The 143,728-nt window shown below is 46.0% G+C and overlaps 5 protein-coding genes and 1 long non-coding RNA gene across 11 annotated transcripts in view; 5 read left to right on the top strand and 1 right to left on the bottom strand.

Moving 5' to 3' along the window:
• Positions 1-15,417: 15,417 nt before the first annotated feature.
• LOC114786367 (uncharacterized) lies at positions 15,418-25,620 on the top strand. The gene is made up of 3 exons (XR_003749195.1): positions 15,418-15,723; positions 24,660-24,772; positions 25,560-25,620. It is a non-coding gene; the product is annotated as an uncharacterized LOC114786367 (long non-coding RNA).
• On the top strand, positions 19,342-22,332 carry tmem264 (transmembrane protein 264). Its single transcript, XM_028973425.1, has one exon. It carries the CDS (start codon positions 20,434-20,436, stop codon positions 21,406-21,408), a length of 975 nt encoding a protein of 324 aa, XP_028829258.1. The 5' UTR covers positions 19,342-20,433; the 3' UTR covers positions 21,409-22,332.
• An 11,442-nt stretch (positions 25,621-37,062) lies between the features above and the next one.
• rrp36 (ribosomal RNA processing 36) lies at positions 37,063-42,120 on the bottom strand. Its single transcript, XM_028971184.1, has 8 exons — positions 42,031-42,120; positions 40,891-41,305; positions 39,839-39,977; positions 39,698-39,764; positions 39,508-39,612; positions 39,358-39,432; positions 38,655-38,772; positions 37,063-38,491 (listed from the first exon to the last, which is right to left on the bottom strand). Exons 2-8 carry the CDS (start codon positions 41,297-41,299, stop codon positions 38,349-38,351), a joined length of 1,056 nt encoding a protein of 351 aa, XP_028827017.1. The 5' UTR covers positions 41,300-41,305; positions 42,031-42,120; the 3' UTR covers positions 37,063-38,348.
• Positions 42,121-44,358: 2,238 nt separating this feature from the next.
• On the top strand, positions 44,359-57,757 carry LOC114785237 (uncharacterized). Of its 5 annotated transcripts, XM_028971180.1 has the most exons (18): positions 44,359-45,028; positions 47,259-47,414; positions 47,497-47,600; positions 47,697-47,811; positions 47,906-47,971; positions 48,174-48,289; positions 50,174-50,306; positions 50,424-50,551; positions 50,634-50,727; positions 50,897-51,241; positions 51,476-51,622; positions 52,497-52,649; positions 52,780-52,997; positions 53,071-53,245; positions 54,493-54,906; positions 55,518-57,072; positions 57,216-57,283; positions 57,504-57,640. In XM_028971180.1, exons 1-17 carry the CDS (start codon positions 44,642-44,644, stop codon positions 57,275-57,277), a joined length of 4,368 nt encoding a protein of 1,455 aa, XP_028827013.1. In that variant the 5' UTR covers positions 44,359-44,641; the 3' UTR covers positions 57,278-57,283; positions 57,504-57,640. The 5 variants fall into 5 exon arrangements, with proteins under 5 accessions (XP_028827013.1, XP_028827011.1, XP_028827012.1 ...); XM_028971178.1 differs by lacking the exon at positions 57,216-57,283 and having other exon boundaries at positions 57,504-57,757; XM_028971179.1 differs by lacking the exon at positions 57,216-57,283 and having other exon boundaries at positions 47,500-47,600; positions 57,504-57,757.
• A 441-nt stretch (positions 57,758-58,198) lies between these two features.
• Positions 58,199-110,273, top strand: sipa1l2 (signal-induced proliferation-associated 1 like 2). 2 transcript variants are annotated; one of them, XM_028971176.1, is made up of 22 exons: positions 58,199-58,360; positions 78,100-79,764; positions 81,113-81,240; positions 82,393-82,581; positions 84,555-84,729; positions 85,709-85,812; positions 86,725-86,882; positions 87,448-88,030; positions 89,344-89,618; positions 92,056-92,298; positions 94,733-94,876; positions 95,957-96,051; positions 96,232-96,320; positions 97,698-98,104; positions 99,177-99,389; positions 100,398-100,451; positions 100,977-101,103; positions 103,152-103,371; positions 105,102-105,233; positions 107,824-107,944; positions 108,423-108,504; positions 108,587-110,273. In XM_028971176.1, the coding sequence occupies exons 2-22, from the start codon at positions 78,384-78,386 to the stop codon at positions 108,731-108,733; spliced, it is 5,067 nt and encodes a 1,688-aa protein (XP_028827009.1). In that variant the 5' UTR covers positions 58,199-58,360; positions 78,100-78,383; the 3' UTR covers positions 108,734-110,273. The 2 variants fall into 2 exon arrangements, with proteins under 2 accessions (XP_028827009.1, XP_028827010.1); XM_028971177.1 differs by lacking the exon at positions 100,398-100,451.
• A 32,541-nt stretch (positions 110,274-142,814) lies between these two features.
• LOC114786091 (egl nine homolog 1-like) overlaps positions 142,815-143,728 on the top strand; it is a 23,258-nt gene continuing 22,344 nt past the window's right edge. Inside the window, exon 1 of the mRNA XM_028972919.1 lies at positions 142,815-143,728. This exon is cut by the window's right edge and continues 157 nt beyond it. Coding sequence (XP_028828752.1) covers positions 143,262-143,728 — 467 coding nt within the window. The 5' untranslated portion in view covers positions 142,815-143,261.

The following is a 143,728-nucleotide window of genomic DNA, read 5'->3' on the forward strand; positions in this document are numbered from 1 at the left end:
ATTTAACCTCACAAACGTTTCGCGGCAGAAGAGTTGCGTTTGTCTCGTTGGGGAATCTTTATGACTGCAGCGCCCCCCTGCGGGCGAGTTAAAAACGTATTTAAATACGCATGCGCAATATCTGCAACCAGAATCGACTGCAAAAGCATGTGGTGTCTCATCTCATTTAGGCCTCAACATTCTGGCCTGTTTCATCATTCAAATAGCATCACTGCGTTTTGCTGTAATGCTGAAATTTCTGAACAAATTAGTTTTGTTTCGCCACATAACACACAACAAACAAAGGCGAAAACGTTTTTTAATCATCATTTCATGCAAGTTATTTATTATGATCCTATGTGGCTATGTAAGACTTCTTCATCAATTCTTCTTCTAAGAGAATGTCCACATGAAATCAGCCAGTGCCTTAAATTTCAAGATCCCCTAATGCTCATTCAGAGCGGGTGGGGTCATCAGTACCAGTTGTACTCAATTCCCTGTACAAATACGGAATGTGGTTTAAATCTTGGCTTTAGGCTACGTTAACACGGATGTTCAAAATGTTCAAGCATTTGCTCAGCGCTTTTTTAAACTTTGTTGCTGCTCAACATCTTGTCGTCTAAAATGTTTTAAAAAACATTTTCTCCACTGAACATAAAAATGGTCAGTGTTTAGTACTCGCTCACCTGACGCCATGAACTCCAAAAAACAACTAGTTCGGACGTCCATGTGAATGAGGCCTATAGGCAGTACTCGAGATGATCATCTCCCTTCTGAAACCAGCACCCCCACCCCCGTTCCATCCCTTGTGCTACTTTATCAATGAATGAATAGGTCTATTAAGTAAAATACCAAGAGCACGAAAAAGACACGTTCCATCTTGTGCAAAGCCTATTAAGCAGTAATAGCAACAATAATACATACAAACACACCAAGCAGAATTAAATTCTTACTCAAAAGCTCTTCAGACAAGACATATAAGACTTCGAACAGAACACACAAGACATTCTTGTGTGACAAGACATTAGGGGCAGTGGTGGCCTAGCAGTTAAGGAAGCGGCCCCATAATCAAAAGATTGCAGGTTCGAATCCCGATCTGCCAAGGTGCCACTGAGCAAAACACTGTCCCCACACACTGCTCCCCGGGCGCCTGTCATGGCTGCCCACTTCTCACTCAGGGTGATGGGTTAAATGTAGAGGACAATTTTCACTGTGTGCACCGTGTGCTGTGCTGCTGTGTATCACATGTGACAATCACTTCACTTTTCACTTTTTTTTCTAGTGCAACAATACCAAAAACCCAGCTTTTGACATTCAACAGCCTGTGAAACTTGCAGTAGTGGGATGATATCAATATGTATATATATAAATGAATATGTATGAATATAAAGAAATATCTAAATAAGTAAAAGTTGCGTAACATATGTGTGCAAGTAACATAGTGTAAAGTGTCAGTGGCATGTACATTTATTGTGTGCATTGCACGTGATGAGGTGACAATTTTTATTGCCTAGAAAAGAGAAGGAAAAGCCTGTCCTGTTACTTTGTGTCAAATAGTTTTACAGCACTGGGGTAAAACTGTGCAGTGCGTGTGTGTTTTGTTCTGAGTCTCCTGCTAGATGGCAGAAAAGTGCAAAGGGACAGTGCAGTACAGTCCTCCATGATGCGCTTTGTCTTTCTAAGACATTGTGTGGTTTAAATGTCCTTTATTGCAGCAGACAGGGCTGTTATTCCTGAACGGTCTCCAATCTGTCCAGTCTCCACAAGGGCGGCTGCTAAATTACTGATCAAGGAACATGGAGTAATTGGCTGGGTTTTATGCTCTTTTTCCGCTGTTTCTTGGCTTGAGGTTTACTCTGCTACACCCAGTCACGTTACATGTTTACTTTTCCATTTTCAAAAAAACGAATGTGTTTGTTGTGATGAGTTTAAGTGGCATCTGAACAGAGAAGTTCAGAACGAATTGCTGGAATTAATCATTTCTAGCCTGTTTTCCATTTTGTCAGCGGTCAATAGAGGGCAGAAGTGTTCTGTATGCTGATCATGGAGCGTCTGAACACACACAGCCAGAAAGAACCACAATGAATTAATTGCAGCATGGAGCTGGCAGTGACTAGAAAGTTCATTTTAGGCTGAATTCTTATTAGCTTGAATTGTTGCAAACAAATTTTTGATAGCAGTACATAATCCCAAACAAAAGCGAACTCACAGTTTAGAATGCATTGTCTATGCCAAATGCAAATGTTTTCATAGTTCAAAGCTCTTAAGTACATCTTAAAATCTCAGTTGGAAGCTTTGCAACCAAATCAGCCCTAATGATGGCCAACAAAAAGTTATGACTCATGAATGCAGCAGTGAAAGCATTATGTGATTAAGAATTCTTTTTCATCTTGCTGTAAGATAAAAGTTTAGTCATTTTTTATATCATTGTTCTGTTATATTTATGTAACATTTAAAAAATGACTTTTATTTTGTTATACTGTATTATATTCTAAGATCTTAATCGGACTGTGAATTTCTGTATGAATTACATTTATCATTTCCTCAATTAATTAAACAGACACTTTAAATGACATTAATTATGAGGCTTTCCTTTATGTAAGCTCTGCACAAAAATGTCAGGGACTAATTTGGACCAATATGTAAAAGGCGACATGTCGACTATGCTTACAGATATTGAGCATCAGTACCATCTAGCACCGTAACTATCCACGTGTTCAAACAAACGAGAAGTCTGTTCCGGGCCGTTCTGCTGTCACGTAGAGGGATGGCTCTGTGGCGGCATCCTGGACTCTAATTAGAGTTTAACTCTCCCACCGCTTCATGGAAAGAGAGGCTGATGCAATTACAGGCCGGGATCCTATCGAATCTTAGCGTACCTCTACAAACAATCAATACCCTCTCATTCCTCTTCTCAGCTCCACTCCCATCAAGTGGCACTGCAGTATTTCCTCAAAAATGACCGCTGCTATTTATCTGCACTTAGCGAATACAGTAGCGAGTCAATATGATGTAGCGCTGCTGCTCCTGTCCACTTCAGAGGGCTTATTGATTTATGGGGATTTTGTTAATATGACATTCTGTACACTGTGTGCAGTTTTCCAATTTCACAAGCTTCCTGCTTCATCCGGTTGGAACTTTAGTCTACGAGCTGCACATTTAAATCGTTGATCAGAACAGAGCGACTAACAGTGAGTAGTTACAGGGACAGTCCCCCTGGAGACAATCAGTGTTAAGTGTCTTTCTCAGGGACATGATGATAGTAAGTGGGGTTTGTGACTTTGTGGTCCTCTGGTTCATTTGTGAGTGTCTAACTCACTAGGCCACCCTGTACTTAGCAAACAGGCCATTCCATTTACAAAAAGCCAAGAAACAATCAAATCGAACAGAGAGAGTTAGATGGAAGAGAGTGGGAAGGTAATTACTGAAGAAATAGCATCCTTCTAATGCACGTACAGCAGCTGATCAGAGCCATATTCGATAGGTTCCACCCCCTGCATTTATTTCTGACACTCATGCAGACCAGTTGAACAGAATGACACACATCCCATCCCCGAGGCGCTGACGCATACAACGTTGCTAGGGTGTCTCTGTAAAGCTGCCAGTAATAAGTCGTCGTGGGAGACTGCAGAAGTTGCATTCTGCAGTTTCTTGGTAAGTTAGCAGTGGCTCCGCAGACATGCGGCTTGTTCTCCAGCCCTGCTGGTGAAAAAAGTGAAAGTGAAGTGATTGTGATACACTGCAGCACAGCACACGGTGACACAACGAAATGTGTCCTCTGCTTTTAACCATCACCCTTGGTGAGCAGTGGGCAGCCATGACAGGCGCCCGGGGAGCAGTGTGTGGGGACGGTGCTTTGCTCAGTGGCACCTCAGTGGCACCTTGGCGGATTGGGATTCGAACCTTCTGATTATCAGCCTTCCGCTTTCTTGACCACTGGTGACAGCATGTAACCACATTCTCCCTACTACTACCACAGATCATGGCTCCCTCCTCCCACATGTTGCGCAAGGCCTGCCTGTAAAATGGGCTAGAGTGTCTGTCACTGGCCAGGGGTTTCAGCCTTCTGCCCACTGCTGGCGTGAGGCTACTGCTGACTGAGAACTTCATTCAGGCCCCGGTGCCAGTTGTGTACCCACGCCCATAGCCCTCGGTGCGCTTGTTTAGCCCGAGGCTGTGTGCGCGGCGGGCTGCGGGTGGATGGCAGAGTGATTTGAGTGATTTGCCGACCATATGCTCAGACCTGTGAAGCTGTAGTCCCTTCCTGCCGGGACGGAGAGGCAAGATGCGAGGAGACAGGGAGAATGAATAAAACACGGCCACTTCCAGCTAACTCGGCAGTCCTGCAGAGGGCACAGAAAGAGGCAGAGGGCGAGGGTTGCCCTCTGAAACCTCTTGACTGCATGATTCATTGATTTTTCTGTAGTGTTGTAGACATTATCAAACTCGGCTTCTTGCCTGTTTCACAACTTTGGGGGGCAGTGGTGGTCTAGCGTGAATGGAAACTGTCCCGTAATCAGTAGGTTGCCAGTTCAAATCCCAAAGCACCACTGAGGCGCCACTGAGCAAAGTACTGTCCCAAACACACTCCCCGGGCGCCTGTCATGCTCAACAATGGTGATGGTTAAAGCAGAGGACATATTGTTATGTACTTATGTATTGTTAAGGAAGTGGCCCCGTAGTCAGAAGGTTGCCGGTTCGAATCCCGATCCACCAAGGTCCCCACACACTGCTCCCCGGGCCTGTCATGACTGCCCACTGCTCACTAAGGGTGATGCTTAAATACAGAGGACACATTTTGTTGTGTCAACGTGTGCTGTGCTGCAGTGTTTCACTTTACTTTCATATTTAGAACACATGAAGTTAAACATTTTAGTTTTATATAGATGATTATATAACAGTTAACAGGTTTAAATTGGTCCTCAAGAGAACCTACATAGGTCCACATATAGGTCAATTTTTATTGTAAATTGTGTCCAACACAAGGAAGGAGAAAAGAGGGACCTGACAGGGAGTTATCATTCGCTCCAGCTGCTAGCCGTGTCCATTCTAGTGAATGCAAAGCGTTTGGAATCAATTCCTTTAGAAAACCTTCTCCGGTGGGCCTTCATGGAACGTGCAGAATGAGATGAACGAACAATTCTTTGTGTCGTGTGTGAGCCGTGTGGGCCGAAAGCCTTTAAGCACAGTGCGGTGTGCACAAAAAGAGGATTAGCATGCTAGCTCGCTAACGCAGGTTTGGCTGGGAGGCCCGGACAGGACGTGAAGAGCGTTTCTGGGCACCAGGCCTGGCATGGCAGGGTGTTGAGGGTGTTGAGGGTGTTTCGGATTGCAGGCGGCGTACCCGCTCTGGCCTTCTGGCACCGAGGTGATGATGAAGCGCACGAAAAGCTGCTCACCAAGTGCTATGAGTTGATCACGCAGTGGCAGCTCTTCAGCCAGACAGGCTCCTGGGAGGTAGCTGTGTGTTCAAGATGAATAAGGCAGAGGCCGTTTTTTAAGGGCTTTATCTGAAGTTTCACGAATCGAACTTTTTCCTCCTTCCGAGAAAATGTGCAGATTCATTCTTGAATCTTTGGAACAAAGTTATACAATTTAAATATCACATGCCTTGTATTCCTGTCGAAGAAAGGGAAAGACAAAATAACTCTGTAAATAAATAAAGGCTTTCTATGAAAAATTTAAACCATGTTCAGTGTTCACGAAATGGACTGAGAATCATACTGACTGCTTCTTAAAATGCAAACAGCTCTGGCTTCCAGTTTAGCATGCATCAACACTCCCCATACAGCAACACATTTATTTTTAATATTAATATTTTAATAATTCTGTCTGTGATATACATGATACACTGTTTATGCTCTTGGGAGGAGTTGCTTTGGAAGTTCGTTGTCTAAGTGCTCCATTGGGACAATACACAACTGCACACGCCTAATGGAGCCTAATACAGAAGGTGTTGAATTTGTGAACCTAATTTTCACAATCCGGACTGGACATGACCCAGTTTCTCATATCACAGGAGACTTTTTTTTTTTCAAGAAATCCTATGACTGTAAGTGAATGCAACCCCCACTTAAAGGGGAGAACTGGAACACTGACAGCAGATTAAATGTGTGTATTCTACAATGCACAGGCAGGGTTTTAAATTATATTAGATTTACATCTACATATTGTATCAGCAAATACCAAATATGCCAAATGGATATAAACTGTCAGGATCCGATCCAGAAGGGGCTATTCAACATCCGGGGTTTTATGTTGGTCCTGTGTTATTTCGTTTCCTGATTGTTTTCACCTGTATAAAGCTGCCCTGTTTGTGTCTGTTCACCATCGGATCATTGTTGGTGATGTTTCCCCTGTCGTGTGCTCCATGTAATAAACCCCTGTCTCGTGACATCGCACGTATGCTTCCTCCTTCCTCGCCATGTCCAGCCATCATGATATATATATGCTGACATGTGCTGGATCTGAGCTCTTGTGAGAGGAGAAAACACTATTTTTTGTTGCATAACACTAAATGAACACGGCTATGTTGTTATTGACTTGCAGCTAGTTTTTGGTCGTGATTTCATTCTCTCGCTTGCATATATAAAGTAAGTATTGAAGGGTGGCTCACAACCCCACCAAATGGCCAGAGCTGAAACGTGAGGGAACGTGTGGAATAATCCCCCTCATTACAAGTGCAGATGCTAGCGTAGTTCACGAGATGGACATTGCCACAGCGTGGGCAGCCTGTGAATTATCTGGCCATTGTGGTTCCATTGCTCCAGCTTTTTTTTGTTTGCTTGGTTGGATGCCCACCGCTGCGGACTGATAAGGCCTTGAGGCACGAGACCACCCAGTTGGCAGGCCTCAGCCTGGCATCCTGCAGTGGCACAGAGGCAGCAGGATCTGCAGCCAGACACACGCCACCCGGTCATCAGGGGCGGTAGAAACAACCAGTAGCAAGATAATCACAAAAAAACAACAAAAGCCAAAGCATAGTCTGTGTGTATGTGTCTGTGTGTGTGTGTGTGTTTGCGTGTGTGTGTGTGTGGTCTTGCTGAAGCAGCACACAATGCCGAACCCCGCTGTCCTGCAGGCCGTTGTCCATGCCAGCGGAAAAGGCTTTCTGAAGTAATGTAGTAGTCAGCACACTCGTCGCCGGTTTAAAAAGGCCGTGTGCGGTGGCTTTTCCGATGACCTGAGCACCCGTGTAATCCACCCGAGCGTGAGGAAGTGCAGTTTTCCACCGCCGACGGGCAATTACGGGACTCTCTCACAGACTCTGTGTCGCTCGCTCTTTCACGCATGGAGGCAGTCATGGCATCCGGATTTCACATGTCACCACTCCGTGGTTTTTACTCCCGAGTCCGCTTTCCGTTGCTCGTGGGGGCCTTGCTGTGGTCATTCACCCTAAAAATATATATCGCATACAGTCCTTGTTTAGACTTTTGTTTCAATGAATGCAGTTAATTATCTTTACTGTCCCATATAAATTAAAATGCGGATAATGTGCATCGTTGGTTTGGTCGCAGAAAGAGGAATGAGTGGACCCTCTACAAGATCCCGATAATTGTGATCGGTTTGATTCTGCAAATTAAGATATTAGTTTGACATTTGCTGAAAAGTATTGTTGGCGAATTTTGTCTTTTCTTCGTTTTGTTATATCGAGTTCCCAAAGTGACAAGTTCTTCTTTTAAACTGTAACAGAACTTGTTCTTTAAAATAATAGCTCTGTCACGAACGCCGGCCCACCGCCTTGACCGCCTTGACCGCCGGAGATCCGTTGCCCTTTTCGCTGATGGATTTCTGCCCGCCCAAAACCCCATATTTCGCCGGGCAGTCCCCGGCTGGGGGGGGACTGGACTGCTCCCCTTCTCGGGAAAGTTCACACTTCTGCTCAAACTCTGTTCAGGCTTTCTCCCATCACTTCAAGCACCCACGTCCAGCTGCACCCAGTCCTCCTGCCACGCCCATGCTTCCCAGGGTGTCTGCGAATGCGCCAACAGCTCTACCCATGAATGGATCCATTTGAATGGATTTAGCTGTGGTGCTAGATGCAGTATCATGGACCAACGCTTTCAAGATAACCCCCCACACATACACACACACACACACACACACACACACTGTGCATTTGACACCATTCTGGCTGATTTTGCACAATTTAAGCAACAACCAGAAAATACCAAAAAGATTAACCGTTATGAATCCTCCTTGTGCCAAGTTGCATTAATCATGAGCGCTATTATTATTATAGAATCAGTCAAGAGACATTAGTCACAAGAAAAATTACACTAGGGGTGTCCGCCGAGAAAGAAGTGTGCTCAGAAAGCAGCGGTTTCGGCGCTAATCTCTTTACGGTGACATATCGCTAAATATAGCGACTATGCAAAATCAATCTGCGAGCCGAGTGTCAACCAGCGTGGGGAGGAGAGGGGACATTTCAGAACGATGACGTTAATTCAGCATGATGCCTTCCTGGTAATGCAATCTGCAGGTGGAGTAATTTCAGCGATGAACCCTGCCTTAATGACTGCTGTAGTTTTATCAATCAATTTTTAATTGCGTGTTATTGCGTGGTTGCATGGTAAATACTTTACGCATTGATTGCTGCAGCCTGCCTGTGGAGTTATTCTGTGCACCACCCTCTTCGGGTCAGTCAGTCATTAATCTGTAGGAACTTGATGGTTGAGGTGCCCATGTGCTTTGCCCCATTGTCGTTTTGAGATGTTAAATTATTTAACTTCATTTTTCTGGCAGTGGGTGGGTGGCCTTCTGTGCCAGAACATCCTGGTATTTGGCCCCCACATTGCTTGACACAAGGTCCTCCCCTAAATACATCACACAGAGCAGAGGCCTGATGCCTGGGTTTTGGAGTTTTCTTGTACATATTGCATATTGTCCCCTTGGACTAGTGCTCAGACTGTGGTTCAGTATGCAAAATAGATAAATTACATGGGCAGCAGTGATTTTCATTGTGAAACACTGCAGCACACGGTGACACAACGAAATGTGTTCTCTGCTTTTAAATGAGCAGTGGGCAGCCATGAAACGTGCCCGGGGAGCAGTGTGTGATACCAGAAAGTGCAAGGCAATATTCGTTACCTTGCTCAGTGGCACTTTGGGGGATCGAAATTCAAACCCACCCCCTTCTGATTACAGCATCAGGTATTTAAATTTACAGCATTTATCAGATGCCCTTATCCACAGCGAATTACAGTCAGTAGTTATAGGGACAGTCCCCCTTGGAAACACTCAGGGTTAAGTGTTTTGAACCTGGGTCTTCTGGTTCATAGGTGAGTGTGTTACCCACTAGGCTACTACCACCCTACCACTACCGTCCATCATGGCTGAGTTGACTGTGATACTGTGATACTGGGCCAGAAAGCGGCCCCATAATCAGAAGGTTGCTGGTTCGAATCCCGATCCGCCAAGGTGCCACTGAGCAAAGCACCGTCCCCACACACTGCTCCCCGGGCACCTGTCATGGCTGCCAACTGCTCACTCAGGGTGATGGGTTAAATGCAGAGGACAAATTTCACTGTGTGCACCGTGTGCCGTGCTGCTGTGTATCACATGTGACAATCACTTAACTTTTTTTTTATCAATTTGGTACTTTATTACAAGATCAAAAGAAATTGAAAAAAAAAACATTATTATTTTAATGTAAAATAATTATCTATAGCTTAGCCAACACAATGTTTGAGCAAATGATGAAGGGGGCATGGAAATTTGCCCAACCAATCCACATGTTTTATGGATTTGGAGAAGGCTTATGACCGTGTCCCCAGGGGCACCCCATGGGGGCGCTCCAAAATAAAATGAAGTGATTGTCACTTACACAGCAGCACACGGTGCACACAGTGAAATTTGTCCTCTGCATTTAACCCATCACCCTGAGTGAGTAGTGGGCAGCCATGACAGGTGCCCGGGGAGCAGTGTGTGGGGACGGCGCTTTGCTCAGTAGCACCTCAGTGGCACCTTGGCGGATCGGGATTCGAACCGGCAACCTTCTGATTACAGGGCCGCTTCCTTAACGGCTAGGACACCACTGTCCCGACATTGTCAAGAACATTATGTCAAGAACTATAGAACTAATGATATAGAGGTGTCAGAACAGAAGATGCACCTTTCCTATGGGATGGCAAGACAGATGATCTTGTCTGTAACAGGAATAACGTTGTACAGGATGATAAAATAAAATCTTGAAATGTTATGCATTGATTCTCCGTTTGCTCGTTATTATACCCATACGTGGTGCATTTTTGCTTGTACCATCAGAGAAGCTTGATTGAGTAAGCTTGGAAAATACGGAAAATGGCAATATTGATGTATGCTGAGAGGCTGACATAATGTGTACTGTATGTATATATACACACACACACACACACACACACACACACACACACACACACACACATATATATATATATATATATATATATATGCACACAGTATGTCACATTCAGCCTATATGTATACATGTCTCTGGTGTTTATATCTATCAGGGTTGTCAACTTTTTCAACGCCAAATGAGGGACTCTTCCATGCAGCAGCGCATGTCTCACTGTCACAATTTAAGGTTGTCTCAGTTGTTTGCCCCCTTAACGTAATCATGATTGTGATTAAAATTCTATTAATTGTGGAGCCATAATGCACAGCACATTTTAAAACAGCTTTTACCCCAGTACTGTAAGACTTTTCAACACACAGTAACAAGATAAGCTTTTCTTTCTCTTCTCTAAGAAATAAAAACTCTTTCACCTCATCACGTTCAATGCTGTACTTCAACTTGAACTACGTTCTCTTTAAACCTTAACATGAACATTTTTGTAGGACATTGGGGGACATTTGTGAGGAATGTGAAACCTCTGAGACCTGACCGCTGAAACAGGAGATTGAATGTTCAGTGAGCATAGAATAAAAAGCTTACAGAGACTGTGTTTGGTCCATCTGGAAAGAGGATGATTTTCCCCCTCAGTCTTGCTGCAGGTGTCTGTGAGAAAACACACACACACACACACACACACACACACACACACACACACACACACACACAGGCTTTTTTCCAATAACCCCCATTTAAACCAACAGCTGCCACAATTTACGGTTTCAGCACGTATGCAAATGCATGGAAATTTTCACTTTCCTCCTGTAGCTGTTTGAAGTTGTGGTGTGTGTGTGTGTGTGTGTGTGTGTTGGGGGCACAGTTGTATCAGTCGTGCCTCATTTGTCTGAGAGAGCGATGTTGGATAATATAATAGTGACACATTTTTGGCCACGAAAGAGCCCCGTTTTGTCATGTGAGATGTTAATAGACTTTTTAACGGTGAACAATTGTGAATCCCATGGTTGTTATCCTTCTATTCCACCATGTTTACAGGCTTGGCAGGCGAATGCCCGACTCTGACAGGCCAATTAAAAACAAGCAGCAAAACTGAAATCCTGTTCTTCTTTTCTACAGGTCGGGGCAGCAAAAATGGCCTGGCAGGACCAGACGGCACGTTTGTGAGTGAGCACATGGTGGCTCAAGTCTGAGAATGCAGCGAGCGAGCGGGAGGGACTGGGGTGAAAGAATAAACGAGTCTGGAGGCGCGGGCGGAATGATGAATGTAATGCCGATCTGACCGGTGACCGGCACTGGTCACCAGAAAAGCAGAGACACGTTGGAGGGTCGTGGGGTTGGGCCCGATTGAGGTCAGACTGGAGCTTCCACATCCGACTCCAGAGGAAAACCCTGGAGTTAATTGGGCTAATGCGATGCAGCCGCATGCCATTTTAGAACATCGCCTCATGACTTTTTAATGCCGACTTGCCTAAAGTTGGCCAAACATTAAAACTTGGCAGCGTGTGGGAGGCGCGCGAGTGGGAAAACATTTGTGGGTCAGAGCGGAGACAGTGGCATTTCACGAGGAGCCTTCGCCTCCGTAATTTGCGCCCTGATTAATTAACTCTGCTCATTAACTGAAGCACGGAGGCACTACCCCACCTCCACACCCCCTCAACCTTCTGCTACATAATTACATTTAATTACACAGAAGTAATCATGAAGCGCACGGCAGGTTTGCTGACTGGCTCCTCAGGAGTCTGTCACACCACGTCTGACAGAGGATAGCGCCCCCTGTTGACGAGGTTTAATGTTCCCTTTGATCGTCAAACCAGAACCTTTGCTTCTCAGGTAATATATGCTTATTCATGACAGTGAGCAAACAAGTGAGATCAGGGCTGTGAAAACGCCTAGATTGTTGAAATTAATTTGAAATACTTTATGTGTTAACGCAGCTGCATTTTGTTTACTGTACAAATGCACTTACGCATCTTGTCAACGCCTGTTGGTGTCTGCCATGCGGGGAGAAATGGGTCTGGAATGGGTCACTTGTCAGGAATGGGTGGTTTTTAATAAAATAAACGGGACCACATGAACATGCACATGAACCGAGGATAACAGTGGTGAAACATACAGTACAGGACAAAAGTTTGGACACACCTTCTCATTCAATGTGTTTTCTTTATTTTCATGACCATTTACATTGGTAGATTCTACATTTACAGCATTTATCACTGAATGCTGAATGCTCACTGAAGGCATCAAAACATGTGGAGTTATGTACTTAACAAAAAGTGGAGACCTGGCCTCCACAGTCACCGGACCTGAACCCAGTTGAGATGGTTTGGGGTGAGCTGGACTGCAGAGTGAAGGCAAAGGGGCCAACAAGTGCTTAACACCTCTGGGAACTCCTTGGACTGTTGGAAAAGCATTTCAGGTGACAACCTCTTGAAGCTCATCGAGAGAATGCCAAGAGTGTGTAAAGCAGTAATCAGAGTAAAGAAACTAGAATATAAAACATGTTTTCACTTATTTCACCTTTTTTTTGTTAAGTACATAACTCCACATGTGTTCATTCATAGTTTTGATGCCTTCAGTGAGAATGTACCAATGTAAATGGTCATGAAAATAAAGAAAACAACTTGAATGAGAAGGTGTGTCCAAACTTTTTGCCTGTACTGTATATTAACACTAATAATTATAAAAACTGAAACAAGCAAGCTAATCAGGGGAGCACAATAAAAGAAACTTTAAACTCTGAACAGAAAGACACATGACTGGACTGTTGGGAAATGTCTGTGAATAACACATCTTAACTCTCAATTAACTGGACTGATTGGCGAGTTTGCAATTGTGAAAATTGCATAAATAGATTTGATTGAAAAGTTTTGTACTTTCTTCCACAAGCAACGGGACTCACAATTCAAAAAAGATAAAAAGATTGTTCCAAAGGATGGGTCAAGACTTCAACCAAGAGTGTGGAACATGTTGAGGCATATAATTATAGGACCGTAGTACCTGAGAGATAGGATGGACTCTGATCAGAACCATGCCACAAAGGGCAGTGAAAATGATCTAAAAATTAAACCTTTCATTTAACTCATTAAATTTATATGGGAGTCAGGGCTAGGAGGCAAGTTTGGTAAAACAACAGTTGTAACCCATTGTAACAATAAAGTTTTTTAATGTGCTTTATTGAGCAAATTCTGAAATGAAGTGCCATACTTCATTGAGGAGAGATAAATTGGCTGCAGATCCCGGTGCCCCTTCAGACTACCCACCATTAGGTAAGTAATGACTACAAATCCATCGCAGATTTAATGGCAGATTAATGCATCACTGGACGCAGATTTTATTTACTGTTGCCTATGTGCAACAACGTGAAGATAAATCCATTTTTCGTCTTTACTTTTGCCGTGTTGTCGTTGGATGATAATGCCTGGAGGCACCAATCTGACCACACACAGATGTTGTTTGCTTCCGGCTCACCGCTGACTGGATAAAACAGGTGTAGAGTAATTCAACGCTACGCAACGCACGCTGCGGCTGCAGGCGGAACCGAAACCATGTTAATTGTTGTGGTGTGCAAACTGCGCAAGGCTTGTCTGCCTGACAAACACACTAAAACCAGCCATCATCATAACTTACAAGCGTATAACTATGTAGCAGCGTTCCACTGTCAACGCATTTTCAGCCTGAAAGAAGAAGCAGATGGTGTCTGAAGTCGGAAGGTGATATTTAAAAAGCTATTTTACTCTCCACACGTGGTTTCATAGCTGCCATTCAGTTGCTGGACTACAGGCGATGAATTTAGACATGTGAGGGTGATGTGTTAATCCTCTAGGACTGGAACAGTCGCACACACACACACACACACACACACACCCTTAATCACAGAAGCTGACTCAGTATCACATTCTGCACCAAACAAGCAGCATATGGTCCGGTCTTTAACCGCACTGCTCCATAACTTAAGCAGTTACCCAGCATGCCATGCTCTCTGCTGGGAGGTTATGGGTTCCCACTGGCTGAAACTGGGCTGGCGCTTGGTGCTGTAAGCCGGTGCATCCAGAGCCAGAGAGGCACCAGGAGCCAAAGTGCCATAGGGGAGTAAGAAATAGGCCAGAGTGAAAAAGCTATATTCCAAACTGGCCACAGTGCATACTCATATGGTTATGAAAGGAAATTACAAGTTAAAAATCTATATGTACAAATTTCATATGATAAGGTATGTACATACCATACAATTATATTTTAGCACTTCATGAACTAGTAACCTTAACCTTAATCTTCAAATGTAGACTTCATGCGAAGGGCAGGTTCTTATGCCAGGACAGGCTGGTATGTACATGTTGTACATGTTCTCACTTTTAATGATGATAACAGTATTTATTTCAACTACCAAATTCATTATCATGCACATTAACATCTTTTGAATAAATCTTTTAGATTCCCCCACCTTTCATGCATATCACTTAATTGTGCAGAAAGATATTCAATAAAGTTCTCTGCATCATTTAGAGGAGGTGCTTAAAGTGTGATGACATAAGAAACAAGGTCCGCGCTCTCCCTACTTCCTCATTCTGGACAATCTCCAGACTTTCTCCTAATACATTCCTAATGCACCTTGTACAGAGGGTATGCGAACGCACATCACAAACATGGTCTCTGGTTCATCTTGGGACCACGCCCACTAACAGGACCAACATGCACATTATCAGTTTTTTAATACATGTGAAAAATGAGTGAAAATGACTTATGTCTTAATGATTAATTCTAAAATAATGTTATGAATTTGTTTCAAAATCCCCTTTTCATACATGCAGCCACTTTTCAAGCAATCATTTTTTATAACATAGAGCTGTAAGGCCGGGCTCCTCACAGTGGGGTGAAACGCTCATGTCTATCCAATGGCATGGCCGATATGACAATATGCAAAGCATACATTCCTACAGAGAGCTCCCCGCTCTCGCTCCGCTCCCGAAAATGACAGTCTGGACACGTGAAGCCCTGCACCAGAACTAAACGCCTCTCTCTAACACATTCAGAATCCACAGGCACCCAGCTAACACAGCCGTTCCGCCTCGCAGTAAACACATAAGTAGGTCACAAGTTGTTATGTCTCTTCCTGCCAGGATTGTGCTGAGAAAGCGCTACTTTGCATTACATGACTTCAGAAAACGGAACTGCTTTTTGTAGCGCTGCTGAGCCTCAGATGGGGAAAAACTTATTTTTAGGTGTCTTTCTAATTGAAGACAGTAGTTGTGGATGGAATTAAGGCGCCAGAGTCAAAGAAATGATGTTTGCTCCCCTGACACTGCTGGTTGGAGGGCTGGAGGAGAGAGGGGTTAACGTTTGACGTTCCTGACAGCACAGACCTGAGGCTGAAAATCGAGGAAGATCTTCCATATCTGTTGATCCAGAACACAGCAGTGAGTTTATAAAAATGTTGCATGGCTGTCTGTGGCTCACAGTGAATGCGCACGCATGAGGAAAGGGCTCGGAAACAAGGGCAATTGCATTTGTTACTGATCACACGCCACAGGGCAGATTTAACCATTCGCTGTGTTCCTGGGTTTGGTATTTGTCTTCCTAAAGGCCACCTGCCTAAGTACATCCTCGGCAACAGTCCATTTTTACCACATCACCACACACCGGAGCCGACGTGCTACAAAGGCTGAACACTTTTGCTTAATTTCAGATAGTATAATGAAATAATTGTTGCCACCAGACATCTGGTGAGAGAACAGAAAGGTTTTTAAAGAACACTGCTGAAGAACACCATCATGAATACAGATATAACTTACTCACATGTTACCCTGGTAACATTGGATACCCTTTGCAGCTGTACTGTAGAAATCTCCCACTACTGAAATAAAATAATATCTTAGTCATTTCAAATTCAAGTTTTATGTCACATTCGCAGTCATACATGGTGTGATATGCAGCAAAATCCTTTTGCGGCTGCTATAGACCTCAATACTGCAAATATTGCAAGTATTCAAGTTAACCAATATGCAAATATTGCAAACATGACCAAATATTACAAATTTATGTTTTTAAACATAAAATATATGTAACAGGTAGGGTGAAGGTGTGCAAATGTGTAAAGTGAAAATCTGTGCAAAGTTCTAGGGGGATAGAGAGTCCAGAAGTGATTGAAAGTGCAATTCCTACATTGAAGAAATGTTACAGCTGATTAGCTTTAGCCTGCGTCATGTGTAACATGCATGCTAGCGCTGGTATTTTGTGGAGTTTTGTTGTGTGTGTACTGCTGCCGTTAATACTTCCATCTGGAAGTGTCCCTTTTCTCCACAATAATTGCCCGGTCTATAAATAAAATTCTAGTTTCCCGTTCTTTTCCTGGTACCAAAACATTGCATGCGGAACAAAACAGTGTAACGGGAAGTGCTAGAGTAATGTTGGCATCAGTGAAGTGAAAGTGAAGTGATTGTCATTGTGATACACAGCAGCACAGCACACGGTGCACACAGTGAAATTTGTCCTCTGCATTTAACCCATCACCCTGAGTGAGCTTTGGGCAGCCATGACAGATGGCCGGGGAGCAGTGTGTGGGGACGGTGCTTTGCTCAGTGGTACCTCAGTGGCACCTTGGCGTATCGGGATTCGAACTGGCAACCTTCTGATTACAGGGCCGCTTTCTTAACCGCTAGGACACCACTGCCCCTAAATCAGCCAATCAGCCAATTGCCATGCCGTTGTCGTCTAGTACATTTACATTTACAGCATTTATCATACGCCCTTATCCAGAGTGACTTACAATCAGTAGTTACAGGGACAGTCCCCACCGGAGACACTCAGGGTTAAGTGTCTTGCTCAGGGACACAATGGTAGTAAGTGCGATTTGAACCGGGGTCTTCTGGTTCATAGGCGAGTGTGTTACCCACTAGGCTACTATCACACGTGTCTAGTATAAAGTGTCTAGTATAAATATTTCCTGAGAAGCGGAGAGTGTTTTTTTTTTTTGGTGATGAGTTGCCGGCGCCGACATCAAATCTGAGTTCAGATGTTGGAGCTAGATTTGGATGGCATTCGTTTCGTGTGATCCCTTCCACGCCGACATTACGACCACTCGGCAAGCCCAGTGAATATCGGTCTAGCTTCAGCCACCATTATAAGGAAACGGACCCTTGGAAACAGTTGCGTAGATTCTTGGCGGAAATTCTTTAGGCTAAATAAACAGCATTCCTGACGCACGTGTCTGCATTTTCAGTAACATGGAAGTAAAACTGATTACATTTGAGTAATGCAAAATGTAGGAAGTACTGCGACAAAAGATTTGACAAAAGTGCAAAATTCAAATCATTTTCGCTGATTGGCCGAATTTGCATTAATTGTTACAATCATAACATCGTGTGGAGAGACTGTCACATTGCGATCAAAGTGACTGGACGTAGAGTTTATATTGCCCCCTTGTGGTCTCCACTAGCTATGATTCCAGACAACATTGCAGGAAAGCTGACAGAATTGACTGGATATTGTTGGTTATATAAAAAAAATAGCAAAACCATTGCAGATATATGGTTCCCCTGCTTTTCAGACATAATTCCCCCGATTTAGCAATATGTTGATTTTTGTGGAGGTCTATTTGTAATCCTGTCACTGAATTAAGCAGGACGGTTATCCAGGCATCATCGTTTATTGCACATTTGACATAAAACGATTTGAGCACCATGCAGTTCACACTTGTGGTTCTCTTTTCATTATTTTAATGGAATTAGCTGCCACAATTAAAAGCAGTGCAATCAAATTATCATTCAGATGATTTTTCTGTTACTATGGTGATACACTGTTAAATTAAGGGGGGGGGGGGGTAATTACTTGATCTGTGCATTTTAAGGGGTTATTGAATTTGAACCAAAGTGGCATTTCCGTAATCTTTTCAGTCTTTTGCACACCTTCATTAAAACTTTCTATTGGTCAGCTTCTTCCTCAAATCTGGTCTGACTGTGCCAGCTCTTCTAAACAGCACAGTCTGACTCGGTGCCAGGTTCTAAATTAATTTATAGTCTGGCATTATGGCCATAATCTGCAGTATGGTGCATTATGGGGTTTGAAAATGAAAGAAAACCCGATAGGAAGAGAAAGATGAAAGTGCCAAATGTTCTGCCACCAAGTAGAGTGAGACACATATTGTCCCTTGTGTGCTGTGCGATTCAGCACAACGGCAGTGCCACACACATCTCCCCACATCTGGTCAGCGTAGGCATCCAGAATGGGCGGCAATGCGCCACAAAGCCGCCCTCCAAAAGCACTGTGTGTTTGTGCCCGGCGACCGATGCCAAGCGCCTCTACAAAGCAGCCGGGCCAAGTGATCAAACACATGTAATTATGTAAGGAGCAAGTGGTGCAGACCTGGGTCACGGCGTGTGGCGTGCCTCTAACGCCCTTCGTTAAGTATTAATGTGCGACGGTGGCCCTGCTTAATTCCGCAGGGGTCATGCATAAGTGATGAGCTTCATAATGTCCGGCAAGTGGGGGAAGCGGCCACGTGCGGGGATTCAGGCCCTCGCAGCAGCTTGGTTGCGAGGGAGAAGTTAAGAGAGGGATGTTCGGGGAAATGTGGTCTCGTTCCGTTTTCTATTCTCAGTTCTCTTAATCCCCGTTGGCTCTCCTCCGGGGTCTGCCTTTCTCTGCGGTTCCGTTATCCGTCCTTTTCACCAGCGCTGCCCTACCTCCCGAAAACAAAATCTCGGCTGCCCATGATTCACTGCTCCCCGAGGGGCTTTCATCCCGCGGCTCTGGCGCATGTTTGCCGCCCTCGCCAGGGCACCAGCCAAAAAGCTGCGCCCGGGAGCCCCGTAATCCTTCATGATTAAAAGTGGACTTCCCTCCATCTCTGGGCGGTGCGGGGTCACAGGGGTTGTCCTCTACCAGCATCGCTTTCTGTTTCATCACTCTTGCGCTCACATTGTACTTATTTCTTCTCTTTTTTTTTTTTTAACGCAAGTTCCTTTCCCCCCGGTGTTCCCTGCTCTCTCTCTCTCACTATCTATCAATCTATATCTATATATATCTATATATCTATATATATATACCGACAATGTCCATCGCCGCAGCTGTAGGTTGCTAAGCATGCCTCATCCAGATCCAACGCCCGAGCACACACCAGAGGAGGGGAGATAATGGAGGGAGGGCTCGAGAAACGAGGGAAGAACAGGAGGAGGGAGGGAACCCAGCTGAAAAGCCAGAGGCAAACTGACTCTCGCTCGCATGCTGTCGGAGATTTCTCTTCCTGCTCTCCCTTCTGTCTCTGCTTTCACCGGAGTGTGCTTGTATGGGTGGAGGGAATTATGGCGCGGTAGACGCCGCCGACCCGTTGGAGAAGTGAGGCAAGAGGGAGCTCGCTGAGGGAGATACGGAGCCGACACATCCTCCAGCAATCCAGGACAAGAACGAAGCCCTTCAAAGCCGGCCAAGCGTGATTCCTCACAGATCAAGAGGCCACCTCCTGGGGAACAGAACCAACAAAACTTCACAGAGCTCCACAAAAGTTCCTTTATTTCTTCTTTTTCACTTTGCTGCCATGGATCAGCAACAGAGATGACACCGAAGGCGTGGAGCTCCTCTTTCCCGAAGTCCCTCCGCCAGGCTGCTCCCTTGCTGGTCCCGCGGCGCGGACACTAACGCGGCGCTTTTTGTTAATTGATGGCAGGGCGCCTCTGGGGGAGCACTGCTGGGGCTGGCCAATTTGTGGGGAGCGTCTCGCGGCTAATCGCCATGATGGACTGTGCGGCACGAGGGCGCAGTAAGTACGGCGCGGGTTCCCTTCCAGCATGCCGCGCTCAGCGTCGGCGCTTACCCAGGAGCCCTTTAAATATTGAAGAGTCCGCGTTGGACTGATGCAATTGCTGTTGCGTTGCACAGAAGGGAAGCCGTGGCCTGGGTGGGTAAATAAGGCGAGCTTATGCAAAGGGATGAAAGACGGGCCTGAGACGGTGCAGAGAGTTCACATCGTTTTGTACCACCGCGCCTTTCTGCACTGGACTTGAACTTCTTCATGCAAAAATCCGGACTTTCTTCTGATACCCCTCGAAAAAGACAAACGAAACGATGAAAATGAAAAGTCATTAACTGCGCAAGGTTGTTCAGACTCTTTCCTTCTGGCCTGCTGGCTCAACATGGTTCCCCCTCCATCGGTGAACAAGCCCCACGTCTGTCTGTCCACGGCTCTGGTCATCAGCAGCATGGCCCTAATCGATGCTTACCTGGTGGAACAGAACCAGGGACCCCGCAAGGTGGGGGTCTGCATCATGGTGCTGGTTGGGGACGTGTGTTTCCTCATCGTGCTGCGCTACGTGGCAGTGTGGGTCGGCGCCGAGGTGCGGACCGCGAAGCGAGGCTATGCCATGATCCTCTGGTTCTTCTACATCTTCGTTCTGGAGATCAAAGTCTACTTCGTCTACCAGAGCTTCAAGGCCAGGAGCAGCGAAGGCGTGGAGGGCGATGCCCTGGCCCGAAAGGCCCTCACCCTGCTGCTGTCCATCTGTGTGCCTGTTCTATATATCACGCTAGCGGCCATTGACCACATGGAGTACGTCCGGCCGCTGAAGAAGCGAGAGGAGATCCGCAGCCGCCTGTTTTGGGTGGTGGTGGACCTGCTGGACGTTGTGGATGTCCAGGCCAACCTATGGGAGCCCCAAAGGAGGGGCCTACCACTCTGGGTGGAAGGTTTGACCTTCTTCTACTGCTACATCCTCCTGCTGGTGTTGCCATGCGTCTCCTTGAGCGAGATCAGCATGCAGGGGGTCAACATCGTCCCACACAAGATGATGCTCTACCCCATTCTCAGCCTCGCCACCATTAATGTGGTCACTCTGTTCATCCGCGGGGGGAACATGCTGCTTTACCTGGACTCAAGGGTGTCCAGCGTCCTGGTGGGCAAGAACGTGATCGCCATCGCGCTCAAGACCTGCAGTTTTGTGCAGTACCGCAGGCACATGCAGGAGGCGCCAACGCTCACTGTGGAACTGCAGAAGAACTCTGTGCCACACACTCCAAGTGTGACGCTACCAGTGAACATGCCCATGCCACCGCAGGTGGTGATCCAGGACCTGACCACCTTGCCGGAGGTCAGCGAGTGTGAACACACGTGACACAGGACCCCATGTGGTGAACAAGTTCGTAGGCGTGATGACTCTTCTCTAGAAACAGGAGACACACAAAAACATAGAGACTGTGAGACTGGAATTCCGACTGCCATCTTGACGGCAAGATGGAAGTCATTCAAAATGTAAAAGTGTCATAAAAATAAAAAATTTGATCATCATCAAAATTTGATCATTTTTGGTTCACACGTTACTATTTTATTTGTACACGGTCTCTCAGAAGCGAACTACTTTGTTTTTTGTAAAATTTGAAAAAAAAAAAAAAATCCAAATCCACCAATTATTTGGCATTTAACAGAATGTAATGTAGTAATTTGTCATGAAACTGGAACTTTCTGTGCACATCTCAGCAGGCCGAGTTGCCATGGTAATGAACGTTGGTTATTTACTGTGTTGTCATTGTGAAGTGCAACTGTTCCTATCATCGAGACATTATATTGCGTACAGGTTGAGTGAACAGTGGCACGGAACGTCGGCTCTCCACAGTAACAGAACGGAGCGCAGCAGGAGAAAGAGGACAGGCTGGTATTTCAGGAGGGGAGACTTGCTCCAGTGGGACAGAAATACATCTCTGCCACAGACAACCAACCCCGTGGTCTGGATGACAGGCTGGAGCTCAGGTTCCAAGGGGCACATGAGTAAAATGCCAGAAGAAGAGTCGACTCCACTGGGGATAGAAAAAAACTTGAACTTTTTTTTTTTTTAATAAAAGCGCATTAGTTATGCTGTATTGCTGTGAGTGGTCTATTGTGCTTTGGTATTGTGGGCAAAGCTGAAAGATGTTTGTGCCAGATGGTTTGCTGTGTGCTTCATTTTCTCTGGCTCTTAATTTATCGGTTGTTGGTGACTGTTTGCATACAATGGCTGTTTTTAATGAATGAATCACCATGGATTAAAATTTGAATAATTTGCAGCGGACAAAGAGAATGTGCCTGCTTTATTGTAACATAGATAGATATAGATATACATACACACAGATATAAATATGAACAAATAGTTCATATAGATTATAACTAAATTGATTTGAATGCGTACATTTTTTATTACCGATTTTGATTAACTTTAATGATTTTAAATTGAACTGAAAATATCAGTCTTAAAGGCATACATTTGATGAAGTATATTGGAGAAACTTCCACAAGTTCAGGGCCAGAACATTTCGTTAAAGTTGGTATGTACAGACATATGGTTAAAAGGAGCATTTTCATCAAAGAACATACCACTATCAACATGTTTTAATGAACCTTTGAAGCCATATATTGCCATATATGAACCACATATCTCAGTAAATTATGCTCATCCCACAATAAACAGAAAAAAAAAATCCAACATAAGCAATTTCTAATGAATCAGTTGCTATAGCTACTGTACTTTTTTGTTCCAATAATATCCCTGAGAATATTCATGCTGCTTAAAATGAGAGACCGATACAGCAATGTATCAGAGAAGGTAATAATTTAGCTCTTAACAAGTTGCCACATCTGGCCCTCCTGATGTGAACAAGCCTTCATACACCCACATACACACACAAACACAGATTTTTAAAAATATCTTAGGGCCTAGTGTCACAACTATGTAAAAGTTTATAATACTTAACTATTTACAATAATACTACATTATTACGTCACAACGCAACACAAAAATGCTGGTACTAAGATAAATGGAAAGCATTACTGTGTGTGTCTTGTTGAGGACTGCCGCCCTGCTCCTGGCTGAGTCCTCGCACTGTGCCCAGTGTCCTGGGATGGGCTCAGGCAGCTGTGACCCTGATGGATAGTGATGGGTAGTGAGTTACTGAGTGATAAGATGAGTAATTAAAGAGAAAACCAAACAGGAACCAGCACACCCCCTTTATCTGAATCAGTTGCTATAGCTACTCTACTTTTTGTTCCAATAATATCACTGAGAATATTCATGCTGCGTAAACTGAGAGACAGATACAGCAATGTACCAGGGAAGGTAATAATTAAACTTTTAACAAGATGCCACATCTGGCCCACCTGTCAGGATCCAGTCCAGAAGGGGCTACTCCGGGAGTTTTGTGACCTGTGCCTGCCTGTGTAAAGCTGTCCTGTTTGTGACTGTTCTCGCTCAGGCCGTTGTTTGGTGATGTTTCCCATTGTGTGCTCCATGTAATGAACCCCCGTCTCTTTATGTCTTGCGTATCCGTCCTCCTTCCTCGCCATGTCCAGCCATCGTGACACCTCCTGCTGTGAACAAGCCCACATACACACACGAACACACAAACACTGATTTTTATATATAAAATGTCTTTGTTAGGTCACAACTATGTAACAGTTTATTATACGTAATTATTTACTATAATATCACATTAGTAGCGTTTTTAGCACTGTCTGTATTGTTTTTCTGTTATTCTGCTTGCCTTGCACTGCCTGTGTCTCCTGTGCACTTCATGTAAGTATGTAACTCTGGCTCCAGCTTTGTGTGTGTGTGTGTGTGTGTGTGTCTTGTGGAGGACTGCTGCCCCGCCCCTGGCTGAGTCCTCGCCCTGTGCTCAGTGTCCTGGGATGGGCTCAGGCAGGAATAGGTGGTGATGGAGTGACTGAGTGATAATATGAGTAATTAAAGAGAAAACCAACCATTAACAATAAAAAACAACAAAGAAGGCCCACATTGCCCCACCCTTCCACAAGAACCAGCACACCATCTTCATCTGAAGCAAGCGTGCACCCAGCAGTGCACCCAGTAAAGTGAACAAATCCTTTTAAGTGAAAAGGCCCTGACAATCTTTCTATATCACAGGGTTGCATTAAGAGGGGTCTCCTTATTCCATTAAAAACCAACACTTACATCTGTGCCAGGAGTAGGAATTTATGAAGCACCTTATATTTCACAGAGAGAGGCACACAATCTTAAATTTAAAGCCATGTGCTTTGTTCATTTTTACATTTCTAATCTCTGTGACAATACGGAACCAGAAGTGAAAGATGTATTCCCAAAACAAGAGAAAATTGCTTCCTTGCACTAGGTAAAGAAGAAGTGATTTAGTACAGTTCTGCCTCGTTGTGTGATTTGGAGGGGAAAGTGCTTACTAAGTATCCACAGAAATATGCCTGCGGGAATTATTGCGTAACAGCAGCACTGCCAGCCCCTTCTGACACCTGTTCCAGATCAGCATGACCAGAGTACTGAATGAAGCCACGCCCCCTCATCATCTGTTTCTCCAATCCCTCTCCAATTTCCCTTCTCAAATAACTACATCCCCTTTCTCATTGTAGGTCCTTTTGCTTTTGATGTTTCATCCACACCACAGCCTCCATGGGCAGCCACACAAAACCCAGAATGAAGAAATTAAACAAAATGAAATGACCAGATTGAAGATTACAGCCAGGTATACATTTTCTACATGAGAATCAGGATCAGAATCAGAATCGGGTTTATTGGCCAAGTAAGTGAGCAAACATGGAATTTGATGGTCCCTCAAGCACAATAGTATAAAACAACAGTACTATGTAGAGTCAAATATCCTATATACAGTAAAATACAAAGAAATATATACAAGTGCATATCAAGTGCATTGAGCCAGTTGGATGACAGTGAGGGGGATGAAACTGTTCCTGTGTCATGTGATCCTAGTCTGTAGGTTTCTATATTGTCTGTTACAACTAAGGGTCACCAATACCAGTGGACACTCTTTCCAATGTCCCTAGTTTCTCTAAAAGGCCAGTATCTGACAGGGATACAGTCATAATAAGAAGAATAAGAAAATGTAACACACAGAGGAGAATGGTAAATTATGTCACACTGCTATGGTGCTCTGCAAATACTGTGGAAAACATCTTAATCCCCCAGATCTTATCCACTTAGGTGTTAATGTCTAATTCAGCCATGCTTCAACAGTTGCCATGTATCATTAGAATTCATTATTTTTGCTTAATTGGCCATCAAACCTTTGTTCAGTTTATGTTGTATGGGTTTGGTAGAAGACCATGGTGTACCTCATTTGACACAGATTGAAAGTGACAGAAACCAACCACGGGGGAATAGCAAATAACCCCTGAAAAAAAAAATCTTCTGGACGTCAAGTAAATAGAGCAGAGAAATCTGCACAAAGAGTGTGTCTCAATGGCTTTTGATGGAAATGTTGCTGATTGTCACAACCATGTTGGCATGACAAGGCAGGTGAACGGAGAGGAGGACGGAGAGGTGACGAAAAGACGAGGAAGGAAGGATGCAATCGCATGACATCACGAAACCGGGGTTTAATTGTGAAGCACAGGACAGGGGAGACATCCGATGACACTGGTGAACATGGAACATAACTTCAAAGACCTGACGGTGAACAGAAACGAACAGGGCAGCTTTCTACATTTTACACAGGTGAAAACGATCAGGGAACATTACACATGACAACAGTGAAATTCCCCTTGCGGACCGGATCATGACACTGATAAAAGTGAAGTGATTGTCATTGTGATACACAGCAGCACAGCGCACAGTGCACACAGTGAAATGTGTCCTCTGTTTTTAACCCATCACCCTTAGTGAGCAGTGGGCAGCCATGACAGGCGCCCGGGGAACAGTGTGTGGGGATGGCGCTTTGCTCAGTGGCACCTCAGAGGCACATTGGCGTATTGGGATTCAAACCGGCAACCTTCTGATTTTGGGGCCACTTCCTTAAGCGCTAGGCCACCCCTGCCCCATGGTACCACTGATGGCACCAAACACTTTCATTACAAAGCTCAGGTAAAAAAAAAATTGGGGCGTCTTGCGTGACCCACACACTGGTCCAGTTCTGGTCAGCCTGAAGAAACTTGGGTGACTGGGACTGAGTGGTTATGGTAGAGTTGAGATGGCAGATGTTCAGCCTGGACTATTCTTGAACAAACCTCACCCTATAGATGTTTCCCAGCTCCTTGATGAAATATCTTTGGCCTGTTGAGACAACCAAGGCAGTCATTTCCGATAGAGGCGCACTTATTATTATTAGTTTGCTATATATTTTTTATATGAATTTCTTTACAGAATCCATCAGCCCAGGTGCTTGCCCCCTTTTAAAGTGCTAATAGCCTCTAGAAACCTCTGCTTCACTAATTGGCTCACAAACCTGCTTTTTTCGTGCTTCTGAAAGAGGGGGGAGCATCAATCTGCCAAAAAGAGCTTTTCTTGCAACTTCATTTGAGCCACACATGGAAAACTGTAAAGTTTTATAATAACCCCATTAATGCACTTGGACACGTAACAGCCTCATGCCATTAGCTTCTTACAGTAAGGGGACCTGACTTCTGCTCACCTTTATACTTGTTGGGTGAGAGGGCAGCCAGGGTTGATTTTAAGGTCAAAGAATTTTTCCCTCGAAAGCCAATCTGAAGCTCAAGTGGGTGTTTAAACTGTTGCCAAAAAATGTTAAAATGTTAATGTTAAATGTTAAAATGTTATTGGGGTGAACACAAGGGTTCTGTCTACAGAAATCAAAAGTTTTCTGTAACCTGAAAATAGTGGGATGGCTGTTTAGTAAAGATGTCTTATATTCTCAGTGTCATAGTGGTTCTGAGTCAGATGTCTCTGTTCAGAAAAGCCAACAACGTTGTCTTCCTTGTCTCCCAACAGGGGTCACCACATCGGATCAAATGGTCTGGTTGTCCACATAAGAGATGCGGCAAACCTTTTACACCAGATGCCCGTCCTGATTTCGGTATTGGGAAAATAAATATTTTCTTTGACACATTACATGTCCATGTTCCAGGTTCCAAAGCTGTTTAAATATATAGACACACACACACAAACACAGAGTGTGAAGCTCTGTTCATAAATACCACCCACAGCCTAAAAGGGGCAGTGATGACCGATCCGCCAAGGTGCCACTGAGGTGCCACTGATCAAAGCACCGTCCCCACCCACTGCTCACCAAGGGTGATGGTTAAAAGCAGAGGACACATTTCATTGTGTCACTGTGTGCTGTGCTGCAGTGTTTCACAATAACAATCTCTTCACTTTTTTACATTTACAAATACATTTTACAACAAATAAATTTAAAGCACCTTCTGATGCATTTCAGAGCCTAAAGGAAGAAAACGGTTCTGTTTCCAAAGGCCTATTGTGGTTCTTGTTGATGCTAAACGCCCCAGGGAGAGATCATCGCTGAATTTTTACACCTCACTCCAAGACCTGACTTGACTGAAAGCAGAAGATACAGAGCACCTAACCACTGGAGACCCCAAACAGGCACTTGGTAGACATAATGTATTAAAGTCTAGTCAGGGCACAAACACTTTTTTTCTTCATTTCTCAGCATCGAGGAGCCATTCAACCTGCGTTCGGGTACAGAGCTCCGAATAGGCAATAAAGCGATAAGCAGTCTTCGCATCTGCTGAGGGAGAAAATAAAAATGAAATGTGCTCTTTTGTCCTCTCTTTGGGTTAAAGTATTCAACGGATTCAAGACCGTTCATCAAATCCTGGGGCACAGATGAGTTTAGTGTTGCCGAGGACAACAACAACAAAACTATTTCCAGGTTCCGTGACTTCTCTTTATATGTTTTATTTAGTGTTAGATGACTGCCATGTACCGCGTATTCCAAGGAGCCTGAAGGAGTCCAAAGTTTTGGTAAAGAGCAGAGCGCTGCTTTAAAAAAACGCTGATGCCAGGTACAGGGTGCAAGTCCTCTGGTGCTTGTTAAGACTTACAGAGACTAAGCTTGCCGGAAATCAAATTCTAAATTGCCGCTGTAGAACTCTGGTTTGCCTGGTGAATCTTAACACTAGATGTGGCTTTGGTTGGAGGAAGGAGATCTCACTCCAAAGCCCCAGATTTCCCATCAACTCACGGCAGAGCTGCCGGCAGGAACCCCCCCCCACCTCATTCTTACGAGTGCACTGAAGCAGACTAACAACCCAGGCTCGGTATTGGGGCCAAAACCTCAATTTCGGTTTCATCTGACTGATGTGATGTGCGTGTGTGTGTATATTTCTTAAGCTTCCTTTGGTCAGCCTCGCATAAAGCTCCCCCCATTTTCCCACGACCCTCCGCCCAAGGCAGATTCACGCTGGTATCTGAGACGCATCAGAGATTTATTACATCTGAGGGCAATTCACATGTTTCTTTATATCATCCGCCGACTTTCATCCTCTTCAGGCAGGCTATGAATATTTCTCAACCCTCTGCTGAAGCTTTTATTTGCTTTCATGACTGCGACTCCACTGGATACAGGCTGACAATAAAGTGCATTTGTTTGTTTGATGTGGAGTTTGAGTTTGTCTCCGCCAGGACCCATCGGTGGGCGCAGGAGACCATTCGATGCACTTGTTTCATGCAGTCACTGCATTAAAACTATATTTCAATGTTGGGTGAGAGTAATATTTTGCTACATGTCCATGTGCAAAAGTATGAATTCCCTGTGATGCGAGGTGACAACCACAAAAAAGTATGAATTTAGTGATGTGAGAAGAAGCTAAATGCTGCAACGTTATGTGTGGACATGGTTAATGTGAATATTAATCAGTGAAAAGATCGCCTTCCCCTCCATCACGTGGAGCAGCCCACAGGGAGACATGGTCAGGAATGTGAGATGGATGATGGGTAAAAACTGGAAAAATCTGTGTGTGTGTGCGTGTGTGTGAGATATCGATCCAAAGCAGAGGATCCCTGCAATGGATGAGCTGATGTGGGAGGCTGAGCCAATCTCCAGGCAGCATGTTAGTCCTTATCCCAGCCCCATGGGACGTGAGTCTCTGTATTGTTATGGCAGCCTGTTTCCAGGCTGTAACTGTGGGAGTGTGTGTGTGTGTGTGTGTGTGTGTGCGTGAGGGTCCATCTTTCAATCTGTCCACTTTCTCCCAACACTGAATTTCAGCAGTAGAAAGCCAAGGGCCAACCTGCTTGTTGGCCGTTGAATGTGAAATGTTCATTAAATATAATTATTTATCATAACACATCATTTGCTTAATCTTTGCCCATCTGCTCAGAACATACTATGTAATTAACTTGCTATAATAAGCTGCTATATAATTGATTTATGCTTTATTGCTTTTCTGCAATTAGGTATAGATACCATGATTAGTAGGGTCAATATACACATGAATTAGTTGAATACTATGATTTCATTAACTCTACATGACTTGCTTAAAGAATGAACCTGAAATCAAAGTGTTCACATATCAACAAACTCTTTACATTTTGATTGTTAATATATTGTTTTTCTCTTCAGGGTCTAGTGGGAGGAAGAAGATAAGCATTCACAACACAGGGAGTGTAAAAGATAGACACGTAATGCAGTTCGTATGAGAACATTCAAGAAACCGGGTGGAGGGACTAAACTTGCAGGTAGAGAAAATTGCATCTCTCAGGCACTGACTTGGGAGTGACTTGGCATTCCGACAACATCGCCTCCAGAGGGACTGAACTCCAGAATCAAAGTGCTACCGCCTCAATTAGACATAATTGGACACATCGTTATCCTGCTTCTGGCTCACTCGCTCCTTCAGAATGAGCCGTGAGTGTCGGAGTGATTCTTGGGATTTCAGCCTTTGATGACTCCCATTAGCTCTTCAAACACATTTTGGCACCGAGTGTTGGAGGGCGACGCGGTGTAGAGGGATAGTGGCGTCTTGGAGAAAACTCGGTGACAAGCGGGCAAATTGGACGCATGTGTAAATGTGCGGATGTACGACTGTGTGCAGAGAGATCATTAAGGACGCGCTTTTCCATAAACTGATTTTTGATCAGATTCACAATATGCGCCTTTACAACTTTTTTTATATTCTGAAGTCTTGACAAGCTAATTGTACCTGTTATCAGTAAATGTCATGGTCCCTGTGCCATAGCCACACCCCCATGGGGTGCCGGACGAATCCCGAAAAACCAAAACCTGGAAGTAGAAGAGACCAGGGTCAACGAGGGTAATAAAGGCTGACCACCATCTTGAATCCAATGCCCGCTCATCACTCGTAGCTTATTTCCCAGGGTTCCCTGTTTGTTTCTTCAAGCCTGTTTGCTGAACCTCTTCTCACCGGTTTTCGACCTCCTCTTTGATTGCCCTTGCCTGTACCGCCGCCTGTGTTTCTTTGTGTATGACCCCGCCTGGATTCTGACCAACCCTCCTGAATATCCGCCTTTGCCTAACCTTAAAACCACCCGCAAAGACTAACAACGCCGGCTAACATGTCATACCCACAATGCACTCACCTTCTGAAGTGCATTTCCTAGTAAAGGCGCCACTTCGCCCGCTCTCCCTCCTCACATGCTGGTGCCAGGGCATAAATGGCAAGATCTTTACCAAGAAGAAACAGGGAATTTGAATCGCTGGAATATGGAGCCCCTTGTCACTTCCGCACCGTCTCTGCCAACCCCCCAACGACACGAGTGGATGTCACTCACTGCAGACAGAGACATGGGGTTGAGGCTGGGTCCGTTACCATCAAGGGTTTCAACAATTAAAAAACTTAATTATAATGACTCTAATGAGAATAGAGGTGAAAGAGAGAGGTGGAGACGCACGGGGACGGGGTGGCGAATCGGATTCAGCAGAGAAGTGATTATTGGCAGGGGCACTGTGGACACCCTGTGGAAGGTGGGTGGAGTGAGACAAGACCATCGGTAGGGCCGTATTGGGATGTGTGTCTATGACTGTGTGCCGCAGGCTCCCTGGTGAGTCCCAGTCCTTGCCGTTACCTCTCTGCCACCTCCGGGTTATGGGTTCCTCATCAGGTTCCCTCCACAGTATCCATCGGCATGAATTGTTATCCTAACCACTGTAATGAGTGTCAAGTTCATCTTGATCTGTTTTATCCGCATGACACCTAAAGTCCCATTAATCTTGTGTGCACAAGTGATTTAAAACGATCTACTGTAAATTCATTTTGATCTGTAAACACTGAAGTGCCGGGGGAAAAAAGACTTTAGACTTCTATTCATCATGTTAGATTCCCAGGATATCAGCATACAGGGAGTGCAGAATTATTAGGCAAGTTGTATTTTTGAGAAATAATTTTATTATTGAACAACAACCATGTTATCAATGAACCCAAAAAACTCATTAATATGAAAGCTGAATGTTTTTGGAAGTAGTTTTTAGTTTGTTTTCATTTTTAGCTATTTTAGGGGGATATCTGTGTGTGCAGGTGACTATTACTGTGCATAATTATTAGGCAACTTAACAAAAAACATATATATACCCATTTCAATTATTTATTTTTACCAGTGAAACCAATATAACATCTCCACATTCACAAATATACATTTCTGACATTCGAAAACAAAACAAAAACAAATCAGCGACCAATATAGCCACCTTTCTTTGCAAGGACACTCAAAAGCCTGCCATCCATGGATTCTGTCAGTGTTTTGATCTGTTCACCATCAACATTGCGTGCAGCAGCAACCACAGCCTCCCAGACACTGTTCAGAGAGGTGTACTGTTTTCCCTCCTTGTAAATCTCACATTTGATGATGGACCACAGGTTCTCAATGGGGTTCAGATCAGGTGAACAAGGAGGCCATGTCATTAGTTTTTCTTCTTTTATACCCTTTCTTGCCAGCCACGCTGTGGAGTACTTGGACGCGTGTGATGGAGCATTGTCCTGCATGAAAATCATGTTTTTCTTGAAGGATGCAGACTTCTTCCTGTACCACAAACTGGCAGTAGGACTGGGAGTTGAGCTTGACTCCACCCTCAACCCGAAAAGGCCCCACATGCTCATCTTTGATGATACCAGCCCAAACCAGTACTCCACCTCCACCTTGCTGGCGTCTGAGTCGGACTGGAGCTCTCTGCCCTTTACCAATTCAGCCACGGGCCCATCCATCTGGCCCATCAAGACTCACTCTCATTTCATCAGTCCATAAACCTTAGAAAAATCAGTCTTGAGATATTGGCCCAGTCTTGACGTTTCAGCTTGTGTGTCTTGTTCAGTGGTGGTCGTCATTCAGCCTTTCTTACCTTGGCCATGTCTCTGAGTATTGCACACCTTGTGCTTTTGGGCACTCCAGTGATGTTGCAGCTCTGAAATATGGCCAAACTGGTGGCAAGTGGCATCTTGGCAGCTGCACGCTTGACTTTTCTCAGTTCATGGGCAGTTATTTTGCGCCTTGGTTTTTCCAAACACTTCTTGCGACCCTGTTGACTATTTTGAATGAAACGCTTGATTGTTCGATGATCACGCTTCAGAAGCTTTGCAATTTTAAGAGTTCTGCATCCCTCTGCAAGATATCTCACTATTTTTGACTTTTCTGTCAAGTTCTGCCTGTCAAGTCCTTCTTTTGACCCATTTTGCCAAAGGAAAGGAAGTTGCCTAATAATTATGCACACCTGATATAGGGTGTTGATGTCATTAGACCACACCCCTTCTCGTTACAGAGATGCACATCACCTAATATGCTTAATTGGTAGTAGGCTTTCGAGCCTATACAGCTTGGAGTAGGACAACATGCATGAAGAGGATGATGTGGACAAAATACTCATTTGCCTAATAATTCTGCACTCCCTGTATAGGTGTAAATGGAGACTTCACAGGGGACAGTACTTCTCAAAAGGACCCAATTATATTTGGCACATCGATTCATATGAGAAGATAAAAACTTATGGTGTGTGTTTTAGTAGGTGTGTTGATGGCTTCTTCTCTTTTGGCTGAACTCCTACAAAACAAGTTTTGACCTGAGAGTTATTGGGGGTTATTTTATTGAAGCTTTAGAAATATTAAATTACTGTCCTAAGGAAAGGAAAGGAGTGAGGACTATGGGATGTCATGGTCCCCACCTGGTCTTGAACCCGGGTCTCCTGGGTACCAAACACCCACTCCGACACTGCCTTTCCCTTCAGGTAGCATCTCTCATCCGTACCAGTCTGCCCCATACACCAACATCTGGGGAGCCTCACGCAGTCATTTCATCAAACTTTCTACACGTTCGCATCTGTGTGCTCCGACCCAGGCGTTGACGGAGCTTTTCATCTGTCACAGTCGAATATTCCGCTACGAACAGCGCTGCACCGCTAGGATGGCGCAGGGGCACGGGAGCCTATGTGGAGTTTTCTTGGATCAATTTTCTCACTTATGAACCTGAGTTAAATGCACACCTGCCTGTGTTCCTATAGCAACAGGAACCAAGGAAACAATGGCTCATTCCCAGACCATTGGCAAGTCGACTTACAAATGATAACAACCCGATTAGGCTGAATTTTAGGCTGAAATCCTTTTCCTGTGCTAACAGCCTCATTTCTCCCTAATCAGACCTTCACTGCTGACCCCTGGTGACTGTAGAGAGCTGAAACAGATTCTAACAGGAGATGTGGTGAAGATTAATGAAAGGTGCATTTAGGCGTGTTAATGTGTGCCATGGGGACATCAGAAAGTGTCAAAGAAGACTGACCTTCATTATGAGTCCATTATGATTCCCAGTATTCGGGTGAGATTCACCTCCAAGAAGGACATTTGAAGAGTGAAGTCCATAATGGGACTGGCCTGTTTGCCCACTACTCTTGACCAAGACCATTTCTTTTTTTTTAGGAGAAAATGGAACATGGAGAAGGTGATATAGCTTTAAGTCCCACCAACAGGTTCTTGAAGGTCTTGAACCAAAGGAGGCATCAATTTACCAACCTTTCAAGTGATCAATCTTTACAGAGCTCAGAAACCCTAGTGTGCAGTTTCAAAGCAACAGGGGCAAGGAACCATTGATCAAGGATGTTCCAATCAACCAATTAGTCAGACAGTTAATCAATCTTCATTTGAAAATGTACATTAGCATAAAGTACATAACATGAATGAGTTACAGTGCTCAGAGTCCCAAGTGAGCAATCCAACGCAATCCAGCTGGTCAACCAGGTCACAATTTATTTATTTCAAAATTATTCACACCAACTAGAAAGGAACTAGTTTGCAGATGGAAAAGGGGGAAAGATGTCGTCTCCCATTAACATGAAGCCTGCATTACAGCAGATCTGACCACTTGAATGCAGGAGCTCCATATAACCATCTGTAGCATGGTCCACGTGGAGCCTCCGGCGTCCATGAATAATGAATCCAGCTTGGGCAAATGCTGCGGAGGAGTCTAATGCAATACAGCAGCTGCGGCTGGCATCCTGCAAATGTATCTGACACAGACGCCACACGGGGCAGCAATTTACTGCACACCAGCGTTTGTCTCCGTCTCTCCCTGCACTTTATCTGGGCTTCCCATAGCATCCCACTGCACGGTCCCGTCTCCAGTGGAGAACTCCAGACAATGCCATGTGGATCAATGCGGACCCAGAAACAATAGAGGAAAACAAATCTGCGCAAACAACACCTGTAAAAATGTCACTTGCATCACCGAGATAAAACACCATGTTACTTCTCTGGTGGTTGCATTATGGATGTCCATATAATAATTATATATATGTATGATACTTTCAATAAAAATACTTCCCCACCCTGAGTGGATTCCAGTACCCAATCTTTCGGGATCGGTTGCAGCCTAGCGGTTGAGGAAGGTTGCCGGTTCGAATCCCGAACCGCCACTGAGCAAAGCACCATCCTCACACACTGCTACCCGGGTGCCTGTCATGGCTGCCCACTGCTCACTACCACTACCACTGAGTTCTCATTAAAGCCAGTTCCAACCTCTCTGCTCCCACCTTGCTACCACCACACCTCATTAGCTCCAGCCATCTATCACTTCATAATGGAGTCTAATCGCACAAGGATCAGCTGATTAGGGAGATGTATAGGAACACACATTCCATCAATTAAGGGCAAATGAAATTACGTGATTAATTGCGGCCTCTTCCCTCGACCGTGGGTAATTACACTGGCACTTCTCCTGGCAGGACTGTGCCAGGACCCAACCGCAGATGGGAAAACGCAACACGTCTCCCCCAGGAATCAAGAGCAGGGATGAGTGTGTCTGATCAGAACAGTTTGTGTGTGTGTCAGTGTTTTCAAGAGCACAAGTCAGCAGTTTTTCAGAGAAAACTTCACTGAATTTTCATACAAAAATATTTTTTTTGAATATCGTAACGTAGTCTGTGAATGGCTGGCATGTATCAGGCATCTAGTTAGTTCTTGATGTTGGTGTGTTTGGTGTGAAGCTGATAAAAAAAGTTCTGATGACAGATGGTGGGGTTAGAGAATAAATAGCTGATAACCTGAACACAGTGCACAGCAGCTAACAGCATACGTTGGTGCAGTTCAGGTGCAGATCGATTTGGACCCACGACCCCATGACCGATGCTGAAAACTCCTACAATGGGAACAGAGTCAGAACTGGACTGGAGCACTGAGGGAAAAAAAGTGTTCTGGTCTTTTACAGAAGGCCACATGTGTGCATTGGTTACAAAAGATGGCAGCAGAAGAATGACTTGAAGAAACTCATCATCTGGATGCTGGACCACCTATTCCCCTGCATGAGGAATCTTTTGGTATATTATTACACTCTGTCGTCTGAAGAACATGATGTTCCAAGGTGTTTACAAGTGCCTCCAAGTTCCTCAGATCTCAGCCTGAGATCAATGGGACCTGCTAAAAAAAACATCTGATCCAAGGAGATGTGGGAAACTGAAGGAATTTAAAGTATTTACTTTTCGAAAGTCTTGGTACCATATACCACAGGATGCATTCAGAGGTCTAGTGAAGTCTATGCCTCAACAGGTTAGAGCAATTAGTTTTTTTTGCATAATGATTGATGGGAATCAACACAACATAAAGCAGATGGTTTATATGTTATGGCTCACCAACCTGCACATCTAGACTTATATTATTACCAGTCATTAAATGATTCCTAATAAATTAAGGAATACATTTCTAAGCAAATAATTTGTGGATTTTGGCCAACCACATATTTTTTTATTATTGATCACCAGTAATATCTGATTAGATAAGAGCTACCTTGGCAAAATGTCATCATGATGTTGATACCCCACATCTATATATTTTGGTAATGGACCATCAGTGTGTGACAACAATTAATGTGATACATTTTAAGTTTAAGAAAAAAATTTAGGATGCAAAATATTATTTTTCTGCCCAAAAGTTTGAAAGAAAACCTAGAAAATGGTAGTTTGTGAACAAAATATTTGGCTTGAAAAGGTTGAATACGTCAACAATGGTAATGCAAGTTATAGGTGTTTTATGATTAAAGTGGTTATATGTCCAAGCAGTCACTTGGACATGCAGTGTATTGAGTTATAGGTGTCTAGGATGAAAATTGTGGTCGTCAGGTCTTGTTCAAGCAACTGGATGTCAAGACGGGGTCATATGGACATGCGGTGTACTAGGTTATAGGTGTCAAGGTGTTAAGAGATAAGAAGAAGGAAACATGAAGGGGAAGAGTAGAAACATTGTTAATGAGTTAATTAATTAGTTAACTAATTAATTAATTTGATTGTCAAAAATTCTTACAGCTCAGGGCCACAATACATCTTGTGAAATTCGCTAACAGTTGGGAAATGACATTTATCTTAGTTGAAAGACTGAAAATGTGATCATTGTTCCTCTGTAAAATAAATGGGCTTCAATTAGAGTACGGAGGGATGAAAAGGAGGAGTCGAGGATAGGGGGATAAGCGAAAGGAGGTTAAATGTGGTTGGCTTAAAGTGTGATTACTGTTGCTCTGTAAAATGCATGTGGCTGAATGGGAGGCTGGAGAGATAAAAAGGAGGTATGGAGAATAGAGGGATGAGTGGCAAGAGGTCAAATGTGAATGAATTGGTTGTGGATGAATTGGTTTAATAGGTGAAATATGTGGTGGTTGGAAGGCTGAAAGTGTGCTCATTGTTGCTCTTTAAAGTAAATGAAAGTGAAGTGAAATTAGTCATTGTGATACCCTGCAGCACAGCACCTGGTACACACAATGAAATGTGTCCTCTGCTTTTAACCATCACCCTTGGTGAGCAGTGGGCAGCAGTGACAGGGGCCCGGGGAGCAGTGTATGGGGACAGTTAACCACTAGGCCACAACCTCCTCCCTCCCATTGGGCTTCAATGAAAAGAACGAGTGGAGGATAAGAGGATGATTGGAAACAGGTTAAATTTGGCTGAATTGGTTCAATTTAATGAATAGGTGAAATACGTGGTGGTTTGAAGGCTAAAAGTGTGATCATTATTGCTATGTAAAATAAACATACTTCAATGGGATGAGGAAAGGATGAAAAGGAGGAGTGGAAGATACAGACAGGCCCAATAAATAAATACATTTTAAATAGCCCCCCGTTGACAATTTTTTTTTTTTTTCAAAATTGTGCACACCAATTTTTGTATGTCTAAACATGTGGCTGCACCAGAATAATAAACCTGTTCCGAAAACATTTTTGGGAATTGTGCGTGACCCACAGATCCCACTTTCCACTCAAACCATGTGGTAAGAAAAGCCCTGCGAACCGACGCTCAACCATTTCAGTGCAAAATCCCCCAAAACTTTTTTTTTTCCCCTCACACTTTCCCAAATTTGGTCCCGGTTCGTGGGCGACCAGTAGGATAGGTCCTTCATTTCAAATGTGGTGGCCACGTATTTTTTTTGTTGTTGTTGCTTTTTTCCTGGTTTTCCGACCCCAATTGGCAGCACCGACATGTCCAATATCGGCCTGGCCTCAACTCCCGAGACGCTAGCTTCAACAGCTACTCACAGGGGCCCAAAAACCAGTTGTAACACAGGAATAAATGGTCTGTCATACTGACAGGCCCAAATAAGAGAATGAGACTTTGGCTTGAAAAATAATAATAATAGTAATAATAAAAGAAATAAGAGAACAAGATCTGGGCTTTCAACCAAAATAATAATAATTGCAGAAATGTTTGGCATCCAAAATGAGAAAGAGGCATGTACTTATGAGAGTTTTATAGAGATAGAACAGCGCCACCATGTGTTCACCAGATTCATCACAAATTTAGTCACAGATGAAAAACCACACAAGACGCATTAAAAAAAATCTCAGTCCTATGTACATTTTAAACATTGAGGTCAGAGGTGGGTTTCACAGTCCATCTGATTGGTCCACCGTCAGTGAGACTTCTGCTTATTGGGCAGCCTCCTGCGGTCTTTCATGGCGTTGCGCTTCCTCTTTTTGCTCAGGAAGTTCTCCAGCTTGCCGCTCTTCTTCAGATCGGTGTATCTCTCGGCCAACTCCAGCTTCTTCTTGTCAGCTACAGATGAGAATAATAAAAGAGGCCAATCAGGACATTAGATAAATAAAGATTAGATAAAGATGCCGCACATAATGGCAATTAAAAGATGTAAGGGAGCATGGAATACTTGCAGAACAGTAGTAATGAAAGGATGCCTTAGATTATTGACTCGAGAACTCACATTTCTTCAGGTAGAAGGGTCTGTGTCCCTCGCCCACCATCTCTCTCTGCTTCCTCTTGAACTCCAACTCCTTTTCCCGGTGCTGCTCCTTCCGTTTGCGCTCACGCTCCTGGTTGTCCTATAATTATGAACTCAATTTTACGACAGTCTGGGGAAATTATGGCTCACCACAGTGACATGCTTCTACACAGTATGTCTTAAAAACAATATATTTTTAATTAAGAAAAAAAAAGAAGAAGTGGAGGTTAAGATTAAAAGAGAAACTTATTCATCTACCAGGTTACTAGGTACATCGAGAAGATTAGGAAGATCACCAGGATGAAGCCGGGCACCCTTGATGTACTGAGAATGCAGGTATATCCCACAACAGAGGGTATGAAGTGAAGTGATTGTCACATGTGATACACAGCACATGCACATGGTGCACACAGTGAAATTTGTCCTCTGCATTTAACCATCACCCTGAGTGAGCCGTGGGCTGCCATGACAGGCACCCGGAGAGCAGTGTGTGGGGACGGTGCTTTGTTCAGTGGCACCTCAGTGGCACCTTGGCGGATCGGGATTAGAACCGGCAACCTTCTGATTACGGGGCCTCTTCCTTAACCGCTAGGTCACCACTGCCCTGGTATGGTAAATGGCTGAACAACAATCAGACACTTATCAACAATCTACGGCCCGATTCAAATCCTATTAAACCACCTACCATCCTCTTTAATAAAAACTGCAGCTCTTCCTTTTTGTTTTTTGATTTGATCTTCTTCAGGTTCTTCTTCACTGTCTGAAAAGAATAAGAAAAACGGACGTTAGACCTGACGCGGCTGTTTGGATGGCATTGGGTCGCCGGGATGCATACCAGCCTCTCTTTTTGTCTGATGTCGTTTATGAATCTGTAGGTCTGATCGAAAATCTCAGGCTTGTAGTCACCAGAAAGGTCATCAAAACGTGGGTCCCTGGACACCTGCAGAGAAGCCCAGAATCCATACGCCGCACCGTACAGCACATTTCTAACACAAGAGTTGACCGCCTGGATGTCAACAACTTACCGATTTCTTCACAGGCACCACTTTCCTGAGGAAAGGCACTGGCTTCTTAGCAGAAATCTCTTGAGGCCTGAATAGAAGCAAACCTGCTTAATAAACACTCTTCCAAGTCAGAAGAAGCTGGCGCAGGGGGCTTATTGTTACCGATGCTTGTTGAGACGTTTCATCTGCCGAGGGGCCTGCTGCTTGCTCTTGCTTGTGCCATAGGCCATCCTGTTATAGGCCTTCATGCCCACTTTCTTCTGAAGCTGCATTATCTCCTCAAAGGACATGGAGGACAGATCTGTGAAGGCCGCAGAAAGGGGACGTCAGCCGCAGCAGCAGCAGCAGGGTGAATAAAACATGAAGCCTCTTCCCTGCTGCAGAGAGAACATTTGGCCCCGATTCACACCTGACACTTTAAAGGTCCCCTGACAGGAAAATGTCACTTTGTGAGATTATTTAACATTAAGTTCCCCCGGCCTGTCTGTGGTCCTGCAGTGGCTAGAAATGGCGAGATGTATAAAGCGTGCTTTGGCCATTCTGCCTTGCCGTCCAGAAAGCGACAGCTCAGACGGCCGGATCTGGAATTTCTCCCCTTATGTCGTTATAAGCGGAGATTTGTTTATTCTGGAAAAATGCTGACACCACTTCCTGTCTGTGCATTGTGGTTGGTGAATAGTGATATAATTTCTGCGAAATTCATTTAAAAGCTACAGACACGGAAACGGAGCATCCTGGGAAATCTCATTGAGGGACTGAATTAAAGTGGCTGAGACTTCAGATACATTATTAGGGGACCAATAAGACTTTTGTAAAAGCAAAAAAATTTTTATGTGATGTATCAATGCTAAATAATATCACAAAGGGAAATGATCACGATAGGGGACCTTTCAACCTTGTCACTTATGATGATAGGTATTAAAAGTAGAACATGCTGCAAGGTAGGAACTGTGCGTATTGTAAGTGAAAGAGGTTTGATATGCTGACTGATGGAAGCACTGCAGGCTCGGCCACAGAAGTCCAGAGGTGATGACTCTGCTGCTTCTGGTGTGAAATTGACTCATCACATTTAAAGACTTTTTTTTTTTTTTTTTTTACATTAATTGGACGAGATCTGCATTTTTAGACAGTATGACAGCAGATAACGCCTCCTCACATTTTCTACATCTGATTATGCTGGTCTCATCAGAACATCTTTTCCTCATCAACTATACCTCTTCTGATGTGACTTTCAGTCTCTGGCTTGCCCTGACAGCCGCCGCCCTGTGTGACATCTCCGTCAGAATCTTCGCCAGACTCGCTGTCGTTGTCATCTTCTTCATCCTCGACCTGCTCATTTTCACCACCTGCTGATTCCACATCGCTCTCAGCGTTCTCCTCATTGCCCTTCAGATCCTCGGCGTGCTCTTCAGCTTCATCTTCAGAGGACCCCTCTTCATCTTCCTCTTCAGGGGACAGCGGGGACCTCTTCTTGTTGAATAATGCAAAGTTTCGCTCCAGCTCATCATCGTCATCAGTGCTGCTGTCAGCTCCCTGTGGTAATTCTTTCGATCGGCTGGACTTGGCGCCTCCTCCTGCCTGACGTATTGGTTTGAGAAGGTTTTGCTTTTTCTCGGATGCCATGGCAAACTGAAAAGTAGAATATAAAAGAGGTTAAAACTCCTGCGATTTGACCATGTGCAGTACAGTCCATGTTGTGGGAAAGTTTTGAGCCTTTAAGAAACAGAACTTGGCTAAAGCGTATCTTGTGCTTCACACTCATCCAACTGATGAGTTGAAATTCTGAATGCAGGGGTACTGTATGCCTCTGTGCAGTGGTGTAAAACACTAATATGCTAAATACCCATCGTGTGCATATGGTAACCATAGGTTTTATTTAAACAGCTAAAAATTTGTGGTATAATTGATTGCATATCTAGCATATGTTTATTTTAAAACATGCTTAAGTATACTATTGTAGCGTTTGCAGCCAAGAAGTGAATGCCTCCCCTGTTGCTGAGTGATCCTTCTAATAAAAAGGCATCTTGGTGCTACTAAAGTTCGCCTCTCGTTCCTCCTCGTCGCCAACCTTTGCTACAACATGCTTAGCACATTTAGAAATTACGCATATTGTATGGATATTCTTGTTAACGTGCGTGGTTTTCACGTCGCTAGCAACACGCCCTTTTCCCGGCATCCCCTCTAATCGAGTCCGGGGTCTCGCCGAGGCCTACGGTTCACTCGGACGGCGAACCGACGAACTGCAGTTTTCATCAGTCCCGGCGAGTTTAAATCGTTCAACACTACACTGACCGCGACTCGACGCTGCTTAACGCACGCTTATAAACAATGGCAAGGCTCGAACCGGAGCTTACCGAACTACCGCTCGGTTCCCGGCCTGGTTGACCCACGTGGATTCTGTTTGGAACTCAGAGCGCATGCGCGGTCTCTGGCGCGGAATACAGCGACGGACAGAAGGTGGCGCCACTGACCCGCAAAAATATGCCTTTTATGGTCCGCATTAGTAATGTTAATTATTGCTAATAACTGCTAATCATAATGATGGATGCTAGAGCAGCATTGATGGACAGTTGTTAAATTTACTGTCCGTCTGGGGCAGCGGTGGCCTAGCAGGTAAGGAAGTAGACAACTTGCAACCACAACCTTCCATGGCTGCCCATTGGTCACAAGGTGATGGGTTAAATACAGTGTTCTGTGCTTGCTGTGAATGACAATGACAAAAACAATCACTTAAACAAGCATATAAAATAACATAAATAACCATACCTTCTGTGACACTAAAGTAGCTTTTAATGGAGCTGGCTTAAGATCCAGTTTGTCTGGTTGCTATCAAAATAGTTACGCAAGTTGTGGGGATTGGCCAAATAATCTCGAAATTGACATTAAGCATGATATTAACCATGACACTAGATGAATGACCACGAATGAGTCACGTATGAATCACCAGATTTCAGTAAAACACACTGCTGCGGTTTTCAAATCTCACCGATTCCTCCGAAGTTGAGTAACAGTGTTTGGATTGCGCTTGTGACTTGTGATCCAAACAGTGTTTGCATTGAAGGGTTTCAGCTCTTTCCCCTGCGGCGTCTCATGAGACACCAGACTTTCATCAGGACGGTGCGCCAGGCCCTTGTTCTTGACTTGTCCTCCGCGCTGTCAGGACAAGGCAGGGAAGATGATGTATTGCTGCAGGAATTTGAGGCCATGTAGCTACAGACACTTTCTGCTCAACCCGGCAGAGGCCAAAAGTCCTCGGTGTTCAGAAACAGTGTTGAACATCCAGCGTCGAAGTGCCTATGGGGAAAGTGAATGGCATTCCAGTAAAGAACACCTCCCGTGGGGTTTGGACGGTCAAACTTTAGTTACCATGGGAACCCCCCACAGTCTGGGGCTGGAATGAGGGGGAAGGAGACACCACACCCCGCGCACCGTACACACGAACCCCACCATCGAACCCTCACTGCCCTCACCTCCATGACCCTATAGGTCTCTGCCATACAAATGAGCGACATTTTGTTTAAATCTGTCAGCGCAGGCTTGGAATTGGCTCGGTGTAAGAGTACTGCGTAGGGTGGTGGTAGCCTAGTGGAGAAGACCCAGGTTCAAATCCTGCTTACTACCATTGTGTCCCTGAGCTAGACATTTAACCCTAAGTTGCTCCAGGGGGACCGTCCCTGTAACTACTGATTGTAAGTCGCTCTGGATAAGGGCGTCTGATAAACGCTGTAAATGTACTGCAATAAATTACTAGACCATCTTTATCCGTCATTGGCATATTGATTACGTCCATACAGGGCTGACTTTTCATACTACTGATCTATAAGCAAGGCAGCCTCGTGCGGGAAGTGTGTGAAAACCCTGTAGTTACGAGGGGCTGGGTGTCTACCCAGGGGCCATTTTCCATAATGAGCGCGTGTTTGAAGGAGCCGAGATGTAGAGATGCAAAATCGATGCGAAGCGGACGAGGGCGGATGGAGCTGAAGAAACGATGTGGGCGATTTCCAGCCCTGCGGAGGAGGAGCTGGGTGTTACCTACAGTAGCCTTCCTCCGAACTGGCTGTGCGCAGGACACCTGGTTCAAATCACAGAGCGGCTCGCGGCCAAAAAGCGCAATGTTCCTCTCTGGCGCTGCTCCGTAAATATTTAGACAACAAGCGTGCAACCGCTTCAGGTTAGAGGTGTCGGCCCGTGGGCCGGTGGACACCCTCGGGGCCGTAAAGCAACACCCTCGGGATATGGTGCATGGGTTGTTCTGCGCTCACATGTTATCGTACTTAACATATAAAGTTAATGTAAGAACAACAGATGTGAGTGGGACACAGGGAGAGTGAAGGAAAGTGTGTGTGTGTGTGTGTGTGTGTCCGTGGGTCCGTAATGTTTGTTGTTTGTTCAGGCATTACCTCATTGTCCATCTGCGGCGCTCCTGAGGGAGTATCGTGTTTAGGCGCTTAACTTTTGCCCCTTATCTGTGACTTTTTTTTTTTTTTTTTTCAGGAGGAAGTTTTTACAGCCTGGACTTTTACAGCCCAGCCTCCCCTCTAACTCACTTCACTAAGGTCCTGTCAGGGAGTGGTGACCTCACTCCTCTTTTAACAAAGCTCCCCCCCCCCCCCCCCCCCCTCTCCCCTCCGTTCTTTTCCCCTCCTCCTTTCCGTTCCTTTACTCAGCACAGTCGGGCCATGTGCCAGAGCACTCTTCTCGCTCCCTGCTCAGCCCTCGGACTCTCTTACTTTCTCTGTTGGCCATCGGTGGGACGGGGTGGACGGTTTCGTCCTCCTGCTTATTTTTTTTTTTTTTTTATGGACGCTGCCCTCCCCAGTGCACCGCAGAGGTTGAACAACATCTGCACGCTGTGAAAGTCACAGTGAGCTGTCTCCTTTTTTATTTTTCTCTTTCGGCCCTAAATAATGCATTTCTGAGGGAACAGAAGATACCTGCAAAGACTCTCGAAGACCCCCGAGCAACATGAGAAGAATTCAGCCGTTCACCATTGGGACCAAATTGTCCATCCCGACCGAGTCCAAATGTCCAGAGTGTGTTGAAGCTTATCTGCCTGCTCCAGCTGTGGACAGCTGCAAGGTGAAGGACCACAGGGATGATGGGACTCAAGCTGAACCTCAGAACAGCCCTTCACCTGTGGAGCTCAGCCAGGAGGACAGTTGCCGAGAGGACATCTCCGATTCGCCAACGGCCTCCTCCAGGTCCATCAAGAAGATAGCAATCTGTACCAACGCTGAGACGCAACTGGACCGTCCAGACGCTGTGGCAGAGAAAAAAAATACGACAACAGACAACATCAACAACAGCAAGAACCCCAGATCGTCACCATCTGCTGAAAACACCCAGCTGAAGGTATGGAACAAGGCGGATCATGGTACACGAATAACTGCAGTATTTTTAAAGGTTATACTATGCCTATTCTGACAATTATGCTGATTCTAAAGGTTTTACTAAAGTCCATTTTGAAACTGATGTTGTAGAAATGACACGTTACTCACAAAAATACATTTTTTAAATAAGATTATAATGAATATACGTAACATTTTTAGTTAGGTCAAATTAAAAAATGTAACAATGAGATGTGTTGGGAAATTATATGTCTGCATTTGCAGAGCAAAATAACAAAATGAATAAATTATGTTAATTATAGTTACTAATATAAGTAAAACAGATGTTTTTTTGTTAATCAAATCAGCTCAACAATAGTGCTCTTGCCAATTTGTCAAAGCCTCAGAGGTCTCAGAAAGCCCTAGAGGAACACGCCTCCATTAAACAGCACAAAATTACGTTTCACAGTTTCCCCAAAGTGTCTGGAAATAACCCTGACAAGAGCGCCCTGTCCCTGGAGCGAAAGGCAGGGAGGCACGTCGAATATTACAGTGCGCCGCACGCACAAGAGATGAGATCATCGGCAGGCCTTCATTACGCAAGGCGAGGCCGTGTTTCAGATGAACTGGTAATTTCCACCCAGCGCTCGGCTCACCAGTTCCACAAACCGGACGTTGCGGACGCCACTAATGAGAGCGAAATGGCTTCTTCCATTTCTGTTTCCTCCCATAACATACAGCACTTTCCCAGTCCCGTCACACACCTTGCACAACACAAACAACGCGATGTGTGAAAGCGCAGATGACTTCTCTCCTTCGCTGCTTGGTGCTGAGCAGGCAAGTACTTCCAGCAAGCAGTAGGAGGGGGCGAGCTGGGAAGCGTGAAGGGGAACAAGAGGTAATTATTTGAGGATGAGATCATTGTTTGGCCATGTCACTCACTGCCTCGGGGCCCTGTAGGTGGTGCCAAGCAGTATGAAGCTGGAGTTATGGAGTTATCATCATGCTAAGCACCCTTATATGCAACGCATTCCAGCTCCTCTCGGTTTGAGATGGATACTAAACGCTTTCATGCAGGTTTCTGGTCCATCATTTGATGGAGGAAAGTCCCTGTGTTTGAATTGGATCCTACAAAATCACCTGCTTACATTTGAAGGCAATAAAAAAGTTTCGAAGCGGGGCTAATTATCTCTGTATGTCTCATTGGCTCAGGAAGCGGCACATTATGTACCTACGCTGGCTTGGCCTTCGCTGCAAAGCAGCCATAACAAGCCTCAGACATCAGACAGAACCTGGCCGCCAGAGTGATTTAGTTTCAAAGCATGATGCAAGGCTTTGGAGGATGGCTGAGATAAAAGGAAAACCTGTCAGTCGACGCGGCGCAGTGAGGTCATTCCTGTAAGAATATATCAGCATAGCGAAAGAGGCTGAACATGGACAGCAGGAGGCTCCTCGAGGCAGATTTTAATGCTGATTCCGCAAGGATCGTCTGGTGCAGATGTCATTGCGTAACTTCTATTTCTGCAATATGTCAGTAGTTTATCATAGACAGCAACAGAAATCTCAACAGATCCCACACTGGGTCAGTTTCCTGTTCATGGATTAAGCCTAGTTCTAGTTTTAAATTCTCTACTAGTCTAGGACTAGGATTGATCCTTGGGAATCTGAACCATAGTAATCATTCAACAAGATCTAACTAAAAACTAGCTTTCTGTTTCAGTTTCGACTAAAGCTTTTTTACTATTATTTTATTAGTATTATATATTAAGTCTAAAGTGTGTTTAATTTACTACATAATTTATTTCTTATCATTTTGTTAATAATTGTTATTAACAATTGTTATATTGTTAATAATTATGCTTAAACTTCTAATTAACGGCAATCAGCTTCATTAGGCAATGAAGAACAAGAGATAAAAGAAAGAATATAGAGAATAAGATCCACTGCTGCTTTCCATTCTTAATATGCTTAATATGCAAAGTGTTTTTATTTCAAATTGTTTCTACATAGTTTCTCTGGAGCAAAATGCTACTGTTGGTATTTTGTTTCTGAATCTGTATTCTTTAAACTTTATGACCAACTGAACTGCAGAATTTCATTTCTATTTTCCATAGATGAACTGACACATCCAAACATTAGTATTAGTTTGAGAAATTTGGCATGGCTTCAAGCAATTTAAGTTTTAATTAATGTTCAGAGGTCCCATACAGAGATGAGTTAAAGGGTTTAAATAAAACTGCTTCCTTGTCATCCAGGCTGAAGCATGGATTAAAAGGAAGTTACGAGATTTGAAGTGTGGTTACAGCATCCCAGTGTGTACCCCTCAGCACCCAGATGAGACGTCCCAGAGCCAGAAACGAGACCTCAAGGACTTTGAGAACTCGCTCATACAACTGACCACAAGCTTGGAGGTGAATCAATTTTTATTGAACTTTGGGAACCATCTCATGACCCCAGACTTGCTCAGATTAGTGTTGCTTTGGCTTGTTTTAGCAGGATGATCCCCAAGGCATCATTAGGGACCAAACCAGTCACGTGATCTTTCACCTGGACAAATTAGAGGAATCGCAGCATATGGAAGAGCTCATCTACAAACCGTGAGACCCCTGCCAACCACCTGCTGCAATGTATTTTATTTAACCAACAATTACAGTGCAGATTACCAAGAGACAGAAATCGTCCTCTCCTTACAGCTGGCTGAAGTTGAGAGCCCTCCTGAAGTACTATCACAAGGACCTGATGCTGGCCCTGGACGTGTCCTCTTTTTACCAGCAGGCGGACAACATCATATGGACCATCAACAGTAGGGTAAATTGTCAAAATCCCTTCACCCATTTCTTTGGCTGTAGAGTACCAATTAAACATGTTGACATCTGACCAATTTACTCTTTTTTTTTTTTAGAGGAGCAGTAACGTCATGGAAGCTGAGAAAGACCCTGACCTCCAGGAGATAACCAGCCAAATCAGAGTGAGCACCAAAACCTGGTTTAGTTGGTTCACTGCAAGTATTTTTAGTCCCTTGTACGCCTGTCACACATCACTAACTGATGCCCTGCTGTTTTAAAGGCCAGACTATTTTTCTGGTTCTCGCAACCCAAATCGACTCCAAACGAATTGTGTCATTTCCTTTTTTTGTGACCCCACCCCTACTTCCACAACTCTATTTCCAGATGCTGAACGAGGCGGCGTCTCGGCTGTCGAACCTCCACCCAACCCTGGCCACCAGAGTGACACGCAAGCAGGCCGAGGTGAAGCAGAGCTGGGTGCAGCTCCAGGAGACCCTCCGGTAAATGCTGGGGGGAGGTGGTCTCTCAGGGTTTAGTGCGCTGGATACAATGTACATGTTCTCTTTAAAGCAGCTCTCGCTTTGATATCTATTTTAATTGTCCCAGATGCAGACTTTTAAGTGCAGCTGAACAGAGGGCAGTCTGAATGTGGCCGTCTAGAAACATGCTGCATAGATGCAGAGGGAACACAACGTGTGGTGTGCAAATGTGATGCTATAAACCGTACATAAATCATCTTTGAGCTCTTTTATGGTCGGTTCTCACTCAGTCAACATGCACCCCAGGCTCCATTTATCAGAATTCTTCCTGAGACAAAAACAGGATTATAAAAATTACGTTGCATATATCACTTTGGAGAGCTACCAAGGCTGACATCATTCAGATTGTTTATTAAGCTGAGGTCTTGGTAAACATATTTCGTATTTGACGTAGCTCTTGGCCGTGCAGCCATTAAGCCGAAAGCTTGGTCCATGTGCGGTTTGCAACGTTGCATCCTTTAAAGGCAACAGCCTAACTAAAGTCCATTTACTCAGTCAAGCTGTTGCCTAATAAGCCCGAAATTTAAGATACAACCTGTTTGCGTTGCCAAGATAACCACATGACTTGTGGTTAACAAGGAAGGTTACTGGAAGATGTTTTGAGAGCCTACTGAGATTTTGCGGTGACTGCTTGATGATCATGGTGGTATAACGTGCTGCAGAGGTCTTTTAACTGCCCGTCACTCTGGGCTTGAACTCACAAGCACACTTTTTAATGTGATATTTCTGCCAATGTCCTGTGGCTGGGTGTTGTAATTTCATTCTAATCATTATATTTCACTTGCATACTTCTTACACCACTTATTACTTGACCTTGTGCACTTTTGTTGCCAGAAAGGTTTCTGCAGTTTTTTTGGGGGGGGTACTAGTGTGATCACTGGTCATTTTTGCTACAACATGATGGAAAACCCATGAAAAGAAAACATTGTTTTCTTGAGAAAAATGTTCTCATTTTCCTTGGATATTCAATATGGAATCGATCATGTATGTGTATACGATGTGCACTGCGTCTCAGTGGCCATCTCAACATGTTGACCAGATGTCTGAAATCTGCAGCGATTGCTTATGTGTGAAATGTGTATTAAAGCATCTGTCACGACATGCTATTTTAATGTAACCATGTGCGACAGTGCATGTCTGGGAGAACAAAGGTTATTATCCTTCAAGTGACAATGAACAAGCACATCTACCAGAATCCAGAATAATAAATCTCAGAACTGGGGCTGGTGTGGAAATGTTTCCTTCTGTAGACAAAGCATCTAGTTTGAGAAATCACTATAGCGATCTTTTAGTCCGGACCTGGTTGATGACTACCACCCTTCCCTGTCCTGTTCTCAATGAGCGTTTTATCACTTCTTTTGAAAACAAAAACCTTTCCTGAAACCATGAGCTAACGGCAGGGGTGACTTCATCCGCAGCCTCCGCCGCCAGTGCCTGCGCCCCCTTCCCCCACCACGAAACAATATTACTTCACTGGTGGCCCCATCAAGGTTATGTAACTGACAGGGACGGTGCCTCGGTGCTTTCGATAATCGCAGAGACATGCCGACTGCGCCGTGCCCGCACCACTCTGCTGCAGTGCACGCGGGAGGCCTGCCGTAACCTTTGACCCGATGTGATGATGTGCGGTTTGACGGTTGAAGGTTTCCTGGCCACGTCAGAGTGGTTTTTGTTAACTTTTATTAGCGCTCTCAATTATGGTCTGGCAAACGAGTAGCCAGTGAAAGTCCAGAGTTAGCTCACGATTATTAGGAAACTAAAACAAACAGGAAGAGAAACAGCTCTTACCAAAAAAAATTACTTGGCCCATCATAACCCAAACACCTTAAATTAAATCCCTCACAGAAAACAGAGGCCCGAGGTCCCTGTCCAAGGACTCAGCAATGAGGAGTGCGACATTTTGACTGTGGATCACGATGGGGTTGGAGTTATGGGAAAAGACATCAAAGAGGAGCAGAACCGCCTCAGGGGATTTGAGGTAAGTGGTATCAGTTTGCAAGTAATCCACTTTACCTACTGAGCCCAAAGACATCAAGTCTGAGGCTGAGCTGAGTCCTTACTGCCTAGAAGCTTACTTGGACGACTCTATCTCTAGAGCACTCAACACCCTAACGAGAGGGTGACAGCGATGAGCTCATGTGAAGAACGTCCCCCAAGAAGTTACGCTTCAACCACAGAAACCAGCAGCACTCAAGAGGAAGCCATCCCAGAGGAACACGAGAAGTAATGTCCTACCCTTCCCTACTGAGAATGGTTCTTTAAATAGCCTGGATCCTTGCAGTGAACCTTATGCTGTATTTTGCAGCAAGGACCAGATGACTGGCGCAAGCCCTGTATCGCGGCGGGATGAAGACAAACCCTTCACGTGGCTTGAGGAATCCACCAAATCGGCTAGAAAGGTGACTTCAGTACTTTTCACTTGAGCTGCATTTCCAACACGTCTTGATTGAATAACCATGTCAAAGCAGCCCATATTATATGAAAGATGCTCCCAAAAATACTGCGTTCTCTTGCTTTTTTACTAAGGCCCACACCCTGAACGTTTTACTTAGCCTTTTGTATTCCTAGACCCTATCCTGGTTGAGGAACAATATTGGAGTGGACATTGGCCAGGACTCAAAGCACGGTGAGGATCCGGCTGGTGAAAAGATTGAAGAGCTCTTGGAGCAAGTTGAGGTTTTGTGGGATCTGCTGAAAAGACCCCAGGGGAGCACAGAGACCGACGAAGCCGAGCCAAAGCAGGCCAAACTGACGGGGGAGGAGATGGAAGAGGAGTTGGTTCAGGTGCAGCCTGAGCCCAGCCAGCATCACCAAGCAACAGATCTCCCGAGTGATGTTGGGGAGTATGATTCCGGAATGCTGACGAAATTCTTGGAACGTTTGGAAGAAACAGACAGCCATGGAATGTGGCAGGTAGGAGTTCAATGCCTCCCTGTTTGATGTTCAGTGTACAGGAGCCATTTTTTTCCTGTGGGAGTTGCCCTGTAATCACTATCTCAGAAGGTTCCCTATAATTTGGGCCCAGCTTTTACAAATGCTGGCGTCAAGCTAAACAGTGACTCATGTCTTAGGCTCAGGATTTGCTCTAGAAGTCACATTTACCACATACTGTGCTTCTCGCTGAATGTGAACTATTGAACACTGCAGGTTTCTCATGATGCCAAGGATCAGCAACGCTGCATAAATGCCACTGTAGATGAGTCCCCTGAGGTGCACATGGATTTGAACCAAGCAGGAGAGTGCAAAAGACAGCCCTCGTATCATGACCCAGGAACTGCAGAACTAATGAACCTGGTATGATTATAACCTCGTGGTACTCCAAAATCCATTTGATTGAGAACACCCACACTGTTTCTACACCCTGTAGAGTCAGAGACACTAAATCAGATGTTGTCACTTGTTGGCCACCGTCTAACCCACCACAAAAGACAGCACAAACAACCTCATGGTACTCCAAATTCCATTTTATAGGGATATTGGCCATCTTCTACCCTTCCATCTGGGGATATTTCTGGAAGGTGGACCACTCTCCACACTGCAGCTTATAACCTATTTTGTGTAATTATACACTCTAGCCGCCACATCATGAGACTAGGGAAGCATTTTCGCATTTTCACTTTTCCTGAGTGACTACAAACGAAGCCCGTTGTTTATACAGATGCAGTCGTACCGAACGGATTGGAAAGGAAGTGCTCTCATTATTATAATGCTAAGCTACTAGGCTCAAAGGTTCCTTTATAGAAGAACCAGCCTCTGCTCCATTGTAAGTGATGCAGCCAAAGCTATTTGATGTGCTCATAAAAAATGTTGCTGCCTATTTTATCTGTTCAATTTTATCTGGCTGTTGTAAGTGAAGCTGGAATCAAACCGTAGTATAAAAAGAGGTGCACTAATATTCCAAACTGGTGCCCTGCCGGACAATCCTCTGACAACAGTCAAATCATCTAGGGCAGTATATTTTATCTGATTGCAGACTAAATCCTTCTTTTCAAGGGACTAATGGCGATGTTTACTTGAAGTGAATGGCCAGTGTGTATCTGAGCTGATTCTACATTGTTTGTAACTCAAATGGTGTCATGATTTTCCACCAGACACTCAGACATTGATTTAGCACGAGATTAGGCTCAGTCGTGATCCTTTTTTTCTCCCAACCTTTGTCTTCCTTCAGCTGTCCATTCTCACACTGCGGATCAACCAGCACCTGTCTCGCTGTGCAGAGCTCAGCATGGACATCATGGACATGGAGACGGACATAGCTGTCCGGTGTGAACCTGATTTTGTTGGGCTAGAGGGCCTACAGGAACAACAAGATGATCTGGAGGTCAGAAGACCATTTCAGCACTAAACATGACACTATTTTTGTAAATGTATAAAATGAATGAAACACTGGTGTGTTGGTTATTTAAAAGAATCGAATTTATCGGTCTAATTTATCTGAATGATATCCTTAGGTTGACTACCATGTTATTGAGGGAGATGTTGAGGAGTTGGAAAGACTGGCCGCTCGGCTGCAGGCTTTACCCCCACCGCGGTCACTGGATCTGGGAGAAGAGGTTCAGGTGACACTTCAGGCCTGGGAGGAAGTTGGCCGCAGCATGGCAGAGAACCGGGGACGCTTGATCAAGTTTAGGCACCTGCGGAACTTTTTTGAGAACTACCTATCAATGATGTGAGTTTTAATTGGTCGTATTAAAACCGGTCCCTTTGCATCGTGCCTTTCTAACAGATATTTTCTTCTGCAGCGCATGGTCAGAGAAAGCACGTTCCTGCATGTTTTCTGGAGATGCTGCACAGCACCAGTCCAGTGACGAATGTTCAGACATGGACGTTAGTATCGATCTGAAGATGGAGGAGTTTCGGCAGCTTTCTGCAACTGGACAGAGGCTGATTGATGATGGTTATCGCCTGGCTTCAACTGTGAGCTCATGGGTTTTCTTTTGTTTTACATTTACATTTACATTTATGGCATTTATCAGACGCCCTTATCCAGAGCGACTTACAATCAGTAGTTTCAGGGGACAGTCCCCCTGGAGCAACTTAGGGTTAAGTGTCTTGCTCAGGGACACAATGGTAGTAAGCGGGATTTGAACCTGGGTCTTCCGGTTCATAGGCGAGTGTGTTACCCACTAGGCTAATACCACCCCATCCTGTTTTCATCCTGTACCGTCCTAAAATATTTTCCATTAGAAGGTGTTCAAAAGTTTGACTAGCACATTTTGTGTGCATTGCTCCCTCAAGCGAAGATTTGGTCAAAAACAGCCAAACCTGACTAAAAGAAGTCACCTATATAAAAGACTTTCAGAGATTTGTTTCTAGACAGATCGCACAAATTAGATTTGTTGCGATATGTCGATAAACAATGCCGATGAATGATGGAGTTGTGGAAACATGACTTTTGCATAGACACGTGAAAGAATAGATGATTATTTAATCATTTGCTAATTTGTGTCAAATTGTGGTTAACATCTGTGGTTAATTTCTGTGCTTAGGGTTTTTTTGAACGGCCATAAATCATGAAGCCACTGCTAAATGTCACAAACTGACATTTTTCTGTTTTCTTTATAGCTGGTATTAGAGCTACATAATACTTGCATCTATTATGGGTTATAACACATGACATTACACTGGAAAGTTTGCAAACTAACAATGTGTACGTCCCACAAGTGGAAACCATGATTTACATTGCAAATCAGCAAATCAGCCTTTAATTTCCCGAGGATGATGACATAAAGATGTGCATTGACTTGGTTGACTTTGTCACTTTGTGCTAATTCACAAAAAAAAGAGAAAATATCATCAATTGAACCATCAATTTCTCAGCTAATAGCTGTAATTCATGTCTAAGACCCCAGTTTTATACACCTAGGGATCTCTATAATCATTCAAATTTTGCACATTTTTATTAACATATTAATTTACCTTCAGATGTAGATACAAAGATAAGATGCAATTCAAGTAAACAAGACACATGCATACAAGGAGGAGGAAATAATATAGAAAATGTATAGAAAAAGATGAAAATGTAAAAAGTGAAATCATAAATTTGCATGTAATCAAACTTAACCTTTATTAAAATGCACAAAATGTGACATTACTGTGGAACCATAAGCAGACACAATGTTCTATGAAATGTTCTAATGCATTTCCCCTGTGCAACTTAACAGATAAGAGAGAGAACAGAGGAGCTACAAAGCATGCTGAGATGGATTCAGGATAATTGGAGGGCCCAGAAATACCAGAAGGACCCGACAAAGAGGACATTAAATCCCAAGGAGAGCAGCCTTCCCTCAACTCCCCAGAAAGACACCCAGGCAACAGCACTAGATTTCCTGTCTTTGAACACAGTGGAAACAACTGTTCATCTCGCAACAGGCCAGCCCACTGCTGAAGGCCCATCAGGACACAAGGAGCAGAGGGGTTCTGCTTTACCAAAACTGTCCAGCCTTCCCTCGAAATCGACAAAATCTTCTCTCGGGAACAGGATCTGCCTTATCTTGAGTTTCGACGAACAGGCTGAAGGCATCAGCCAGGTGCAAAAACCTTCAGAGTCAGGAGAAATCTCCGAGGCCACACACAGGGTTAGTCATTTTTTAATGTGCGTAATGCTTGTTAATGTGGCAAAGTAACCTTTCAGCGCTGAGTCAATAAAAATGTCAAGGGTACAAGCGTGCGATGACATTTTAGAAGGACACAATTACCAGTTCATTTCCTCAGTCTGCAAAACATTTTATTTCGGGGTCATCGTTCTTAGAAACCTTAAAATAAAGTAATTACAGTCACCCGCAGGGCCATATGTCACCCCTTGCATCTATTATTCACTGTGCTACGTGCGTCCTTCTGGTTTGCGTAGTAAACGGATGACTTCATGACTGAGTTTCCATGGAGCCTCCATGACGCCTGTCTTTGAAATGGCTCCCCGTGGGGTTTGGGGACGGAGGGGTCTCAGCGGCAATTAGCTGTGGAATGCAGTGTGAAGGCCTGTGGAGCTGAAAGACTGTAGGATTTATTGGCATGGCATGCAATCAGATTAGTCATGTCTGTGGGGCCACGGCCATAGCAGCTGGGAACCCAACAAGTTAAATACCATATGATTCCCGTAATGTCTTAAGAATTTCTCATTCCAAGTGACCTTGTTGCATTTCCGCTTTTTTTATTCATTCATTTGTTTTGAATTGTTTCTGAACTTTAGGTTAGCACATATCTTCATGTCACCGACAGTGGTAAAGTATCTGAGGAGGATCCGGCAAAGGACCAATGGCCATCGGTATCATCTTCCTCCTCCTCTTCATCTTCATGCTCAGCATCCTCGTCCTCGTCGACCTGCTCCATACCTGAAATCAGTACCATCTTCATCCCCACTCTGTCCAAGATGTCTGCTACCCCTCCAACCCCAAACGATGGAACAAAAAGGGGGCGGAGTCACAGTCTAGCTGATTTGCGCAGAGCTACATCGCCATCCAATGCAGCCGCACGCCGCACCAATACCTGGCCAATGGGAAGGAGTAGAACCACGAGAAGACCAGTCAATGGCGAGCTGCAGGTTTACGTCAAATCAAGCGCTCTGTTAAAGGATGCGGCAGACGCGCTGAAACCAAGCACTGTTTTCAACAACGGCGTCCACAGGCCCACAGAGAATGCGGACGGGCAAGCGAAGAAGCGCTGCTGTTATCTGTCTCTAGGCTCAACTTTGAGTTTCAGCTTGCCCAAAGGTCTGGGACAGGCGGCCAGTTTTCATGGTTATAAAGCTGGCAGCCCCCTGAAGGCAGAAGAAGAAGAAGAAGAAGACCTTACGAACAATGCACTCTTAGAACAACACAGGCCAACAGCCCTGCACACACTCGGTCACGTGTCATCTCAGCCTTCCAGACAAAAGCAGTTTCTTCTAAGCCCTGTGGAGGAAGTGAGGCATGAGACATTGTGGCAAGATCCAGCAGATTTTGCCCGTCAAACCAAGATGGACTGCCAAACTAGCCCTAGCATGGCCCCCACACAGCCAAAGTTCACACCTGCCATTAACTGTATTAATGAAAGTCCTGAAAATGTCCACACTATGAAAGTTGAAGACCTTCCCGGTCAAATCTATACCCATTTGCCTTGTTGCACCATCAGCCTTCCAAACCACACAAGCACCTCAGTACCACAGGCTCACCATAAGTGTCTGAGCATTCACACTAAAGTTAAAGACCTTAATGGCCATATTTATCATCCGCCGAAGAGCACGAAGTTTAATACAACGGATTACCAAGCTGCGTCAGTAAGAGGCTTGTCCATTAACCGGGAGGAATCTGTCGCGATGTCGAGTTTTCATAAGCCGACCCGCGTCATTGTCTGTGCTGATGTGACCTGCGATGTGTGTGCCGGTGGTCATAAGTCGGTGAATTCTAGCACGTTACAGGATGGAGTCCAAAGCAACAGAGTGGAGGACTTCCAGCCAGGCCACTGGGAGTTTGAAGAAGAAGAAGAGGAGCTAAAGGGAATCTGGAACGGCCACGGGGCTCAGAATGATGGCCTGGATATTTGTCCCAAAAACATGACCCAGTTCACTCAAGAAATGCCAAGCCGTGGTATAGGAGACACGCCCAAAGAGCCATCGCTTCAACATCCACATCCCAAATCCACGTATTCAGGAACCGAGGGAAGGTCAGACATCTTCACCTCGAACGAAAGGCTGGGCTCAGGAGCTTCAGCAGAGAACCAGGCAACATGGCGTCAGACCAGCGGGTGCTCCTCAGCAGAGTTCACAGGTAAATAGCTTTCCTGCTTCATACGACATGATCCCCGCAGGACGAATATGATTAGAAAATGGCAAAACCTCACCCGCCAGTGGTAGTCCTAGTGGGACGATTCAGTGAAGCTTCATGGTGCCACCTGCTGGCTGTGTTCTCAGGAGCCAGGAGTCGCCTTGTCCAAGAGGAGCCGGTGGTTTTCACTCTCAGTCTCAATGTGTAACTACGGGTAACTGTGCCTTTTATTATGTGATTATTACATGTAATTCATCAATACATTGAATACTTGTCCTAAACTAGCTACGCAGACTGTTATATTTGTAACAGTACTGCACATATAATATGCTTTTTTTTTTAAACCGTTCATGCTAGCATTAAACCCACAGGAGATTTGTGGCGCTCATTTGTCGGCTCCGTGTCATTTTTTCTCTCTCCATTTGTGCCACTAGGGGGCGGCATAGCAGCGTGGCAGACAAGGCCATTGGCCGGCGACCATTCACAAGCAACACAAGCATCATTTTATCCAAGCAGCGGTGGCTGTCAGAGATTATGACAGTGTGGGGAAAAAAATGACCATCCCCGCATTGTACGTGTGTGAAGACAGTAACGCAAGCGTTTTTAAATTAAGAAATCTGTATATATTCTTTCTGTGATGTTCTGAAATGCTGTTTGGGATTATACACATTACTGTAAAATATGCATGGCGAGCAATGTTGAATAAAATAAATAAAATTGCACATGTTTTGTCATTATTTATGACGAACGTGCAAGTTAACTGCAGTTTATGAATGGTTCTTCTACAAGTGGAATGTTAAAAAGACAAGTGAGAACTACTACAAACATCCAGTGGAGGGCGCTAGAGAAACTTCAGTAAACTTGATGGCATGATGTTGAGCAGTAAACTTCTAAAGTTTACTTGTACATTTAAATAAGATTACATGCCTATATATTTGCTAATGGGTTTTGCTTCGTGTTTTATCCCCATGCTACATCATTACATGAACAATGACTGACGCAGAAATAAGACCAATAATCGGCGAACTCTCGTAGGGGGTGGGGTCTCGGCAAGGTTTCGACCAATCAGCGCTCGGCAGGGGCGGGGCCAGCGCGCCGCTGTCAGCGCCGGGGAAGCGGGCGTCGCGTTGATGTGCGGCGTGAACGAGAACTACACCGTCTGGGGAAATGAAGTGTTGCATTGTTTGCCTCTCTCCTCGGAGCTCTCTTCAGTCGGATTACCGCTGAGTGTTTTGTCTGGTTATTCCTTTACTCTCGTGTAGCATGGGCTTCAGCTCGCCTGTCACGGAAGGTAAGTTTACTTTTTTTATACCTCCATTATTATTATTATTATCGTTGGTGTTGTTTTCCGAGTTTTCTCCAACGTGTCCCGTATCGCTGGACTCGCATCTGACGGGGAACGCGTGGCGCGGCGCCTGGAACGTAACTTCGCCGGTGATATTGTGCGAGGACGGCGGCGTGTTTTATTCACGCGTCTTCAGGGCGTCTGAACTTCGCGAAGCGAACTCCCTGCTTTAAGTCCGCATGCGCTGTCAGTGAAGCTGAAAGGCGGCGACATGGATTGGGTTTGGGTCGGTTCGCGGCGTGAATGGTCACCTTGACAGCCAGCTGTTGCCTCCATCATCCTGGCACTTCAGAAGCGCGGGTGGGTGACCTGTTCGTGGGGCTTCATAATAAAACTCTTTATTGTGTCTCCTAGGCCTTCTGCCCCAGTGAAGAGTGATTTGGTCTCTTTGCACGTGATTAGGGCATAATAATGTCTCACAAAGGGACAAATAACGATGGCGTAACTGTCCCAGCCGTAAACGAGCCCGAGTACTCGCGCTGATGGTGATGATGACGAGAGATTGATGAAGGGGACGGTTAATGGAAGAGCAGTAACCACCGCAGAATGAATGGCGGTCCGGCATGTGTGGCTTCGCCCCCCCACCCCCGGCGTCTTTCACCGAAGGAAAAACCCTCTGGGTGGCTTACAAGACGAATGTCCCGGCGCCTGACAGGAGGCGACCAGGAACAGCCACTTTCCCCGCCCTCCTATTCACTTTCTCCAAAGGCTCGAGTGGCCTTTGTATTGTCACCCCCGAGAGGGGGAATAAAAACAAGGCCGTGAGCGATGTGTTCGTGTCGGGAGATTAATTTTCCCTCTGGAAAGCACCCGTCAGCGTGGTGAGGAACTGCACCCACCGGGGAGCCTCCCTCGCCGCCTTCAAGCGAAGGCGGCTAATTAAGCATCAATGCCACGAAAGAAGAAGAAGAAGAAGAGAATCTGTTCTTTTAACTGAGGTCCTCAGCATCTCTTTTAAGCAGTTTTTTACATTTCTTTTCATGCTGGTTTGTCTAAATAATTCCCCAGACAAACTGCAAGGTGCCCTGTATCTCCCGGGTCACCACAGTACGCCAAGTCGGCGAGAAAATGCCGCCGGCTCTCGCTTGGTGAGTGAGGTTATGTGCATAGTTTGCATAATCGGAGATGATGTTTTAAAGGAAATGAGTCCGGACGTTGAATCGAGTTCTTTTTCTACTTCCGTACCCCAATTTTGCCCCACGTCTGGCTAGATAAGCGTTTGCATGTTCAAGTAAAGTTGTCCCTGGTGTCTGTGTTCCTGGTGGACTTTTCAGACGTGTGACAACATCCATCGGCATGGGACCTCGCCTACATTTTGTTCCGTTTAGTAGAAGAAAAAGGTCCTTTTCGATGTTCTGAGCCTGTTCTATCGAAGAACCCGGGTCCTGGAGTGAAAGTGATATCGGGTGACGGGGGGAATGCTCTGAATCCTGACACGGATTATCCCGAGCCATCTGCCGTGGAGGGAGAGCGTCAGGGAGGCCTTTCAGGAGCACGGTGGCAGGAAGGGCCGCGTGCCGCCTCGGTCAAGCTGGGACCTTGAACCCACCGGGCCACGTCTGCTGGCGGGGGCCGCGTAGATCTTCCTGACCGGCGGCCTCCTCAGCCGGTCTCCCGTTAAAGCCTGGGAGGCCCCCCCCCCTCAGTAGACGCGGTGGCTTCTAGCCAGCGGGATTAAGACGAGCGTCCAAAAGCGCGCCGTGTGACCGCGGTCCCTCCCCTTTCCCCTTCCTCTGCTGTCGAGGAAAGGCGCGGATTATTTAGAAGGCTCCTTCCTCTTCCTCCTTATCGCGGCGGGCGGCTCTGGGGCGCGCACGCGACCCACCTCGGCGGCGGCGGTGTTCCGCGTGGGACGAGATCCTCTCATTTCTTTATTTCAATGCTGGTAACTGCTGCCGGACAGCGGCTCGTCCGCGGTGCCGCGACTAGCGCCGCGTTAAGGTGGAATTAAGCGGAAGGCCCGGGCTGCCCCGTCCAGGAAGACCCCTCCCAATCTAACTCATGTTAGCGCCGCTCGGGCCGGATCTGAATGTAAAGAGACGCGAGACAAATCTTCATGTATGGACTAAAAGACCAATGGCCAGGCGAAGCATTGGCGTTATAGACAGCTCGCCATTCCAGCATGATGGATTCATAAAGGACAATGATGACAGGCTTCAGGTGGGGACTTGTGATTAGAGGGACAAGACTGAATAATAATAATGACTAAATCATTAATATCTTGATGGCGGCCTATTGTTCTCTAATTTGTAGATTTGCATTTGGTAGACCATCAATGAAGTAATGGGTTTTGGTTCACTAGGACCAACAATGAATACGCGAGACAAATCTTTACAGAAGAGAAAGCGTCCGATTGAATTTCAAAATGGAAAAAGTCATCAGTTCGTTCACTTCCTGTCTTCCTGCCTAGCAGCACAGAAGCTCGTGGAATGAGAGAGGCTGCTGGCAAGGCCTATCAGAAAGGCAGGACCATCTGCCTCGACACCTGACACCAACGCCTGCGACGCCACGTGATAGGGCTTCACCTCCACCACACGCTACTCTCTCATTCTGGCAGCTCTCTCTCTCTCTCTCTCTCTCTCGCTCTTTCCAACCTTTACACCCATAAATCTGTTCTTCGCTCTCGCCCCCCCCCCCCCCCCCCCCCCCCCTCTTTTCGTTGGACTCCTCCTCCCGTTCTTTCCCTCCACATGGCTTGTGAACGAAACAGCGGCTGACAACCTGTTCAATATTTTAAATGGCAGGAGCCGGGAAAGTCGACCAGGCGCGCATTCAGCCTCTGCTTCGGACATGAAGCGAAATGTAACAAATCGCATTTCCCCCGTGCTCATCTGCCCAGAGAAATCTGATTGCGTCCGTTATTGATGTGAGGAGGAGGACGAGGGGCTGGTGGGAAAGGAAGGGGGGGGGGGACGCCGTTCAAAGTCCCCTTTTCCTTTTTTCTCCTTGACTTTGAAGGCTTTGTGCCTTTGGCGGCGGGCGTCAGATTGGGTCCGTCACGGTTCCGACGCAGAACCCTTTGGTTTTAAGAGCGTTTCGTTTCAAAGGCGAACGGGCGAGCGGCGGCGGGAAGGAGGTCCTCGGGAGGCGCTTTGAAATGATCAGCACCGTACCTGGACAGTCTTCCAGCTGGGAGAGAGCCTATCTCAAGAGGCTCCTTGTGACCGCGCCGAGATAATTAAAACACCCGTCTGTCCTTTTAAATTTCACCGCGCTGGAAGGGCAGGCGGGCCTTCGGGCTGAAAAATGGCGACGGAGTCACCGGAGTGGGCTTCACCTGCCAGGAAATTCAAGGTTTTTTTTTTAAATCATTTTTTTTATTTAGGCCGCAGAGAGTCAACGCTGACCGCCAATGTAGGCCGTCTTCCTTATTTCTTCTACAAGAAGGCAATTAGAAGGATTTTACTTCCTAGTAGCGGGAAGTAGCCGGTTTTATGATAAATCTTTGTTTTTTTTACACTCATATGTAATCACATTAGGTTCCTTTTCCGTTTTCAGCCAAGTCATGATGACTTAATAACGCCAGACAGTGCGGCTTGAACCCCCTCACCCGCATAAAGCGCGTTGCCCCTGTGCCCTACATTTCTTGTGACATTTCAGTGTTCTGCTGTGCGCTGTATGTGCGTTGCTCGTGCACGGCTGCGTTCGGTTACGTAAACCGTCGTCGTCGTCATCCCGTTAGATGACAATTTTTGGGGCTTGAAGGGGAAAAACGAAGAGGAGGAATACTTGTGTGTTTTGGTTGGGAGAACTTGTTGCACCGGTCGTCGCCCAGCCCGGCGGGATACCCGAGCGCGCTGTTTTAAATGCCAGCGACGTGCGCAGCCTGCCCGGATAATTAAATTGCCCGCTTTGTCCCAAATACGGAAAATAGGGGAACCTGAGATGATGCAGGGAACTGGAGAGGATTAAAGATCATACCTCCCGACATTACATTTCTCTCCACAGCCAGGACTAATGACAGATGGACCGTTGTTTCCTGAGCTCTTCGCCTGTCCCCTTTTTTTTTTTTGGGTCCCATTGTTCCCGCTGATTGAAGCCACCATGAGATCAGACAGGGGCCACTCTGAATTGTCACAGGGGTGACCCACTTGTGTCAATCACAGTCCAAAATAAGAGCAGGTTATGGCAAGACGGGGTCCAGTCGTAAATCCCGCACGCTTTTCTTTCGTAGACGTCTTCATTCGGCAGCTTGGCGCAGCGGGCAGATTGATTTTGAAGGGGAAGCCGCCGAGGACGCCCGCGATTTCACAGATTGTAAAGCACGACTCCTCACCTCTAAAGGTCAGGTGGCTGACACGGTAGTTGGATTGACCCTCTCTAACCCAGGGGCTGGAGATCTGATGACCCTCCACGGGCCGCGGCGGCTCTGAGGGCGCTGAGCTTCCGGCAGCGATGCCGCGGACCGATGGCTGGCCCAACTGGCCCAGGGAGGGAATGTTAGATAAGAAAGGAGGGATTAGCGGACCTCTCTGCATTCCTGCTTCCCATCGTAGCGAAAGTGATGTCTCAATAGGATGACCCGAGGCTACGACGGCCTACGAAGTGACACGCTGGGACCTTTTGGCTTCACTTCACCTCACGGTGTTTTACCATCTTCGAACAATATGGCTCTATATGCTTCTTTTTGCTCTGAAGCCATTGAAAATGAATGGATCGTTGCATATCCGTTAGCGCGAAGCACAGCAGCCGCTGCGTAATGCTGTATGATTTTTTGATTCTTTGCTTGTGGGATTTGGAACATGTGCAGGAAAAAAAATAAAATAAAAATAGAGGGCAAAATTGATTAATGGAGCGTGCTGCAGAGAAGCCATCGGTGAAAACCTGCTGCAGTCGGCAAGAGACTCGGGACGTAAGGGAACATTCATCTTCCAGCAAAGACGGTGACCCACATAGTACCGGCCCGGGAGAAAAGCACAAAGTCGGTGGAAAAAGGTTGTGCATTTTAGGAGGAGGAGAATTTATAATTGATGCCGAAGGTCCTTGTGACAATGGGTCTTCAGGTGAAACGCTGGAAATTGAACGAATTGACATGCGACTCTCTTTAGGTTGGCTTGTAAGATTCGCCAGATGGCGGAATATTATGGTCTTTAAAAGTACGGCTTGTCAAGGCGTCGGCGCATTTGTTGGCATGTCAAATAAGAACGAGGCGCCGACGTCCCTTTAATTCTGCACCGTGATGAAACGAGATGTGACGTCCGACCGCGAGGGCTGAGCGTTTTATATCCGCTACAGGTCACGGTTAAGATGGGAGCCTTATCATTCTGTGCCAGCCCACACTGACCTGCTAAATTAGAGGCAGCGGAGCAGGAAAATGAGGGGTGTGATTGTGGAGGCAGGAAATGGCTGTCGGTGATTAAAAAGATGTGCAGAAAACACACACACACACACACACAGCCTTGAGCCACAGGTGCAGCTTCAACACCGCTCTCTTCTTGCCAGCCTCCGACCTTGACATGGATGGTGGGAATCTGCTTTACAGGAACGCTTTTTGCAGGAAGAGCGTTCGGCCATGGCAGGCCTCGACTACGTGGATTTCTTCTAAAGCCCAAGACCACAAACGTTACGTCACGCACCGGCCCCTCGGGTTCAACCCTCTCGGATTCAATTGTTTCCTTGAAAGGTCTGGAGGTTTTTGATTTGGATCCAGAGATTTGTAGGCCAGATAGGTTTCTAACACGCGTTCCGGCGTACCAGCGCGCGTGCGTGTATCCAAACTTTAGACAATCTTACTTTGCTGCCACAAAAATCCAAGACGTCTTGGGAGTTTTTTTTTTTTAGTTTTGGTTTGTTTTTAGCTGGTTCACGATAACCACGAACCTTAAAATGGTTGCCACACGGACACTTCGTATCTCCAGGTGCACACGGAAGCGGCCGACCTTTAGCTGATAAGGTCCGGACTTCTGCTATCTAATTGCTGTTGGTTTTATTTCGAGCCCTGATAAAGGCGAACAAAGAGTCAAACGCGAGTCAACTCCGTCTGTTAGCTCAGCTGCAGGTTTCACCAATTTCACCGCGTTGAGCCGTATTTGTGTGAAGGGAAATGTGCGTTTCCTCTTCGTATATGGAAGGTTTTTAGATGGCAGTGCTATCTTTAGTCCGGAACTTTCCATGACCCTGCAGCGAGGAACGGTTCGGAAGAGGCTGTGTTTGGGTGCCACCACACGTGCATCGCTGCGAACCTCCGCCGTGTTTTTTTTTCCGTCCCTCATCGCCCCACGCCGCGAAGCTGGTGACGGCAGGCGTGAAGCGCTAACGACGTTAGCGCCGTAAAATCGGCGTTCGCGCCGTTGCCGACGCCCGCCATGGCTCAAGGTTAATTGGAGGCATTGTTGCACGCGAGCTAACCGGCCCGAGCGATGTGGCGCGGACCTAATTAGATTCCGGGGTGAAGGCGGGGCTGCTGTGTACAATTAAGACGCTGTCCGCTCCATGCGCTCCAATTTCTTAACGGTTTTCCCTTTTAATTACGTATTTGCGAATCGAGGGAATGCTCGCATAATGGGCCCGCTCATCACAGCCAATTATTTATATCGTGGCTGACGCCCGCTGTCCATCGCTCCGCAGCGCTGTTAGGATCCAGATGGGTTTGGGCTGGAACCGAAATATGGCGAATTTGCAGCGGGGCGGCTAATTGGCGGTTAAAAGCCACTGTCAGGAGGGTGGAAGACGCCTGACGCCGGCCTCGGTCCACATACCATCACGTGGGTTTTATTCCCGGCCGGGGTTTATATGCTGTGCACGCACTTGCAGGACTGGATCGGGACCTCCAACCCGAATTAATACACTCGACTGACACACACACACACACACACACATTGTTTATTGTGTTCTGTATCTGTACATGCATGAACCCCGCACTCTGGATCCATTCCACTTAGACAACTTCATACATACCTGCATGTTGGCGCACACACACACACACACACACACACAATCACACTGTGTAGAAGCAGGCCTCTCGATCAATAAGTCTCGATCACGCGCACACGCACGCACAGGTGACAACGCTGACGTTTACGGGGCGGTTTGGGACATTCTTGACCCCTGGCTGAGGGATTGTGGGAGTGGACCGACTCTTTGCTGAGGCTCATAAGATCCTTATCCTAGCAGATCGAAAAGGTCAGAGGTGAGCGTGTGCAGAGGCTTCAGAGACTGGCGCTGCCTTATCGTCTCTCTCACTCACTCACACACGCGCACACACACACACAGTCATTCCTTAGCAGATTTGAAGACGGTTGAAATGGGAGGGGGTTGGGGGCACAGCTGGGAAAAGTGAGAGAGGCCACATGTCATTTTATTCCTGTCCCCTCTGTGAATCCAGGCCACCGCGCTGGCCACATCTCATTTCTTTACTTATTTTTTTTCCTGTCATTTAAGTTTCGTGCCACCGTTGCTTCCACAATACATTGGAGCCACCAGAACCTGGCCAGAGGACAGTAGTACATCAGATGAAAATGATCCTTTTCCGACCTACTTCCGTGTGCCTGTCGCTTCTTTATTCTTATTATTCTTTATTTAGTACCTTCACACGACAGACATTAAAAATACAAATGCAGCAGCGCTTCAGTCCCCGGGTGGAAACCCGGGGGTCTTTTACCCCATGATGAAGTGCGTTAAGCTGCTGCGTGGACTTAAACAGAACAAAAAAAAAAAAAAAAAAAAAACACAAACGAACAAAACACCGAACTCACACACACAAATGTAGAAGAATGAGAACTGGCAATATATCAAGTTTATATATGCTAACACACACACTCACACACACACACAGCTGCATATGGTTCTCTGCCTGCAGTGTTTTCATCAGATATAAACAAGGTCAGACGCTGGGATGCCAGAGCAGTGATGTGCTGCGCACACACACACACACACACACACACACACACACACACACACACATTCACAGAGCCCAACCCTTAAAGCCAGAGCGCTCTGTCAGATATGAAGCCAGAGCTGTAAAAGCCGAAGACGAGTTTTGTCATTAGATCGCACGTTCTCTCCATTGCACACACTCCGCTGCAGCAACCGCGCGGTCTCTCTGGTTACTAATTAATGCTGAAGAAACCAAACCCACTTGCGTCGTTAGGACCTGGTTTTTTCACGTCTACGTTCATTGTCCAGTGGGAGTGCAGCGCGGCGAGGTGAAGGAATGGAATGACTCCCCTCCTCTCCAGCTACCGTCTGCTAACCTGCTCCTTATGAGGCCCTCCGACAGCAGTTAACAACCGCTTTCTAATGAAGCCCAGAGTCTCTCTCTCTCTCTCTCTCTCTCTCTCTCACACACACACACACACTTTCTCACCCTGCTGCTGGCGTGTGCTGGCCTGACTTGTGGCTCATTTTGCCCCCAGGGCTTTCAGCAGCTTGTCAGCGTTTGCTGGGTCAGTGGATCTTAAATCAATAACAGGGGTGACCATTCTGTTGGTGCTCGACACTCAGACCTGTCCACCTGTCCTCTGTCCGTCTGTCCATCAGTCCGTCTGTTACATTCATTACATTCAACATTTACACTCTTTTACTGATCCAGCATTTCGCATCTTCTCTCTGTCTGTCTCTCTCTCCCTCCGTCTGTCTCTCTCTCCCTCCATCCCTCTCTCTCTCCCTCCGTCCCTCTCTCTCTCACTCCGTCTGTCGCTCTCTCTCCTCTCCCTGTCTCTCTCTCCCTCTGTCTGTCGCTCTCTCCCTCTGTCTGTCGCTCTCTCCCTCTGTCTGTCTCTCTCTCCCTCCGTCTGTCTCTCTCTCTCTCCCTCCGTCTGTCTCTCTCTCTCTCCCTCCGTCTGTCTCTCTCTCTCTCCCTCCGTCTGTCTCTCTCTCTCCTCTCCCTGTCTCTCTCTCTCCTCTCCCTGTCTCTCTCTCTCCCTGTCTGTCTGTCTCCCTCCGTCTGTCTGTCTCTCTCTCCTCTCTCTGTTTTTCCCTCCCTCCATCTGTCTCTCTCTTCCTATCTCTGTCCATCTCATCCTGTCTCTATCTCTCTCTCAGTCTCTTCCTTTCTGTCTCTTTTCTTATCTCTCTCTCACTGTCTGTCCCTCTCTTCCTATGTCTGTCTCTCTCCCCCCTCCGCCTGTCTCTCTGTCTCCCTCGCTGTCTGTCTCTGGCCTCTCAGGCCCTCAGGCCTTGCTTAGGTTGTGTAACGTACGTAGCACCACATCCTAACTGTGCTGTCAGGTGGATTGCACATCTGTTATCTGTCATGGTGGAACTGGTCACTGTACGTACACACACGTGCACACACACACACACACACACAGAGAGAGAGCTGCCAGATGTGGTCAGTTTGAACTCTGGCGGCCTCTAAATGAAGGGGTAAGAAGTGAAAATGGCTGTAATTTTTGGAAGCTGCCTGCCAGTTTATCATTGCACGCTTCACCAAACCCTAAACCTGCCCTATCAGCGGGCAGGAAGCCGCTGTCACTCACCGCCAGCCAATCAGCCGTTGCCTGGAAACGCCAGGGGCAAAACTTCAAAACTGTGTGTGTGTGTGTGTGTGTGTGATTTAAACACAGCGGCGTGTGGTGTAAACTCGCCTCTCGCGGCCCTGCGTACGCACCGGCGTGTGTTTACGTTCCACAGGAGTGCGGTGGGCTGCATCTGTACCCGGCACTCCTCTCCGGGATCCGCCTGGACCTGCCGCGGCTGGGAACCGGGGTCAGATGTCAACACGACACGCCCCCATGGTTTCTTAGGACATATTTTGGCCGGTTTACATGAGGCTCTTATCCATCAATTCTATTTTTGGTCCCGTCATGTCTACTATAGAGATGAAAGCCTGTGAACGGAGTGTGATATGAGAAAAGAATAAAACGGAGATGGCATATCACGGCTGGAAAAATCACCTCAGCACCACACATGGTTACACACACTTTGGGGCAAGGAAGCGGACTCGTAACCGAAAGTCCCGAACCATCAAAAGTGCCACCGAGGTCCCCTTGATCTTGTGTGTCCTCGTGTGTCACCACGTGCTGCCACTCTTAGATGATACCGGAGGTCTCCGCTAGGGGAACCCGCCACAGAAACGAGGAATTGTCTGGAATACTCGTTGATATGAACAACATGGGGGAAAAAAAAAAAAAAACTTTGTCCCTAGCGTAGGTGTTATGTGTGTCCCCCCTAAACTCCAGACCGGTGTGAGAACTTTGCCACCTTTTGCCTTCCTGTGACAGTGGTAAACGCTCATTTTTACAATGATATCAGCCCAAGCCGTGATGGGATTTTTGTTAAAAGTGTACGGGCAGGAATAATGATTAAACTACGCAGTGGTAGTCAGGGGACAACGATGGAGCCGTGTTAGCTGGCCAGGTCCCTGCAGGCGTCGTACAGAGACGTGAGAAAGACGTGTCCTCTGCTTTTAACCATCACGCTTGGTGGAGCAGCGTGTGGGTACGGTGCTTTGCTCGGCGGCACCGTGGCGGTTTGCGATTTGATACTGTAGATTTCGTATTCTGTTTTACATCATCTGGTGCGGTGGTCTCTGTTTTGTAGTTTAAATTTGCGGCCCCCCCCTTCTCTCTCACACACACACACACACACACACGCCTCTCATGTCTGAGTGTCATCTGCTCTGAGCTGGGAAGCAGTGATCCATACCATGTTCCACCAGAACACACACACACACACACACACACACACACACACACACACACACAGCTGGTTCCGTCCCTGTTTAGGGTTCTGGGTGCCGAGTGACTCGCACGTCGACTCGCTGAAAGCAACACGCGTCTGCTGGAAACAGAGCAGCACAGATCCACACGCGTCGTGAATACACACACACACACACACACGCTGCAAACACTGCCAGCTTGAGGGCGAAGTGTCTGCTCAGAGACGTTAGTCAGCTGTCTGCCGTCGAACGGCGGCGTTCGCGCACGCCCTCGCACACGTACGGTTGTTGGGCAATGCGCTTTCTCTCCATGCTTTTGTCCACACGCACACACACACACATGCGCACGTACACTTTTTGTGCGGCCCCCGCCACAGGAAGTGTGAACCACGGCGTCCTGCAGCATATGGCCTTTACAGCGACTAATCTGCCGCACAAAGCCACCGATTCCTCACCGCGACTCAGAGACTCGACCGCTTTCCCCCCCGACTGCAGGAGGAATTTGTAAAGATGTCGGTGGTGCGTCCCGCTGGTAGCCCTTTCAGAGAGAGAGTGTGTGTGTGTGTGTGTGTGTGTGTGTGCGCCCTTTTGCATGGTGGAACGGGTGATTGACGGGGAACAATTGAGGCGCGTTTCTTGCTGGGGCCGATACGGCGCATGTCGCGGTTCCGCCCGTCCTCCACGCACATGCTGTTGATGGCGCGATTGGACAGGTGTTCACAGGGAGGCGCAGAGACTCAATCACAGTTGCACGTCCACCGCAAGAAGAAATCGTAAAAGCGCTCACTCAACTGTGAATCCCCACCCACCTTTTAACGTTTCGCTTTTATCTGATGTTCTCCCGGCGCCATGTTCTCCAAATCACCAGCCAGAAAGCTTGAATTCAACTCGTGCACGTTCGGTGGGTAGTGGGCGGGGTCTCTGACTGACGGACTCGCCCACGAACCAGAAGACCACAAAGTCACAGGTTCGAATGGGGACTTTTAAACCGTCCGAAATTTAAAAAGTAGGGTTCTCGATTTGTTCTCCCTTTTTAATGCTCATCTTCAGAGTTTCCCGAATAATCAGACGCCAACATGCATGGGCGGGGCAGGTAGATCGAGAGAAGCCGCAAACCGTCCAGTTTATTTCTGTAAAGTCTGAAGACCCCTGCGGTGGCTTATTTACATTTACGGCATTTATCAGACGCCCTTAGAGCGACTTACGACCAGTAGTTACAGGGACAGTCCCCCCCTGGAGACACTCAGGGTTAAGTGTCTTGCTCAGGGACACAATGGTAGTAAGTGGGATTTGAACCTGGGTCTTCTGGTTCATAGGCGAGTGTGTTGCCCACTAGGCTACTACCACCACACGAGCCAAAATGTGTCCGAAAGGTGGCAGGGACCTCCGTTCCTAATCTCTCAGGACCGCGGTTACTTGCCGAGCTTGTTGTTTTTGGCCTGAGTCACCCGCGGCGCGGTTTTGCCGGCAGGCCCTTGGCTAGTTAGCGGCGTGCTGATGGATTTACCCCGGTTAGGAAGGTTAGGAAGTGCCTCAGCGACGGGCCGGGTTCGCCCACGACTCCACTTCCCCCCCTCAGGCAGCGCTGGCGCTCCGATTCGCCACGCCCGCTCTCGGTTTGCTCCTTTTACCATGTCGAAGCCACTACTCTGCGCGAGCCCGAGATTAACTAGCACTTTCCCGACTTCGCCGTTATTGTCGCTCTGCGCACATGATGGGAAGCGAGTGGTAATAAACACCCTGGAATGTTTTCAACATCTGCCGCCTTTCACTCTTCTGTCAGCGGCGGGACCCGCCCCTCCACCCCTCCCCTCCCCGACTGTAAAGAGGTTTCTGTTCCTTGCTGTCTTTGGAGGAGAGTGTTCTTGGACGAGGGGTCTAGGGAAGAGAGTGTGTCTGTTTTAATTGGGATGGAAGTGTGTTATGGGTGTGTGTATGGTCACAACGCGACAGGAGGGTGTCAGTTGGGTGAAAGTAGTGTCTCTTGGCGTGTGTGTGTGTGTGTGTGTGTGTGTGTGTGTGTGTTCACGAGTCTTGAGGGTTTCTCTTCATGACTTCTAGACCGATCTACACTTTCCTTTCTTTCCTACCACCTGTGCACTTTTGTTCTAGAATTTAATTCTCTGGTAGCAGGCAGCCTTGTGGATAACACACGCACCGCCCCACAACCACAAAAGTCACTGTCCACGTCCAGGTGGGACTGTCCCCGTAAAACGGAGCTCATTGCTATAAATGTAAAATCACATGATGGTGCCAAAATATGTCATAGTAATTTTTACACACAGTAATTATTTTTTATTTTTTTGCCAATCTTGAAATTGGTGACTTCACCAATGTTTACATGGCCATTACAATATTTTATTAAGATCCCTAAGATCATAATTAATATATACTGCATCGCGAGTAATTCAAGTTTCATCTCAATTTAATATGCATCAAGAGTGTCTGCAATTCTGCAGCTGTAACAAACCAACAGCCGGGCGAGCTGTTCCACTTACCCACAATGACCTCAGACAATAATGAGAACACACTCAGTTCCATTAAAAAAATGAAATATTAATGAGTGAAGTTCTGGTTTTAAACAGCATTGCAAGCAAAATGCGGAGAAATAGCTGAACGATAAAACAAAGCACTAATTAGATAGACTAAAGCATTTACAAGGCCACCCAATAGGACACCTGCATGTTAAAGATTATTGTTCTTTATGACAATCACCACCAGAATTGTCATCTTTATTCTAAACAACCAAAAAACAAAGGCCTATATCCATTTTAATCAAGACCTGTACGCTTGTGTGTTTGCGTGTAAATTTAATTTTGTTTATTGTGTGTGTGTGTGTGTGGCGTGTGCACGCGGCTCTCTCTGGGACAGATGGCCAGTATTAGAGATGAGATTTGAGGGCCTCCTGCGCTCTATGGGCCGCCGGACTCATTCATCCAGGCCTGAATGGTGCAGCGGCGCTCTATAGCTCCCCACTGTTCCACCACACAGAGGATTCCAGATTCCCCCACTCACGGCTTCCTCTCAGCCGCGGCCTGCAGGCCTCTGGTCTGCTGCATTGTGCGGTGAATGATGACTACCCCATTCACCTCCGGGGGGGTGGAAACGGCTGAGTTAGGAAATGCGGCCGCTTCAGCTGAAGTGCCGTGCTGTGGAGGAGGGAAAGTCCCAGATCTGATGAGGCCTGCCGACGGACTCTCTCCTCCACCGTATCCACGGCAGCGCTTATGAAGGTCAACCGGGCCAGGGGTGGATGCTGGGCTTTGTTGTGCTCTGGTCCAATTAGATTCTAATGAGTAGAGCCTCTTCTGATCCTCAGGGTTTGTTTGTACAGTAAGTGCTGTCAGGGAAACTGGGTTAGATTAAAGCTAACTGTGCTGTGTGTGTTTGAGTTAATGCATCTGTTTGTCCATCCGTGTGTGTGTGTGTGTGTGTGTGTGTGTGCATATATGCAAGCACATGGATGTATTTTTACATCATTATGGTAAAATGGACTTTGTTCCCATCAGTGTGTCAGTTGTTTCTACCACCGTCTGTGTTTGTTCTGTATACGCTGTCTGTAGGCTCTGTGTGTGTGTGTGTGTGTGTGTGTGTGTGTGTGTGTGTGGCAGCAGTTTTATTGCTCTGGGGTTGTTTTTTGCTGGCTCAGGTTTGCATATCACTAGAATCAGGTGCAGCATGTTGCTATGGCCGCAAACACCGAGGCTGTCAACACCCCAGCCTTCCATACATGGTTATTACGTTTTGATTAAGTCTTAATTAAAGCCCTGCAAATGGGCAGATCCTCTTCCTGTCGGTATGCTTTGGAGGCCCTTGGGGCACAAGGTGAAGTTTTTACTTTTCCCTTGTTTTGGAGGGGGTGGCTTTGTTGTTTGAGAGCACTAGAACTAAGTTTATATGGACCTTCTTGTATGATCCAGCTAAGAGCCTGGCAGCAGAATCTTGAATCAGCAGTCACCAAGCCATAGAGTATTTACTCAGTACAGTGTATTATAATAATCAAGGCAAGTTAAAATGAAAGCATGTACAAGCATCTCTGACTCTGACCTTGAAACATTGATGGTTTCTCAAATTGAAGAAACAGGAATGGCTAACAGATCTTGGTCTAGGTCTAAGACCTGATCAAAAATCACATCCAGATTATGGAGGCTTAATTTGGTGGCAGGCAAAACAAACGCAAAGACATTTTAAGGCTGATATTTTAGTGGAGATGGGGGCAACAATTTGTTGATTTGACTTGGTTTGAATGATAGGTAGAGTATGTCAACTACATCAAGGTGGTATTAAATCCATGTAAAGAGCTGATTAATATGCCACAATGGATGAATAATCAGAGAGAACAGCAACGGTCCAAGGATTGAACCCTGTGGCACTACACATTTGGGGCAGTATCAGATGTGAACGGCTACTGAAAAACTCCTGTTACTCGTGTATGAGGACAGCCAATCCAGGGCAGAACCAGAGATCCCAGCTGACTCCTCTTGCCTGTTCATTCAAATCTGGTGATCCACAGAGTCAAAAGCTGCACTGAGATTCCCCTGCATCCGCAGGCTTTAGAATATTTTTGAAGACTTCGAGAAGTGCTATCTCAGTTGAATGGTGTTTTCTTAAAACCAAAAATCTTTTAAAAAATTGCAATAAACTGCAGTTTTAAGACAAGGTTCAGCAAGGTCAGAGAAATCCACAGTGATGCAATAAAATGCACAGATTTAAATCATTCAGAATGAGGAAGTCCTGGATGACCGAACAGATTACACACCATCAAAAAGGGAAGTTATTTTCTCTTCAAGATGCAGAAAACCTCCAAGCACTTCTTTCAGTTTGTTTTTTTTGTTTGTTTGTTTTGTTTTTTATTTATTCAAATCCTTCAAATTTGCTCCCGACTGCATGTCTCTTAGCCAAGCCCAGCTCAGAGATTGGCTGCTTCCTTAGGACAGGCCAGAGTCTGTGGGACAGCGCTGTGTAAGCTGTTGGCCCTGGTGTGTTAAATCGCATTAACCGTCACCGTCAACCGTCATCAGAATGCTTGAATTAAAGTGCTGATATCCCAGGATGTCCAGCAGAGATCACATCTACTGATATACTGATACATCTACTGATGTACTGGAAGTGGTATTGGTGGCGTAGAAGATGTGTGAAAATGGAGAAGGAAGGATGACCCTGCGCTGCACCTGCTTGTGTAATGTAGGGGTTTAAGTAGTCCAGAATGATGGGGTACGGTGTGTGAGAGCTGTCAGTCATGCCTTTTGAAACTTATATCATTAATCGTATAATAATTATGCACCAACAAAAAAGGGCTGGGTGGGTAGTTAGTTCTTCCGAGAGACACCATATGAAAGTGAAAAGCAAAGTGATTGTCGTTGTCATTGTGAAGCACAGTACACGGTGACACAATGAAATGTGTCCTCTGCATTTAACCTACCGCCCTTGGTGAGCAGTGGGCAGCCATGAAAGGAGCCCGGGGAGCAGTGTGTGGGCTCGGGGTTCAAACCGGCAACCTTCCCATTGCGGGTCTGAGCAAATGTGGGGGGGAGTGAAGTTATCAGATATTTCATCCTTTTGAACACTGTGGTTATAGAGTACACTGAGATCAATACTTTAGTTGAGCATTGATAATGATTCTGAACATTGCACATGTCCTGTTCTAACCAATGCGAAAGCAGATATTTCATGCGGTCAATATGGTAAATTAGGGCAAATATTGGAATACTGTCTAATGTCTGTGTGTAAGCTTCGAATGAAAAGAGCTCTGTTCAGTTTAAAAGACACACACACACAGAGAGAGAGAGAGAGAGAGAGAGAGAGAGCAGTGTGTGCTACAGGGCAAGGCACGCTCATCCTTTATCTATAATAAACAAAGTTCGATCTCCCCGCGGGCCGTTTGCCATACACTCCCACACTGGCCAGTGGGTTGGCGGGCCAGAGCGCCAGATGTGTGTGTGTGTGTGTCCGTGTCCGTCCCCCTCTCCACTGATTTATTTAAACAGCTGATGTATGTCAGCCGGGTCACATGGCGAGAGCAAGAGCCAGACTTTTCCTCCCACAGAGAAGGAGGGGTAAAGGAGCGGCTGCAGCGTCGCGGGACGAGAATGGAATATTTTACACACTCCTAACCCGCTGCATGCAGGTACAACACACACACACGAGCAGAACACAAGCCTGGAATCTCCCCCTCTCCAAGATGTTCTGGAATTCCCAGCGGGTCCCCTGCAGACAGGACTATTCCGGGCCGCAGTTGGCTCGCCTTTTCCCCTCCCCCTCCCCCTCCCCAGGTCAGAGGGCCCTCGGTGGAGAGGAGCCGTTTGTTTTCGGTAAACACGAAGGAACGGCTAAGGGCAGTGGGAACGAGCCCTGTTACTGTTGCCGTCCCACGGCCCCCCGAAGGCCGGCCCGCCCCTCCGTGTGTGTGAAATCGCTCCTTCCTCCCGGCCTCCTGTGTCTTGTTTGTCCTCCATTTGTCTTTTGTTTTGCTTTTGCTTTCATCCTGTTTTATTTCCCTTCCTCCGTAGCCATTTACTTGATGACCCCCGTCTGTTCCCGTCACCGAGGGAAACATGTGGTCGTCGATTTAGGGCCGTCCTTCTCATGCCTTGGCTTTCTAGGTGGTCAGAGAGTGCGACGTTTGTGTGTTTTTGTAAAGATGTGCCTGTTAATGCGATGCTGGAATGCACATGTGGAGCGATCCTGCTCCTCACTGGAATAAATCCCGCAGAAATTCCCTGCAGCATGACAGCCATTAGGACCATGACTGCTCAGACTTGTTAAGAGTTCCTCGGCAGAGCGTGAACCCAACAAGGCCCACGTCTATATTGGGTTAACCAATCAGAACGCAAGGCACGTGGCGCCCCCTTTATTCCTCCAAATGGGAGAAATGGGTACCTGCATTTATGCCAATGCACACTCGTGGTGCTCTGACCGAGCTGGGAGCGCGGAGAGACGCACCGGGGAGTTCTAAAGTGGCCCTCTTCACCAGAAGGTGAAGTTCCTGCAATGCTGGACAGCAGACATTAACCTGTCCTCTGTGGTGAAACGTAGAGTCGAGTAATTGCCTCGTTTTCACTCGTTTGCCGTTCTGGTGGTCCGGCTGTGCCCATGTAGGGAGCTGTGCTGGCCGCTCCGCCGGGCCGTGTTTAGACAGACGTCTGGCCTGAGCCGCCCGGCACAGCTGCCCCCGGCTCACATGGAAACCAGAGCCACTCATGGGGCTTACTGGCACACTGTCACTGTGTGTGTGTGTGTGTGTGGGAATACTACTGAAGCATCGTTGTTGCCATGCCAACTTGCCAACTTGTTTGTCTTTACTTTGTGTACTTTATAGAGCAGGGAGGGATGAAGCAGGTGAAGGGTGGATTTCTGATCTTGTGTGTGTGGATGTGTGTGAGAGAGGGCGAGATCTGGCTGGAACCCGGTTCCTACCTTGATCCTATCTTACATCCCTGGTTGGCTCGAATAGGCCCAAGTCCCATGCAACCCTCAACTGCTTAGAGGATAGATGGTTCTGCACAATAATGAAGTCGTCCCGTGTCCTTATTCCTGTTTGAATCTTCATCAGCCGTTGTCAGCTTGTTCTTATGAAACAGTTGGTCGCCTGGTATGTATCTGTGCCATTCCTGGACTGACCGTGGCACAGGAAAGCGGGGCGTCAGACATTTGTAATGGTAATCAATGCACCGAGGCCGACTGCCAGGGTGGTGCATTTGTGTTCAAGATGTAAATGGCCTGTTTACCATCTCACAGTCATTTTAATGATGATCTCAGTGGACTTGAACAGAAAGACAGCATTTCACCCTGGAGTTGTCCCTCAAAACCAGAGTTGCACACTAAAGGGTCAAATCAGAGGGATTTTCAGATGTTTTTGTGTCCCACTGTTAAAGGCTGCCTCCCCTGATCGCTCCAACATCAAGGCTGGGAATTTAATGAGGCTTCTTCTTCCTCAATTTCCTATCTTATCCACTTTTTACTAGTGGCTCTCTATAATGTATGAATTCGTCATTTGTGTGGCTGACAGCACTTGACCCGTTTTGAACCCCATGGAGCATTTATCTTCGCTTTTGGTGCAAGTGGGTTATAGTTGTACCAGACACATACAGAAAAAAAAAAGATTATATAGGAGATTGCCAATCTGGATTCCACCGAGCGAGGTGGGACGGGCGAGACAGGGAATTAAAGTGCCTTTCAGGTGTTTTAATCAGGATTACTTAAAAAACTCGCAGTGCTGTCTTAAAGCATTAAATCGGCTGTTACTTTTTTTTTTTTTTTTTAAACATACATATACCACTAAGCCAAACTTTCAATACCCTCATCATGAGAAGGCTAATGTTCTATATGCTATGTAAGATGTGCTGTGTGTGTGTGTGTGTGTGTGTGTGTGTGTGTGTGTGTGTGTGTGTGTGTGTGTGTATGTTCAATGTAATTTCAAAAGATACATTCTTTTAAGCAACAGCATTTAGTCACCAATATAGTTGGAGTTTGAATTATAGAGTTTGCATTTCTTTTTTAAAAGTGTAATCTCAAAGTGAAACTCACAACATTGGGAAAAACTCCCGTGTGATTGTTGCTTTGCATCAAAACACTTGACCTTTAAAATGGCACATTTTATACTTGTTATAATTATACAGTAACAAGTAACATTGGTTACAAAAAAAGTTGATCGTTTGAATTGAACATTCAAAATTTTCCTAATGTGAGACTGTATGAAATAAGATAATTGACCATATTGTATTTGTTAAATTAGGTGATGCCACTGTATGTCTTTGGGCTAATATTACTGATAAAAATAGAATAACATTTAATAAACTATTAGATTAAATATATTTAATAAATGAACTGAAGTTTTCAAAAGCATTTACACTGTAGTGCATCCTGAAATGTGTCAGGATGTGTCAGAATGACATTTATTTCTTATATAGCCCATAATCACAGTATGTCTTAATGGGCTTTGAATGACTGCATTTGTTTCACAACTGGGGTAGAACAGGTTCATCTTAATTACTTTTGCTGTTTTAATGTGGCTATTGTTATTTGATTATATCAATGGATGACTTTTTCATATGACTGATTTTTTCCTTCTCTTTTTCAATTTCAGGTTTTCCTGGGAGTTGTAGAAATGTACATAGTAACATATAATGGAAGAATGACAACATCAGCTCTGTGTTATATGTTGTTTTCTGTGGCCAAATGGACCAAGATTAGTCTGGACCTTTATGGATAATGGACCCTCTGGCACTAAATCCCTAGGAGCAAGACTTCTTACAATGACACACTGTAGCAGCTTCATGAACTGTTATCCTCAAAGCTGCTAGATCGGTAGATATGACTGTCTCCCGATTTAGGGGCGTAGATGTAGCCTGAGAGATTAAGGGCGTTGATATGCAAACAGACAACTTGTTCAGCAAAAAGCTTCAAGCTTTAAATGGTGGCATGGGACCTCCCACCTCAAATGTGCAAGGAACACCGGCCATGCCCAAGATGGGTGTCCGTGCTAGAGTGTCGGACTGGCCCATAAGAAAGGAAACCAATGACAACCGTCCTCCACCCCGGTATGACAGTCTGGTGACAAGCTTCTCAAGTGTTCCACCCAACCAGAACACGGACAACGCAGTGAACCCCTCCCAAGGCTCACATGCTAATGCCAACTTCCTTGAAGCAAAGTATGGGCTAACCGACCTTCTGAACAACACCACTTACAAAGGAGATTGCGCTCCTTTCCGACCACGGAGCAACAGTGACGTTACCGTTAGCGACATCGGCAACGAGGATATGAACCAGACTGCAGTCAACCCAAACACTGGTGCTTCTCTTCACCGCGAGTATGGCAGCACATCTTCCATCGATCGGCAGGGTCAGTCGGGAGAGGGACTTTTAGGCACGTTGCGGGGTTCTCACCATCCGGAACCAAATTCGGAGCATGCTAGTGCTCCTCCTCCATTGGCGTATCCTGAGATGTACCCACAGTATAGTACAACTCTCTCCCCCAGCCTCCAGACCGCTGCACAGATAGCACGAGGAGACATAATCTGCATTTCCAATCTGGACTACGTAGATCCTTCATTGTTCTATAGCCGTGAGCGAGAGCGGACCTTGCTACAGCGGCAAAAGTCGGAAAAGATTGAGACCTCCATCTTCCGCAGGCTGAAGACCATGAAGAGTGAAGGAGAAAGACAGAGACTGAACACAGAGCTGGATGAAGCCACCAGGATTCTCGGAAGGCCTTTGGGCTTCCAGAAATGCTTTGGCCATTACGATGTCCAGAGTGTGCTTTTCAACATCAGTGAGGCAGTCGCCAACCGTGCCAACCTCGGGCGCAGGAAGAACGTGACCACAGGGGCTTCTGCCGCATCTCAGCACCAGAGTGGAGGGCCGGGGGAGGGCAGCAGTGAGCTGCTTCCTGGGTGTGAATCACCACTTGGCAGCTGCGAGGACCTCGGCCAGAGGATTGGTACTGATCCAGATGAGGGAGATGGGAAGAGCAGTGACCTGGTGCTCAGCTGCCCTTACTTCCGAAATGAGATTGGAGGAGAAGGGGAGAGAAAACTTGGACTCTCACGGGCCAACAACGCGCCCTATGGAGCTGGAGGAGAAGGATATACTTTAGAGTCCTCACTCAGCACAAGCTGCACCAATGCCGGAGTGTCAGTTCTAGAGGTGACCCGAGAGAACTACCCCCTGCAGCGAGAGATGATCAAGCGCTACAACATTGAGCATGTGGACCTGGGTGCTTACTACTACCAGAAGTTCTTCTACAACAAAGGTGTGGTAGCACACCTTCATCGCATGTTATGTAATGTGTGTGTTTTCCTCTTTAATCTCACACTTTCCCACAGTGTTAAGTACAGATGGTCAGACCAACATTAAAGCCTTTTAACAGAGCTTACACATGCGGACAAAAAGAAACACTCACAATGGTCACTGAAATCAGTTGAAATCAACAAAAGAATTAATACAAAACAATACTAAAAACCAGACATTACTTTTGAATTGTGGTTCAACAGAACAAACTTATGAAACTGGCCTGGACAAAGATGGTGAGTGCATGCAGTTTATCACTTTATAGATGTTTTTGGCAGCCTGTCTTAATTTTAGTTTTAGTCTAGTCAAGCTGTCATTTTAGTTTTTATTAGTCATGTCCGTGCTCATTGTAGTCTTGTCAAGTTTCAGTCAAATAAAAGTCTGAGCATTTTAGTCTTATTTTAGTCAGAGAAAACAATTACTATTATAGTCTATTATAGTATTATCTACTATTATAGTTTTAGACAATGAAATTTGAGTCAATCCTATTTAACCCAGTCAGGATAGTACAAGTACCTAGTAGAACAAACAAAAACTAAATGCTCTTTTTCAGACCAATTTCATAATTAAAACAAGGTTATCTTATTAAATTAATGCTATCTTAGAGAATCCTCTACATCCATTCCAGACATGGGTAATGCTCTGATTTGTTTCATGTTTTTAGAACACACATTTGGTTTTCTTTCTAACTTCTTTGTAAAGAGTGCATCCAAAAGACCGCTTTGTCTTTTTCTCCTAGCCATTTGCTGTCCCGTCAGAAGAATCCTGAAATGGAATTAGTGCCACGATTGCATATTGTTGAAGTGACGTCATCTGTGTGAACGGATGGGAGATACTGGAAACAGATACCGTGATATAATAACACTATCAAATGAGAGGAGATAACCTCTAATCTTGTTTTAGTCAACAAAAATTGAGACATTTTAGTAGTTTTTATTTTGTAAACGATATTTAGTCTTGTTTTTATTTGCCAACAATATTACATGATCTATTTCGTTTCATCACATGACCAGCATTTTCATTGTGTCCCTGGGCATAAATTTCATTGACTAAAGCAATTCATATAAATGATTTCAGTGACCATTGTGGATTTTTCTTTCTGTAACTGAAGAGTACGAACAATTGTATCTTATCTCCCAGGTCTAATTAGGTTTTGTCTTTCATCACTCCCCTTCTGTGGTCATGTTTTTTATGACTACATTGAGAAAGGCCCTGTGGCCAAAACACATTGGTGTGTGTTCCTTTCTGTTCAATAGTGGCTTAATCCACTCAAATTAAACAAATGATTGTATTGTGTTGCTGTACCACAGAACACCAGAACTACTTTGGAGTGGATGAGAACCTGGGGCCGGTGGCGGTGAGTGTTCGTAGAGAGAGGTTGGACGATGGAAGAGATGGAGCTCAGTACAACTACAGAGTCGCCTTCAGGACCAGCGAGGTACCTTTCTCTGTCATAAGCAACCCCACTATATGTCCCATCACATATGAGGAACATTGGTCATTTACAAGGCGTGGTGCAGATGCACCACAGAGGGATTCGAGTTTCTGAACATACAGCATTCTGGAATGTGGACCACAGTCTGTCACTGGATAGGGTATAAGTACAATGCACTGTCATAGTCATGCATTGTGAAGACTTTCAAGAGCAGAGGAAGTAGGGTTGCTTCAGGTGTACAGTACATAGGAAATGAGGTCAGTCATTATGTATAGAGGTCCAAAGCGCTCTCTACAGGAAATGCAGACGCTTTTAGCGGAACGCCGGAAGGAATGTTTCGCAGGATGGATGTCAGCTTGACTCCAGCTAGATTACATGTTTCTGAAATGTAAATGAGATTGAGTTGCAAGATTTGGTTTCCTCAAGGTAGTGCCTGTTTGGATTTCAGATTTAACCAGATTGCATTGTACCAATGAGAGACTGCATGGCAGCCATTGCACGTTCTTTATTATTAATTATTTTTCTTAAAATGTTCTCTGATATCTGCGCAAAGTGTCATTGCCCATAGGGAGTTATAAAGATGGTGCATATGCTCAGGTTTCCATACAGATCAATCCCAGACCTGATGTCACATCTGTGCTATTGATTTGTGCATGTGGTAATATTCCATTAATCCCATTTTCTGTAGTTGGCATATGATCCACCTCACTCCTGCGTAAAGAACCACCCTGTGAGCTACTCCACATGCATACAATATGAGACACATTTTTAACAGCCTCCCCATGGCATAAGTGCATATTAATCTTGGTAGGAGTAGTGAGAGTAGACCAGAGAAGCCACAAGGGCATGCTAACGCTAAAAGCCGTTCTGACATCTCACACTGTTAACAGGGCTCAATTATTAATAGTTCATGCCTGGAGTGCACGTTGCTTAGCGAGCGTTAGCGTGTCAGACCCGAAGTGCTGTTTGCTGCGCCATCAGCCCAGATGATTGTGGGCCCAGTATGTGATCTGTCCACCGCTGCAGTAATGAGGATTTAGCAGTTAGACTGCGAGGAGCTTTTCAGATCACGCACTGATTAATCTTAATTGAATAAGTTCCCTTAATCTGACTCACTCCCTGTCCTATTCTTCGTCTCTTCTTTCTCCACTGCAGCTCATGACTTTGAGAGGGGCCATCCTGGAAGATGCCGTGCCCTCGACAGCAAAGCACGGCACGTCCCGCGGCCTGCCCCTGAAAGAGGTGCTGGAGTATGTGGTGCCTGAGCTCAATATCCAGTGCCTCAGGCTGGCCATTAACTCGCCCAGGGTCCCCGAGCAACTGCTGAAACTGGACCAGCAAGGGGTGAGTCCACACGTCGCTCCCGCACACCTGTCACATGCAGGGGTGCTTTCTTTCCAGCTTGAGCGCAGGAGGATGACTGGCTGGACCCTGTTAGCAGGTCAGTCACCGACGTCAGAGGCGTAACAGCTGACTTGGAGGTAGTTATCTGCAACAAAACGGAAGTAAGAAGGCTTGCTGCAAGTGCTCTGCTGGTTTTCCCGGCTGCACACTCATATATAGCTGTGGCACTAAACATTCCTCAGGGCTTGTAATTACTGGACCATAATCACCAGGATGTCAAATGAACGATAAATTAGGGGCTCAGATGCCATCATGCAAGTAAGATTGTATATTTGATCATATATGAGTTTGAACTGCTGTTGTGGGTGCCTGAAATAAGCAATCACTTTGAGGCTTGTCCATTGGAATATTCTTCTATTAAGAGGATTTTTCCAAATTACCTGTCAGATCATGCTGATTTCCCAAATTGTTTTCCTGTAGACCATTTTAACTGGGTGGATCTCATCCTGCTAGCTGGAGTGAATACTTGCAAGATATCTAGCTTGCTTACTTTGCAATGACAACATTCAACGCGCCAAGTATCTGTGGTGAAAAACGTTTGGAGGTTGGTTTGTGCACCTGCTTGAACGCATTGCAATACACCCCGTGGTGTAATTAATCAGAATTTACGATTGGGTGTAACGTTCCTTTAGCACTCTGGCCACAGTCAAGAGCAGAGAACTGAAGTGTCACATGCTTTTTTTTTAACAACAATTATACATCATAACATAACCTTGTGACTTGCTGCAAGCATGTCTAGATGGAACTGTTTGAACATAGAATGTGTAAACATGTGCACACAACATTGTGGTGGAAAAATCACTGCAGTGACTGTACAGCACAACTGATATTAAAAACATTTTGATTCTCTTATGTGAACAAGGCCCTTTTTGCTCGCCCAGGGGCACCAGAGAGCGAGGGGCCTGAGCAGTATTACTATATAATTGAAGTGGGCCGATCTCAGACGAGCCAAGAGCTAGATCGATCTCCCCTGCCGTGCCAAGCCCAGGAGGAACAGAAGACTGCAATAAACTTTTATTATTTTCTCACCAGTAATTTCACATTATTGTCTTTCGCTGTTGCATTTAAAGTCTTGCCAGGGGTGCCGAGTGTTGATTTGATATGAAGGTTTTAATAAACAAAGATGAACATGACATAGTTTAAATATAAAAAAATACATCTTGGAGCATCTTTTGTAGAACATTTTTTGGACGAATGGGGTCTGAATACATTGATTTTAAGTCAATTTCAAATGGGGCTCCCTCAAGACCCCCCTTTTTTAAAATCAGAAGAATAACATCTTTCATGGCACTACTGTAGACAACCATCTCCATGACAACCGCCTTGGCAACCCACCGAGGCTATGTGACCTGGTGGGGAAAATCGACAATGATAAAGAGAAACTCATAGTTCATTTAACCGTCATTTTTATTTATTTTTTTCTTTCCCTTTGTTTGTTTTATCTTTGCCTCTGCTCGCATGGTCAGATATCCCATCCGCTGAGCCGTTTCACCGTCAGGATGGGTGGTTTTTCCCCCCCCTCGCTTCTTTCTGGTGTTTGCTGATAAATAATTCAGATGTCGCCATTGAGTGGCGTCTGTTCACCCCACGCGCATGTGATTACCGGCCCTCGCCGCGGCCAGGAGCCTTCTGCTTAGATTGATAGCACACTTACCAGGACAGTCTCGCACCATATGCATGAAATGCGTATCGATGGCCTCGGGTGGAAAGCTTTTTTTTTTTCTTTCCTCTCTCCATGAAGAGCTCCCTCAATGTGGAACGTGGCCAGGTTGTGCTTGTGGGGCTTGCGAAATCGGTAGTGCTCCACAAACTCATTTCTAAATTAGATAGAGAAAATGTTTTATTTTAATAAATGGCACACCTCATTAACAGTTGAATCTATAATGCATTTTTCATTTTGCGTTTCTCTGTAGCTGAGTTTTCAGCATAAGGTGGGGATCCTGTACTGCCAGGCGGGCCAGAGCACCGAGGAGGAGATGTATAATAATGAGAGCGGGGGTCCTGCGCTCGAGGAGTTCCTGGACCTGCTGGGTCAAAGAGTGCGACTTAAGGGCTTCACCAAGTATAGAGCACAGCTGGACAACAAGAGTGAGTGAATGAATGAATGAATGAATGAATGAATGGGGTTTTAACACACACACACACACACACACACAAAAATACTGCGTCGAGCCACAAGTTAAAGGACAATTTCACCTTTCAGCACAACAATGACTCTGAGCCCCGCTGCCAATTCATCCAAAGAATGGCTTAAGAAAAAGAAAATCAATGTGCTGCCGTAGAAAGCCTTTTGACTGAAGTAAAGCAGGTTTCCATTGGCAGTGCCCTTCCAGTTTGACTGATCTTGAAAATGTCAGAATCGCTATGTGAATGGGCCCCTGTCCAAACCCCTAGTGGTGTGCACACAAATGTTTAACAAATGTTTAAATCTCGACAAAAAAGATATATATTTGATTTCCTAAATATAAAGGATTACATTTTCCTTGATTTTTAAGTCTCTACTGCAACAAAGATGTTAAACTTTTGCATGTTCTCATGCACACATACACTTCCAAGTTTAATGAAACTATATTGTTTTGCTGGACAATTTTATTCATCTGTGTGTTTAGATTTAAAAGACTGTCACAGATTTTTGGGCCCATTTTGCATGGGAACCAGTAGGATTTGCAAACTGACTATTCTCTATTATAATAATATTGTTATGATATTATTGTTATGATGCTTTGAAATGCATTGAAATTAAATTATGTTCCACATTTTCTTAAATACAAGGACAAGTATTACAGACTTTTTTTTTTTTTTTTTTTTTTTAGCATTTTTGTTTCATTTCCAGAGAATCGCCCATTTGATGCATAATATAAACATCAGTTCTTTGAAATTTGGCAACACCATTTCCCCTTTTGCATCATTGCTCAATCGTTGCATTTCATAAGAAATTTTTATTGCCCAATCTGACATGCAGCAAAGGTGACATTGTACAGTCATCAAGGCTGACCGATCGTCTTATTTGACTGTCATTGTCATATTGTGTATAATGTTTAAATGTTCTTTCTTCCTCCCTCTCCAGCGGACTCCACGGGCACCCACTCTCTCTATACCACGTATAAAGACTACGAGATGATGTTTCATGTGTCCACCATGCTCCCCCACACTCCAAACAACAAGCAGCAGGTCCGTGTGTGTGTGGCTGGGCCTGGCCAGCATGTGAGGTTGATGTGCATCCATTTCGGTCTGAATGAGCTTCCAGCTTCAAAAGCTTGCCAGTCGTACCCAAAAGCTTCTGCTAATTACTTATACTTGAGCGGCGGGGCGTTGTCATGGTAACACTTCAGACACAGCACCCCCCGCCCACCAAAAAAAAAAGAAAAACTGCCTGGCCCCCATGTCTTAGGAGGTGGAATTAGCTCCATGTCTTTTGTGTGGGAAGGGATGCAGGGAGGGAGACGAGGCTTTTATTTAGTGCAGAGATGCGCCTGTGATTAGAGCAGTGATTAAGCTTCTCAGGATCTCGACTTCATTTCCCTTTGTCTTCCTCGGGGAGCCCACCCTCCATCATCCAATCCCATATTAGGATCAAATTTTCGCTTCGCGGCATCGTGTAACATATAGGAGCACGACCTCTTGATCATCGTACGCTGGATTGGTGGGTTAAGTCATCAGAATGACAGCCATAACGCCGACAATGACAAATATCCCGCTATTATCCCAGTTCCCGGAATGTAATCCCATGGTAAAACAATCCGCCATTCAGACGTGGTCTCTGGAACAAAGACACGGGGAACAGGAGGAAAGCCTGGACAAACAAAGCAGCACTGCGTGCCACTTGTGTCAACTGCTGTGGTTGCCTTGTTTTGTTCTCTCTGTTGGATTATATTAGAGTTTAGGAATTAATTTACAACCTTCATCTTTTGATGTCATTTAGTTATGTCAATGCCGTCTGAAATGTCATACTGTAGAGGGACCAAGGTGTCTCCATCTGCATTTTTTGCTATGGAATTGCAAGTTAAATATGAAGCTGTTGGGCTTAAGGAGCTCTGTGTAGGTCATGTGATTTTGTTCGCAATGTTCTTCTCCCGTTTACAGCTGCTACGGAAGAGGCACATTGGCAACGACATTGTCACCATCATATTCCAGGAGCCGGGGGCCCTTCCGTTCACCCCCAAAAACATCCGCTCGCACTTTCAGCACGTCTTCATCATTGTCAGGGTCCACAACCCCTGCACAGAGAACGTGTGCTACAGGTAATCTGAGCTGGCAATGGCCGTGCGATTTTTCCATTTTGAACGTATTCTGCGTCTTAGAAGCTCGATTAGGGCGGGTTTCCCCATCATCCGCCCGTAATCGGAAATTCATCTTGATTGCTATTACATGTAACACATGTAACGGCGCCTTCTACAGAACCTCTGTCGAGGATAAACAGAGGTAAGAGATGTGGGCGAGGATTACAGGATAAGATCGAAAAGAATTTAATTTGAAGTCCCCTCGGCAGCGCGGCTCAACGGTTAAGCTTGTGTGGTTTAATGCGATAGCGAGCTGATGGTGGAATCAAGCGGGCGCAGCAGGAAATTGCCCCTTCATTATCTAAAGGATCAGCGCAGGAGCAGAGATCTCAACCGCAGGAAGAAATCTTAATCTCAAATGCTTGCTTCAGATTAAGGTGAAATGGCTGATTTGTGAAAGGTTGGAAGGGGCCAGGAAATAATCTCGAAGAAATCATTTGTCAAAATATCAAGATTGTTCACACATTTGTGTGTTTGTTCGGGTTAAAATGGGATATTAAGGATATAAATTTTCTTGGCTTTTCAGCGTGGCCATTTCCAGGTCCAAAGACGTGCCAGCATTTGGTCCTCCCATCCCCAAGGGGGTGACGTTCCCCAAATCTGCCGTTTTCCGGGACTTCCTCCTGACGAAGATGATCAATGCCGAGAATGCAGCGCACAAGTCTGAGAAGTTCCGCGCTATGGCCATGCGCACACGCCAGGAGTACCTCAAGGACCTGGCGGAGAACTTCACCAGCACCACGCCCATCGACTCCTCAGCCGCCAAGTTCAGCTTCATCACGCTTGGCGCGAAGCGCAAGGAACGCACCAGGCCACGCTGCAACGCCCACCTGCAGAGCACCGGGGCGGTCACCTGGGCCGTGGTGGCGAGGGACCTCAGCTTGCCCGGAGACATCAGCTGCCTGCTGGCCATCTCCAATGAGTCTGTGGTGATGATAGAGGAGGCATCCAAAGAGGTGGTGTTCAACTGCTCCTGCAGGGATGTGATTGGCTGGAGCTGCTCGGCCATTGGCAGGATGAAACTGTACTACGAGAGAGGAGATTGCCTGGTGTTCTCTGTGCAGGACGGTTGCATAGAAGACGTGCGGGAGATCGCTCAAAGGCTGGAGGTGAGTAGGAGTAGTTCTAGAAAACTTTGAAACTGAAAAAAAATAGCAAGTTATGTAGAAAAAGTGATTGCACTTGGACCTGCAAAGTCACAGACGCAGTCAAAGGTTATAACCCACCTTGCTGAGGTCGAAAGGAACGTTTGCTGAGAACGTTTGCCTCATTCGTTAAGGGAAGCCGCTCAGGAAACGGCAGGCATGCTCCGCCCACCCATGCAGCTTGCTCACCTGGGCAGCAGGGGTGTGCCTGGCCCAGCCGGGTTCACCTCAGATACCCCTGTGGAGATGCACTGTAGCGTAGACTTTTTTTTTTTTAACTGCAAGACAAGCAACTTGCTACAATTCCAACCCCTTTCCTGGACAGGAAGACTAATGAGACAAATTCATAAAGCGGTAAAGTGGATTACTGGAAAGTACTTTCTGCATTCAGCATATGTAGTGTGTGTGTGTGTGTGTGTGTGTGTGTGTGTGTGTGTGTGTATATATATATATATATATATATATTTTTTTTATGTTCTTTTTTTTTTTTTTTTTTTGAGTCTTGTATCATGGCTAGATGTGCTTAATCCTCCCACTGTTTCAGATGTGTAATAGATATAACTTCAGGAATATTTCATGATAAATGAAGGTAAATGTTATCATAATAAATCAATATGGTGTCAGTCTGTGGTAAAACACTGTGAAACACAGCTAGGCTCACACAATGGCTTTACTATTATGCTCGACTGATTTGGAAACACGTCCAAGGGCTTTTCCAGTCCAGGCAAGAAGCAGCTGCACTCTTCCACGTCTGATGCACGTAATTCATAAACAGATCACCAGCAACTTCACGCCAATTACCGGTTGCCATGATATTCCACCGGTTTACCTTGGTCCTCTTGTAATTATTTAGCAATTAAGTCACCTTTTTAGGTGAAGGACCATGACAAGGAGTAACATAAATCTGACAGGTGCCTGACTGTCAACATTCTCCGCATGTCGACGGTTTATGACGGTTTGACAGCAGACAAGTCTGGACAAAGTCTCTTCTTGAATATTGATTTGTTTGAGAAAGGCGAACATGAACAATGCAAAGCTGGAAAGATTTGCAGTTGGTCTAATGGGTTTTATGGAAATCCAAAATATTTATGTCTCGTCTATATTTTTGTCTTGTGTAAATTTATCTTTGTCGGAAATATTGTGCATGGTGAAGTTTTAAAGAAAGTTTCACTGTTGACTGATGGTTTGTTTTCTTAATGAATATTTCATTTGTCTCAGAATTGCTAGCTACAGGTCATGAATTTTCTCTGTCGCTGTCCCTCCCTCCTCCCCTCCAGATGGTGACGAGGGGCTGTGAGACATGCGAGATGACCTTGCGCAGGAACGCACTTGGACAGCTGGGTTTCCATGTCAATTTCGAGGGCGTGGTGGCGGATGTGGAGCCCTTCGGCTTCGCCTGGCAGGCGGGCCTCCGGCAGGGCTGCCGTCTGGTCGAGATCTGCAAGGTCACCGTGGCGACGCTCAGCCACGAGCAGATGATCGACCTGCTGCGCACCTCCACCATCGTCTCGGTGGTGATTGTTCATCCACATGAAGACGGCACCCCGAGGAGGTACAGAGTTCTCAGCTCGTAGATGATCTCCTTTACCGTTTCATTACTTTAGTAAACTTTTTTTAAACATATTACAGCCATTAAACACCGAAACATGCTGTTTAATCACTTAATGAAAAACAGTGTATAAAAAGGGCACTTTCAAACTGGCACCAAACCTGTGCTAAGCTCGTTCGCTAGTGTAAGGTCAAATGCATACCCTGGATTGACATAAAGAAACAGAAAAAACACGAAAGAAACATGATCTTTAATGATGCACTGAATAGCGCGGGCTTAAATCATGAAGAATGAGGAATCATGCATGAGGGCTGTCAGTCATCGACGACTCACTTTTCAACTCTGTTTATAAGAACATCTGTATAGATTGTGTTCTGGTGGTCAGAGATCTTTACACACCACCAAAAAAAAGATAAGCATAGCTACATTAGCAGTTTTTTGTTTCATACATATCTAAATACAGTACAGTACATGTGTTTTCTTTATTTTCATGAACATTTACATGGTGGATTCTCACTGAAGGCATCAAAACTATGAATGAACACATGTGGAGTTATGTACTTAACAAAAAGTGGAGACCTGGCCTCCACAGTCACCGAAAATGAAGAACATACATTAAATGACTGTATGTGATCAGTAGGAATGACCCAAAAATAGTATAGCAAAACAAACCATCTGGTTCTGTTTATCCTGGTATGAAACTGGTGACCCCGAGATTAAGGACTCTAACAAACATTTGGCTTCATTCTACCTTTTGCAAGTTAGCCCAGTGCCAGAAATCTCTCCTGCATCAGCAGAAATGAGAGGGAGTGAACTAGAAAGTTTTAGCTCCGATGTGAGCAGACTTGCCCTCTCTCCTGAGTCCTTAACCACCTCGTGGCACCTTCAAAGTTATATTTAGCCCGTGGCTCACCAACCCCCACAACACCCCAGACACCCGTATATTTACCGCGTGAAGTTACTGCATCAATAAAACCCCGTTTGACGTTTCTGAGGTGATGCTGGATATAGTTATTGTAACGTGTGGAGGATACGGCACTAGTAGCTCGAAACGTGCAAGAAAGAGAGACACGCATGCATGCATGGGCGGTTACAGGGCAGCTCTGTCAGCAGCACAGCGCAACCCAATCTGCTCTCGCATACAGTCAGGCAGCGCAGCGCGCCGGTCTGCCTACATCATTCCTCCTATTTAGAAAAGTAAGACTATCTGGCTGGGTGCTGGTGGAAAGGCTGAAGGATCTAATCTAGTGGGAGACCCAGCTCTTCCGCCAGCTGTGGAGGTTCTGGCATGATGGTTGTTCTTTAGAGAACGGTGGTGCGAGTCACTGCGCGATTAATCATATCAGCTCGAGACACGGGTTGCAGGAAAGCAGTTTAACCACAGCTAGTGCGTTTTGCCGGACCTTTGGGTTTGAAGACAATGATGATCCTTGTGGTCGCATCTAAAGCGATAGCTTTAAAAGTAAAATCTCAAACAGCTGAATTCAGTGTTGCTATTGGTTGTCTCCCGAATTCAGTTTCTTTGCCTGTGGAATATAATGGATTCAAATCACAATCACACCCATTTAGTTGGTTACAAACAAAGGCATATTTTGGTGAAATTATTTCTGTTTTCTTTTTTTTTTTTTTTTTTTCTTCAATTTAAAAAGCGTGAAGCACAAATGACCTGGATAAATGTTTCCAGAGTGTTACAGAAGTCTCAGCTCGTTCTGCTTGATGTAGCTGCAGTTGGAAAACCTGCCGCACGTGAATGAAATGGAAAAAGCCAGAGCAGATCGCTGAATTGATTCACCGTATCGGCTGTCACGGAGCATCAGGCTCGGCGCGGTTGAGGACACATGAAAAGCCAGCTCGAACCTACTTAAGGTGGAAGTCCATCCTTCTCACTTCTCACCCGTTTATTTAAGGAGGTGGAATCGTGTTCAGATGACTTCTGCTCTGAAGCAGTGTGGTTTCTTCTAATGGAAAGTGTTCTTTAATGAATTCAGACATATTGGTAATACTTCTGTTCTGTTTTTAATTAGGGCTGTCAATTAATTTGCTGCAATTAATGAAAAATATTTTTTATGTTCAAATAAACCTGTGGCGTTAATGTACCAGCGTTTTGCATCAAGTCACTGCTGAACCCCTCTCCCTCATTTGTCTCTGTAATAGTCTTGAGAATTACATTTACGGCATTTACCAGACGCCCTTATCCAGAGCAACTTACAGTCAGTAGTTACAGGGACAATCCCCCCCTGGAGACACTCAGGGTTAAGTGTCCTGCTCAGGGACACAATGGTAGTAAGTGGGATTTGAACCTGGGTCTTCTGGTTCATAGGCGAGTGTGTTACCCACTAGGCTACTACCACCCTACTAATCATGATTAACTTGCTCGTTTCTAGTCGGTTGACTGACCCGTTTTAATACATGTAAAGTTTTGTTCCTTTGTGCCTGACAGGGGTTGCTCTGAACTCTACCGCCTCCCTGTAGTTGAGTACAAGCTGGACACCGAGGGGATGCCCCTTCGGACGGGCACCGGCTGGCACCGCGCCCCTGCCGTCCCCAAGGGTCAGCCCCTGCCCCGGACGTCACCCACGCAGGCAGCTAATCGCCCCTCCCCGGGCCAGCAGACGTTCCACTACGCCCACACCGCCATCTCCCGCAGCACCTCCTTCGATAAGAAGTACCCTGATGGCCAAAGGTACGTGTTCACCCAACATCCGTCATTTTAATGCCAACCTTGTTTCATGGGATGCGTCCAACAAAACGAAACCTGTGTTGTACATTTCATGAATGATGTTGCTTAGCAACATTACCAACCACTTAATTGAAGTTATTCGTCATGCAGGAGGCTAAATTTAAAAAATAACTTCACCACACTGTTTTTTCTTTTAAGAGATTTTGCTCTTCTGTCTGTGCCGATTAAGAACATTTTTGCACTGAGGGATTGGTGGGGAACAGACTACCATGTTTGGGGAGTTTTCCTGGTTGAGTTATGATGCAGCCAGGTGAATGTGAAAAGGAGTACGTGCCAGACATGGATGAGAGTGAAATGCCAAATTCACTCTGGGTGGAGATCGACTGAGGCTAAGAAATGGGAAGAATAAAGCAGAGGCGCTCCTCTTGGCATGTGAAACAGAGCTGTAGCCTTTGGCCTTAGTGCTCAGTGGTCGTGTAGTATTACAAGTCAGCTGTTTGCGCTATGTGTGTGTGTGTGTGTGTGTGTGTGCGCGCTACACTGTATACAGTGTTTTTTTTTTTTTTTCCTTTATTGTCATTGTAAAAAACTGCAGCTCAGCACACGGTGACACAACAAACATGTCCTCTGCTTTTAACCATCACCATCGGTGAGCAGTGGGCAGCCATGACAGGCTACCACTGTCCCAGTGTGTGTGTGTGCGTGCGTGTGTGTGCATGTGAAGCAAGAGGGGCTGTGTGACTGCACTGACCTTTTCCCTGAGTACACATGATGTCTCTGCTGTGCGCCTCTTATTGTCCTCTGCGTTGTCCTGGTCAGCGTTGACATGGACAACATTATGCTCATTGATGTGCTTTCAAATAAGACATCCATCACACTGTACTTCACCCCGTCTCGCATTTTCCATTAGATCTGAGTGGTTCTTTTCTAGATTTTTCAAAATATTAGAACAGCACTAACAGAATTAATTGCTTTTAATGAATTTTTTCAAGTGAAGTGATTGTCATTGTGATACACAGCACATGGTGCACACAGTGAAATTTGTCCTCTGCATTTAACCCATCACCCTGAGTGAGCAGTGGGCGCCATGACAGGCGCCCGGGGAGCAATGTGTGGGGACGGTGCTTTGCTCAGTGGCACCTCAGTGGCGACTTGGTGGATCGGGATTCGAACCGGCAACCTTCTGATTATGGGGCCGCTTCCTTAACCGCTAGGCCACCACTGCCCCTATTTTTGGGAGTTTGTGAGTCGCTGATACACAACATATGAAAGTAAAAGTGAAGTGATTGTTATTGTGAAACACTGCAGCACAGCACACGGTGACACAACAAAATGTGTCCTCTGCTTTTAACCATCACCCTTGGTGAGCAGTGGGCAGCCATGACAGGCGCCCGGGGAGCAGTGTGTGGGGACGGTGCTTTGCTCAGTGGCACGGCAACCTTCTGATTACGGGGCCGCTTCCTTAACCGCTAGGCCACCACTGATGTCGGTATTGTACAGTGTGTGTGTGTGTGTGTGTGTGTGTGTGTGTGTCTGTACCGTTTAGAAAAACAGGCGAGGGCATGCAACTGGAGTAGTGAGGATGTGGTGTAGGAGTGTTGGAGCCGGAGCCAGAGGAAAACTGAGGCTCAGGCGGTGGATGAACACTCCCACCTGTTTCTCATTAGAGGTACAGGGGCGTGTGCTGGGGGTTTTGACACCCCAACAGCAGGAAACATATTACAGGGGAAAAAATACAGCAACCTGGTGTTCAAATTTATCACGGCAAGAACACGTTTCTCAAACAGCGTGTGTTTGGGGCACGTAGTGGTCATTAAACATGCCTGGACTGCACAGAACCGAACTTTATCTGATAAATGTGTGTTTCTGTGTGTGTGTGTGTGTGTGTGTGTGGTGGGGGGTGGCTCTGTGTTGGCCGCCTGTCATGTCCGCCTCTCTGCTGGGAGGTGCTGCACCGCGCCGCCTAATTGGGAACTGGAATCCCAGGTGCCGCTGAGCTGCCAACACCTCGGCAGGGCGTGTAAGACGGAGCGAGGAGGAAGTGAGACAAACAAGGGTGTGTGCACACGTGTGTGTGTATGTTGGGGGATGTGCGGCGTGACCTTCGCTTTGTTCAGCAGCAGATCTCTGCTCTTATTTCATGTCTCTGATCTCTGTATACTTCGTTTTTGAAGATTGTACCTTCTTTGTGGTTAGTTTTGTGTGTCCCCTCCTGGACGTCCAGACCTCTTTGCCCTAGAAAGCCTGGAGACCCACGGACCCCCTGTGCTATATTTAGACTCACCTCCAGGCTTTGAGTTTCTTCCGTCCTCTCTCCTCACAAACGTGACCGGAGTCCAGCAGGAACTGGATCGATCGTCTACCTCGCCAAAACGTCCTGAGCACCGATCCACCTCGTGCTGTTGAACATGTTTCCGTGTCTCTGCTCTTCATCCAGGGTTCTCCAGGACTTCGACATGCCCCAAACTCCTCCGGGGACCAGGGAACCCAGCCAGCCGTACTGCAGCTCTCCCAGCAACCAGTCCACCTCCAGCGACCCCGGGCCATGTGGGTCCTGGGCACAGAAGCCTGGATACGATGGGTAATGGCCACAGAATATCTGGAGCATAATTAGAGCATAATTACCCCTGTTCAGCACGACATAAAGCTGCTCGGCACAGCTCAGCCTCAAGGGCAACCGCGCAAGCAGAGAGGTCACACAGATCTATAATTTGTCAATTGTCAGAGTCATTTGTAGTCATTTGTAGTGGGGATGAGGTCTGACGTGAAGAACGGAGCAGCAGAGCGAGAGAGAGGGCCCAGCTGGGGGTCATGTGATAGCCCACCACCGTATGGCCGGCGGTTCCTCCAGCACTTCGCTGACCTTCGCGTGTCCACACCGGCCTCCAGCGCCAGGGTTTGATCCTCCGGTCTCTCCACCCCCGACTCAGGTTGCGCTCCGCTGCAGAACTGGTGTCCAGCCGTCTGTGGCAGGCAGCGGGCAGCGGGCCGGCACCAGAGAGGGGCCTGGCGTCGACCGATCCGGTTTCCCTTCAGGAAACGTCTCAGATGGCTACTGTAGCGTGTACTGACAGGCCCTGCATAATGCAGCGCTCGGCGCGGACAAGTGAATCGGCGCACAATGCACCACGGGCCGTGCGAAGGATGATGAGAATCAGCCCTACCACGTGGTTCCAGGGCGCGTGGTTTAATCTAGCGCTTCTGTTATACGGATTTTGACAGCGTAGTGAGTCCCGGCTCCGAACCCCCTCGGCATCCAAGCGCGCGGCGAATACAAATCTCGGGTGCATTTAGGTCGCACTGAACGGTGCTTAAAACCCGTTCTATCACCGTTCCTTTTTAATATGTCTACGTTCGCTATGCACTCAGAGGTCGTCAACGCTGGCCCTACAGGGCAGCAGCTCCACCAAACCTAGGAAGCTTCACGTTTCGTGCCCTACACAAAATTCAACTCAAGAACGGGGACCAGGGTTTGTCTCACGGGATGTCAGCACCCATCCACTTGATATGTCCAGTTTTTTTGTAGGATTTGCAGAGCGGATCACGTAGACGTGTTCGGTTGTTTTAGATTTGAACAAGGTCCCCTGGTGTATACAAGGTGTTGCAATATGCAGAAGCTCATCATCGAGGATAATGAGTTCCACTGTGCTCGGCCCTACAGGAGCCAGTCCCCAGCCCCCCACGACCAGCCAGAAGAGAAGGAGGCAGAGGGGTGCCGAGATCGGGAGCCCAAGCTGGAAAGGACGCGATCAGCGGGTGAGCTTCAAGCCAACAAAAGGACACAGGACCATGAATCATGTTTTGTTGGTAAAGGCGTGAATGAGGATGTCTTAAACCGCAGTTGCAGCGCTGTCTTCCAACAATGCTGGTTTTGTTTGTGAGACGAGAGCGTGGAGCATGATGACAAATGATCGTTTTTGCCTGCTTGCGTTTCAGAAGCCAAGTGGCTCATGCCATCAACCAAGATCTTGAACCGAGGCCTTCAGAAGCAGGCGGCCAAGGAGTCTTCCAGCAAATTCCCACGAGTGAGTGTCCTCCAATGTACAAATCCTGCACCTTCAGCTTATTTGATGAGAGCTGTTCTTTAACGCTTATTCATTTATCAGATTTACAGCGCCATAAATTTACATGTGTTAAATCCATGAGGCTTAGCATCGGCTTTACAGATGTCAGTGCTTCAGGATCCTCACGTTATTTTGTTTGTCCGCTTTTCTTCTCCTCGGTTGATGATGTGCTGATGTGGAACTTTGTGGTTGACTCTCATATTTCCCAGCTCGCATCAGCCAGTGTATTTTATGCCACTGACATTCTCCGGAGTGTTCGAGTGTAAATGGGCTGAGTAGTACAGCACGGGGGAAAAGCAAGCAAATAGTCAGCAGTATCAGCAATTCCAATTTTTATTAAAGCATTGATGACAATAATGTTGATACGGTTTGTGATTAATCTCTACTCCTAAAAAAAGAGAAATTCAGAGGTTGTTCAGGTTTAAAATGTCGGGGTCGGAAGTAACTAGTGCTCAGGTGGTGTTCTGCTCATGATTCTGACCCCATTGCCGATCCCAGAGGAGCTGGCTACCTGTCAGTAGGGTCAGGTGCAATATGCAAGATCAGCGTTCTGGAACTATAATTGCATGTGCGTATACACACACACACACACACACACACACACAAACTCATACATAAAACCCCAGAAATTCAGTGCAGTGTTCTGGGAGCGTCCTGTCATAAATTTACAGTGCGTTCATTATGTATGCATCCACACTGTTTCTGATGAAATGAACAAAATCTGCTAATGGGAGGGAAAAGCATAAATCACGCGGGGCCTGTCAGTTTGAGAACATTATCTGCCCTCGCTAGCAGCAGACCTACAAGTGAGCAGTCGCTGCATATTTTCCTTCTAATTCCTCCGCGCCTTCGTTTCTCCCTCATTGGAAATAAATATCCGCGGTGTTTTGCCGCGGCATTATTGTCACCGTGATTGTATTAAAGGCTGGCGCCCCGCGTCAGCTCATAATTTTCACAATATTGCCGGCTCTAATTTGAGCTTCAGGGGGTGCTGGCTTTCAGGCTTCAAAATTGTTTGGGAGTGGAACGTGTTATGTCGTAGTTTGCGCTGGGGGAAAAAAAAAAAGAAACTGAAGCCACATTAGATGCATCATCACAGTCTGGGGTCTTTCCCCCCTTTGCACCATTAACAACTTTGAAAGGAAATAGCATTTTTGTTGTAAATATTTTTTGAAAAATACCGTGATATCGTGAAAATGATCCTTGACAGGTGTTATAGGATAGGATCAGGCTCCGTGCCTATGTGTGGTTGCAACTCATTAAAAGGCGTTATAGTAATATAACTATATACTACTATATAGTATATAGTAATAATAATAATAATGATGTCTTCCTCAGAGCCGTGAGAAGAGCTGCCCCAGCCGATCCAGCCACTCCAGCAGCAACACGCTGTCCAGCAACGCCTCCTCCAGCAGCGACGACAAGCGCTTCGGCTCCGGCGACCCCATGGACCCCGAGTCCCTGGGCCTGACCTACATCAAGGGAGCCTCAACAGACAGCGGCATTGACACAGCCCCCTGCATGCCGCCTCCGCCGCCCCCTCTGCCCCTAACAGGGGCTGGTGGATGCCGTGTGGTCCTCAGGGAAGGGTCAAGGGGTGAGCCGGGCCTGGCCTGGCCACTGGAGTATCAGGGTGAGGGGGAGGCCGAGCACTACCTGCCGCAGGGCTACACCCCCACGACGTCCACTGGACACGTCACTGATGGCAGCACCGGGGACTTGAGCGAGATTTCGTCCCTGTCCAGGTAAAGAAATGGAAAAATGGAGGACTGGCCTCTTCCAAGTTTTCATTCGAAAGGGGAAATGCACTGTTTACTTTCCACACCCCTTCCCGATCCCACAAACTCTCAGCAGTATATCTGAGTCATGTTTCCAGACTGCCTCTTACACAAACACACACACACACACCGAGCCGTATTTCACCGCGTTAATGAGCCAGTGCGTGCGCACTGCCAAACCGCACGGCCGAACCAGCCAACCGCTTTATGAATAACATTCACCTTCCTTCCATACCCCCCCCCATCCCTGCACGCGTTCCCGCAGAACGCGGTCGGGAAAGCGAGCCCGCGGTTTGATAGCCGCGGCCAGCTGGTTGGGAAGGGTCGCGCTGCAAGTCGAAACTCCGTTGCGTGCCTTTCTCACGGTCGAGGTGTTGCCGTGGTAAATTGGCTGTGACACACACACCCTCGAACCAGTTGCTCTCCGAACTCATCTCGCTGTGCAAGCGCCCGGAGTCTGGCGGCGTGATCTACCCAGGCTCTTCCAGTGCCTTTTCTCCCTCACTTCTTATTGTGACGGTGCTGGAATTTCCAACTCGACACCGATACACAGGAAAAGGACGGTTCTTCTGAAATATTATTTAAAACAACAATAGAACAGGCCTGCCATGTCCTGCCAGCATGTTAATGTTCCTTGCTAGTGCTGCGGATTCTTTGGAACCTCCTCAGGAAATTAAAACGCTGTTAATTAATTGCTCCCGGATGCAGACCTTGTTTCTCATTAATGTTCTATTCCTCGATGCAGGCTCTTGTTTTATTTTATTAATAATGACCCTAGAGCTCAAAAACTTGCTTCTGTTCTCAGAAGCTCCTAAGCATGAAGAAGGCTGAGCTAATTAATGGAAACTAGTATTCCCAAATGAATCGGGTCGGTTCAGTTCATGAGCGCAGACTTCAGCACAATTAAAGATTGTGCTGGCAGCCGACGAGAGAGTGGACGACAGGCCGCGGCACAAATAAACAGAATCAAATTATGAAATTAGAGCCTTAATGCTGCTGTTTAATGCTCTCTCTCTCTCCCTCCAACTCTTTTTCTCAGTGGTTCCCGCCATTCCGGCAGCCCCTCTGACCGACGAATGAAGAACAGTGCCTCCCTGGACTCCGCTAAAGGCTACAGCTTGTCCCCCACTGCCACCACCCCGGGAACCGACGTCAGTGCCCACACCTATAGCCACCAGTCTCAAAGAGACAAATACCTGATGGGCTGGAAGAAAGCGCATGATGCCTCCTCACTGGATCACAAGCAAACCAGGTGGGCGTGGCTTCATGATGGAGATGATGTATTGGCCGCTCAGATACGCAGTTCTGGGCACCATCTTCTTTATTATTTGCCACTGTTTTCAATCTGGCCTTAGTCGCAGCGATGGAGCTTGTTCACTAGTGGAAGGTCAAAGACGGCCTTAGGATTTATATGAATAAATAGATAAAATAAGAACAAAAAGCAACCTTTACTGATGTTTCGACATATGACATCATTCAGTATGAATCAAGTCAAAGTCCACTTTATTCTTATCTCACTATATACAAGTACACAGATATACGAGATTGCGAAGCTTTGGAGATTCACAGTGTGTAAAAAGACAGGATGAAGATGTAGCATGCGTGAGAGCTGTCAATCATCGGGCTCCTCCCATTTATAAAAACATAATTGATGATTGTATTCTGGGTGACAGAAATAATTACACAGCAACAAAAAGGTTTGTTTCTATTGATCAAGACACAGATAATTATGGGTTTTTAGTTAAATCCTGTTTATCTTAATATTGAATAATCTGGTTAACTGTAATGCAAAGCTTATTTGGGGCGTGGCCATTTAAGGTGTGTGTGTTTTTTTTTTTTACTGTCATATATTGAGGACTACACGTGCCTATTTATGTACAAGCAACGTAAGCTGATGATTACAGGCCTACTGTTCAGCATGCCTCTTTGTCCAGCTGGTCTTTACTAAAGACTGGCTCGCAGTGAACCAGTAACGTCTCAACGGGAGTTTTATACCTGATTTACCGGACTGGTGAAGTCAACAGAACAGGGCAAACAATGCAAAAGACCCACATTTACAACATTTATGGAAGGGCTACTTCAACGTTGAACATCAAACCTGGTTTAGTGAAGGTCATTGGCATTTCACCTCATGCATATTTCTTTTTTTCTTTTCTAAAGTGGCCTTTTGATTGGTTGGCTCATCTGTGTGTTCATTCCTTTGCTTTTTTCTTTTCTTTTGTCCTTTCTTCTCTTCTTCCTGTTTTCTTCCTCGTTTTAGTCAAGCAGAAGGTTTAGTGTCTGCTCTCCTAAGGGCGCTGTTGCAGAATGCCAGGTACAACAACGGCAAGCTCCGTGTTTGGCGTGTGTGTGTGTGTGTGTGTGTGTGTGTGTGTGTGTTTCTTGTTCGCCCCAGTGTGTGTGTGCGCGCGCCCGTGTGCTTTTGTGTTTCATTACTCAAGCTGTTTCTTTGCATCCCGCCCGGTCCACCCTTCGCTCCGTCTCTGTTCCCGTTCCACCTCACTTCCCTCCACCCTGCAAGCCCCTCTTGGCTCCCGTCCGCTTGGCTTTCTGCCCGAGTCCGTCACAGTCAGAGAACACAGGATGTGGACATGACCCTCTGTCACTCACTCACTGGATGATTTCCCAGTATCTTCCTCTTCCTCCTCTCCCTTGTCAGCCTGATGTGCTCTAAAGACCCTTCAGCTCGTGAGATAGCGCTCTGGTTCACCCAGTGTGTGCAGTATGGAGTCCTAATGAGCTCCAGTGTCATCTATACTTCTGTCTAGCGAACTCTCTGTAGCTATTTATTCTGTCCTTTATGTTGAATTGTTCATATTGTTCATATTTTTTTTATTAGGAGGCAGTATTTGACAGACTCGTCAGGTGTTGGTCCTGATGGAAACATCCAGCAGCATCTCTCAAAAGAGGATTTCCTGAGGAGGCTGCTGCCTGACAGCCCCTCAGGGCCCGGGGACCGGCTTAGGGTGAGTCGGATCATTTTAAAAATGGAAGTGGAGCCTAATCATTTTCTGGTGATATTCGTATTTATGACATCCCAAAAAAATTGAAAAATCCGCGGGAACAATCGGCATTTTTTCTTTTCAGCTGCTCAGTTCAGATTGAAAAGGGCTTTTTGGATGATCTGATAGTGGCGCGAACCCCCCCCTACCAATCACCTGCCCGTGAGCCCACGTCTGCCTGTTTCTTTAGACATCTGCTGCTTCCTCTCCCATTAATCTCCTGTGTGGTGTGGTATTAGAATGCGCTCGGGTCTTCCGCCCCTTTAATTACGTGCCGCACATGCTGCACGGAGGAGGAGCACGGGGTGCCAGTCTCCTGCTAACTTGTCCTTAGCAACACTCGCATGGCTGTCAAAAGGTTAATTTAGCATTTTCATAAAAAAATGCTAGCACCAGGGCTTGCACCACGCTGGTTTGTTTGTTAGTGATAATTAGTCCGATGCGGCATTAGTGGCAGAGTGAGGGTCGTATTGGAAGGGACAGGCAGGTGTAAATGGATCCCATCCGAAAGCTGTCAGGCCGCCATGTGTGTTCCGTCTGCGAGACTGAGCTTTGGTGACTGCTAACACGATTGGAAGACTGCAGACGGTACCGATGTGTCTCTTAAAGAAGCGATGAAAGTAGAATGCAATATCAGATAATCGTGATTTAAAAGGCTCTTTTGAAGACGCCCTCCAGGCCCCCTCAGGGGACCTCAGGAGAGCGTAAAGCGTCCACTGAGGCCGCTGATTAATATTTCATGAAGGAGTTGCTATATTATTTTCCTTTCCTTTTGGGAATAAGCAGGCCCTGCTTCAACCTAAGAGAGTATAGACAATAAATGTGTCAAAATGAAAGCATTTTTAATATCTAACGTGTCAAACGTCTGGCGGAGGAGGGAAGGGAATCTGGGTGAAAAGACTGACCTTTGCTGACCTAAATCACGTAAGAATCGGACGGAAAACAGATCAGTAATCTAGTCAGTGTCAAGAACCATCTATAAAACATGGCAGAAGGATGTGTGGCTGCCAATGGTGTTAGAAATGGTAAAAATAGTGTTTGTGCTGTATTTTCATGTTGCAATAAATCAATGTACCTGTTCTCATTAAAAAACAATGACATTTGCCCAGTTCAGTATTTCTAAAACAGATTTGTCTTCAGGTTATGTGGCCGCGACGCTGTCTTCGTAGGGCTAGTCTAAGCATTGTTCCGTTACATTCTCTGGCAAGCTAGAGAGTATTTTCTGTTCGTGCAGTTGAGTAGGGTGCTCAGGGCTAGATGTCAGGATCACAAGGTTCTTCAAATCCAGCCGTCAAATCGGCCCCCTGCTCCTCCCGGGGAGGCTTCTGCTCCCTCACTGACTGTTATTTGCAGTATTCATGACTGGGGCGGGGCGGCTTGTATGCCCACTCTCCAGATAAGAGCTGCACCCTTCCCATTCCCTCCACAAAGCCCATGTTACTGGCCTGCAATTTAAGAGTGCAATCGGAACAGAACTAGAACAGCATATCACGAGGAGAGCCACCAAACTACGTAGATGTCAGGAGCATGTCCAGGATAATCAGCTGGATATGTAGCAGTCGTGTTCAAGCCGATGAGATGCTGATTTCATCTGACAGGTGATTGGCGCCCCCTCACCTCCCCTTTTGAAGTCCCACTGCCACCCCTCATGAATTAAAGATGAGAGGACCATGAGACTAATAGGTTTTACATGAAGCCCCCTGACCCCTGCAGAGCTTCTCTCTGCTATGTTCTCATATTTGCTCATCTTTGTCCTCTTCTATTTTTGAATTGTGATGTAAAAGTTTTGGTCCATTTGGTTGTATCTCTGTGTAAAACTGGGATACGTGTCCCTGGGGCCCGGGGACAATGAGGGCCCAGTTGGCTTCCAGCCTCTTACTGGCACAGCAGCTGTGCAGGTGTCACATGTTTTGAGACTTTAGCCCATTTGTTGTCGCAAAGGCAGGAATAACCTAGTTTGTCTGCCCCAGACTGTTGCATCATTGCCTTTCTCTCTCTGATTCTTTCCCCAGAATGCCGCTGTAGTCCAGTCTCCACGCCGCTCTCTTTACCGGACGCTTTCCGATGAGAGCCTCTGCAGCAGCCATCGCAAGGCCCTGTCTTTGGCCAGCTCTCGGAGCTCCATGCTGGAGCAGGCCCTGCCCAACGACATCCTGTTCAGCAGCACGGCCCCCTACCACAACACCCTGCCCCCCCGCATGACCCTGCGCCAGGCCGGCGGGCAACTCAAGAGTGAGTCTCCCAGGCTGCTGCGTAGCCTCAGAAATTCACTTCTATCCAACTCGCGTTGCGGCTTTGTTCTTCACGTTCATTTACAAAGTGAAGTGGCAGAACACCCACCCTCCCAAAGCATTCCCCATTCAGGAAATCAATCATTAAAGGAATCGTTCTGCCAATTTCAAACATGCTGCTCATTTAAATGAATGTTTAATGAACAATGACCGCTACAGCTAGTGTTGCCAGATTGGGCTGTTTTGGAGTAAAAAATTGAGAAACCCAATTCTCCTTTAGGAATGTAGCCATTAATAGTCATGGAGTCAGATGTATGGCAACCCTGGATTGACAATAAATGTGTAGCTTCTGTCTTTTTAATCAGTTCAAACTAAGCAGACAACCTGTAGCCAGACAATCATAACCATCACTGAATAAAACCAAAACTTGCAGTTAAATGGCTGGATGAAACATGGAAATTTGGGATGTCTGACAGGAATTAGAATCCGTGCAAATATCATGAATATGAAATACTTTCACTCCACTAAAAGCATTCACAAAGAATGAATTAATTAGCACCAGTTTATTACTCTGGTCTCCCTAATTTGCTGAGTCTTTGAAAATCCCCCTTTGCATCTCTGTCACCTGTTTTTCTGGAGGCTCCACTGCTGTGGGTTTTAGCTCGAGCCGTCGTGTGAGCCTGCTTTACATGCGGTTAACACCGTCGCAGGCTGCTTACACACCTACGGCACTCGCCTCATTAACACACTGCAAGACAAAAAAAGGAGAGAGGGAAAGAAAGAGCAGAGACGAGGGTCTTCATCCATTATTCAAATCACCTTCGGCTCGAGGAAACCAGATGAGCGAAGGAGAGCGAATGAAAGCCGCCGCGAAAGATGAGAGGAGGAGAAAGTTCGCTTGACTCCGCTGTCTCTGTGTCTCCGTGTCCCCCGAGCTGCGGGGATGCGTAATGTCGGCTACAGGCCGGGCTTTTGTCTAATCGCCCCACTACCACGGCGACCCACCCAGAGGCGAAGGTGCCCGAGAGCCCTGGTGGTCTTTATGCAAATTGGGTGCACCTTCTCTTTTATATATGTACATCTCTGCTCTCGCTTTGTTTCAACCTCTCGCTCGGCGCAATCAGCTTGTGGCCTCAAGTGCAGGATAATTTTCTGCTCGTCTGCGTTTTAGTCCGAGTCCTCGGTCAATCAGTGCGGCGCAGCCAGACGCCCTGGTCGACGCGCCCGCCTTCGCTGCCCTTTCCCTGCCATTCGGCGGATAATTATTCAGCAAAATGAGCCGTTGTGCAGTGAGTGCTGCTGTTTAATGGGAGGAGTAAATGTTCCTTTCATTAGTGCCTCTCTCGGAGAGACCATGATTGATATCTGGATTTTAATCGGGATCATTTTAATGTCTGTATGGTCTAGAGCACAGCTGTATTAAATGATGAACGAAGATGCATACGGCCATTAAAATATAAAATAGTTTTAAAGCCTACGTAAACGTACCTACATTATTCTCTTTTATTACTTTGAAACACACAGCAGCTCTTGAGCCAAATTAGAAAGTAAAAACTTGTCTAGGCACAGTCTTCCGCAGGGACATGTCTCGAGATGAAAGAAGAAGATGAGAACTGACGCTGTGGGGGAGGATGGGGGACTACAGAATTGTCGTGGTCGGGACGGAGGACAGGACGGCTGTTTGTGAATTTGTGTCTTGCCAGCGACTCACCCCGGCACCTGTCTGTGCAGGTGATCTCTGGTTCTCTGACGGCTCGCTGGTGGACAAGGCCAAACTGGGCGAGCCCGGGCTCATGCCCCTCCCTGACACGTCCTCCGACCTGGACTGGTCCCATCTGGTCGATGCCGCCCGGGCTTTTGAAGGTAACGGTACTTTTCATGCTTCCGACCTTTGCAGCTGAGCCTTCCTAATCTGTAGCCATGGCTGCGTACAGACTTCTAGTCCGAGCTTCACCTCATGCGACGAAGCAAATGACCCCTAATTAGACCTCGGAGTTTCTAATCACTCAACATCCCTGGCTGTGAATGCACAAATGCTGACTGAAAAGGTGCAGCGGTGCAACCTTGCCCACAGCTATATAAAACCACAGCTGAGGATGCACATTTCTGCTGAAGAACATAATTGGTCACACAGTAGTTTTTGGTTGTGTAGCTACTCAAGGGAACTTGCATACTCAGTCACCTGACTACAACAATGGCGCTTGGACAATGATTTTTATTTTTTTTGCTTTCGGCTCCAAATGGTCTTAAATTTGAAAAAGTATCACTCAGCCCTCCGAAACTACCTCTATCTGATGTCCGACCAACAAACAGCCAAGGCAACATTTGGCCTGCGTAATACTGACATTGTTGGGTGAATGGCCTCAATGGCATTCAGGAAAGCCGTAAACTAATGGCCATACATTGTGGCATCCCTAACGTAAATATATCACATATGGCCTTTACATTTATTGCTCTCCCCCCTGTCGGTACGTCCTAAATCAGTCCTGGTGTGAATGCATCAAAGTGGCGAAAAGCCACCTGAACCATAAACTGCTCTTAGCACCATTGTCCCTGTGGCCCTCAGAGTGGTGTGGAGTGATGTCCTCCTATTGTACGTCACTGTCCCCGTTAGGCTTTTCCACTCTCGCACACACACCTTGACCTTGTACACGCGCGCTTGTCCTTTGTCACTGAAGTCCTCGTAACGTCGCCACGGCGAAGTGGCGGCCGCTCCAGCCCTCTCCTCCCCGTCCGCCACTTCACGTTGTCCTCCGCAAGTCCATTGTTCCTCAAGGTGTTAATTAAGAGGAGCTGGGTTTATTTTGAGCTCGCAGAGATGAAGCCATTATCGCAGAGCACGCCCAGCCAGGAGCCACAGAGGGGAAGTGACTCAAGCCAGCGTTTCGCGTTAATTACACATTTCTGGCTTGGCTGCTTCTGTTTAGGGCAATTATGGCTGCCCGGCACCTTTGACCGGGATCTCAGCGGAAGGAGGGGGGCCGCGATTTTTCCTGGGAAAGTCGGTGCCTTTGGCCTGGAACCTTTTCTACCCAAGCAACAAATGAACTTTGGCCACTGAGGCTTGAGTAAAGCGTGTTAGTGAGTTGAAACTCTGCTTTTATTCGCGGCCTAGTTAGCAGTCATGAGCGCAGTCATGACTCTCGATTAGCGCACCTTTATAGACGAGCCGTTCGTGTGGCTGGTATTGGTTTTTTAAAGCACCTTCTGCCGAGCTGCGGTAACGAGCCTCTGCTTTCCAACTCGGATAATTGCCTCCTGGAGCCTGACTTCTATTCCAGATGATTGTGTTAATGACAAAGGGCCCGAGGTGTTAGAATAGGTGTCTTCTCCTTTATTAAATACACTTGGGACTAGGGCTGGGTGATGGAGCCTAATGTGTGAAATGATCCTTTATCTCTATTTGTATGACACACTTGTTCACAATCATTTCATTCTGTAAATTGTATTTCTATATCAAGACCCAATATATTGAATCAAATCTCTGCTACAGATTTTTATGAGAACTTTGTTTCATACTTTGACTATATGTAAAAAAAAAAGGTAAATTACATTTCATCAGTGTATTGACTGGCCTGTGTACCTCTGAGGAACCCTCGCATTGTGTCAGGGCAGAGAGAAAGAAAAAGGCTGCACTGCACTTGACCCGAGTGCTGAGCCTCAGGCCGCGGCGCTTCTGCATTCAGCGGATGAACTGTGTGAGCGATGTCCTCCGCTCCGTCCCTGAGCTTTTCCGCTCCTCTGCCCTGTAAAGTGCTCCTTTAGCGCCCTTATTGGAGGGTAATGGTTCTCTTTAGCGTGCTTTTCCTCGACGGGAGGTGTAGCTGTCGCCGCTTTGCACCGTGCAACTGCCGTCCTGCTCACATTATTAACCTTTAATGCACACGTGACCTCCCCCAGTGGAAGAGGGAGAGGGACAGAGTGATAACGTTGCGGCCTTAATTGGTGCCAAAATGGGGGTACAGCTCCTTAATGAGCCTCCATTACTGAGCATGGACTGTCTTGTCCCTTCCGCCCCGCCTGTGTGGTGGGGGGGACTGGTTGTCTAGCGTTTTTTTTTGTGTAAGGAGGATCATTTAGCGAGAGCAGTGCTTCGCTGATTCTTGGGATTGATATCATTTTTTCGAACTGGGGTGAGCGATGCCAAAAGACACGGTCTCTAGGTGAACGTCGCATTTGTCACCAGGTTTTATGACACTAACAAATCAGTTTTACTGCTTCCTCCTCCTCCTGTGTGATGACTGTGACTCACCGCTCATTGTGCTTAACGCTGACAGCACTTTTAAATTATATGCTGTAGAAGTCTGGACTGGGATGATTCAGCCCCCCCCCCCTTCTGCTGCTGCATGTTCATGTTTCTCATAAATGCCACATTAAACGGGTCGTTTTTATGTACTTTTTGTTTTGTGTGTTCATATTCTGCCAAAGTTCTCTTGTAATTTGATGTTTGCAGTCCAGAGTGTGGCCTCGCTGTGCTCTCTGACTGAAGCCGAGCAGAACAAGCAGGGCCTGGACCCCGCCCAGGAGCTGAGGCACCGCGTGGTGATGGGGGAGGATGGAGCCCTGGAGGCGGGGTGAGTCGAGGGCGGAGCAATGCTGTGGAGATCGGCTTGTTTCTAGAGGCTCTGAAGGCCCAGACGTGTTGCAGAGTCTTAATTGTGATGCAAAATATCATGAGCTGTCTGTACAAAGCTAATAATTCTCAAGCAGAAAACCTCTATCAATAATTGCTAAATGTTTGATGTTTTTGGTTTTTGCCACAATTTAAAACCTTTCCCAGTTTGACATTTTGACACTTCTATAGTGAAACCGTATAATTTTCTGTAGTTTTGAATGGTATGTCTGAATAATGGAGGAGCCTGCGCGTTTCCATTATAAATCCCTCCCAGGCGACTCTCTCATTAACATATCTGCCGCTCCTGCCAAGCTGAATTTGTTTATCACCAGAGTGCATTGCATCTTGGGTATAATTTATATTCACGGTTGGAAAAAAATAAACGATTGGATGAGTAAAGTCAATTATATGTCCTCTTTCCCGCTCTCTACCCACAGGGAAGGTTCTCCCACCCTGCTCACCGGAAAAGTCAATCAGCTGGAGGTGATTCTCAGGCAGCTTCAGTATGACCTCAGAAAGGTGAGGTTCTCTGGTCGGATATTAAAAGTCCGTGTTTCCTGAGACTAACGCACTGGAAACCGGTTTTCTTTTCGCTCTCCAGGAGCAAGAGGATAAGGCCATGCTGCAGGAGCAGGTACTGCACCTGAGGCAGGACAACCTGAGGCTCCACAAGGAAAGCCAGACTGCCGCCGCCCAGCTCCGGAGGTTCACCGAATGGTTCCTCAGCTCCATAGACAAGAAGCCCTGAAGGGGGAAAAAAAAAACGGAGCGGAAACTTAACACGGCAAAACGATTCAAATCATCCACCCCTCCCCTTTGACCTTTAGCACATACTGGAACAGCGTAGCTGCAGAGCCCCAACTCTGCGAGCCTTAGCGGCCATGTTGACACACGCTAACACTAACATGCTAATGGCGACTGTTTGCGGTGGACGTTGGATTTGAGGGCAGTGTTATGTCGGGAAAGCGGGGAAGAAGGAAGAGAAGTAAAGGGATCAATACGAGAGCGCGTGTCTGCCGGTGAGGGGCGCTTTCAGGTGGTCTTTGCTTGAACCGGGTGGCACCTTGTGAACTCTAACATGAATGTAGTCGTATGTACCGTGCCGAGGTGTGTATTTAGGTCTTTGGTATTTTAAAGAGGCGTGCTCTCCCTCGCCGTAACGCTAATCTACCGGATCCCTGGCTTTACGGCTTTTCTTCCCGTGTTGCGTGGAGAGGCCGCCGGGTCCTCCTTGTCTGTTTAACACATTCTTTGGATGTACGTGTACTGTAAATCTCTCCCTTTGTAATTAGTTTTATTTTTTTTTGTACAGTGAGATGTAATCTGTTGTCCTAGCAGCAGTATGTATGGTGAGTTTATAGTCAAAAACTGTTCTCTGTAGCACTGACTGTTGTAATTTGGTATATTTGATCTGCAAAATGAGTGTCTAAAAAAAAAAAAAAAAAAATTAATGAACGTTATATAAACGTTATACATGGTATTTGGGTTGGACATGGCCCTTGCGATAGGTTATTATTATTCTTTATTATGACCCCCCCCATTAGTTCACTTGACAGTTCCTGTGGCAAATCTCACACCTGCCACCAAGTGTTACACCACGATTCACACCGTTTCGAAACCCAGGCGTTCAGAATGTTGAGTCACTCATGTCGCATGACACAGACGGTGTTCGGCACGAGGAGCTGATATGACACTGACACCCCAACGGCTGGTGGCGGGCGAGCGCTCCCCGCAACCGTGTCAAAGGGGTCATGTCAACCGGCGCGGTACAAAACCGCTTGCCTCATCTCGTCAGTGCTAACGTGAGAGGATGGCTGCCCTGTTTCCAGTGACGTCCCGAAACACACACCCTCACACCCCCCTGCTGCCTCCAGCTTTTCCTGTCGCACGCGTTCCCCAGCCCATGCAGTTTCACACTACGTCTCTATTTCATTTCAGTCCATCAGACGCGAAGAGGAGTGATTGTGAGCCGCTACGACCCAACGAAACGAAAAAAGGTGTCTCGTCCTCCACACTCTTATTAACCCTTATTTAACCCCCGGAAATCAAAGCTGGGTTTTCATTCTCTGTACTAAAAAGGTTTAATAGTCCTGTATTGGCAGTAACGTGTATAGATCCCTCCCTGGAAGAAAAATTATAATTATATACATTAAGAAATATTTCTGGGTACTCCCAGTGTTTGGATGCTGCTAGAGTGCAAGATTTTTTTTAATGCCTTTGCAGATGTTTTTATTTCTTTGTAAAATGGTTTTGTTTGAGATGGGACGATTAAAGATTTGCTTTTTAAAATAAATTTAGGATGTGAAAAAAATAAGTTTCATTGCGTGTGATTATTTAATGGAGTTCTGCGTAAATCTTGCTGCAACTTTCTGGTTCAGACATTCATTATGTAACGCCCATGGCCTGGGGGTGTTCATTTGGCAGGTGAACATGCAGGTTGTTCAAGTTTTTTCCCCCCACTGTACCCTCAAAAACACTGAGCTAAGAAATCCCCTGATAAACGAGAATTTAGTCCTATTTTTATTTACGTTATTTGTCTGTATTTCATTCACCTTCCAGTGTTCTCTGCCGCATGCATCCTTTCATTATTGATCAGGCACTTTGCTGAGGAAATGCCAGATATGGGCACCTATGCATGAAGTAGTGCCTCAGTGACACGAAACTCCAAAACACCCCCACCCTCCTCTCGGCGAAGCCGACGTCACTCCCGAACCTTGTGCACTTTGCTCCTTGATCTTGGAAGTGTTTTGCAAGGCAAGCATTTGGCTCCGAGGTCTTTACTGTGTACCTTTTCAGCAGAAGAGCATGGGTGAGCGAGAGGGACAGAAGAAAGGGAACTGCGGAATTACCTTCTTAAGGAAATCAATAATTTATTGACTCAATGACCTCCTTTTCTTCCCCCAGACTGGTGTTATTTTTGTAAAGCCGGGAGATCTGAGCAAAGAAATCAATGTCCTCTCTTTTGTCGTATGTCAGAGGAAGGGGGAGAAGGCGAGTCTTCCTGAGTAAATCGAGACAAACAGAAGTGGGCACCTCTGGGCCTCAGGTAGCGCTGCAGGGTACAGCTGGCGACTAGACGCCACGAAGGCCTCTCATTTCCTCTGGACGCCCGTCTGACAGCAGGAACTCGCGTTCTGTCATGCTGATCATTGATGCCGACATCCCTACTCTCGGCGGCCAGTTTCTGCCCATTCCTCACATTTCCATTGTCAAGTTCAAGTGAGCTTTGTTGTCAATTCGTCTACTTGCAGTACATAGTGAAACGAAACCACTCTTGGTGCTACATGTAACATTTAAATAAATTACATACTCACTAAAAGTGCACGTGTGCGACCTTGACAAACCGGCCCGCACCATAGTCACCCTCAAGCAGCACCTGCACTCGCTGATGTGAGCATTAATATAGTCATGAGTTAATTAAAAAAGTTACAAACGAGCCGTTAGTAGACGTCTTTGCGTGTCAACACCCTCCTTTGCCTGTTTGTCTACAATTTTTTTTCCTGCTTCACCCGAACCCTGGCGTTATGAAAGAGAGCTGTTGCTACTACACAAGAGATAAGGTTCTGACATTGCATTAATGTCTTCGTCTCAGCTGTCAAGCCCCTGTCACCCACATCACAAATGCAAGGGCATTTGACTGACAGCGAATTTATTCGTCGAAACAGGAGCTGGAATTCCCCTTGACGGCCGAATTTCTCCATCGGGCCTGACGCCAGCATTTACACAGTAATAACAGCAGAGGTGGGGGGGGGGGAGGCTCCAGCCTCTTCACCACTTCACTCTTGACGGCACATGCAGAGCTGTGGCTGCTAAATGATAGAGCTGGACAGCAGCAGAAGCCCACTCATCTGCCTGCAAGGTGCTGGCCCATATGGCCGCCATCCGTGCATCGCCGCATGATTTTCACAGAGATGACAGACCCCAGTCGATGCGGGGGCAGATTTAGGGGTTTATCAAGCAATGCCACAGACCAGGTTTGCTGTGTCAATCAAGAGCAGCGATTACAGGCTTTTCCAGCCACGCCCAGCTGTATTCTGGCAATGAACACCATCATGCGGGCGTGGATTGACACTGGAAGCCTTTGTGTGTTTGGTTCCTGTAATCATAAATGAAGGCAAGCTTATGACTAAGCCTTCTCATGAGACCTTGTGACTGCATCCTCTGCTTTGCTCAGCATCTGGACTCTTTCCCACACTGACAGCTGTGTCTGCCAGTGGAGTCAGCAATCTATGATGTGTCTTTCATTGTCTGCCTATATGCTGAACTGACAGTCTGAAAATACAGAAAGGCCATGTCTTTTGCAGAAAAGCAGAAAAGTGCATCAGGGAACCATTCACAGTCCTGTTTCAGTTTTAATTTCATTTGTAAAACTCACTTTTCATTTCTTCATAACATATTCCTACAAATGTATTTTTTAGACTTCAGGTCAAAGACATTTGCCCTCTTTTTATCTGTAATTACTACAGGACGTACACTCCCTGACAAAAGTCTTGTGAACAAATTGGCCTGAAGTGCTGCTGAAATATATTTCTGATCAAGAATGGCTCATTTTATTCCCAACAGCTTTTGTAATAATGTCTCAGTACAAAAAAAAAATGTCAAAAAGTATTCTAATATTCAAAGCTTGGTAAAGCCCATGGAGTCAATTTTTGCAAAGACATAAGAGTTGTCGCCTTGTCATATGAGCTGTGACTAATAATGGATCAATTAGGTCTCAGGGGTATAAAAAGAAGCCCAGTACACTAGACCTTCACATCAACTGCAACTAGACCTCTGCAAACATGCCTAACATTCACCTTGAGACTAAAGTGTCGATTATCAAGAGGCTGGAGACTAGATCCACTGCTGATGTGGCAGATACCTTCAGTGTGTCTCAGCGTCAAGTACAGAGGATAAAAAAAAGATTTGAAGAGACTGGAGACGTATTTGACAAGCCCAGGTCAGGCAGACCCTGAAAGACAACTGATCGAGAGGACCGTTAGTTGGCTCGAAAATCTAAGGCCAGCCCATTTTCCACTGGAGAAGAGCTCCACGAGACCTGGTCACCTGAAGTCCCTGTGTCAACCAGAACAGTTTTTTCGATTCTGTCTCGAAACGGCTTCCATGGTGGAATCAGTGCCCAGAAGCCAGCACTAAACATAAGACAATGGAAAAACCGTGTGCCAAGGCCCACAACCTGCTAAAAGGATGGATGCTGGAAAACTGGATTTTTCAGATGAATCTTCTGTTGAATTACACCACAGTCACTGCACATATTGCAGAAGATCAAGATGCTCCAGGATTGGCCAGCCCAGTCACCAGACATGAACATCATTGAGCATGTGTGGGGTAGGATGAAAGGGGAAGCAGGGAAGACAAAACCAAAGAATATTGATGAACTCTGGGAGGCATGCAAGACTGCTTTCTTTGCTATTTTCTGATTACTTAATCAATAAATTGTATGAATCCTTGCCAAACCGCATGGATGCAGTCCTTCAAGCTCATGGGAGTCATACAATATATTCAATTTGGATCTCACAGCACAGTACTTAATTTGCTGACAAGTTTTTGTATTTGCAGTAAATTTGTTCAATTTCTGTATAGAAAATTTGACCTTTCTGTCTTGATTAAACGATTAATCTTTTTTCAGTGAAACTCATTTATTTCAATGCAGAGCTATTTCTAACACCAATTGATTAAGTCAGGTTAATAGCTTCTACAAAATAGATAAGTGACAAGACTTTTGTCAGGGACTGTAGTAGTGTTAGTGTAGTGGTAGTAGTGAGGCAGTGGTTGGCCAGGCGGGCGGCCTAGTGGGTAAGGAAGCGGCCCCGTAATCAGAAGATTCTCAGTTTGAGTCCAGAACCGTCAAGGTGCCGCTGAGCAAAGCACCATCCCCACACACTGCTCCCCGGGCGCCTGTCAGGGCTGCCCACTGCTCACCAAGGGTGATGGTTAAAAGCAGAGAATGCATTTCGTTGTGTCACCATGTAGTGTGCTGTGTTTCTCGTTGACAATTACTTCACTTTCTTTTCTATTTATAATGTGTTTTTTTTTATGTAGCTCTAACTGTACTGAAAAAAGTTAACACTGGCTAAACTTGTAAATTGTAATCTGTTACTGCTGGTTTGAGTGATTTATTGCTAAAATATTAGATGTGACAGATTACTTAATTTTTTTTTTAGATTTAGCCAACGTTCACTTGTTACAGTGTATGGGTGCACTGTAGCTGTTGTTTGTTTAATGTTTTAGTCAAAAAATATTAGTTTGCTCTTTTAAACTAAGCTGTTTAATTTATACTTATGAGTAAATAGTTTTTTATTATTATTTTACTTTACTGTAATGCTACTGACAGTGTTCACTTTTTCAGTGTGACTTATGAAATCCCCCATGGTTTGCAAAAGCTGTTCCATAATATGATGTAAATTAAATTTAAATTAAAATTAGACTCAAATCAGTGAAATTGTTTATGTCTTCAGTTTTTTTCCCTGAGGTTGACATGTCACTCAAACAAAAACTGTCATTAAAATTGCTTTCTACCTTGCATCTTGTACACATGCAGCCAATAAAGCCTTCATCCTTCCCAGAAGCTCAGTGTTTGCTGTGCCTATAGAGCGCTGTAGGCTAATGAATGTAGGATTACTGCCTAAGGAATCATTTTAAATAACAGTACAAACTCTTGACGCAGGTTTTGCTTTCTTGTCTCTTCAGTGCCCGTGTCATGTAATGAGAGTAGTTTCTATTGAACCAGTGTTAGTAGATACTTCTGCAAGGCTCAGGTCTTTCTGGTTCAGCAAGCCCTGCAAGTATTCTGGTTTATTTGTTCAGATGACTCCATGTGGCCTGCTATCAAGCATTTTAAATGTTTATTGCCTGGGTGAACTGGTATGCAGGTTGGGACAGACAGAGGGCTAAAAATCTAACTTCGCTGAATTCTGAAGATGTCTTTATTGACATGGTAGATGCAGATCCTTTTTTTTTTACCAAAATCCATATGTTAGCATTAATCAGTCTCTAATAAACCTGTTCAGGCATTGGATGTGAACATATACACTGACCTTGGGAAGCCTTGAGATTAAGAGACTAGCCTTCTGTTTCCTTTGACGTAAAAAAAAAAAATGACACCATGAAAAAGTCATTAAGCGGAAGATGGGCTAAACAGTACATCATTTAGTTAATCTTATGAAGAATTTATTAATAACATGGCAATTTATTTCTGCAGATAATTAATGAGCCGCCCATATCACACACACATCTGTTTAATGATGCCGGGAGTAAAACTGTGGGCTAAATAGCCTCACATGTGAAATGAAAAGTATGAAATCTAGAAGACTTTTACAGGTACTGGCTTTTACAGGGTCTGAGAAATACATACATTATGAACTCCAATAAAATGTCTGTTTGTTTAAATGATGAGGAAGGTAAAACTGGGTAAACAGGTCAAAGTCATGAGAAATAATTATGCTGTATTTTATTCATGCGTAGGTACACCGCTTCATATTGTTCAAATCTCCATGGCTTCATCAATCCTTGAAAAAAACAATAGTTTCAACATTCGAATAGCTTTTAGAACAGATTCTACCCTGTTAAGGTGGGTGCTGCTGGTGTTCCAGTATTGTTACTGTTTTGGTGAATGCAGGGATGGGATGGGGATAGTTTTTGGGGATGAGGTGCTGAGGGATTTGATATATTCTGGGACAGATGGGGACGAGAATTGAAATCATCCCTGTGCAAAGACCTCATCAAAAGCCAATCACATTTCTATAGTCTAGTCTAGAGCCCCATTGGTTTTCCAAAAGAAACCATTAAAACATGGAAACATGTTTGCCATGTCTGCTACCGCTGGTCCAGTGCCCATGGTGACCCAGGAACATGGCTATTACTGACAAAACGATAGTTATGTCTATCATTGACTTTTTCTCTCTCTACATTTGGCCGCAAAGCATATATTGAATGCTGAAGGTTTTTAAGAAGCAAAGTTCTTCCCTACTGTTTTCCGGATTTTACAAGCGTAAAAGTCCTTGTTTTTAATTAAGCGATTTCTGAATGAGCGACGAGGCAGAGTGGGCCGGGGGGGGGGTCAGTCTGTGGTTGAATATGTGGACCCGTTATTGGTGGCCTTCCAGTCTGGGAGCATTGCCTTGGCTTTGCTCTGGGTTGCCATGGAGGTTATATTTAACGGCGATCTTCCTCTCTTGTTCTCGGCCTCTTCATCGTGCCTGTGACATTCCGACCGCCCCATGGGATACCGGATTTAATTGCATCCTTTTGGGGCACAGCTCTCCCGTATTCGGCTTTGTGCCATTGTCGCAAGCGGGGAGAACGGCGGTACGGTGCATTTATTTATTTTGTTCTCTCTTGGGAGAGTACATGGAGCCAAATGTGTGTGCAGTGTGTGTGTGTGTGTGTGTGTGTGTAAGAACAAGGTACTGAAAGGGCATCCCTTTGGAAAATATCTTTTGTTTTTTTTGGTGAGTTCTTACTTCCAACCGACCGTGGAAAGTGTGGAAGCCGCTGCTGTGATCTCAGCACCGCAGGTCATTTGCATGAAAGGGAATTTGCATATGCAAACGTACTGTACTGTTTGACTTTGAGAACCTGAGGCAACGGTAAAGGCCAGGGGGAAGGGCACGGGGGTGTGTTTGCTTTTGTTTCCATGGCGACAGTTGCGTCTCCTTTGCCGTCTTATTTTCCTCACACGGTTTCTCGTTTCTCGATTTATTATGTCAGGTGAAAAAAAGCCGATGGCCTGACGGGGAATCTGGGAAATGGAAACGCGATGAGGGAGAATGCCAAACTCAAGATGTTCACAAGCAAGGAGGGGCAGTCAGTAAAAGCTCTTCGATGTCCAGCATGGAGAGGAGAGTGACGAGGCTGCCTATTGCAGTCAACCAATTTCTGTTGTGCGTATTAAAATCTATACTGGATGTGGGGCGCCAACAGCCATGTCCTCCCGATGCTGAATTCAAGCTGCCACTGCTGTGGTCTGATTGGTCCGTCCGTTTGTACGCTGAATCTACTGACCTCTGACCCTGGTGTTCCTGACAGTAGGGTGTCGGTCTGCTGGGTGGCTGTTCTTTTTCCATGGCTGGCGGTGTGTGTGTGTGTGTCTGTGTGTGAGGCTGACAGGGGTTAACACAGTAGCTGCGTGCTGACGCCCCACAGGAAGTGGAGAGTCGAATGTGTCTGAAGCAGGGAGGAAGTGTGATGGTGAGAACACAGAAGATGGCTTCTGCGAATTTCACCATACAGTACAAATTCACATATGTAATTGCCTTCAGCAGCTCAGCTCGGTGTGTGTGTTGCACCCGAATATTAAAGACCTCAATACCTCAAAGCTTTGTGGGGAAAAACCCTGCTGCATTGTGTTTATAAATCTAGAGAATATATGTGTGTGCATACCATTTGCATTGCTTTTTTACGTGTGTGTGTGTGTGTGTGTGTGTGTGTGTGTGTGTGTGTGTGTATGTGCTGGGGATGCAGCTGAGGTCCAGTGTGCTGACCTGATAATGTCTAACTTTACATAATCATTTACATATTCACATCTTCATCTTCCGTTATATATCAACTTTTAAAATATGATACACGTTACAGCATTACATTCTGAGGAGAGTTTGTGTGTGTGTGTGTGTGTGTGTGTGTGTGTGTGTAACTGTTTCACTAAGCATATACTTGTCTATTTTACAAACACAAGGAGAACACACATGACTCCCATATTTTACACACTGCAAATGATCTTATAAACAGATTTGGTTCTATAATACTGAGCTCTGCATGGTCTAACTGGTGCTAGTAGAGTTCTTGTTATTTATCATCTCCTCTCCTCTCTTTTCTTCCCCCTTTCTCCTCTCCTCTCCTCTTTTATCCTCTCCTCTTTTCACCTCTCTCTCCTTTTCCCTTCCTCCCGCTACTCTTTTCTCTCTCTTGTTTTTCTCCTGTCCTCTCTTCTCCTCTCCTATTTTCTCCTCTCTTCTTTTCACCTCTCCTCTTTCTCCTCTCCTCTTTTACCTCTCCTCTCTTTCTCTCTCTCCTTTCTTTCTCTCTCCTCTCCTCTTTTCTCCTCTCTTCTCCTTTCCCTTTCTCCTCTCCATTTCTCTCCTCTCCTCTTCTCTCCTCTCCTCTTCTCTCCTCTCTTTCCCTTCTCCTCTCCGTTTCTCCTCTCCTCTTTTATCCTCTCCTCTTTTCACCTTTCCTCTCCTTTCCCTTCCTCTTCTCCTCTTTTCTCCTCTCCTCTCCTATTTTCTCCTCTCTTGTTTTCTCCTCTCCTTTTTCTCCTCTCCTTTCTCTTTCTCCTCTCCTTTTCTCCTCTCTTCTTTTCTCCTCTCCTTTATTCTCCTCTCCTTTCTCTTTCTCCTCTCCATTTCTCCTCTCCTATTTTATCCTCTCCTCTCCTTTCCCTTTCTCCTCTCCGTTTCTCCTCTCCTCTTTTCTCCTCTCCATTCTCTTCCTCCTCTCCGTTTCTCCTCTCCTCTCCATTTCTCCTCTCCTCTCCTCTCCATTTCCCTCTCCTCTCCGTTTCTCCTCTCCTCTTTTCTCCTCTCCATTCTCTTCTCCTCTCCTCTCCGTTTCTCCTCTCCTCTCCTCTCCGTTTCTCCTCTCCTCTCCTCTCCGTTTCTCCTCTCCTCTCCGTTTCTCCTCTCCTCTCCTCTCTGTTTCTCCTCTCCTCTTTTCTCCTCTCCATTCTCTTCCTCCTCTCCGTTTCTCCTCTCCTCTCCGTTTCTCCTCTCCGTTTCTCCTCTCCTCTCCTCTGGGACGCCGCTCTGTCCCGCTGATGGCTGCAGTAATGAGGTGAGTCATGTGCTGCTGGTGAGCCCGGCCATGACATTAATGCCTGGTGAACGCTCCCCAGGGAAAGGGCAATCTGCACAGCAGGAAAATACGACCGGAGCTCTCCCGGATATACATCCCATGGGTCAGCTACACCCCCTGCTCACCCTCCCTCCCTTGCCACGCTCTCCCCATCCAGTTCCACCCTCAGCTCCTCTAATTTGCTTTGCTTGCCTGACTTGACTGACCTCAACCGAGACCATGCGATTAATAGCACATTAATCAGAAAAAAACACTTCAGGAAATCAAATTAGTGAAGGAGGACAGTAAAAAAAAAAAGTTTTCCAAGAACGGTCCAGGTGTGAAGGAGCTGCTGAACAGGAGCGAATTTCTGATTTGTTGCTTCATTAATATTTAAATGAATATTAATTCCTTTTTAATACTAAATGCAGCCAGCATCACGCCTCTCCTTGTTTCGGAACGAGGCTGCATCTGGCCTGTCGTCGTCCTTACTGTTTCTGGACTTCGGAATAACGCTTTACATTTTACATATTTACACTGGGGTGGAATACCGATCTAGGAAACAATCACCACCGGGAATGAATCGGGATTACTGCAGCGCTGGTGTCAGGGTGAGTGACCCCCTTCTCTCCGGATCGAGGTCCACCATCACACCTCTCCCCGAGCAGCTGGAGAGATTTTTACATGACTGACTGAAGCTGAGCTCCGTCGCTTATTTGTACACACTGTCTGACATGGAGGATTAAACGAAATGACCCGATGAAGCGATTTGTGTGGTTGTTTTCCGTGTGGATTAACTTTTTCCTTTTTTTACATCCTACCCTGGTTAAACAAGTTCTAGGAAACCTCTACACAATAATAAAAAAAAAAAGTTCATATATTGCTGCTCTTTCCCAGCGCAAATGATGACAAAGATGCTTAGGCTGTCACATGTCCCTGCGGGGTAGTGAAAACATTTATGTGATTGCAAGCAAAGCCTTTCGGGGACAGTCCATTGGTCCAGGGCTGCGGCGCATTGAAGTGGATGATATTAATTAACCCGTGGATGATGTGTACTGCCGTTCATTTATTTTTTTTGTCCCTCATGAGCACACATCCTTCCATCATTGAGGATACAGCATTAACAATGAGGGGGGGTGCAGGTGATCGTTCCAGAATTTGCTGGCACGTGGGTCGGACCGGCCCGTCTGGCTCTCGACTGGCGGAGGCCCATCTGGACCTGGATTAAAGTGACCAGACTGATGATGTGATTCCTGTCCTTTGTAGCATTAAAAATTAAAATGATTCTCCTCGGCCAAACCCCGTTCCTGCCGGTACACGGCGCGCGTGTGGGATCTGGACATCCTGGATACATCACGTTTACATCACAACAACTAGATTCAAGATTCCCGACTGCAGACAGAACGCTGTGACGTGGACGACAAGACGGAAAGACGAAAAGTGGAGGTGAAAAAGGCAAGTCAGACCAGAAAAAATGGGGCAGCACACGGCGCTGCCTAAAGGCTGTGGGTTCAAACCCCGAACTGCCAATGTCCCAAGGGTCCGTCCCCACGCACTGCTCCCCGGGCGCCTGCCATGGCTGCCCACTGGTCACCAAGGGTGATGGTTAAATGCAGAGGACACATTTTGTTGTGTCACCGTGTGCTGTGCTGCAGTGTCTCACAATGATAAAAACAATCATCTTCACTATTTTAGTTATCAGTATGTAAACAGTGTAAATAAAGAAATAAATATGGAGCTCGTAAATGTTTAAAACATGAAGTAGGAGCACAGCAGGGTTGTGAGGACTGTGTTCAGGAGAAGGAGAGCAGTTGATGAACACACACACACAGACACACACACACGATTCAAACACGGCAAGCGATGCCAGGCCAGGATCATGTGATACCCAGAAAGAACAGATTAAAGGTAGACTGGGATGAAGGGCCCTCTTCGGCACGCTCCTGTCGAGCCTGAAAGCAGAGGAGCTCGCCGTTTTCCGATGCCGGCTTTTCCCCCTGAAGTAGGTCATGCGTTCTCCACGGTAGCGGCTACGGCGGAGTCTGACACACTTTCGCTGCCCACTTAGCTCCATGTCCTCCTGCTAAGTGCTGCCGAGCCCAAGCGGCACGCCCCTCGGGGACCGGTTCTGGGCGCACCTTGGTGGCCCCCAGCTCCCTGAATGGAATGCCCTCCATGCATCTCAGCACGTCGCTCCCGCCACCTTCCTTTTTGGGCTGACACCGCCTCGGCCGGCCGCCGCGTGCCGGGAAATGCCGCCCTACGTAAGTATGAAGTCTGTGTGATTTATATTTCATCAGCCGCTCCTCTTTGTTTACTTATGCACTGTAGGGCCGAGGAGTTCAGAGACGGCGGTAAAGATTTAATGGCTTCCAGCACAGATAATCATTAATGCATTCATTATGCAGCGAGCGGAAGAAAACACTCCTTTTGTCATTCGTCTTCGTTGATCTTGACAGCTTCATCGCTTCCGTTGCTGAGTTTGCCACCGTTATACACGTTAATGGTTCATCATACATGAACTGCAGCCACATTTAATTGCCTGTTACTGCATATTAGATTAAAACAGATTAAATCGTCTTTCACTGCAGTGAATTTGCTCTCTGCTAAATACACTTTGGATAACGGCTGCCTATTGTCCTGCGCAGGAGCAGAATGAAAAATGGCATAATCATGAATGAACGTGGGCTTGTCATTTCAACCGACTGTGCGGTGGTGACTATAATCAGGCTTGAAATTGGACAAGGCTTCATTGATTCTTCAAGGCTTCGTTGAACAGATCAGCGTATGGTGATGAGCCATTGTTGCCTCTATTTTGTGTTGCCTCTAGCTCAAAATGTCAATTTGCTAGTTCGCAGGACTCCCTGGCAACTTTCAGCACCTGCTTTTAAAATGTTTCAGGATAAATGTAACGTGTTTGCTGTCAATACATTTTTTATATACAGAAGTTGCCAGCATATCGTTATAATAACCAGGCCCATTTACTGACAGATTTTTATTCCTTTATGTTGGACTATAACGTTCTGACTGTGGTGCAGTGGAGGCCTAGCGGTTAAGGAGGCGGCCCCGTAATCAGAAGGTTGCCGGTTCAAATCCCAACCCACCAAGGTGCCACTGAGCAAAGCACCGTCCCCACCCGCTGCTCCCCGTGCGCCTGTCATGGCTGCCCACTGCTCACCAAGGGCGATGTTAAAAGCAGAGGACACATTTCATTGTGTCAACGTGTGCTGTGCTGCAGTGTTTCACAATCACTTTACTACTAGAGAGGTTAATCATTTATTCAACAATATGACATTGACAATAATAATATTTCTAAAGAACACTCAATTTTTTCGTGCTAAATAAATTTAGTCTGTCTGATGTTTTCATAGATTACAATGCGTCTCTTTTAATACTGAGATAAATAAGAAATGTAAAAGTTTCTATGAGAGACAAAGCATCTTGATGACTTTCAATAAGAACCATTGACATTGAACTTCAATAAAAATGAAACACCGCGATTTACCGCTATGTTGTATCAATATCATGGATTATCCATGTATGCATTACACAGCTAGAACAGAGAAAATGATACTTGTGATGTGGCTGCATATTTGCGCATGGATGCTAGGAGCACGAAGGGTCAGATTCTGTATTACAGATTACAACTGGCGTCACAGTTTGCCGAAAATGATCATCTCAGATTTAAATGTGAGACACTCTCAGGGGGCTCTGTGCTAATCGCCTTGCACATTACAGCATTGTTGCCTCTTTTTTCATGGCCAAAATCTGGTTTTCAAGATTTTCAATAAAACACAGATCATAAAATCAACCGAGACATTCATATGCCAATGGTGGCAACTGGTAAAAAACAATAATAAAGTTTATAATAAGTTTGCACCTAAATCAGGAGTCATTTTACTCTTTCACACTTTTCTGTTACACATATTTTATGTTTTATCTTAAAGACATAAAAGTGCAATATTTGTTTATGTTTGCAATATTTGCTAATTGGTTCATTGCATACTTGCAATTGCAATAGTAGCAGTCGCTAAAGCATTTCACTGCATATCATACCGTGTATGACTATGTATGAATTTGAATATCTTGTCTACAGGGAATAAATTAATGTAATAGACCTGTCAACAGGTCCCAGGAACTTTATCAGGTCAAATACACTGGATAATTGCATACTGTTATGCTAGATCATTAGCCTGACTGTATTTGACTAAAACACGCAGCACTCGCACCCCCCCGTTCAAAGTCAAGTCCATCCCCTCCGGTCTGGATGAGAAGCCGGAGTGTTGTGTTTAATTCCTGTGGCCGTCCTGGGAGCAGCGGAGGCGGAGGCCTGTCATAAGTAACACGCCGGAATCATCTCTCCCACCCCCCTCCTACTTTTTTGAGAGGTTTTTTGTGAAGTGCCGGGACACTGTTCATTTTTAATTCCAGTCCCACGGGGACGGGGCACCATCTGTGGTTCTCCTCTCTGTTTCTCACACAGCCTTTTATCCTCTTTCTCTCTCGCTGCCTTTTTGTTTGTCCTCCCCCGGACCCATTTTGTTCAGCTCTCCCTCCCTGCTCCCCCTTCCCGCCCTCCTCTTCACTCTTTCCTCTCCTTTTTTTTTCCCCCGAACGCCCTCGGAGGTCCTCTGGTGTCCTCTTATTACAGTCTCGCATCTGGAGCCACATTTAGTGCTTAGTGCCACCGTCAGCTCGCGCGGTTCACGGATTTAATTATCCGCCTCACTTCGGCCTCACCCTGCGTCCAGCGCCTCGGGTCCCAGGGGCGACGCCCTGGCGTGTAGATCAGTGCGATCCATGCAAACGATCAATTCTGCCAGCATGCAGATCTCGCCTCCGAAGGGGGAATTATCCAGCACACTGATGGTGACCCCTCGCCTCCTAATGCTCTGTGTGGTGAAGGTCTGACGCTGGCCTCAGACCAGACTGATCTCAAGGTATTTTTCCATTTCGCTCGCGAGTTGCCTTGTCTAGATGTAAATGCGTGAGGTTGACATCCGACACGGAAACAGTAAGCAGGGACGTTTTGCCCTTTTATTCGTAACAAACCACCACACGCGAGGGCTGTAGCCGATGGCAGGTTCTGTTGCGGCTCCCTGCTGTTCTTGTATATTTCCAACAGAACCACGGTGGGAAAATATCACGAAAGCAATCTTGGGCCATATTTTCTGGCAACCACTTGTAAGACTACGTCACATCAGGTACGTCTTCTGGACCCAACACTAGAAATGGCTCCGTACCTTCGGAAAACACTCGATATGCTGATGAAACCCTTGGTGTGATCCTACACAAAGCATGCAGGATTCTGGTGCTCTCAAGCTTTCCGGTGGATGAGCGACTGGATGTGACATCAGTGAACATGACCGATGTGCTATGCCTTATTTAGTGCCAGGAAAATACAGCCTAAATCATGACAGGGTGACAAAATCATAGTCTGGGCATCAAAAGTGACTAAAAAATGATGCATTGTCTTTCGACGCGTGGGGAAAAGTCTTTCCAGAGATGTGGCTGCACCCATTTGTCCTTCTCCAGCACCACAGCACGCTTTGTTGAACCTCTCGGAAAATGGCTCTCTCCAGTCATTAAATGGCCTGGTGCAGATGTGACCTTGTGATTTGAGTTTCCTCCCCTGGGGTCACGGGACATTCTTCCCTGGTTTCCTCGCCAGCAGAGTCAATTACGAAGAGGTTCTGACATTGGTATTGATCCGCCCTGCACATTTTCTTGCCCTGTTTGTGTTAAATGGCTTCTGATGAAAGGGTATTAATAGCTCGGCGGCAGAGGGAGAGCTATCTCCTCCTAACATGCATTTCCCCCACCTGTTGTTGGCTGGTTAGAAGATAAAAGCACAGAGCAAAGGGCAGCGGTGAGGGAGTAGATTAAACACAGGCAACAGGGAGTGGTGATCTTCAGAAAGATGCTGCTTCCACGCTCCTTCTGATTAACCTTCGTTCACCCAATGGCACCAGAAAGTCTCATCTTATTGAACAGAGTCCCAGTGTGAAACGATGGTTGATCAGCTTGACTGTTTAAAGAATGATTTGCATGATATGCTAATACCCTGCTGTAAAATACATCACCTTCCAGATGAAGGTCAATGTCCATTTTATTTCTACAGCTATGTTGACTGAAGTACTTTGCAAGATCAAATACAAAAACACAGATTAGTAAACTAAAGGTGAGGCTATGGCGGCCTAGCAGGTTGGAAGTAGGGTGGTAGTAGCCTAGTTGGTAGCACACTGATTGTAAGTCGCTCTGAATAAGGGCATCTGGTAAATGCTGTAAATGTAAATGTAAGTATACTCGTAACCAGAAGGTTGTGGGTTCAAATCCTGAACCACCAAGGTTCCACTGAGGTCCCCTTGACCAAGGTACTGTCCCCACACACCTTTCCCAGGGCACCTTTCATGGCTGCCCACTGCTCACTAAGGAATTAAAGGCAAATACAGTAATACAACAAAAACAAGTTAAAACTGAACTTGAGATTAGAGCAAAGGTACAAAAAGTGCATCCTCAGATGGGATTTAAAGGTCTGCACAGACTCCAGGACCTCAGCTGCTCTAAGAGCTTCTGGCTGGATGGTCTAAGTGCTCCTTTGGGGTTATTTAAGTTATATAAATTATATATAAATTATACAAGTGAAGCAGCTTGGTTACATAGATAGGTGTAATGCCATTCAAGCCTTTGAAAGTAAGTAGAAGAATCTTAAATCCAGTGTTAAGCCTACTTAAGATGGGTGTGATGTGAGCATGCCTTATAATACCTGGTAAAAAAAAAAGAAAAGAAAAAGATAGTCAACTTGCCGAAGGTTTATTTTAATTCTATAACCAGCCTCCCTCCTAATATTCACCACACCGCCCACATATTCTCACCATTCACTAGTAAACCTATTAAAAAAACAGAACATTGTGAAAAATCTTGAGAGCCCTAAACAAGTGTTGATGTTTCTGCATTGCGGGTCCTATTGTAATATTCTAATAAGAGACGTTTTCAGACATGATCAATAAACATAAACATCAAACAACGAATGAAGCACAAAATTCTGATTTTGTATTACATTTGCTCTGGTATGTTTGATGGAGAGGGCAAGAACACTGTAGCTGGGCACAACATCTAATAACCTGCCTTCATATGTTATTTTCTCAGCAGGATTCATGTTTGCGGCACGCTCACAGCATAGATGTCCTCCTTGCCATCTCCATGTGCGCGTGTGTTTGGGGGGGTTCGGTGAATATTTGGATGAAGGCTCTCAGAGTAAAAATTGCATCCATTTCTCCCGGGACCAGGCACCCTCAGAGGAAGACGAGGGGAGCGAGGCGCGCAGATGGGCATTGTGGGCCGGCGTGAGTTTAATTACCATCACAGGGAAAGAGGTTGCTGGGCTATCTGTGCACTAAATGGAACACATTCCGCCCCTGTGTTCACGTCCCTTCGCCGCTGTCACCAAGTAGGCACATCAAAGCAAAGTGCCAAACTGGCAAAAAAAAATTTTTTTTGGCCGGCCAGATTACAGATGTGCAGAAATATCGCTAGATGTGAAGCAGCTTCATTTAAATATGCCGATTCTTCACTGTATCTAAATGTCACTCGCCGGGTGATTTTTTGGAGGCCTTGGCACCCAGGTGACATGACATCTGGATTATCAACAGAGCTCAGATAAACACCCGTGTTGACACAAAATGATGCTGTAACCTTGTATGCTAATTAGAATGAAACTGTTTACATTGTCATGCAAATGCGACGGACTCTGAGGTTCTTCTTATTGTTTTAATTAGAGGCGCGCGTCTCAACGCGCAAAGCCATGCACCTGGTTGCCACGGCTACCAAACCCAGGCACCAGATCCAGACAGACAGCAGATGGGGGCTTTTGGGAGGATTCGCAATTAAGATACGAGCAGAGCAGAATAAAACCCATGACGGGACGCGCGCGCACAATCACGGACAGAGACGTACAAACACGGACTAAAAATAATGCGGCGGCCTGTAATACATTATCATTACCACAGAGCCTCTGGCGACGTGTCACGACAATAATGCATCACATTAGCATTTAGCTTGCTGTCATTTCCAGAGCGCCGAGATGCCCCGCTGGCACCCGGATGCATTCGGAATTGATGGGGCAAATGCTTGACGACAAACGGCGGCATCAATTTCGCTTTCATTTTTTATTACAGACCATTTATTGCGCAGAGGGGTCACTGGAACGAACTAGCCGGCGCAAAACATGGCCGTGATTAAAGCCGGCTCAGGCAGGGCTCATGCTGGCTGGCTAACTGGCGTTGTTTGCGACCCCGATGACAAAAATCGCGTCTAGTTTTAAGGTTATGGGCCTTAATATTGCTTGTGTTTTGCAAATATGAGGTGCTTACACCCATGGGAGCGAGCGCACAAGGAAATAACATCAGTTCTACAGCGGCGACCCATTAACTCTGCGTGTTTTTGCAAAAATCAGCCCTCACTCATCTCTTTTCCCTCACGGGGGAATATAACACATGCTTAAATGTACAGAGGGAAAACATTGCATCTGTCTCATCCTTCCCTGTCCTCCACTGTCGGGGCTTGAGGGGCTGAACGAGTTTCTGCTAAAAGACTGGCCTGCTTATCTCAGCGGAACACCGAGTCCGGACACGATTCCACGGCCCGCACTGAAAACCCGCCCAAAATAACCCACCTCTCATCCCGAAGCAAGATGGCCACCACAGGGCCCCATGAATTATAGATGGCCAACTCTTAAAAGCAATAGCACAGAAGAACGCTTACAAATGGTGGCTGCGGGGGCCCTAAATGGGCTCTCAGGAAAAGAAGCCCACCCTTCCCCCCTTCCCGTTCGGGGCCAGTCCTGCGCTGTCATTTATTATTGAGGCTCCAAAAAGGAAACGCAGATTTGTTAACCATTCTGAAAGAGTTTCCTGTTAGTTTGACTGAAGTTTGAGGAGAAGGATTGATGGTGAACCAGACCTTGTCTGAAGAATGAAATGAACGGCTCCTGTGGCAGAGGGTTCATGTTGAAGTCACACACAAATGACATGATCAAACTCTGACTTCTTTATAAGAACGTGCAACGGCTTTCCACTTTATAAACATGATAAACATTAATAAATCTTTCTATTGGTTAATGTTTAGTTCCCAAAAAACACACCAATATCAGAATAGATAATTAGATGATCCAAATCCATGCAAATGCTGTACAAGTTAAAATGTTTTTTTGTTTAAGGCAACAACCAAGCTGTGACTTCTGCCAGTGGGCATCATTAAACTGCACCATAGCGGGTTTAAAAATGTCACATTCAATTTGCAATGGTAGAGAGCATCGCACAGGCCAAAAGCCTTCTCAGTAGTCACGACTGCACATTTCTGGACATTTGCTGGCTTCAGAGGCCGTGCAAGGAATCAAAATCTCACTAGCACGATGGCTTGATGGCGTGACTTGTTGCTGTGCTGAAAGACAGAAGTGGTGACTGCTGAGATCAGGCCAATATCATCTCCTTTCAATCATCTGAGAGGTCATGGAGCCTGGTGAAATGAAGTTGTCACCATGGGAGTGAAATTAACTAAATCAAAGAGATTGGTAAAATATGATATGCTTCTTTAGGCAGATGCGCACCGTAGGATGTGAAAGTGAAGTGATTGTGATACACTGCAGCACAGCACACGGTGCCACAACGAAATGTGTCCTCTGCTTTTAACCCATCACCCTGAGTGAGCAGTGGGCAGCCATGACAAGCGCCCGGGGAGCAGTGTGTGGGGACGGTGCTTTGCTCAGTGGCACCTCAGTGGGTAGGGATTCAAATCGGCCACCTTCTGATTATGGGACCATTTCCTTAACCGATAGGCTACCACTGCCCCACAAGGATATCAGTGCTGGTGAACTGTGGTTATGGGTATGATGCCGATGGCCGAATTTAGCAGATCAGTGCACCAGTATCCTCACAGCATACTACCTCCTCAGATGATCTTGAGATTTTGCCACCCTTTGTCATAAATAGTGTTAACATTTTAGCTACATTTACATTAAAGTTGTCAGAATTTTTATTAACATTTATTTATTCATTATTAACATTTTATCTGAATTTGGCTTAAAACAAAAAGTAATTTTAAGTCTAAATGACTGTGATAATTATGGCGTCATCGTCCCCTTCCGGCTGCTCCCATTAGGGGTCTGGCAGTCCGCAGAAAAATTTGACACCGGATGCCCCTCCTGACACAACCCTCCCCATTTACCTGGGCTTGGGACCGTCACCGAGAAACACACTGTCACATGCTTCTCCTGTGGCTGGGTTATTCTGATAATAATGCAATTCATGCAGTATCGAAAATGATAATCAAGTGTTTTAAAAAATTATTCCACTCCATCACAACAATATAACAACATCACTGATGCTGTGGCATGAGAGGGGTCATCTCGGTGACCCTCAGTAGCTTGTGGTCTTCACTGCAGCTAGCTGCCTTTAATGAGATTGGCTTCAAGCAGCTCGGATTAGCCCAGTGGAACGTAAATCTCCGGTAGCCCATAATCCTGCAAATGGCCATGCGGTGCCATCACACACCGGCGATGAAGATGCTCGTCGCTGGAACCGCTCACTGCCGGCCGGAGTTCTCACATGAGATCCGGTTTCCATGGTACCATGGTGTTATGGGTAAATGGAAGCATGTTCAAGGAGTTATGGCAGCTCTTGGAGGTGTGTGAGTGTGTGTGTGTGTATGTGTGTGTGTGAGTGAGGTAGGTGTTAGTGAGATCAAATTAACACACCAGATTCTGCTCTGGAAAAGCATACGGTATTATCACACACACACACACACACACACACACACACACACACAACAGGTGTAAATCCAGCACCCTTCACAGCCTCGGAGGTGTGAGAGGAGGTTTGCACTAGAAGCTCTACACACACAGTTTCTTTATCTCCCTTTTTTTTACGTGAATACGTGAACGGTAAACATCTGCCATTCCGCATTCATAGACTTTCAGGACTTGATTCTCAGGACAAGTGGGCATTCGATCACTCGACACCTGCTCCCGGTCCCGGCGGACGGCTCCGCCTGCGTGAGGTTTGGATTGAGTCGCTGATGGAGTGCCCGGTCTTTCGGGCGTCCTCTGATCGAATGGAAACCGGGAGCTCTTGAGGTCACGGTGGCTGCTGTGCATTTGAATGAAGGGCTTTAGCGCCTTCTGATCGACTGGGAGGTTCAGGATTGATGTGGGACTTTTTCCTCACCTGCTTAATGGAGGATCATAAAGCGTGCATGACATCATGAAATTACCCCACTGAGTACATTAAATCCCGCGTAAAAAAATATTATTTTCCTTCCATTTCCTTTAATGCACACTGAGATTTAACACTTGGTCGTAGTGAGCACACGCGCACACACACACACACACTCCACACCTTCTCATGATTTTGGGACAGATGTTGCCACCCAGTATCTCGGCCTGCTACACTTGGCTGAAGCAGTAATCTAATTACCCAGAACCCTTTTGGCTTCTTCCCACATTTTGCCACTGCCACTCGCCTCATCAGCACCTCAACCATTCATGCCCCGATGCATTGTGGGGGGCAGGCGGCTGCTGCGCACGCTCGGTGGTGCGTGTTTGCAGATCCCTGCCGGGCGGATGTCGCTGGAGAGGAATTGAATTATTCAGAAACGAAGGCAAACAACCGTGCATCAGGCATGAATGTGCTGAGTCTGGGACTTTCTTCTTCTGTGTGTGTGTGTGTGTGTGTGTGTGTGTGTGTGTGTGTGTGTAATAATAGTAAAGGCTGGAGGCCGTCAGCTGCTTAAGAGTTTAGAACCTGGAGCAGATCTGCTACTGGTCAGCATGCAATAAACCGTTACACGCACACACACACACACACACACACACACACACATATCACGACATCAGGGCTGTGAACCGATTCAAACATTTTAACAAAGTAATTGTGCATTCTGCCAAAAAAATTATCTTAAGACTAAAGCTTGCTAGAATATTTAAAACTACAAGAAGAGCAAGTCTAGTTAAGAGGCTCATATGCACTGAAGACACTACAGTTGATTGCCACTCCTGTGCTCCTTGCACAGCAGACACGAGCATTTATGTGACACGTACATGTGAGCGTATAGTAAATTCCATTTATTCATTTTAATACATTTCACGTTTCAAATTATTTTAATTAAGCAACGAAATTCAGGCAGCAACTGGTCATGTGACAAAAACAGTATGAGTCCTCAAGGACTCCTCACAGCCAATCAAGTGTGGCTTTTTTTTTTTTTTTTAGGTATAATGAGATTTAAATCTGTTGAACCATCAATAATATCATTGCAGAGTTTCACAGTAGCACTTCAGTGGGCGAAGGGCAGGTGGCGAACATGTGCAGCTGAGGGGTTTAGCCCAGCTAGACCGGGGCAGGTGGGGTTACACACCAGTGTGACCTTTTGTGCAAAATCCACCCAAACCAGCAACGCTGCTCTATTGTGTTTCCGTTCACCAAGGACCCAATATTTGCCACAGATGCACAGCCAAGTGGACCATCCTGGACTGCAACTAGAGTTACAAAGCTCTCTTGCCAACGTATGCGTTGCACACACACGCATCACTCACCATGAATCCATGCATGATGTCGGCGCACAGACCTATCTCTGCTGTCCATACTGTTTCAATGAGCATTACTTATGGTCCACATATGCATTACATATGGTCCATATCCTCCCCTGAATGTGACTCCATAAATGTCCCACTGTCCGAACGCCCTGCCTGTCTCATTTCTTCTTCTCAAGTCATTGTATGTACAGTTTTATGTGTATTATAAATTATATGATTTCCAAAATCAACTCAAATTTAACAGATTATGATTCTTCAGATCATTTTAGGTCTTATTATCCCTTCAGTCCAGTACATCATGCCCATCCCATGCATTATATAACCATCTTCACATATCTAATCTCATCTCCCTAAAACCTCTTTTTGGCCTAATTTTATTTCCACAGAAAATAGTTTGAATTCATGATGTGCTTCTTATTTACTCTTAACAAAAGCCACCTCAGGGATCCTTCTGTGACGGCACAACTTCAGATGCTTCAGTCCACACAGCAGAGGCAAAAAAAAAAACATGCAATTGGGTCCTTTGACCGGGGCAGTGTCACGTGTTGTCAAATCACCACTTGGTCCCCGGCACGTTCGGGTCAAGTGTCTCCCGAGCGCTGCCGGCCCTAATGAGCGCCCGTGCCCTGACTGTAACATTACTCAGCGACAGCAGTGGACTGGGGAGTGAAGAGGAATCGGGAATGTTGGGACCCCCGAGTCAAGAGCGATCACCGTCATCACCTAGCGGTCAGCTTAAGGTTCAGAGGATTCCTTTTATTTCTGTATCACTTGGCAGCTTAGAATAACTTTGGAGCATATGGGTGAGTGTGTGTGTGTGTGTGTGTGTGTGTGGGATTGTATAGCCTCTACTACACTGCACTACACTACAAACTCCTTTTTAACTCTGACTTACTGCACAATGCATGTTTTGTGCATTTATATTACTGTTTGGGGACAGTTGGCGACATGGCCTCTCAACTTAACTCAGGCTCAGCCCTTATGTGTACAGAGTTTGCACGCTCTCCATGTGTTGCTACAGGGTTCCTGCGGGTTCTCCAGTTTCCTCCTGCCGTCCAAAAACATGCACACTAGATGGATTGGTGACCAAACTGTCCGTAGGTGTGAGTGTTCATGGATGGATTCTCTTTTTACCTTTTCTGAGAACATTTCTGGTTTTTTTTTTTTGGTTTCCTGTTGTATCTAGTCTATGTTCTGCACTGTAATGTGTCTCAGGTCATGAAACGTGTTCTGTTGAAAAGCTGTTTCAGTTTTGATTTTCTGTCCCACTCACCAGTGAGTGTGTAAATCAGTCTGGAGACACATTCATTGGCAATCTTATTCCTTACCGTTTTTCTGTTGTCTCATAATAATTGTTGAATTACTATTAGAATTGCTCTCAGAAACACACAACCGAAGACAGTCCCCGTCTTTACTCCTCCATGTTCGTCTGTCATTCAGCCCTCCCCCCTCCACATGTTCACATGGGGCAATCGGGCAGTGGTGGCCTAGCGGTTAATCAGAAGGTAAACAGAAAGTTGTCGGTTCGAATCCCGAACGGCCAAGGTGCCACTGAGCAAAGCATCGTCCCCGCCACGTCTTTCATGGCTGCCCACTGCTCACCGAGGGTGCTGGTTAAAAGCCCCATCACATTTCGTTGTGTCACCGTGTGCTGTGCTGCAGTGTTTCACAATGACAATCGCTTCACTTTCACCTTCAGGTCTCTACTGCGACCAGACACACAGTCCTGCAGTGCAGCCGCAGTGACGATGGCTGGATTAGTGCGTCCTCAGGCACCGGCTCGCAGTAACAGGTTCGCTGCGGTGGGCCGAGTGGTCAGGACGTCTTTGGGCTGCATGCTGCTGTTTTCTATTTTTGTCCTCTCTCAGAGGACCGGCCGCCGGAAAGATGTGGGACAGGAAGGTGACTCACCGCTGCAGGTGCAGGTACAATGTCTCCAGGGCAGCGGTGAAATGCTGGTAATAGAGATCATGGACGCAGATTTTTTTTGACAGACGCTGATCTCCTCCTGCTGCTGCTGCAATCACAGAGGCTTTCTGTAGATGGACTGCAGCTGGTTTTAACATTTCTCCCCTCAGGCTACACTCAAAGCATTTCAGCCTCAGAGCCCGAGGGCGGGGACTTCAGCGTCCCGCTGCTTTCTGAACCCAGCGTCAACCCAGCAGAGCCACCGAAACCAGACCTCCCTGCCTGCGTTTTTTTTTTTTATGCAGATGATTCATATTTTGCTTTGAAACATGCACAGCCTGGCATGGGTGATAATGTTGCGGTTTTATGGAACGGACACAACATCTCTGCTTTATCTTTGCTGCTCGCTTCAATCCAGTGAATCAAGTGTGCTGGAGCAACAGCTGGAGGAAAGATGCACAGAGATCCATACAGGTCCAAAAACTGGTACATGATTTTTCTAGCATGTTATATGTCTTCGGTGCTGTGTAAAGTCACAAAATCACATTCATAGGAATAAAAGCCCCATCACAGCTGCCTTCAGTTCTCCTCACCTTATGCAGCCTCTGCTGACGACGGCTTGCCAACCTGCCCGAACATGCTGGATACTGCGGGGGCATGTGTGGCACCGGGAAACATGTTTCATGTGAGGTGCAGTAGCACGCTATCAGTCAGCAAATTCTGTTCAAATTTCAGCACCATTGATACACATTGATAACACACAGACCCCGATTTGATGTGCTGAACTGTGTGCGAAATAAAAATAACACGCTCAGGAAAATTTAGAGAGCACATAAAGATTCAGTTATTAGAGTTAAATATTTAGCAAATAGTAAACGAGGACGACCTTCTACTTCATTTCCATCAAACAGAAATCCCTAGCGCCCCAGTGGCGCACCAGCGTGTTTCTGTTCTTCACCACTAGAGGCCACTGTTTACTAATAGTTGTCCAATTGGTGCCACAACGCTTGTTTTTTTTTTTTTAGATGTGACATTACAATTAGATTTGCTGATAATTACTTTTAAATCATCAGCAAAGTTAAAAGTTAAATGTCATCTGCTGTATAATATTCGATTTCAGATTGAATTCAGTTTCCCAGAATTCAGCAATCTGGGTCGCATTTATCAGACATTTAAACAGGTCAGACAGCCAGCAGTCAAATTCACAACAAAGGTTCAGATGAACTATTCTGCCCGAGGAGGTGATCATGCTCACACCATGCTCCCCCAAAACACACTGAGACACAACAACAGTACAGTCACTAAAACTCACAAACAGTTCAGGGCTAAATCTGAGTCACAAGCTACAAACCAGCAGACACCCACATCTGGAGTGCATGAATGTTTGACTAGTTCAACAGCACACAGCCCATCAGATGACATAACTGGGCCAGATTTTATATTCTCTAAAGCAGTTTATTTAATTGACATTGCCTTTAATTGTTTCCATTTGGATGCCTGCAAGTTCTGCACATGAAGCATTTCGGATCAGTGTTTGAAGATAAGAGAAATACAAAGAACCATGCTGTAACAGTGACCTTTCTGCTTCATTACTGGAGATTGGCACTTAGATAAAGTATTTTTCCATAAACTACACTGCCCAAAAAATAAATGAATAAAGGAGTAGCCCAGTGGGTAACACATTTGCCTATTAACCAGAAGACCCAGGTTCAAATCCCATTGTGTCCCTGAGCAAGACACTTAACCCTAAGTTGCTCCGGGGGGGACTGTCCCGGTAACAACTGATTGTAAATCGCTTTGAATAAGGAGAGCGACTTATTGGATAACGACATCTGATAAATGCTGTAAATGTAAAAAGACCACTTCTTGGTTCCTATGCTTTCTGGCTGATGTTTTGATCATTTTTTAATGCTGGCGGTGCTTCCACTCTAGTGGTAGCATGAGTCTACAACCCACACAAGTGGCTCAGTTTGTGCAGCCCATCCAGGATGTCACATCAATGCTGACTGTCTGTCAGTGTAGTGTCCAGAGCATGGAGGCACTACCAGGAGACAGGCCAGTATATTAGGAGAGGAGGAAGCGGTCGTAGGAGGGCAACAACCCAGCAGCAGGACCGCTACCTCTGCATTTGAACTGGAGGGGCCACAAATGTGCATGTGTCTTCTCAAATGATCAGAAACAGACTCCATGAGGGTGGTATGAGGACCAATGCACACAGGTGAGGGTTGTGCTTACAGCCCAACATCGTGCAGCATGTTTGGCATTTGCCAGAGAACATCAAGATTGGCAAATTTGCTACTGGCACCCTGTGCTCTTCACAGATGAAAGCAGGATCACATTGAGCACATGTGACAGACGTGACAGAGTGCTGAGTGCTGTGTGTTGAGTGCTGTGCTGTGCTGTGTATCACAATGACAATCACTTCACTTTCACTTTTTTCACTTTCATTGGAGGACCATTTGCTTGCCAGAGGTAGCCATTAAGTACCGAGATGAGATCCTCAGACCACTTGTGAGACCCTATGCTGGTGTGGTTGGCCCTGGGTTCCTCCTAATGCAAGAAAATGCTAGACCTCATGTGGCTGGAGTGTGTCAACAGTTACTGCAAGAAAAAGGGATTGATTCTATGGGCTAGACCACCCTTTACCCAGAGCACACCTGGGACATCATGTCTCGCTCCATCCAGCAACGCCACTTTGCTCCACAGGCTGTGCAAACGCTTTAGTCCAGGTCTGGGAGGAGATTCCTCAGGAGACCATCCACCACCTCATCAGGAACATGTCCAGGGGTTGTGGGGAGGTCATTCAGGCACGTGGAGGCCACACACACTACTGAGCCTCATTTTGACTTGTTTTAAGGATATTACAACAGAGTTGGATCAACCTGTAGTTTGTTTTTCCACTTTAAATTTCAGTGTGACTCCAAATCCAGAACTCCATGGATTGATGGTGATTTTGTCAGCATATTCAACTATAAAAAAACAAAGTATTTAATATTAATAATATTTGTTTCATTCAAATTTAAGATGTCTTATTTTTGTGTTCCCTTTGTTTCTTGAGCACTGTATATAATCCTTCATTTATGAATACATTTTATTAAACAGACATTGACCGATATCACAATTGCACCTGTAATCATGCAAATAAACTGGAGATGAAACGCTTGGCTCAATGAGGAGGGATGTGTTCACAAAATTAAATGAATCATCCGGTTTACATGTATGTTTAATCTTAATTGGTGTTTTAAGAGATTAACCGAGATTCAAGCGTTGCGGAACCAGTTGGACAATTCTAAGTAAACAGTGGCCTCTAGTGGTGAAGAACAGAAACACGCTGGCGCGCCACTGGGGCACTAGGGATTTATGTCTGATGTAACTTAAGTAGAAGGTCGTGTTCGTTTACTCTATTTAACAAATGATTAAATGTGCAACTGAATCTATTTATACTCTCAAATTTTTCTAAGCGGGTTGGTAGTAGCCTAGTGGGTAACACACTCGACTACCATTATTCTGGTCCCCAAGAAACCCACCATCACTGAACTGAATGACTACAGACCTGTTGCCTTGACTTCTGTGGTCACGAAATCCTTTGAACACCTGGTTTTAGCCCATCTGAAGAACATCACGGGACACCAGCTGGACCCCCTGCAGTTTGCCTACGGACAAACAGGTCGGTGGACGATGTAGTGAATATGGGGCTACATTGCATCCTGCAACATCTCGACCGCCCAGGAACCTACGGCAGGATCCTGTTTGTGGACTTCAACACCATTGTGCCTGAACTCCTCACCTCCAAACTCTCCCAGCTCAGTGTGTCACCTTCTACCTGTCGGTGGATCACCAGCTTTCTGACAGACAGGAAGCAGCAAGTGAGGCTGGGGGAGATCACTTCTGGAACACGGTCTCTCAGCACTGGTGCCCCTCAAGGATGTGTCCCACTGCTCTTCTCCCTGTACACCAACGACTGCACCGTCATTGGGCTCATTCAGGATGGTGATGAGTCTACATACCGACAGGAAGTTGAGCGGCTGGTACTCTGATGCAGTCAACACAACCTGGAGCTGAACACGCTCAAGACTGTGGAGATGACAGTGGACATCAGGAGACATCCCAGGGTTCAAATCCATTTTACTACCATTGTGTCCCTGAGCACAAGACACAAGACTGTCCCTGTAAATACTGATTTTAAGTCGCTCTGGATAAGGGTGTCTTGTAAATGCTGTAAATTTAATTGTGTTGTTTATATTTGATATATTATATTATATTATATTATATTATATTATATTATATTATATTATATTGCATGAATTTACATTGCTGCAGCTCATGAGGGATGTTCCCAGTCTGCAGTGGTCAGGACCCACCGAGGCTCACTGATGCCCAATAAGAGCTACTGTAGTACATATGGGGTGGTTTCCTGGTCCGACGAATCACTTTGCCTATGTTTCTGTGCATTGCTTAGAGAAATCCTCCACGGTCCAGTCCTTTGCTATATCGATTCGACCCTATCCCTTTCGGCTCATGCAGTTCTGCGTATTTTCCAGTTTTAGCCACACGGTGGCGCACCTGATCAGTTTCAGATTCTAAAAGGCTAAGCCAAGAACTAAAAGTCAATTGCAAAACCAATCGTTTGCTGAAGGTCAGAAAAAATAATCGGGTGACTATGTGCTCCGATGATTAATTGATTTATTTATTAACAGGTGTTTCACCGTAATCCGTGACAATCACCGTTATTTAAATGTGAGTTTATCACAAATGCAGACAAAGTTTTTTAATTGCCAAAAACAGCCTATCGCCTATAAATAATTGAGCAGATGTGAAGGTAACTGAAACGGAATAGTGTAGATGTGCTCAAGGAATAAATGAGAAGCAATTGCAGAGACAGTAATGGTTTGGATAAAATTTTGTACACTTTTTTAGTTTTTCTCAGAACGTTGGCTTGTGTTGATTAATTCAGTGGTTCTCAACGGCTCAAGTCTATTTTTCCTTCTATGATAATTAATTTATTGCCATATATTAATTTGCACCGAACTTAATTAAAGGCCTGGTTGTTGCAAGCACTGCCCGGTCGTTGTTCAAATGTTACTTTGTTCTATTACATTTTGAGTGTTGAATGACAACTGTGCTGCTCATAAACACAAAATAAGGTGTAATTGATTCACATTTCACATTTTCACATTTCACATAAAATCAAAGGTGTGGACGGGTACAGGGGATATTATGGTTCTCATCTGGACAGACAGACTGGACCGCAGGGTCCTTCCAGAACCCAATAGCACCGGCCAGCCAGTCAACTCCCCTGGGAAAGCAGCAAAGCAAACGTGACCCCCATTCGCGGCAGCTCTCGTGTAAACAGCGGGGTCAATAAGCACAGGAAAGCGGCGACGGGGTCTCGGCCTATTTTTTCACTCTGTAACCAACATCAAAGGCGCTCTGGTTCTCTCCCGTTCTCAGGCCATGCTCCTGCACCAGGCTCGGTGCGGTCGCTGTCTCCTTCCGCATCTCGCATCTAGACCCCGGCTTCCTTCCCCTGGTGGTTGGTGGTGAGGCTGTACCCCTTTGGTGGAGCGGGGAGGAGGCTGTCGCCCCGGGCGAGGGATGGCCCTGCGCTCCCTGCCCCCTGAGAGACTGTATGGTCTGGAAGTCTCTCTCATTATACCATGGTAGGAGTTGGTGCTTGAGGGCACAATCTGTGCAACTACATACATTTTGTATAAACAGTATTTGAATAATGCAACTTTAATTGTAAAAGTGTTTTCTGTTTTAGCAGACTCTCTCGTCCAGCAACGTACACATGCAGGCAGATCGGTTTTGTTTTGTGCCCTGTTTAGAATTCTTCTTCTTCAGCGATAGGGGAAAGGAATGCCCTGTGGCACTGGCACACGGTTGTGCCCGGGCCCTGAGAGCACCAAAGCTGGAGGTGACCCAAGCATGGGATTGCTCTGTTCTCACTCGGCATTCATGAGGGCATTGATAGATGCCTTACTTGCGCTGGCGCGCCTCAATGATGCATCGTTAGGCAATCAGTCTGGGCACTGGTGTCCAAATTCTTGCCCCCTTTAATGCCACACTGGTTACTTACCCAAACAATACATAAAACCGTCCACTTAGATTAGGACAATCATAGCATGAATAGCACCTCCTCCCAACAACTGGCAACTTCTTTCATCAATCAGCCACAGCATTTAAACCACTGACAGTCAAAGGCTTTAGGAAAGATGGCTTCCTCTCCAAAACGCACACTGAAAAAAAGGCGACAGGGTTGTGTGCACCCATTGCCCATTAATGCTGCATGGGGTGCAAAAGGCTAGCCAGCATTGTCCAGTCCGACAGAAAAGCGACTGTGGCACAAATTACTGACAGAATAGCTGCTGAACAATCAGTGACCGTGCTGACTGTGCCATCCTGTCTACAGACCTGAGGCAGTGCAAGAAAGTGGTGTGTGTGTGTGTGTGTGTGTGTGTGTGTGTGTGTGTGTGTGTGTGTGTGTGTGCATCGAAAGGGATGGCTGCCACTTTCTGCTGGGGAAACTTGGATCCTGACCAGCAGATTGGTGCAAACCATGCACACCCCCTCGTGTTAATGGTATTCCCTAATGGCACTGGCCTCTTTCAGCAGGATAATGCACCCTGCTACACAGTAACAATTGTTCAGGAATGATTTGAGGAACATGAGTTCAAAGTGCTGACCTCCAAATTCCTCAGATCTTAATCCAATCAAGCATGTGTGGGATGTGCAAGAAAAGCAAGTCCAATCAATGGAGGCCCCACCTCACAACTTGCAGGAAGGACTAATGCCTTGGTACCAGATACCACAGGATACCAGTCTTGTGGGGTGTCCATGATTGTTATGGTCACATGAGTGGGACTTTCTCATTATTAAACAGAAAATGAAAATTGGTAGTTTTGTTCAGCAAGGGGATTTTTGTGGATGCATGTGCCTCTCTTCTGAATTTCTACAAACACTGTGTTTTAGGAAATCTGATTTGGCCAGATTCGGTTTACATACATACAGATCTAACATAGTAATGCAAATTACATTTTAAACTAAACTTTTGACTAAAGGCACCGCTTTCAAATTAGCAATAAGCACAGCGCTATGCACGAAGCATGGTGCTTGTTCGCTAGTGTAAGGTACACCAAGAAAGAACCACTTAGTAGTTATCAATATCTTGAAGAAGAGAACAGAACTCAACTATTTGTTTGTTTGTGATTATTTCTGTCACCCAGAACATTAATGATGCGTTTTTTTCTCGGGAGGAGCCAGTTGACAGCTACTAGATATGCTACCTGCATTCAGGATTATTTAAACCTGTGATTGTGGTTCTTTCCTGTTTTATCTAGTTACATTCGTAAATCTTGCGGCCTTTGATCATACACTGGCCAACTAGCCCCGTGGTTAGTGTGTAGCGCTGTGCCCAGTGCCGGTTTGAAAGCACTGCTCTAAATTGCAAAGAAATCTTAAGCTGAAACTAAAAATTTGTTGTGCTATTTATTACATTTGTGGTTTTTCACAAAAAGCAGTTTATTAACAAAGGGTCCTGTTACATAATGAGACATGACAAATAATAATACGTTTGAATCCTAATCACATTTAAAGACAACAGGACACTAATTTAACTCAAATACATGGTTTGCGTGCTTTGTCCACAAATTGGACACATGGTGTTAATGTTATGGCGGACTGGTCTAAGTACCATTCTGACTTTTGCCCCAGTACACCTTTAAAGATGATCCCAAGGAAACCTGCTTAACCTGGTTTATCTAAGGTAACAGGCAGAGGAAGAAAACAAGAAAGAAAAAGGATGAGAATAAAAAAGAGAGAGGGCCGGCACACCTGACTTCCTCTACTGTAAACAGTTGTGGGGGAGTCTGTGTGTGAGAGAGCCTAGAATACCAGACCCTTAGCCGTGAGACAGATGACCTGGTGTCTTACTGAGCTAAGACACAGAGAGCGAAAGACACAGGCATACATCCAGAGAAGATCTTTCACTGCCCTTCCCAAGGTTCTCTAATTTGTGATTATTAATGATTATATACCAGAAATGTAATGTCAGACATGCATAACTTCTAAATCTTCTAGCCATTTTTACTATTTCAGGTCAACACTGAGCAAGTGGACTCTCTAGGCCGACAGAATCTGACATGTGGACTTCATGTCAGTCTTACTTTGAGACTTATGTATATCCCTAGATCCTCTTTCAGGTGCCTTGAGTGTCTGCCTCTTATTGACAGCGCCTACGTGCAGCAGAGTGAGCCTGCATGGTAGACAAGCCCTGGGGCAGGAAGGTAACCCGGTGTAAGTGCTTCACACCGGGCCTTGTGTTTGCCCCGTGGGTGTCAAGGGCAATGGTGGTGCAGAGAGCAGTCGGGGGCATACAAACAAAGCCAGCAGTGTTCTGCACAGGGCCGAGCAAGGAGCAGGGATGTGTGATAAGGGCCGATAAGGGCTTCCAAACACACCCCTCTGCCAAGTGTTGCAGAGTGAAGCCCCGGCCTTGCTCAGTCATGGCACCCATGAGACACATAGTGCAATTGTGACTGCGTCTTTCACTGTTTGTTCCATGCTTTTACAGATATACAGTACATGGACAATGTTCTATTTCGCCCTTGGTGCATGGCGGGCGCCGGTAAGTCTTTTAAAAAGAACAGTTGGAAAACCAATCATTCTGGAGACCTGCCTTTGGTCATGTCAGTGGGGATGGTCATTTCAAGTCATTTAATCTAAAAATGACTTCCATAGCCTCTTGATAACCAGGGCAGAACTGATAAAAGTTTTTTTTTCTTTTTTCTCTGCAAAAACTTGGCAGACAACGTGTCTGCCTCTGACCGGTCCATAAACAGCCTGATAGTGGTGGGAAAAGCTACATTTCTGAGTAATTTCAGCCTTATCCAATGTGGGCGTGTCACGGCCTAATCAGAGCTCCCCGCTGTTCTCTGCCATATCACACGGCCTTGCTGGAAGCGGCTCAACAAACGTCTCAAACCACACGTTGTCATTTTTTGACAAAATTATAAAACGAAAAAGTCCCATTAAGTATCACGGTTGTTTTAATACTGATTGGACCAGAACGATATTTGATGCCAGACTGCTACTGCTTCTGCAAAGTCTGATGACATTTGGAAGGCATCAGTGACAAATAATTCATAAGGCAATTAGTGCAAACGGTACTCCCAGAAATAATCACAGTTATTTTATGATGTGAATCATTTAATTGTTAGTTCTGATCATTCATAACTACACTAAAGCCACTACGTAAAGTCGAGAGCAAAAGTATCTGGTCATTAGGAATTTTTTTTTCCACAAAAAAAAATCACATGAAATTGGTTTAAAAATAAAACTGGTTAAAATAATAAATATACAAAGTTTAATGTACTGATGCATCTGCTTAAGCACTAGATACTGTCATCGTTTCATGGCTTCTTTTTTTCTAATAATCAATGAAGACTCATTGTTGCTCGCTGCAAGCATGCAGATATTCCATCATTCACACAGTCATTTACAACATCAGCAACGTATAGGCCGAAGTTTTTACTCATTTTATAGATTTCCGATAGACGTCGTTGTCATTTAAATACGCGAATCATCACGCCCTTTGCAACTCGGTCTGAACTCAGTCGGAACGTAAGGCCCTTTGCAATAGGTGGAAATTGTGTCACGTGTCACGCCGCGCCGCGATTGGACGGCGCCGTGGCCCCGCCCCGTCGGCGCCGACGTCACGGCCTGGGCTCGGGCTACGTGTGGAGAACGCAGAGAGAAGAGGAACCGCTGGCGCCATGTGTCCTCCCCCGGACCCGTATCCGCTGTAGGCGGCTCGGCGAAGTTCGCGGGCGATGCGCCGGGCGGTTCTGGTCGGTTTCGAGGCCGCGGAGCCGCCGGCGGGAGAGTGAAGGGGCGACGCCGTTCGGCCGCGGGGCGAGTTTCGCGTCACGTCGCCGCGACTGCTGGGACCTTCCGAAGTTGCGCCGCCGCAGTCGGGCAGGGCAGCGCGGCGGATTTAAAGGGGAGCGACGCGGCCATGGAGCCCCCGAAGGAGGTCCCCGGTGCCGACCCGTACTGCGAGCTGTGCGGCAAGATGGAGAACCTGCTGAAGTGCGGCCGCTGCAGGAGCTCGTTCTACTGCTGCAAGGAGCACCAGGTCCAGGACTGGACCAAACACAAGCGGGTGTGCAGGAAGGAGGCCGACCGGCAGCCGGACGGAGACACGCCCGCCCAGACCCCCCGAGCCCCGCCGGACGGGACCGGGACGAAGGAGCTCATCACCGGCCCCGCCGCGGGCTCCAACAACGCCAAGCGGAACGGCCAGACCCGCTCGCACCCGCAGAAGCTGGCCACGGAGTACATCGTGCCCTGCATGAACGAGCACGGCATCTGCGTGGTGGACAACTTCCTCGGCGAGGAGACGGGGCTCCACATCCTGGAGGACGTCCGAGCCCTGCACCAGACCGGCAGGTTCACCGACGGCCAGCTGGTCAGCCAGCGCAG

This window comes from Denticeps clupeoides, chromosome 3 (assembly GCF_900700375.1).
Source record: "Denticeps clupeoides chromosome 3, fDenClu1.1, whole genome shotgun sequence".
NCBI lineage: Eukaryota > Metazoa > Chordata > Actinopteri > Clupeiformes > Denticipitidae > Denticeps > Denticeps clupeoides.

Bases quoted from the DNA above. Each gene is read 5' to 3' on its own strand.
- tmem264 (XM_028973425.1), top strand. From the start codon at position 20,434: ATGGTTCCCCCTCCATCGGTGAACAAGCCCCACGTCTGTCTGTCCACG.
- rrp36 (XM_028971184.1), bottom strand. From the start codon at position 41,299: ATGGCATCCGAGAAAAAGCAAAACCTTCTCAAACCAATACGTCAGGCA. The intron at 39,613-39,697 runs GTAAGTTGTTGA...GCTTCTCTGCAG, and splicing joins TGGTGCCTGTGAAGAAATCG to GTGTCCAGGGACCCACGTTT. The intron at 39,433-39,507 runs GTATGCATCCCG...TATTCTTTTCAG, and splicing joins TCAGACAAAAAGAGAGGCTG to ACAGTGAAGAAGAACCTGAA.
- LOC114785237 (XM_028971178.1), top strand. From the start codon at position 44,642: ATGAGAAGAATTCAGCCGTTCACCATTGGGACCAAATTGTCCATCCCG. The intron at 50,728-50,896 runs GTGACTTCAGTA...TTGTATTCCTAG, and splicing joins CCACCAAATCGGCTAGAAAG to ACCCTATCCTGGTTGAGGAA. The intron at 51,623-52,496 runs GTATGATTATAA...GTCTTCCTTCAG, and splicing joins CTGCAGAACTAATGAACCTG to CTGTCCATTCTCACACTGCG.
- sipa1l2 (XM_028971176.1), top strand. From the start codon at position 78,384: ATGCAAACAGACAACTTGTTCAGCAAAAAGCTTCAAGCTTTAAATGGT. The intron at 82,582-84,554 runs GTGAGTCCACAC...GTTTCTCTGTAG, and splicing joins TGAAACTGGACCAGCAAGGG to CTGAGTTTTCAGCATAAGGT. The intron at 98,105-99,176 runs GTAAAGAAATGG...TCTTTTTCTCAG, and splicing joins GAGATTTCGTCCCTGTCCAG to TGGTTCCCGCCATTCCGGCA.